Genomic DNA, 144,179 nt, shown 5'->3' with positions numbered 1-144,179 from the left:
CCCACAATGCAGAAAATGGTGGCAGTGCATTTTTTAACTAAAACGCCTTTGAGGTGTTTTACTTCGAAAGCACACCACCAGCATTTTCTCACCACAGATGCACATTTTGCCACCTAGACAGCTGCATGCACTTTTAAAAGTGCCCGGCACTGCAGCGCAAACACAAGTAGAAATCCCGAAGTGCCCAGAACGTCACACGTATCAGCATCCCTGCTCTGAAAAATGGCAGCAGGGGTGCTTTAACTAATGAGCTTTAGTTACAGCACCCCTCACCACCTTTAGTGAGATGCTGGAATCTGCTGGGGCATGGTAATTACAGCAGGTCGGAGCAGCCTCCCTTCATGCATATCGGTGCCATTGGTGAACAACAGGTCATGGGTTGCTTGATCTGCACCCTTCATGATTGTATAGACTGCCATCATACCCTGCCCCCAACCCCCTTCTTTCCAAACTGAAGAGTCCTAGCCTTTTTAGTCTCTCCTGGCCTGGCAACTGCTCCAAGGTCCTGGTCATTTTGGTTGCCCTTCTCTGTACCTTTTCTAATTCTAATACACGCTTTTTGGTATGTGGGACACCAGAACTGTGCACAGTATTCAAGATGTGGGAGACCCATGGAGTTGCATAGTGGCATGATGATGCTCTGTGTTTCACTTCCAGTACCTTTTAATGATGCCCAACATTTTATTGGGTGTTTTGGTCACTACTACACATTAAGCTGACTTTTTTAGAGAACTGTCTGTCTACAATAACACCACAGTCTCTTTACTGAGTTGTAACAGCTAGTTCAAAACACAGCTTGGGGCATGTATAATGGAGGTTTTGTTTTTGGTTTTTTTTACTTGACTACCTGAAATAATTTGGTGCTATCTACAAACTTGGATATTTCAATGTGCGCCCCCATTTCCAGGGCAGTGATGAAAATATCAAGCAAAATAAGGCCCAGCACTGATCCCCATGGGACCCCACCTCTTAACCATTTTGCAGTACCACCTCTTCATACTTCTAGTCCTCCATGCTTTTATTCCAGCAAAGAAAATGAGCTGCTTAACACATGCACTAATTTTGGAGCACTGATTTTTAGGGAAAAGGTAGGGGACAGGAGTGTGCAACAAAATGCAGAAATTGCTTACCAACTTGTATTATAGCATCTAAGAGCATTGATATCAAGGCTTGGGATATATTATTGGTGCACTGTACATGTATATACACACACACACACACCAAGCCTTGTCCCAAAAGACTTCACAATCATTTTGGCTCCGTGCTAAATGAAGTGCCAGGAAAATAGAGCTACGATTCTAGCTATACACTTATAAATTCCAGTGGAAGTTTCCATGAATAACTAGGCTAATTTAAACAAGCTACAAGCCTAATTGCCTCTAGCCATAGGAATTATCATTGTCATTAGCTTATTCTGCATATTAGAAGGGAAAGTATATTCGGAAGGTCAGAAAACAAAACTCCATCGTGGTAAGTTCAGATACAGACAGGCCAACGAACGGCTCTTGCTGTGTCGCCCCACATGTTGAACACAGGACTTGGAGTTTTTCATGAAATAAAATACTCCAGGAAGCCAATGACCTTTTCATTGCCTATTCCTCAGTATGAAGTTCTCACTTTCCACAGCCACTTATGAAACCCCTTCTTTCAGTCTGTATAGGGATACGAAAGCCATACACACCTAGGTTTTTTTTATAACAGCTGGCTCTTCTGTAATTAGGAAGGCTTTTAAAGGGCTTAAGCAATGTCACTCAGTGGACTCAGCTTGTCACCATCCATGAGGTGTGAGGCAATCTCCACCCGGCATCATAAAATGTCTTTTCTGTTGCCTTTGACTCTCCCAGGAATAAAACAGCTCTTGGAATTACCCTGAATTGAAGTGGATGAGCGTGGGATGGGAAAATCACATATATTTACAGCTAATATGAATCCAACAACATTCAAAGAGATTAATCTGTCAATCTGAATAACAGAGAGTCCTGAGCAAGACCATAGTGCTGAGCCAAGGTAGGGAAGGGAAGGCATGGACTGCAAAGCCAGAGACAGTTGCCTTTTAAAGCAGATGCTCTGGTGATGGCTTTGGCAGTGGCAAGCACATCTCCAATGAACGCCTCTGTCACAGGGTAGGATGACTCATTTCCAGACATCATATGAAAAACATAACTTCAAACTTACCCTCTATATATACCGGCAAACCTATCCTGTCCCAGTGGATACCAGCGAGATAACTCCTGTGGTCTTCAATGAAGACAAATATTGATGGCAAAGTTCATTGTGCATCACGAGCACTCACAAAGCACAGCACCTAAAATAAAGCACACAGGTATTTACACAAGGCAACAAGGCTACTGATCCTGGTATCATCAGCTAATGTCTGTTCAATGGAGGCAATAATGTTAAGGCTACACCTTTATACTTACATAGAATACAATTATAATTAGAGTGATACTGCTTTTCTGTGCAAGAGGACTGCTAAGGCAGGAGAGCTGACTTAGGGGCAAGTCTGTTCTCCTCTCCTTTACTACATGGTTATTTCATGCAATCATAGGCAGTGGGGTTGTTCATTTGATATGGAGTCTATTTTAAAGGAAAATCCAGAGGTCCCAAGAGATCCAGAGAGTGGGTTCCTTTGGTATTGCTTCTTTAAAGCCATTAATGAGCTATCAGACAGTAGAAACAGCTGTCCCAATGCTTTGCCCACTCACCACTCCTGGTGTTAAGTCTCCAGCACCAAATGACAGAGGTTCATATTTAGGTGGCCCTTCTCCCTCCCCTCCCCTAGCCATCTGCCCCAATGAATCCTTCAGCTGGAGAAAAGAGGGGACAAGAGGTGGTGGCATTCATCCCCTGGGCTCCAGAGCTGCCTGGAAGCAGGGGCTCCCACCACAGACCACGTGGGCCAGCTGGTGACTGCAGAGCTCATGGAACATACAACGCTCCTGCGGAGAGGAAACCAAAGTAGATCTTTTCAGGAAAAGACCTACAGCCCAGGAAATCTGCATTGTTAGAGGTCTTCTGCATTGTCAGACTGCTTAAGAACTTGTGGGATCTCATTCACTGGAAATGTTCAAAAAGAGGTTGAATAAACTTGGGTCAGGGATGTTCTATCTAGGAGTAGCAATGCTCGGAGTTTGCGGTGAAGAGCAACAGCTGGAGGTCTGGGGTTGGAAACTGGGGTGGACCATGCTCAGCAGTACCAGACTGAAGCAGAGTTTCACAACTGGCTGGATAATGAAATACAACTAAAGATCTGGGACAAGTTTATGGGAAGGGCACATATGACAGGTCCTTGACCACCTGGGCAATAGCGATCATCGCTTGCTGGAATCCCGTGCAGCAAGGCGGTAGCCCTAGACTTCAAGAGGGGCAAATTCAATGAGGTGAGGAGACTAGTGGGAGAGGCGCTGGGGCTCTTGAGAACAGGGGAGCTCAGTGCCCAAGATGAGTGGTCATTCCTTAAGGAGATGATACTCAGGGCCCAAGGGGTGACCATCCCAAAAAAAAGCAAGGGGGGCAGAAATGCCCGAAAGCCCCCTGGCTCACCAAGGGCATCCGGGAATGCCCGATTGCCAAAAAGGTGGCGTACACCCAGTAGAAGGGGGGTATACCTCCTCTCCTCGGGCCTGGAGGGGGGCTGTCAGGAAAGCTAAGGCAGACATAGAGCTAGAACTTGCGTCCAAGATCAAGGATAATAAAAAGTCCTTTTTCAAATACATAGGGAGGATGAAGAAGGCACCGGGTAATGTGGGGCCCCTGCAAGATATGTTGGGCGATCTGGTGGTTGCACCAGAGGAGAAAGCAGACATCTTTAACCAATTCTTCACCTCTGTTTTCTTGGGCAAGGACGGGGACTTCCCCACTGTGATGCCAGATGGACTCGAGGGGAACGCCTCCAGCCCTCAGGTTGGGGAGGACCGGGTCAGAGAGCTTCTGGAGGGGCTGGACGTGTTCAAGTCAGCGGGTCCAGATGCTCTCCACCCCAGGGAGTTGAGGGAGCTAGCTGGGGTTATTGCAGGGCCCTTGGCACGGCTTTATGAGCGCTCTTGGTGCTCGGGCCAGGTGCCGGATGACTGGAAGATAGCTAATGTGGTCCCCATCTTTAAAAAAGGGAGGAGGGAGGACCCAGGCAACTACAAGCCCTTTAGTTTTACATCAATCTTAGAGAAACTCTTTGAGAAGATCATCAAGGAGCATGTCTGTGATGGGCCAGCTTCAGGGCTGATTCTCAAGGGCAACCAGCACGGTTTCATTAGGGGCAGGTCCTGTCAGACCAACCTGATTGCCTTTTATGATCAGGTCACAAAAGCCTTGGATGCAGGTGTCACCATGGATGTAGCGGAGTCCCCAGGGCTCGGTCCTTGGGCCCGCGCTGTTCAATTTCTTCATCAGTGATTTCGACGACAGGGTGAAAAGCAATCTGTTTAAATTCACTGATGATACCAAAATCTGGGGTGAGGTGAGTACACTAGTAGGGAAGGAAAGACTGCAGCAAGATCTGAATAGGTTACAGGAGTGGGCTAGGAAAAACAGGATGCGTTTCAATACTGAGAAGTGCAGGGTGCTGCACGTGGGCAGTAGTAACCAGCAGCATACTTGTAAGATGAGAAACTCCCTTCTTGAGAGCACGGAGGCAGAAAGGGATCTCAGAGTCATTACTGACTCGAGATGAACACGGGCCGACAATGAGAGGTCACGGTCGGCAGGGCTAACCGCACCTTGTCGTGCATCCACAGGTGCATCTCGAGCAGATCCAGGGAGGTGATCCCCCCCCTCTACGCAACATGGGGTCAGGAAGGATTTTTCCCCATCCTGTTGCTGCAGGTATCATGTTCCCCCCAACACACACACTTTTCTACTTGGAGTTGTCTGCAATTTTTCGACTTTTTGACTGGGAGTTGTCTGCAACCAATGCTGGGGATTTTAACTGTGATACACCGATGCTTCAGGTGGGACTTAAAAAAACCTGTCCAGGGAGTCTAGCTTCTCCTCTCAGGGTCATACTGAACACCACACATGGGACAAAGAAGGAATCTAACCCCACAGACAGATCTGCATGGACTATGGGGGGTCCCCCCCCCCCGTAGCAGAGGCCTGGTCCTTGCATGTATTTTAATAAACTATATCCTGTCCCTGCAGTTGCAGGATGCTGGTGGCCCCTCACCCCCCTGATTCACCTGTGGCAATTCAGGGTGGTCTTGGTGCTCTCAAGCACCGTGCTTCGTAGCCATATGTGATGGTTTCTCCTCCACTTCTCTGGATAGGTTACACAAACACTTACATAGGATGGCTTAGGTGGAGACGATCTCCCCTTGAGCAGGGGCTTGGACTAGATGACCTTCTTATGTCCCTTCCCACCCTATTTTCCTACAATTCTAATTTTCTAATAGGAGTTTGGGTATTACATCAGAAATAGCTGCAGACAAAAGGGCACTAGTGACATGTCAATGAAACAGGTAGGTATCGAATCATTTAAACCGCCCATATAGATTTTCGACTGTTTTCCCAAAAAAAACCCCTCTGCCTACAGAAAAAACAAAAACATTTATTGGAGAGAAACTGTGAACCTAAGCAATCCATTCAAGAATGGAATTATGGGAAAATTAACAAATTATAACATCTTAAAAGGAAGTAGGAATTCAACACAGTTCGGTTCCTCTGCAGAGTGCCCGTCTATTAACCCACTTCTGCCCCACGGTAAGTAAAAGCTAAACCGAGGCAACATGACGATACAGGCAGGTTACGGTTTCTCTCACGTGGACAGTGAAGTCTGAGTTCTTGTGTGATAAAGTCTGCGGTGTGTGGATCCCACTTGCTCTTGGCTGAGCACAAGCTCAGCAGCAAATATGCTGGGGAAGTTGATGTGAAGTTAGCCCCTCTTGACTTGTTGTAACATGCTTGCTTGTCAGTAACCATCCAAGCCGATGAAAGACTGGCATGCTGAAAGATAGGAAGTTCAGGGATCATGTGCAAAAAAAGGAATAAATCCCAGTCAGTCACCATTAGAAAGAGACATTAGGATAGCAAAGAACTAGCAACATCCAAAGGAGAGACAATCGTACTGAGGAAAAGAGAAAAGTACAACCCAGGGTTATGTGCCATCCCTTCATCCCCCCTGAGATAAAGCAGCTCATGGAAGGTGAAAGCCACAGAGAAAATTAACAGAGAAGTATGTAGCAAATGCACAGAAACAGCAGGCTTGCCGGTGGCACTGAATGCATTGTGTAAAGCACGAGGGATGCCCAACATGAGAGAAAAGATGCACTAAATGCCACAAAGCAAAGCGTTTCTCATGAACAGCCTGCAAAAGCACACAGAAAAGAGCAGGACCATTCACAAATGCAATGGAGACAAACTCCAGGATACGGTCCAACTGGGCATGACTGACAGCCCAGCATGTTAGCCTGATGGTTATAGTAGAAAATAACACTAAACACTGGTTTGGTCTGGGCTGCACTGACCCTTAAGGCAAACAAAGCACTAACTCAGGAATACTGTACTCTACTCACTATCGGTGCCAACATCGTTTCCACAACACCTGAATTCACCGCTCGAGACACTAAATCTGCCTGCTGCCAAATCAAACTGGACAGAAAGAGCCACAAATAAATCACTTTTGGCATGAAACCTGGAAAACAGCACTTCAAGAGAAATTCCTCTGGAATATCATCTGCATAAGGGAGATTCCCAACACTGCCCAACATAAGCACTGAAAGGCTCAGCAAGGGTCACAGTCCATCAGTAATGAACTAGTATAAAGCAGTACCAAAGAGCACGGCTCTGCACGTTCATGCGGGGCATCCTAAAACTGAACCAAAGCAAGTGTCAAACCAGCAGAGAGCAAGCGAGGTCCCTTGATCATGTCTTTGATAAGGGAGGCATCAGACATGAGTTACATATAATGCATTTGAAAGTACCAACCCCACACATTTGGTCTCAGCCCAAATCAGCGAAACCAACTGAGTGCCAAGGAAACGGTGCTGTGGAAACATCAAAGCTCAGTGTTTCCAAAATGAAATATGCTTCCCAGAACTTGCAGCTGCTCAGTGACATCGAACTGAATTTCTCCATAAGAAGCTGTGGGTAGTCCCTGAACCTGGGTCTCCTCGGCAATCCCACCGTGAAGATTTCCACAGGGTCTCCTGGCCTTGAGACTCAACACCATAGTGGGGAGCCCAAAAGTTTCAAGAGGCCAAGTCCTAGCTGGGGTGCATTCAGGGCTTTCAAGTCCCCAAGAGCAGGGCTAGAAGATAAGTCTCTGTTTACTCTTGCAGGGATTTCAGAGGCTGACGCGATGGCAGAAAGCCTGGAAAACCCTGCCACAGCCATGGGAGTTTCTATTTATAAAGTTATCGTTTATGGACCTTGCACAAAATTAGACACGAAACAGAAACAGCCTTTCTGAAAAAGAGCAGAACCCAGGTTTCTCACCCCTCCCCACCAGTGAGTACTCCTTCTGGCCTACCAAGTCAGACTGCCTCTTGTACTGTCCTTCTGGCCCAGTAACCTGGCATGCTGAGGTTCACCAAGGACAAGTGCAAAGTCCTGCACTGAGGAGGGAGCGATCCCCTGCACTGGGGCAGGCGGGGGGGGACAGGCTGGGCAGCAGCTCTGCAAACAGGGACCTGGGGGGACAGGGGGAAAGGAGCTGAACAGGAGCCAGCAGTGTGACCTCGGTGCCAAGAAAGCAGCTGGCATCCTGGGCTGCACTGGGAGCAGCGTTGCCGGCAGATTGAGGGCAGTGATTCTTCCCTTTTATTCAGCACTGGAGAGGCCACATCTGGAGTCCTGCGTCCAGCTGTGCTCCCCCCCCCAACTACAGAAAGGATGTGGACAAGTTGGAGAGAGTCCAGTGGAGGGCAATGGAAATGGTTGTGGGCTGGGGGACAGGACTGGCGAGGAGAGGCTGAGGGAACTGGGCTGATTGAGTCTGCAGAGGAGAAGACCGAGGGGGACTGAAGAGCAGCCGTCACCTCCCTGCAGGGGGGCTGCAAAGAAGATGGAGCTGGGCTGGTCTCAGTGGGGGCAGATGACAGGACAAGGAGAAATGGGCTTAGGCTGCAGCAAGGCAAGTTGAGGTTAAATATGAGAAAACCTCTGTCACTAGTAAAGCACTGGAGCAGGTTACCCAGAGAGGTGGTGGAGTCTCCATGCTTGGAGGTGTTTAAGACCCATATAGATAAAGCCTTGGCTGAGATGATGTAGCTGGGGCTGGTCCTGCTTGGAGCAGGGGGCTGGACTAGATATGACCTCCCACAGTCCCTTCAACCCTCCTTGTCTGTGACTCTTTGATTCTGCTCCAAAGCTATGCCCCGAGGCAACAACCTAACCTAGTGATGAGCAACCCCCCTGAGAGAGAGGAGATGCGAGTCCGAATCTCCTCAAGCAGACAAGAGGATTGAACTCTGGTGTCCATGCCTTGGGGACTCTAAGCAATGGGTTAGATGGCACAGGAAGAGCCAGCACCTTCACAACCTCCTCCAGCTATAACTGAAAAGAGATCAGCAGACACCATTGCAGATTGCAGCGGGCTTGCTCCACGACTAAACTTGGTGGATCCTCTCGGGGGCCTTAATAGTAGGGTCAAGTGCTCTTGCTTCAATGCCCTCTGGATTCAGGGCAGGGACCGAACTGGTGATCCTGCATCAGGCTGATGGGAGTAGAGACCAGTGGATGCTCTAGGATTGTACAGGACTGATTGGGCATGCATGTTTTTTCACTTAACAAGCTGCGAGGACTATTCTCTAGAGGGTGTTACAGGATCCTTGCTGCTGTCTATGGGTGTGGGAGCAATTTGTACCATCACCCAGGCAGGTATCATGACCGCATGCCTGGGTTAAGACCTCATGTCTTAACTGTACCCATGTGAGAGAAGGGGTAGCATAATCTATTCACCTAGCTCTCTTTAAAGACACCTCCCAATATTCAAAGGTGTCGCAGCCAAAAGAAGTGGGACTCATGGAGGTTCCTGTCTGATGACTACAGTATCTAAATAACACTTGAGAGATGTTTGCAGATCTGTCCTGGTATTTTGAGAGAGAAGCTATATGATGTTGGCCCACCCATTTCATGGAGGCAGGCAGGATACAACCTGATATTTGAAGGAGACTCTCTTAGCACTCCTTTATCACAGCTTTGTGTACTGGGACACTTTACTCCACTGTATGACAGGTCCTCTACCCAGAAAAGAAAGGTGGGAACTCATTAGAAAAGTAAAGATGACGTCCAGTGGGTTTCTATTCAAGAGCAGCGTGGACCCACCCAGCCCCAAACACTGATGGATCCAAAGCACAGCAGATTTTGGTGATTCCTCCTGGGAGAGGCATTAGTAGTCAACTCCGCAAGAGCAGTGTAGTATTTTAAAGACAACAGCAAAGGCAAACAGCAAACAAAACCTTTTCTTCCTCATTTTTAAAATGACTCAAGTCAGGAGAATGAAACAAACAACCAATTGATTTGCCTGGCTGCTCTTTAGCTAATAAGCTGTCTGCACCATCAGTCAAACTTTACTTATCAACTGGTGCTCAAAGACGGACACAATTCTGAAGTGTTGAACAAATTGACACCATTCTTTTAAAACTTTACGTGGAGATACACACACGCTCCCTACACCCATGCCTGCATACATATGGCATGAGTTATATTTAAAATGAGATCGAGATTTGCCAACTCCAGACATCTGAATTCTAAACCTTATTGTGCACCAAGTGTTAACTGAAATAATTGAAAAAAAAATTTTAGAGAAGCGTTGCCGTAGCAAGAGCAGAGGAGTGCTTTCACTCTAAATTAAAATTTGATTCATTTGTGTATGAAGTATTTGATGTCTGTGAGTTGGGTTTTTTTTTTTTGGTTTTTTTTAATATTAAAGTTTTCTCTCTAGTCACGAGATTGCAGTTGGGAAGGAAGCCACATGCCCCGAAAGGACTGAGGCTGGTACAAATCAGCCCGCCTGCTCAGCAACGCCATGAGCTCTGCTCGTTACCGGCTCCTCCCTGAAGACGCCGCACTGTTCAAAGTTTCTGGCCCGATTAGGTCGAATCGCAGCTGTGCTTTCAGTCATTCCTGGGGAACTTCAGAAATTGCTAGGCTGATTTTGGTCCAGATGCAATGAGATTACACACAACAAGGCTTCAGCAGTTGAATGACTGGAAGGTTTCTGCTTGCTTTGACTCACCACTTGAATGCACCAAATTAAAAGCTCAATGGAGGAATCCACAGAGATGCAGAAAGTAAGATCATCAGAAATCAGGAAAATGGTCTCTGAAATCAAAAAAAAAAAGGATTTGGATGCTAGAAAGTGACAATTAGGCAACCTCTGTAAAGAATCAGCTGTTTTCAAGGGTGATGCTAACAACACAAAACAAAGGTATCAACATTTTTATATAATCGGGGTAATATTGGGAACTTGTTTGAGACAGAGTCTCAATATTGGGAATTTGTTTGAGAACCAGCTTTTGATGCACTGAAAAAGTACAACACTTTGGTCTGCACAGGAGTCAAACACGAACATCTCTACATCACTCATGTCTCAACGCAGGCACCTTTGAGAAACCAATTGTTTCTGTTTCAGCTGTTGCTGTCTTGAAAACCAGCTGGTTTACTTCTGTTTCCAGGATGCAAATGCCAAACCCATCAGAATTAATTAAAGTAATCAACTCCTGAAAGCTAGATTGAGAGACTGGGACTGATCGCCTGCTCACTGCTTCTGTGAAGAAAGTTGATGATGCCCTTCAGTTTATCTTCAGACAAGGGGCTTCCTCACATCTCCTATCAGGCATTAGATGATGATTTATACGATGGGATCATCATTTAGATGATGATTTCTAGGTGTGCGGTTGCAGATCGTGGAACAGGACCTGAGAACTGAAGAGCTCGCCTCTGAAACTCACCACCCAAATCCCTAATCATCGTCCCACAAACCCCTCTTTACTCCTGGGGAGCCCTGGGAAGGAAGAACCCTCTCATTATTTGGCATGCCCTTCTGCGCCGTCTTTTGCCGTTACTGAACTTAGAAGGGAGCAAAGAAGAAAATGCATCAATAAAGCATGAGCCTTTGCTTCTCTTCCAAACAAAGCCAGAAGCCCAATGACATTATGAATAATTCCCTTCCACCCAACCCTGACCTCCTTCCTCTTTCAAACATCAATGCCTTGCTTCTTGGCTCTCAAGCTGGAAGGTCTCTCCCTCTCCACCCCAAGATGACACTGCCACACGATTCAAGTGTGGTCATAGATGGAGTCCCTGACCTTGAAAATCTGCGTGCTTTCAGACTCCTCGTCGGAGGAGCACAACGACTGCTGCAATGGGCATTCGCTAACGGCAACAGCAATGTTCACCTGGTGAATCACAACCCTGTTTCACAGCACCTGGCAGAGGGAAGTCCTGTGCAACATGACCTCTGCAACAGCCAAGGAAAGAGCTTGAATTTCTGCCCCCTTGCACCCTACCTATCTGAATTAGGCACTGTATGCGGTATTGATTAATAAATCAGCAGATGGATTTATGGTACCTGACAGAAATCTTTCAAAAGAGCTATTGCTCATGCCAGACCTCTGAGTGAAAACTCCTTGATTTAAAGCCTGTCCAGTTCTCTTGTTATACAAACGACAGGTTTGCAGATTAACAGCTAGACTCTTGGTTGCCTCTTGCACGCTCTTGTGTGAAAGCAGTCTGGCCACCTGGACTTTTGCAGCCATGAGCACCCCAGGACAGGGATCAGCTGAAACCGGAGGCCCCAGTGCTCTTCACACAGGACAGACACAGCCTCTCTAGGACTGCTTAATGTGCAGGACCCACATCGTCCCTGAACCAGAACTTCAGTGTGGCTCTCCAACCCCATTGCAGATGTTCCCACCTGGGTCTTCAAGGAAGAGCCACGTTCAGCTGCCTCGCGCACGCCTGCTGCAGAGACCACCGTGTGCTGCTTCACCACGGAGGGCTTCCCAGCATGTGACAACACTCGGGCATGCATTTTCTTATGCATGTAAAGGGCAAAGCAGGGGTTCAAATCATTTGCATTGCCTATGCTCATTCATCGGAACTAGTAAAAATGAGGGTGGCCAATAAAGCTTATACACAGCCTTGTTCAGTGCAGGGCATGATGCCAACAGTAGCTCTCTACAAGCCGTTAGCATGCCACAACAATGCCTCTTGCTCCACAAACTCTTCTCCTTGGATCCTCTGTGTCGCACATCCAGCCCGTGCTCTCTGGGTGCTGGAAGCGTCCCACACCCCCAGCTTCTCTGCAAGACAGTGGTTGTGAGTGCATGCTTTAAAAGTTCCCACCTAGAGATGGGGGTTTTTTTGCAATTTTAGGGACATTTAGATGCATCTTTTAGAAATAAAGGCCTTTATTTGCCCCCCCAGAAAGTGGAGGAGGTTCGGAAGAAGACAGTAACAGTAACACAGATACCTGGTGAGGTGTCCAAAAAGGTGAAAGCCCTGCCCTTGGAGGGCACACTACTGTCTCCAAATGCTCAGCACCACACTTGCCTGACTGCTTTCCTTATTAAAAACTCTGTCTTTGGAAAGTAGGGAGCTCTCTCCTTCTGCCACATATTTACAAGACTGCTCTCACGAGAGTGGTATACTCCAAGCATATTCTGTCTGAATATCCCAACGCGCTAGCACAGCAGCATGGTGTTTACTGCCAGTTTATTTTCAGGTTATTAGAGAAGAGGGCGCTTTGATTCTACCTCGTCCCTCTCTGCTTTCCAGCACGACGTGCTTCCCCACCTCTTGCACACACGCTGTCGTTTGTTCCCAAAGAGCTGTGCAGAGACCTTTTTTTTCCTAGTGCAAAAAACATTTTCCCTAAAAATAAAACAGCACATATATCAAGACATTTCCTCTTGTAAAGCCCCATGTTCTGAATATAAAATAGGGATCACCAGTCCTTACAATGTTTTCTTATCATGCTCAGCTGCTAAAAAAATAAATAAATAAAATAAAAACCAGGCGAGATTGCATCATTTCATAACACAGATAAGATGAATGCTGTGGACAGAGTTATAGATTATTCTTATACAACACGATTTCTGAATAAATAATGTGAAACAATAATTTAGAAGAATCTTTGAACCATCTTGTTTGCTGCGACACATTATTTGATGCAAGGGATAAAATAATTCAAGAGTTTTTCTTCCAACTGGATGTGTTCACATTTTAAGAAAGCAATCAGATCTGACCATAATCTCAGCACCAACCCTGCATCAAAACCAGAAATTTCTCAGTGACTCATCTGACTTGAAACATGATTGTCTTTGTCCAAAAAAGGTCCCCTCTGTGATAGCTTGTACCCCATTGAATCTATAATGGGATACAAGCAGGTCTTGCTGATTTAATGGTCTCAGAATAACTCCACTCTTGCTGTTCCCACATAAAGTGTATTTCAGAGTTCAAGCGACCCTCATATATTACAGAGAGATTCCCATCTCAGGGAAGACCCAGAAGCATGAAAGTTATTAAAGGAGAGAGGATGGCTGTAGTAAGACCATCAACAGGTCGCAGGTAACAAGAGGCTTTGATTTTAGTAGGGGCAATTGTGAAAGGAGTTGTGACGCACTCTTCTTTTTCAGATATTAGGCAGGTGCCCTCACACCCTCTCCCTACAAACAATTTATACACATGCTTAATTCCAAGTAAGTGAGTAGCTCCACTGAAGGCCAGGGGAAATGACTGCATGCTAAACATTATAGAAGGCTCACTTTATGTTCCTTCTTCTGGGCTGTCATATGTACTCCTTGCGGGCATGGAGGCTGCAATCTGACTGTATGTAATCATCAAGCTGCAGTTAGCTTTTTTTGCCCCCCGGAAAGTGGAGGAGGTTCGGAAGAAGACAGTAAGGCACTTTTTAGCTATGCCTTCCTGACCGCATCCCCGCACTGCCGGCCCATGTACATCTTGGAGTCAATGATGACTCCAAGATCCTTTTCCGCCTCCGTGCTGACAAGAGGGGAGTTCCCAGCCTGTAGGTATGGTGCTGGCTCTTCCTCCCCAGGTGCATCACTTTGCACTTGTCGGTGTTGAATCCCATCCTGTTCTCATCCGCCCACCCCTGTAACCTGTCTAGGTCCGATTGCAGCCTATTCCTCCCTTCTAGCGTGCCCACATCCCCCACATCTTCTGCAACTCAAACAGATTATCATTGTAAATAGTTTTGCAAGTAATATGCCAAGTTTTGTTCTAGGTTACTAAGAGTCTGAGATACTCAACAGCTAAGTTGGCTGATTTATCCAAAAAAAAAATTGCTAATATGCTCAAAATAAAATCTGTCAAACATGATTCAATATTTACACTTCATTATCTGAAAACTTCAAGTGACTGCCTAAAACTGGGTAAAAAGGCCTCAAAAGCCTTGTAAGTTCTATTAGTTTGACAAATGATTATTCTGTTGAAAATCCATATTAATAATTCTGGCAAATTAAATATTTCACACATCTAATCAGAAAACAGAGTAATGAAGTAGATGCACACAACTTTCAAGACCAGCAACAGCACAGAAATAGCTGTTAGTAAATGATTGACACAAACAGTCTGAAACAACCCATGGGCTGAACGTTACACCTTCAGACAATGTGGAGAGTTACTGGCAAAAGTAATTAAGAACAGTTTGCAAATATGGAGAAACTGGAGACAATCCAGAAGCAAATGATACTGATGGTAAAGGAGTTGGAATACATGGCATGCAGGAAAGACTGAGAATCCTGAGTACATTTAATTTGGAGAAAAGGGAGTCAAGAGGCTGGCGGGGTGGGCATGATAGCAGTGTGCAATTATTTGAAAAGCTGCCACAAAGAAAAGGGAGAACAAGAGGCTGTGGAGCAGTGGGTCCGTACTACAACAAAGCAGATTTAGATTTAACATAAAAAAAAATGTTACTCTCACAACAACATGTCAATGACAAACTGGCAAAGGAATCTGTAAAATCTCCTTCACTGAGCGTTTTCAAGAAGAGGCTGGTTATGCATCTGTTCGGACTGGATTAGGAAGAGCGCACCCTGCATTCATGCAGAAGATTGGAATAGTCCCATGTCCCTTCCAGGCCTATGTTTCCATTGGGCCTCTATTCCTCTCTACTGCCATGTAGAGGACTCAGTTTCTCTACCGGGGCACTTCCTCCTCAGGGTGCCAATACACATGCTGGTTCACACTGTAATTAGGACACATCAGAGCATTAATGCAGAAGGTCGGATTTGGCGATCTTCCACGTCCCTTCTACCCCCGTCATTATAAATGATAGGGAATTCCATCAATAGAACTTATGAGACTTATGAAACTTTTGAGGCCTTTTTACCAGTTTTAAGCAGTCATTTGAATTTTTAAGATAATGAATGAACGATGTGAAAAGTTTTGTTTGTTTTTTTAATTCCACAGTCTGGCTCAATTTGGAACAAAAGCAAAATGAAACATTAGGTCATCCAGTGGCATACTTTTCTTTCACTCAGCTCCCTCTCTGAACACTCATCTTAAAAAAACTGTAGCATAAAGAAAGACAAGAAAGAGGAATGGGCACATACATCCTCAAAAAATCCTGCAAGTGACAAGTATCAAAAATGATGATAACTCCAGACAGAGGCTCAGAGATTTGGAATTTGATATCTCACACCATATGAAAGAAGAGGAGGAAGCGAGAGATGAATTCAAAGAATATTGCCACAGCTGGCATTGCCCCAGTACCAAACACAGAAGATAAGTTATATAAAGGCCATGCAATAGCTCATATAGTGGCATGGCTGGGCACCGAAGATAGGTGCCACACTGAGGCACATCCCTGTCCCAGTTAGTTCATAATAGAAACAAAATGAAAACAGAAAGCTGGCAGGTTTAATAACTGCCTTTGTATTCAGAAAAAAATGTAAGACACTATTAGACTCCTTCATACCCAGGCTCTAGGAGCTACCTCACAAAATATAGGACATGAAACGTACTGCAAGTCAAACGCCATCTCTGTGGGCAGAGGGGATTCATTGTGGCTGAATGCAATGGCTGGGGATTGTCTCGGTGGAGCTGCATGTGCAAAAAGACACCACCAGAACAAGCATAAGGAGTGTGGCCCGCTTTAAAACATTTCAAAAAAGGGAGATTGATGTTTTGGGGTAGAAAGTTGAATAGGAAGCTTAGGAGTGGGACAAAAATAGTGGTCTCCTACTGTTTGAGGGCTGGAGGAATATCATAAAAAGGATCTCATCAAAGGAATATTTGACTCCACTATCAATGTCTCCTCCTAATGAGAACAACATGCAGAACCCCAAATATTAATTCACTAGTCAGGTTAGAAAGGGGCAAGGATACCCGCCAAACATGAGGTTTCAGCAGAGAATTTAAACTAATTCACATCGCTTCCTGTGCTTTGACCTGAGTCATGAACCAGAAAAGCTCATCTTTCCCCACTTGAGTGATGGGCTGTACTATCCTGAACACAGCATGCCAACCTGGAACAGTGAAAGCCACTCAAAAAGCAGCTGTAATCCTGATAGATGGTGTTTTGCTTGCTGGCAGTACAGAAACCTAAATTATTATGCCCATATGAGTGCCACCATCCTCAGCTGAACTTCAGAGAGATATCTATGGGGTAATGCCATGAGGAATTTTATTCTCATCTGTATATCACATTTTCAGTTTAATTTGCCTACGCTTATACCGGGGAGGATGAGATGGAAAGATCCTCTGCCCACTCCAGATGAGATAGACATTACACAGAGCACTGACGTGCCCCCACATTTGCTCTGTCAGCCTGTCTCCATGTGAAGGTAGTTTTCTAAAGCTCACATAAAGCATTACAGACACCATCGAGCAGCCCTTTCAATAAAACAGACATATTTTCTTTTACTCAGTGTAGTCAGAAGGATCACAAGAAAGGCAGAGATGGCTGAGGTTTTATACTTATGGCAGCCTGATGGAAGCTGCAAAGGATATAAAACTCAGAGACTGAGCAGTCACTGTACGGAAGGGAGAACATGAACAATGAGGTGTTTGGTCACACAGTCAAGAGCTTCACAGGAGCAAAAGTCTGAAAGCACCGGCGGATTTACAGTGGCAGCTGCTGTGACAAAGGCACTGCAGAATTATCACAAAGACCAAATAAATGGATGAAGCCCCTTGCCAGAAGCTACAGCTGTGACCACCACGGCTTCGGGAATAGTGTCTCGAGGCACGCTTTGGTTTCCTCAACAATGACCAGCACATCACAACAAGGGACATGCTTAGGCGGGATGGGCTCCACCTTACCCCTAAAGGTAAGCATGTGTTTTCTTCTAGGTTGGCAGATCTCTTCCGGTGGGCTTTAAACTAGGCTCGTTGGGGGAAGGGCAAGAGCAGAGGAAGGACTGGACCGCTAAACCAAGCAACACCCTGTGACAGGAGTATCAATATTGGAGCCTTTCTGGGAGTGGCTCCACTCTCCTGTAATGGGCCAACCACCTGCTTACTCTCCTGCTATGCCTTGATTAGAAGATGGTTGGAATCAGCAGGAGGCTGCCCATTTTTCCACGCCCTGGTGACAGGGGTACTACCTGTGGCTCCTTTTCCTCCCCTACACCACAGCCCAAGCCTTGCAGATGGAGTTGACATGGTTTGACCTGGGCCCTGTTATATTTTGGCCCTCCTCTTTACTCCCGGGGCTCCTCACTGCCCCCTCTCTCGGGGCTCCTCACTCGCTCAGGGCTCCCTCTCACTCTGGGGGTAGGGCCACTGCACCCCGCAAATGCTGCACCCTCTCAGGCACCAGGAACACCCACACTACTGGGGAGTCCCTATGAGGCCTCCTCCAACCCCTAACAGCCTCACCTGGTCCTCCGGTCAAAACAGTAAACATAAAACCCCTGGGCTACAACATAAACATTAGGCCATCTGGTCAAACAAAATTTATTCCCTACTAGAAAGGGAGGGAGCAGGGGGGGAAGGAGGGCTCTCCAACCCCAGCAGCAACTGGGGGATGCTCTCACTGCCAGAGTCCTCCCCTCTGCCTGTCCAAGCTGAGTCCTTACTCCCATAACTGCTAGAGAGGGACTGCCCTCCTGGCCTCCTACCTGGGCTTAAGAAGGGATAAGCCCTGCCCCTTCCTGTCAGCTGGTTTTACCAGTTGCCCCAGCAACCAGCACCTGTGCAGCCCTGGTGCCTGGCAGCTGGGCCTCCCCCTTTCTGCCACTAGGGGTCTCCCCAGAGCAGTCTCCGCTCTCAGGCGCAGGGCACCTGAGTGCACTGCGACACACCCACAAGTACAGCCCAGCCTAGGCCAATGAGTGGACGTATACACAGGTAAGCGACAGGAGCCAGGGTAATGCTCAAAGTAGGGGGTCAGTACACGCATCCACAGGAGGCCTCAAATGCCTCTACACAAACACTCATAGTATGATGTAGCAGAGCACTAGAGTGCTTGCTACTAGCAACAGTAATAAGGGCAGCTGCCAATTAATAGGGCGGCACAGGTGAGGGTTGCCAGGGCAACTAATGTTGGTCAGCTGGCTAGAAGAGGGCTGGGCTGGGCCTTTATAAACAGCCCAGGCTGGAGCCTAGCTAGCAGTCTCCTCCAGATAGCTGCAAGAGCAGGAGCACTGTGGGAGAGCTGAGCATCTTGGGTTGCAGTTGGACCACTCTGACTGGCTGCAATAATGCAGGGTAAAGAGAACCCTGATGGAGGTAGGAGAGAGAGCCAGCATAGAGCGGAGTTGGTATTATAAGCTCAGGGGTTTATGATCGGTTATAGCCGGCTGGCCTATAGTTGGTTGAGTTGAGTTACAAGCCTGGAGGCTTACTGTGTTTATGTTACAGCCGTTTGGCTTTGAGTTTGGTTACTGTTTAATACCGGAGGACCGGGTGAGGCTGTAGGGAAGCGAGGAGGCCTCGCAGGAGCTCCCCAATAATCTGGGGGTTCCTGGTGCCAGTAGGGTACAGCAAGTGGTGCCAGTAGGGTACAGCTGTTTGTGCCAGTGAGGCCTGCTGTATAGGGGCAGAGACCCCAACCCTGAGGGTGGTGTTGGCTCCCCTTGGGCAGACGAACCCGAAGAAGGGCAGGGGGCCAGGCATGGCTACGCACCACCTGAGCCCCAAAGTGCAAGAGGCGTGGCATAGGCCCCAGAGGGGGCAACGAGTGCAAGAGGCTTGGCATAGGCCACCAAACAGGGGCTGCTGGTGGTGAAACTAGCTCGGGGGGTATCAGGTAGGGTGCTAAAGTGTAAGGGCTTGATAACATCCAGGAATAGCTGCGAGGCTTGGGGTGTGTTAAAGGGGAGGTTTGGAAGCACACATCACCCATAAGGCAGGGGTGCACTGGGGCACCCCAGTTGGAACGGGGCATAGAGTGGAGTAGTGTCCAAAGCGAGACAAGGCAGCCTCCCTTACTAAACTTAGAACATCAAAGACGTGGCGGGCGAGTTGAGGGTGCTGAATCACCTAATTGGACACAGCAGGGGGCGCTAGTAGAATCATGGCTGCCCCTCCACCCACTCTGTGACATATGGGAAACAAGCAAGAGGAACTTACCCTCCTGCTAGCTGACACCAACCCGGAAATAGTGGGGATCACTGAAACGTGGTGGAACCCAATGCATGACTGGGCAGTGAATATCAAGGGCTATAGGCTGTACAGGAGGGACAGGACAGGGAGGAAAGGTGGGGGCTTAGTCCTCTACATTAAGGAGGAATACCCATCCTCATCAATGAGCAAAGAGTCGGAGGAGGGGCACTCTGAAGTACTCTTGGGTTAGAATACAAGGCAGTCGCAGGGAAAGGGAATTAAAGGTGGGGGTCTACTACAGACCACCTAACCAAGAGGAAGAGCTAGACCAGAAATATTTAAGTCAGCTCACAGAGGTCAAAGGATGTGGTCATCATGGGGGACCTAAACTTTCCAAACATCTGCTGGGAAGAGCAGTCAGCCAGGTCTGACCACTCACGTAAGTTCCTAACCAGAATGCAGGACCTCCATCTAACCCAGGAGGTGCACACCCAATGGAAGGGAGGAGCCATCACCAGGAAGGATCATACTGTGGTTGCTCGGGTATGCAGGGGGGTCAGGAAGGCCAAGGCAGAGATGAGAATGGAACTAGCTTTCCAGATCAAGGACAACAAGAAGTCCTTTTTTAAACACATAGGGGGCAAAAAGAAGTTTCTGGATAATGTGGGGCCCTTGCAGGACACGCTAGGAAATTTGGTCATCACACCAGACAACAAAGCCAACATATTTAACGATTTCTTTGGCTCCACTTTCCTGAGAAGGGACTGGAACAGTCACCGCCCCGCTGGGATCCCCTTATACCCCAGGGGAGGCACATATAGGCCAAGGGTTAGTGAGGAAATTTTTAGAGATTTTTCTGGAAGGACTGGATGTATTCAAATCAACTGGTCTGGATGATCTCCAACCCAGAGTACTGAGGGAATTGGCTGAGGTCATTGTGAGACCCCTGGCATGGCTATACCAGCACTTGTGGTGCTCTGGTGTGGTACCAGAGGACTGGAAGAGGGCCAATGTGGTTCCCATTTTCAAAAAGGGGAGGAAGGAGGACCCAGGAAATTATAGGCCAGTTAGTCTTACCTCATTCCTGGGCAAGCTTTTTTTGAGAGAATTATTCTGGCACACGTCCACGATGTGACCAGTGGGGGAGATTATGCTTAGGGGCAATCAACACGGGTACATTAGCAGCAGGTCCTGTCAGACCAACCTGGTGGCCTTCTATGACCAGATCACCAAATCCTTAGATGCAGGGGTAGCAGTGGACATAGACTTCCCGGACTTTCGGAAGGCCTTCAACACTGTTTCTCACCCCGTCTTCATTAAGAAACTGGGGGACTGTGGTGTCGACACCCACACAGTCAAATAGGTTGCCAACTGGCTGGAGGGCTGCACCCAGAGAGCAGTAGTGGATGGGTCACGTTCGACCTGGAGGGATGTGGGCAGTGGGGTCCCCCAGGGCTCGGTCCTCAGGCCCGCACTGTTCAACATCTTCATCAGTGACTTGGATGAGGGGGTAAATAGCACCCTGTTCAAATTTGCTGATGAAACTAAGATGTGGGGGGATGTGGGCATGCTAGAAGGGAAGAATAGGCTGCAATGGGACCTGGACAGGTTACAGGGGTGGGCGGATGAGAATAGGATGGGATTCAACACCGACAAGTACCAAGTGATGCACCTGGGGAGGAACAACTGGCACCATACCCGCAGGCTGGGGAATTCTGTTCTTGTCAGTGCAGAGGCAGAAAAGGATCTTGGAGTCATCCTTGATTCCAAGATGACCATGGGCCGGCAGTGTGGGGATGCAGCAGGAAGGCCAACCACACTTACGAGCATCCACAGATGCATTTCGAGCAGGTCCCAGGAGGCGATCCTCCTCCTTTATGCGGCGCTGGTCTGGCCACAGCTGGAGTACTGCATCCAGTTCTGGGCACCGCACTTCAGGAGGGATGTGGACAGAATGGAGAGGGTCCAGAGGAGGCCACTTGCATGGTCAGGGGGCAGGCCCTACGAGGAGAAGCTATGGGACCTGAACCTGTTCAGCCTTCACAAGAGAGGGCTGAGGGGGATCTAGTGGCCTGTTATAAACTAGTCAGGGGGTACCAGCAGGCATGGGGGGAGTCTCTGTTGCCCCGAGCACTGCCAGGAGTGACCAGAATAATGGTCACAAGCTGGCAGAGAGGAGATTCAGACTAGACATCAGGAGGCGCGACTTCATGGTCAGGGTGGTTAGGGTCTTGAACGAACTTCCAAGAGAAATGGTGCAGGCTCCTACCCTGGGGGTGTTTAAGAGGAGGCTAGATGTACACTTTGCTGGGGTCGTTTGACCCCAGTACTCTTTCCTGCCATGGCAGGAGGGCAGACTCGATGATCTGCTCGAGTCCCTTCCGACCCTAGAAACTATGAGTTTCAGCCATACCTATGCCCAGGCTCGGCAATACAACTGCTCCAGCTCCAACTGCAGCTGTGGTTCTTCCACACCTGCCCCCAGGAGTCCTTGTAAACATGACACTGAGACCCACACAGGGTGCTGCCCACCCCACAGAAGCAAACTTGATTTTTTTGCTTGTTGAAACAGAGCATTTATTTGCAACACAGTCCCCCTGCCCTTGATGCCTCACCGTTGAAGGTCCCAATGGAACCAGCAGTTTTCCAGGGGACTAAGAAAGCTATTTCAGGGCCCAGTTGGCCCTTTGCTGGCTGGTGGATATCTAGTCTGATTCCCCAAACTCAGCTCCATCAGCTCTGGCAATGCTGAGCAATGGCTTGTGCAGAGGTTGCAGTTTGGCAAAGCAACCACTAGGGTCTGGGACAGATGTTGCATAAACTGGTTTGACCCAACTCAGTTAAGTCTGATTCAACCAGGTTTATCTCAAACTAGTTTCATCCATTTTCAAACCGGTTTATGGGCACTGAACATCTGTTCTGTTACAGATTTAAACCAGTTTCGGATCACTTAAGCCAGTTCATGTGTAATGTCTGTCCCTAGCCCAAGAGGCTAGGAAGATCAGCCCTACTCTGGCTCAGTACTATAGCAAGGGAGCAGTGAGCCGGGCAACTGCCCCAGGCACCAAAGCAGAGGGGCACCAACAGATGAGTCACAAGTTGATATTTTGTTATAAATATTTCAAAAAATTTTGGTTGATGTGGCTGATAATGTCACCGATAAATGTGTGCTTGCACACAGCCACAGCATGCATACAGCCAACCCAGAAGACTAGAGAGGAGCACCCGGCTGGTGAGTCTGTTGGGTGGGTGAAGGGGCAGGGGGAGCAAATCAAAACCCCCCGGTGAGGGAGGAGGTGGGCTGAGACTGGGGAAGATCAGGGAGGTGGGGGTGGCTCCTGCCACTGTGTGTACCCTAGGGCAAGCATGGGGGGGCATGTGCCCCCTGGATATGTGCGCGGGGCAAGGGTGGGCTGCTGCTGCAGGCTTACCCGGGATGCCAAGCTTCCTTGCTATGGCACTACTCTGGCTAGTTCTGCTATGGAGAACTTACCCTCATACACAGCCCACTATCTCTGAGCAGATAAAGCAGGACTTTGATGGAGAAGCTCTTCTCCCTTGAGTAAACCTTGGCTCCCCATAGGTCTGTGACCTGCGTCACAGCTGGGAATGAAGGCTGAGTGAGCCCACTACATTGTTTTCAGTGCAGATAATATTTCAAAAATGAGTTTTAATACTAAAAAACTGGCCATCCTTGTAAAATTAGAATATAGATGCATTCCTAAACACAAACTCCATGTGTGGAGATATGGGCAAGCTAGTAATAACATGCACAGAGAAAGCTAATAATAATTCATACAGATGAATTCCTTTTTTACAGAAAGCATTCCTCTTTCCTCCTATGGAGGAATCGGGGTGTTTCTTTTCCCTTCAAGCTTTCTCAAGTTGAGAGACATTAAAAAAGCAGATTCTCACAGGTGCCAAAGCAACTTCAGCGGAGTGGTGGGGGAAGTTTTACAAACCAACACATTCCGACTTACAAACTTTTTCTAAAGTATTTGAATCCACTGAATTTCTCAAGCTTACAGACAAAGCCAGTAGAAACATATATATGGAGCTGGACTGTTCTCAGTGGGGCAGATGACTGAATAAGGAGCAATGGCTCAATCTGCAACAAGGAGGTTTAGGTTGGATATTAGGAGAATTTCTCTCACTAGGAGGGTAATAAAGCACAGAGAGGTGGTGGAGTCTCCATCCTTGGAAGTTTTAAAGACCCAGAGAGGCAAAGCCTTCACTGGGATGTTGTAGTTGGGGTTGGACTAGATGTGACCTCCTGAGCTCCCTTTCTACTGTCATGTGCTATGAGTCTGTGAGCTGGACCCTATTAGAGTCAAGTTCCTTCTGTAACATTTTTTTATTTTTTACTGGCATGACACTTATAAGCTTCAGAGAGACCTAGGAGAAAGTTTTGGGTATACAGTGGATCAGGTCATTGGACAGTTCTTGGAATTCACTACAGCAAGCTATTCCGCTCATAGCTTTTAATGTCACAAACACATTCATTAGGAGATGTTATAAACAGAATGGACACTCATCAAATGCCACATTAAAAATGAGGGGGGGGAAAAAAAAAAGCCCAATTCACTATTATATCTTTATACCAGAGGTGAAACTAGTGCTGGAAGAATGTGTAGCCAGAGCCATGTAATTGCCTTAAGAAAATGCCATTATATAGTATGTTATTCATGACTGGTGTGATGTGCCAACATTTGGAAGGGCCCATTCAGTACATTCATCAGACTCATGGGCTCTAAGGATCCTGTTCTCAGCTAACTTTCATAGATTCATAAACATTTGGGCTGGAAGGGACCTTTGAAGATCATCGAGTTCAGCCCCCGGCCCCAGGCTCAGGAATTCAGCAGGTATCATAGGATCCCAGCAAGTTAAACATCCAAATGTCTCTTGAAGGCGTTCAAAGTAGGTGCTTGAACTGCCTCCGATGGAAGTCTATTTCAAATATTGGGGGCTTGGACGGTAAAGAAGTTCTTCCTTATGTCCAGCCTGAATCAGTCGCATGGGAGTTTGTGACCCTTTGACCTCATCATCCCTTGGGGCGCTTTGGTGAACAAACGCTCCCCCAGATCCTGGTGGTCACCCCTGATAAACTGATAGGTGGCCACCAGATCACCCCCGAGCCTGCGCTTTTCCAGGCTAAAGAGTCCCATGGCTCTCAGCCTGTCATCGTAAGATCTGTTTTCCTGACCTCTGCTCATGCGCGTGGCTCTCCTCTGGACTCTCTCAAGCTTCTCCACATCCTTTTTGAATTGTGGAGCCCAAAACTGGATGCAGTACTCCAAGGCCGAGTACAAGGGGAGAATGACGTCCCGGGATTTGCTCAAGAAGCATTTATGAATGCAAGCAGTGTTTTGGTCACTTTACTAGCCGCAGCATCGCATTGCAGGCTCACGTTCACCTTGTGGTCAATGTTGATCCCCAAGTCTCTTTCTTCTGTAGTGCTAGCCAGCATAGCTCTGCTGAGCCTATAAGGGTGCTGCAGGTTTTTCCTCCCAAGGTGGAGAACCTTGCATTTTTTGGTGTTAAGCACCATCAGGTTCTCGCCCGCCCACTTGCTGAGCCTGTCCAGGTCAGCTCGGATCACCCTCCTCTCTTCTGGCGTGGATGCTTTGTCCCAAAGTTTGGTGTCATCGGCGAACCTGCCAGTCCGCTTCTGACAGCAATGTCCACATCGTTAATGAAGACGTTAAATAGTGTAGGCCTTCAGACAGAGCCTTGAGGGACCCCACAGGTCACAGGACACCAAGATGATTGGCTCCCATCGACCACCACCCTCTGGGTCCGACCACGGAGCCAGTTCCCCAGCCAGCGGACTGTGGTGGACCTGAGGCTGCAGTTGGCGGTCATGGGATACCAGATCGAAGGCTTTTTAAAATCAAGATATACAATGTCAATCTCTTCCCCCTTGTCCAGGTGATAGGACACCTGGTCATAAAAGGACAGTCTGGGTACCCTGGTTTCACTGGGATTCAGCCTTGGGTCAACACTACACCATGGCAATGAGCAACAAAACAAGGCTCCAAATCACTTATCTTCTGCTGCAAATTACTTATTATTTAGCTTCGCTGCAGTCTGGAGTCCTTCCTTCTTGGCCTGTTAAGGTGCTTTCCTCCCCAGAGCTCTGCTTCTTGCAGCCGGCAGGGCCAGACTGACCCCCTTTGCCTTAGGTCCTGGGCTTATATACCTCTTTCTGGGTGACCAGACCCACTACTTGCACCCCAGATCTGTCGATCACTAGCTACACTGTGCTGGCCATCTCCGGGGCAGGGGTCATTTCAGGCAAGGGACCTCAGCTCCTATCAGTTTGTTCAGGAGGCTGGAGCCAGCCCGCTGATCCCTGGCTCTCTTTCTCGGTCAGTGGTGGGGTAGGGGCCCCATTACATTTCAACAAAGGCGATGTGGTAGGTCTAACCTACTTGGGCTCCAGTGAGGTGTCTGATTCTTTGCCACAAGGGAAATTCCTAGTTAATCCTGGAGAAACTGGGAAGTGTTAGAAAAAGTTTAAGGTTGGGAAAGGATTCGCTCAAGGAAAGCTGGCAAAGGCCAGTAATGGAAGAAGAAATATTGGTGCAGAGGGTGGTCACTAGGGCAGATCCTCAAGGATCACTCTTGGCCTGATCTTCTTTAATATTTGTATATGTGAACTGGGATCAAAAAGCAGCATTAGGCTGAAGGTACTTGCATTAGTGGCATGAAAAAAGAAGGCAGTGCCAGAATGGGTAAGAAATGAAATCCCTTTTAAAAGAACCAGGTGAATTTTAGGCCTGTAGTAATAAAACGGGGATGACATTCAATGTTACAACATGCAAGCTCAGGCATTTGGGAGCTAACAACCAAAACTTCCTCGGTAGTCTGGGAACTAATCTGCTGGGAACAGGTGTGATGGAGAAGGGCCTGCATGTGCTAAGTGAACATATCCGTGTGTCTTGCAGAAGTCAGCTGTAAAAAAGGCAAACAATGCTAGGATGAATTGGGATTGGAGTTTGACAGACACAGGGATGGTTCAATGCCCCAGTGCCCAGTGCTCAGCCAGTTTCATAAGGGGAGGCAATATCCTTTATTAGATCAGCGTGCAGAATTTGGAGCAATGACAGACAAGCTTTTAATTTTCCAATGCCTTTCACCAGGTCTGAGCAAATAGCAGTCACAGTCCAAGCAATGTAGAAGTTAGGATAAAATGAGAGCAACCATTCTACATATGTTAATCAATGGGACCACTTCGCAGCCCAAGGAAGTTACGGGTCTGTGACTAAACAGCCAAGGTGAGCTCTTAACAGAAGACCCAGAGATGGCAGAACTGCTCAATGACTACTTTGCCTTGTCTTCACCAACAAATAAACTGTAACCAGAGAACTAACTAAAATAAAATAAATAAAGATGGGGAAAGGCTGAGGGTCATAATAACTAGAAAGAACATTGGAGAGCTTTTGATTAATTTGAATGAATTCAGGTTGGCAGGACATGATGAACTTCATTGCAGTGCTGAAGGAACTGCAAAAGGGATATCAGATCCATCAGCAGTAGTGTTCACAAAGTTGAGGGAGGTGGGCAACATTGAGAGGATTGGAAAAGGGCCAGTACTGCTCATCTTAAGACAAAATAAAGCTGGAGAAAAGGGGTGTGGGGGGGGGAAACAGAAAAGAAAAAGAAAATAAGAAAAGTCAAATGAGGACTTTGGAAATTACAGACTGGTCAGCCTGACTTCAATCCACAGAAAGTTATTGGAACAAATTATAAAGAATTCAATTTGTCATAACCTAGAGAAGGAAAAGTTGCTTACTAGCAGCCATAATGGATTTATTTGGGGGGGGAAAAATATGCCAAATTAACTTGATTACCTTCTTCAATGAAGTAACTAGTTAGGTGGATGAAGAAGATGCAGTGGACATAGTACACATGGTGTTTCATATTATGGCTTTTGATTTAGTCCCACGAGATTCTCATAAATATACTGGGGAAAAATAGTTTATATATATATCTCCAGATGTGGATATATAATTGGCAAGCAAAGGAGAATTATGAATGAATTAACGTTAGAAAGACGGGAGGCTTCAATTGGGGCTCCGCAAGGGTCTGTCCTGGATTTGGTATCATGTAGGATGTTTATTAATTACTTGGGTGTCAGAATAGAGAGCTCCCTGATGACATGAAACCTGGAAGTCAGCAAAGAATCAGGAGGATAATAGCAGAGTTCAATAGGACCTTGATGGATTGGAGATCTGGGAGAGAGATGGCATGATGTTCAGAAGAGACAAATGTGAAGTGCTAAACAAAAGGAGGAATAACAATATGCACATATACAAAAAGAGAAATAACGGGATGGACCCTAGCATTGCTAAGACACGGGGGCTCGCTTGGATCACATATTCAGTGGAAACCAGCAGTGTGAAACAGTCACACCAAAAACAAAAGCACCTTTGGCCCGCATCATCAGGTGTAAGACGGTGGAGGTGATAGTTCCACCCTGCTCAGTGATGTCTGGGACCCAGCTAGGGTATTGTTTGCTGTCCTAGGCTCCACATTGTAAGGAGGATGTGGACATCCTAAAACAAATGACAAAAGTGATAAAAGGATTAGAAGGAAGCTGTATGGGAAAGGTTGAAAGTGCTGGGTATGTTTAGCTTGGAGAAAAGGAGATGTAGAGGTGATGTGATAGGGTTAAGATGCACCTGAACAGGTACCATTCTGATTACTCCTGATTGGGGGAGATGAGTTTAGGCTTTAAGAGCTGTTGCAGATATTTCATTGAAGATGGGATTAACCAGCTAATCTTGTCACAAGTAGTAACCCAGCCACACATCCATGCAATTAATGGGGCTACAGAACAAGGAATAAGCTACAAAGTAATTGCACAAAATACATGTCATTCTTTTTCATTGCATCTCCAGTCCACCCTCTCTGCATGGGCTGCTCCCAATATTTTGCACAAGCCACTGCTTCTGGTGTTGATGTTGCCAGATCTTGTGGGGAGCTTTGTAGTGATACAGGGCATCTCAGGAGATGGTCCATGGTTTGCTTCTCCTGGCAGATACATTGGTTGGTTGCGTAGAGGTCACCCTCCAAACACTAACTAAATATACTTAATCATTCAGTGGTTGGTTCCCATTGCACCTTAAAATAAATGTGCGGCCAAGCAGATCAGCTGATTGGGGTTCCCAGCTTTGGAAGTCCATCAGATCAAGCCATGAGCTTCAGGATACCCTCAAGGTTGGAAGCCCCCATCAGCTGAATGGTGCTCTGAGCTGGGCACCCAGCTTGCTACCTGCCAGTGCAGGGGGAGTCTGGGATCACGATCCCAGGCCCCCTCTGTACCAGCAACAGGGTGCAATTAGGATCTGATCCCTGGTCCCACAATCGAGCCTCTTGCCATGCAGGACTCCTGGGGTTGCATAACTCATCCCATCGCACCTCTAACTGAACATCTGCCAGGGACCTGAGAGATGCAAAGTGGGCTACTAGGATGATCAGGGGAATAGAGAAACTAATCTGGCATGATCAGACTAGCAGAGTTTGGCTTCTGTAGATTTGTTTCTTCTCTAGAAATGCATCGGAAGTGAAAATAAAAGGGAAGGCTGAAAGCTACTTAAGCTCAGGAACCAAGCTGGCAAAAGAACAAATGAATATAAAGTGGCATGAATTTATTTATTCAGGAAGGGGAAGGGGTTTGTTAGGGAGCTTCCTAACATTTACAGTGACTGATGTTGAAAACAGCCATTTGGAGTTACGGCAGCAAAAGTAAACCTAACTGCTTTTAAGATAAAGCTAAATAATACATTGAAGAGATAATGTGATGCATTTGCCTATGAGAGCAGGGAATCTTTATCAACTTTTTACGCCTACCTTGGACTAGAAACGTACTTAGTGGGGTGGAAATTAAATCTTAGAGTCTCAAAAACACATGACTCCAGAAACTGTTGCTTGATTCAGGAAATTTTCAGTTAAATCACAACATTTGGCAACATAACTTTTTTTTGAAGGTTAAATTCTATCACCTATGTTGTCAATGATGCATTAGTCTTCGATTAGCTCCTGAAAGCAAAAAGTATACTTACAAAGGAGAGTGGGAATAGCAGAAATATGGTCCTGAATAAAGAGCAGGATTTTTTTCTGGACTCTGGCAAAGCATTAGAGAGAACTAAATCATCTTCCGTAATAAATATATGTAATTAAAACTTCCGTTTGCTATGCCACTGAAACTCTGAATGTTACAGATAGCATATCCTCCTTTTGTAGGTTTTTTTTTCAGTATTTTGTGCAAATGCTGTTGGATCTGGAACACCACATGAATATATATTCCTATTTGCATTCAGGCATCTTATATAAGCAGTTTGCTGGGGTGAATATTTTTACATATTCAGCCAACTTTTGCCTGAAAGCATGGACATAGAGAACATTTTTCACATAGCAATGTATCTGAAATTACAGGATTGTAATGTCCAGGTATTTGAATTACAAATATATAGAGTCATTGATAAGGTATTCATACAGCAGCTATTTATATCTGTAATAAGTATGAAATACACGCATTTGTAAAGAACAGAAAATACTAACAATGCTTCATGTAATGGCATGGACCTAGGAAATGTGAGATATTAATGTCTATCTGACTAGTTCACTTTGAGTTATTCAGAGAAATAAGTGTATAACAAAAACCACAAGCCTTCCCTGAATTAATTCCTATTTGAGCTAGAATTTTGATTTTAGAAAAATATATATTTTCTCAACGTAAAGATTTTTAGTGATGGTGAATGACAGAAAAATCCCCCCCAAACCTTGGTAAACTGTCTCAGGACTTAAATACCCTTACTGTTTAAAAAAAAAAAAAGCCTTATTTCTAGCCTGAATTCCTCAAAAAACTTGTTATAACTTTCCTAAATTGAATACCTTGTATTATTAGATTTCTTCTTCTCATCTAAGTGCTTCTATACTATGATTAAGCACCCCTTATCCTTTTTCATGGTTAGCACAAACTTAGCCAGCACCTTAATTTGTAGGACTCGAGGAGCTGCACTGTTATCCAGTAGCGATCAAGTCAAGTCAGTCCTGCAGCCGCTGCAACCGCCGGGCACCCCAGATGCCAGCAGAGATCGCATCACCCCAGTGCAAGTTGTGTGCGTAGAGAAGCTGGGGAATGCAAAACCAGTTTCATTATGCACCATGGTGTACTATACAATGACAACCAAGATCTGCACTCACTTCTGAAAACTTGAGCCAGTATCTCTAGGAGCATTTATAGTTAGAAATAAAAAGTTGCCTAGAATAAAAAAAAGAAACAGTTTAGTATCTAATTGGAATAAATATGCTGAAAAGTTTGGAGTTTAAACAAAACATCTCCACTCAACCCAAAACATTTCCCTCCCCAGATTTTCCACTTGCACCTTTTTTTTCTGACTTTATTTGAATAAAAATTCAAAAACTTATAGGCTGGGGGTGGGGAAAATGTTTCCAGGCAATTCTAAAGCCAGGTTCATTCTTGCTCTTCAAGAAACATCTAGCAGGATCCTGGGCAAGTCCCTTCAGCTTGGATCTTCGGAAGTATTTAAACACGCAATTCTCAACTAAAACCAATAGGATTTGTGCACCTAAATACCTTGGAGACACTGGGCTTTAACCTTCTCCTACTCTAGAAAATGTGGATAATAGCACTGCCCTTCTACAGAGGAAAGCCTGCGGCAGGCTGACTGCAGCCGTGTATTAATAGGGAAGGGATAACTGCAGTGGGACTGGAAGGTGGCTCAGATGGATAAGCAAGAGACCAGACAGCTCCTTTCGGCACACTGGAGCAGGGAAAGAGCAGCACAGTTGTGCACTACAAGGACCTCCTAAAAGCAGAACTTCTGACGCCCATAGTTTGGGAAACAAGCAGAAGGAGCTCACCCTCCTGTTCACTGACACCAACCCGGACATAGTGGGAATTACGGAAACGTGGTGGGACTCAGTGCATGACTGGGCGGTGAATGTCGAGGGCTATAGGCTGTACAGGAGGGACAGGACAGGGAGGAAAGGTGGGGGCATGGCGCTCTACATTAAGGAGGAATACCCATCCTCATCAATTAACAAAGAATCAGAGGAAAGGCACTCTGAAGTGCCCTGGGTTAGAGTACAAGGCAGTCGAGGGGAAAGAAACATAACAGTGGGGGTCTCCTACAGACCTCCCAACCAAGGGGAAGAGCTTGACCAGGAATTCTTGGGTCAGCTCACAGAGGTAATGAAGGCTAAGGATGTGGTAGTCACGGGGGACCTGAACTTCCCAGACATCTGCTGGGAGGAGCAGCCAGCCAGGGCTGAGCGCTCACGTAGGTTCTTGGCCAGAGTGCAGGACCTCCATCTAACCCAGGAGTGCACAGCCCCCCCAGGGGAGACGCCTTGTTGGACATAGTGCTGGCCACGGGTGCTGACCTGGTGCAGGGGCTGCGGGTGCTCGACCCCCTGGGCGACAGCGATCATCGCCTGCTAGGACTCATCATCCAGCGCAAGATGGCAAAGGCGTGCAACAAGGCAGCAGCCCCGGACTTCAGGAGGGCTGACTTCAATGAGCTAAGGAGAATAGTCAGGGAAGCATTGAGGTCCCAGAGGGGAGGGGAGCCAGGTGTCCAAGGAGAGTGGTCACTCCTCAAGAAGACCATCCTCCAAGCCCAAACAGAGGTAATCCCAACACAGATCAAAGGGGGCAGGAGGGCGCAAAAGCCCCCATGGCTCACCAGAGGCATCCGGGAATGTCTCCTAGCTAAAAGGGAGGTGCACACCCAATGGCAGGGAGGGGCCATCCTGAGGGAGGACTATACTGCAGTCGCTCAAGGATGCAGGGGGCAGTCAGGAAAGCCAAGGTAGAGATGGGAATGGGACTAGCTTCTTAGATCAAGGACAACAAGAAGTCCTTTTTTAAATACATAGGGGGCAAAAAGAAGGTTCTGGGTAACGTGGGGCCCCTGCAGGACACGTTAGGAAATTTGGTCGTCACACCAGACCACAAAGCCAACATATTTAATGATTTCTTTGCCTCCATTTTCCTAATCAGGTTCTATGATTCTATAATAAGCAGGGACGAGAACAGCCACCCCCCACTCTGGGTCCCCCTTAGGCCCCAGGGGAGGTGCACCTAAACCAAGGGTTAGTGAGGAACTAGTTAGGGAACTTCTGGAGGGACTGGATATATTCAAGTCAGCTGGTCTGGACGATCTCCACCCCTGAGTGCTGAGGGAATTGGCTGAGCTCATTACGGGACCCCTGGCACAGCTGTACAAGCACTCATGGTGCTCTGGTGTGGCGCCAGAGGACTGGAAGAGGACCAATGTTGTTCCCATCTTAAAAAAGGGGAGGAAGGAGGACCCAAGAAACTAAAGGCCAGTTAGTCTTACCTGGATCCTGGGCAAGCTTTTTGAGAAAATTATTCTGGTGCATGTTCACAAGGGGCCAAGGGGAGATCATGCTCTGGGGCAACCAACGTGGGTTCATTAGCGGCAGGTCCTGTCAGACCAACCTGGTGCCTTCTACGACCAGGTCACCAAATCATTAGACGCAGGGGGAGCAGTGGACATCGTCTTCCTGGACTTCCGGAAGGCCTTCGACACTGTCTCTCACCCCGTTCTCTTTAAGAAACTGGGGGCTGTGGTGTCGATACCCACGCAGTCAGATGTGTCGCCGACTGGCTAGACGGCTGTACCCAGAGAGCGGTGGTGGACGGGTCAGTCTCGACCCGGAGGGACGTGGGCAGTGGGGTCCCCCAGGGCTCGGTCCTCAGGCCCGCACTGTTCAACATCTTCATCAGTGACTTGGACGAGGGGGTAAAAAGCACCTGTTCAAATTCGCAGATGACACTAAGATGTGGGGGGATGTGGGCATGCTAGAAGGGAGGAATAGGCTGCAATCGGACCCAGACACGTTAAAAGGGTGGACGGATGAGAACAGGATGGGATTCAACACTGACAAGTGCAAGGTGCTGCACCTGGGGAGGAAGAACCAGCACCATACCTACAGGCTGCGGAACTCCCTTCTCGTCAGGGCAGAGGCCGAAAAGGATCTTGGGGTCATCATTGATGCCAAGATGAACATGGGCCGGCAGTGTGGGGACGTGGTCAGGAAGGCCGACCGCACCTTGTCCTGCATCCACAGATGCATCTCGAGCAGGTCCAGGGAGGTGATCCTCCCCATCTGTGCAGCACTGGTCAGGCCGCAGCTGGAGTACTGCATCCAGGTCTGGGCGCCACACTTCAGGGGGGATGTGGACAGCATGGAGAGGGTCCAGAGGAGGCCACTCGTATGGTCAGGGGCAGCAGGGCAGGCCCTACGAGGAGAGGTGATGGGACCTGAACCTGTTCAGCCTCCACAAGAGAAGGCTGAGGGGGGATCTAGTGGCCTGTTACAAACTAGTCAGGGGGGATCAGCAGGCACTGGGGGAGTCCCTGTTCCCCCGAGCACCACCAGGAGTGACCAGGAATAACGGTCACAAGCTGGCAGAGGGGAGATTCAGACTAGACATCAGGAGGCGACTTCACGGTCAGGGCGGCTAGGGTCTGGGACCAACTTCCAAGAGAAGTGGTGCAGGCTCCTACCCTGGGGGTGTTTAAGAGGAGGCTGGATGTACACCTTGCTGGGGTTCTTTGACCCCAGTGCTCTTTCCTGCCATGGCAGGGGGGCGGACTTGACGGTCTGCTCAGGTCCCTTCCGACCCTACCAACTATGAAACTATGACTAGTGCTTCTGATGTTTTTTAGGTATCAGTGGACTATTGAGATGAGAGAAGCTAGAGGCCTCCCTAACCAGCAATAGCATGCCTGTGTGCAGGAGAGCAGCATGCAAAGCACAGGCTGCGTTGTCATCACCACCAGTCCAGCGTGCATGCTGGGCAGCACTGGGTTGCACTGGCCTGCACAGTCAGCTGTGGGCCCCCTGGGCTTGATGTCACCACGCCACCATCGTCCTGGGATCTCCATCCTTGGAGGTGTTTAAGACAAAGCCTTGGCTCAGATGATATAGGTGGGGATGGGGATGGGGATGGGGATGGTCCTGCTTTGAGCAGAGGGCTTGGACTAGATGTGACCTCCTGACATCCCTTCCAACCCTCATTTTCTAGGACTTTATGAACCTCAACGAGTGACTCCTGGTGATAGCCAGCATCTCAGAGGGGTCTTATAGTGAGCAACACAATATAGAGAGTGAGGGTCTCAGATACGTCAGGAAAAAGCATCACATACATGCCTCAGACAGAAATCCAAGCAGAATAAAACCACCATTTGTGAAATCAGTGGTGCGTGGAAGTGAACTCCCATCTCCTGTAGTCAGAAATCAAACAATAGGCAACGCATTAGTTTCAGATCTTTTTTCCCCCCACCACATTTTCAACCACTGTATTCAACATATTTCTTTTTTTTCCTTCCCATTTTCAACTTTATTTCTGATTAAAAAATGACTAGGTGAGTGCCTGCCTTAATACCTGCAGTATTTCTCTGGGGGAACTTTGAAAAATTAAAATACTATTTCATAAATATGCTGGGAGTGATGCGGAGTTATGTGCAACTCCACGGCATTGAGCAGTTCTGCAGAAAGGTGAATGGGCTGGATTGCCTTAGAGCATGACAATTTTTTTCCATATTGGTTCAGTATAAATGTTGGGCATTAACCAGAGATACTCAAAATGAATGTAGAAGGGCAGGGCAGGATGGCACCTTATAAATTAAGTTTTTCAGAGAGGCACAAGCTTTTGCAGGCTGCAGCCTACTTCATCAGGTGCTAAAAATAAGTTTGGGTTACAAACCTTTCGTGACAAAAGTGTGAATTGCCAGTAGCGTAGCACTTCATCTCCAAATCTAGTGTTATCTTTGTTGCTTTATTGGGTTCCTAGATATCTAATTTGCATAAATCACATCTTCAAATACTTCCATGTGAAAAACGAGAAGCTGTTCTCCCTTCCTGCAGCCCCCTGAAAGTCTGGGCCGTAATTCTGAAAAGCTAAATCTTCCAGGTGGAAAAAAGAGCCCTTTCCATTTCACAGGATTCGGCCCAGAATGGCAAGCACTTCAGTTTCTGCGTACACAGAAAAGAAACCAGTGTTAGGAAATACTAATTCAACAGGCTCACAGATTGGCTGAGATTTAGATCTCCTCTTTGTGAATCCTTGCTGGCACTCACTTCACTGAAAAATTAACCCGATCTAGTGCATGTCTCGTAGCAGCAACTACTGGAAACTTCAGAGTGTGTACGAATCCCACAAAAGCAGATACAGGACACGCTACCCAACACAGTGGAGACCCAAATGAGGATGGACAGCTTAAAACGGGCTCACGCCCTAAAGCAAAAGTTTAATGAGCAGAGTTGGGTGCATAGTCTAGCCTCTGAAGAATGCATGTTTTACATTCGTCAGGCTCTGGTCACAGCCCACTAATAATTTTGGACTAAATAGCGTGGAAGGAAAATTACTTGTATTTATTAATTTGCATGTCCATGATGCCTGGACCCCACTGTACTGACTGCTCTTCAAACCGAGCCATGACAGCCCTTATCCCAAAGAACTTAAAATCTAAGACAAGATGCCATGAAAAGATGCAGATGGCCTGGTGGCTTGAAGAAACAGGAGCTGTCTGGCACTGCACATAGTAGTCCAGAGGAAGCCAACCCATTCACACGCACCGCTACCATAATTTAAATAAAAGGCATTATAATATTCTCTGTCTGACTCATCTTCTCGTTCGTCATTCCTCATTCTTTCTTTTTATTGTTTTTTGGGGGTTTCTGACTCCTGTCCCTATGAAGCAAAAGGTCTCCACTGAGTTTGTAACATGCTCTCCAGCCCCAGCTCACCCATCACTGGCTCTGGACCCCTCAGGCCCCTGGCCTTGTGCTCCCAAGTCTTTGCTGCCAGGTACTCGGCAACAGCCCTCTTTCCAAAGTCTCTGGGCTCCTGCCCTCATGCAGCCCTTGGAAGAGCTCTGTGTTGGGAGCCCCTGACACACCCCTGCGGCCTCCAGTCCTCCTCTTATAGCCACATCCAGTCCTCCAGTTTTAACTGCAACCAAATACATGAGCACTCTCTTCCAAAACAAAAGGTTTCCTCTCCCAGGGTTCATCTCACCCCACGGCAGCACTGCTACAAAGGCTCAAGGCACTTACCTATTGCCACTCGGGGTGCAGGGTCCCTTCTAGCTCCACTACAACCTAGTCTTTCCTCCCCGATGGCTCTTCCTGGGGCCAAACTGCCCATCTGGACCAGGCTTATGAGCCTTTCCCCATGTCGCCTGACCCTCTCCTTCCACCCCAGGCCTGTCAATAACCACCTGCACGTGGGGCGGGCGGATATTTTACATAAAGCCCCTTTGTCATTGTGAACCCGTCTCTGGGAATGGCTAGCTGACCCAGGGTCCCCATCACTGAGTTGTCTACAGTCCTTTCCCAAGTTGTTATAATTACTTAAGAGTCGGGTAAGTGCGCTGATGATGTAATATTTTCTATTGAATGAGTGTTACTTTGCATGTATCAGCAATGAGTTTTGTTTGACACATGTTGGTCCATCACACGCCCTAATTATGTCTCTCTCAAACCCTGTCTACTAGCACACTTCTAGAAAACCCAACAAATGGTGACACCATTTGAATCACCCCTGAAGGAGTCTTTCAAACACTGTGCTGCTCACGTATTTCACACTCCGCCTACACTGCAAATTGCCTACACGTGTTTCTCCCATGGCATATCTGTTGGAAAACAGAATGAAGGTTGGTAATAGTCCCATGTTCTGGATAGATAAAAGAAGTTGCCTTTTCAAAACGTCCCTCTCCTGTCCAGTCTCTTTAATGTAAACCCATGCTTTCCTTTCATAATCCAGGAAACCAGAAACATAATATAAGTGACACGAACTCTTCGGGTGTAACCAAAACTCACATGATTGGAGGCTACAAAGAGATGAGAGGGTGAACAAGAACAGACCACAGATCTGCTAGGGTTTAAATCCATGACAAATAATGTTCAAAGTAAGCTTCACCACAGTCCCAATTAACTCCATCTCATCTTGAAAAAGTACTGTTGCAAGTAATCTGACACATCTTCTGGATAATAATTCAGCTCCCTAAAGAATTTGCATGCTTTCCTATCTGTGTACACATCACCCTTTTACCTCTTCTTCAATCCAGACTTGGCAGCTACTAGAAAAAGGGATTTATATTCGATGTAAAAATTCCAGGGAAAGGTTCACAAAAAAAACTTCATTTTCTGACCACCTCCAGCACTGGAATGAGGACTTTAATGAAGTTGCAAACAAGCAAGTACAACTGCTTTGACAGTTTAAGCAGCGACTTGAAATCAAAATCATGGCTAACAGTAACCGAGTCGAGAGCATTCTTCTATCAAAATGTACCAGCTGTGAATTCACTAAAGGAAAATCCCTGTCATGATAAGCAAGGCAACATGAGGCCCTTTGTTACACTCTCCTGATTTCCCTTCCAGCCTAGTCCCCTTTTAAAAATTTTAAATCTCAAATACTGAACACTTATATCTCCCAGCGTTGTGGTTCACAGGTCAACAGGTTCCCCCAAAGTGGGGGAAAGCACGATCAACCCTCCACCGGAGGTTACCGTCACTGATCAGCAAGCAACCAGCAAAGTTCCCGTGCGACGTACAAGTCATCCATATGCAAGTACTCAGCAGAAGCAGCCAGACACTAAGACTCTGGATTACTATAGCAAATTCTCCCATGAACAATATAAGACTGACATGCACCTGCGGTTTTATATGCAAAAAATAAAGATATTTGCTCAGAGGCAACATTTTAACTCAAGTTTTGTAAAGGAGCATTAATTAATATTATTATTATTACAGTAATCCTTTCTATTCTATCATCGCTACTCTTAATGTAGCTGTGTCTAATCCACTTAACATTCAATGAGAAAAAGAAATACGTTGGTTCAAGGGAAAGCTGGAAAAGCAGTGCCATTGGAAGAGGCTGGCATTTAACCCCTTTCTTGTTGAGTGTCCAAGGGCCAAGCCTGACTTCCGACCAGAGTCGCCCCTGTGCCGCAGGAGATCCTCTCTGCTCTGACAGGACGAGTCAGCCGTGTTCCTGCCATCACTGGCCATTTGACCCAAGCTGGAAGATGACTGGCACTAAGTGTATCTGCCCACTTTGTTATTTCGGATTCAACATTTTGGAGCATGTGGGGCTGTCTCTGACTGGTAGATTTTGTTTTTCCTCTCCGGCATTAAAGACACCGGGGAGCATCGGCAGATAAACTGATGATCCACAGGTCCCAGATTGTAAAACAAGACGAGGCTGGTGTGCTCTTCTAGCCCAGGGGTTGGCAATATAGAGCCTGAAAACTGGGTCTATAGAGCTGGAAGGTTTTGCCCCTGCCAGGGCCACACCACTGCTGGTTCTCCCAGTCCCCCATTACCTTCCCTGCAACTGAGGCATGGGCACAACTTCCAGCCAGCGGGAGCTGCACTGGGCTGGGCATCTTCCAGCTATGCCTGCACTGCAGCTGGAGGTGAGGAGTGGGAGGAGAAGCCGTGGCAATGGGAGTGAAGCTCATGAGCTCTGGGTAGGTCCCCAAAGGGGCTAGCGAAAAGCACGACAGTGCCGGTCAGCTCCCTGATGCCTGAAACCACCTAGCCCATGTCGAGCCGGACGTGCACTTTTCCAGCTTGTGGCTTTAAAATAAAAGGTTTGGCCCTGGGCCGGAGGCTTCCCTGCATTCATTGCTGCAAATATCTCCTGATATGTGGGAAACAGAAGAGGGGATTTTCAAACCAGCAGTGACAGGATTGTGCTGGGAGCAGTGGAGATCAGGGGTGATACAACAGTGGAATTAATGTGCCACATACATAAGCTACAAGGGGTTTGTCCTCCTGTCCCATGATGTGAACAGGGTGACAACATGGTAATACATGACTGGAAGGGACTGCTTGGGTTACCCAGTCCAGGCAATCATATATACTAGATGCTAATGACAAGAACGCATCCTCTCTCTGAAAAGGATGACAAGGACATCTGCTACAGGGCACCTCACACAATGAGCCACAAAGGTGCCCCTAATACAGCACAACGTGCTTGGGATCCTTAGTGCAAACAACCGAGGGCCTGCAGCATGCACGGAAAGACAGCAAGGAAGACAAGGGCTTTGCCACTGCCTTGTGCCCCTTGCGCAGAATTTGTTCGGTAAAAGTTGCCTGGATGACCCCAGAGAGTGGACTCTGTCCAAAGCTACGGGGTCAGACTGGCAAGGGCTGCAGTTCAGGGAAAATTCAACCCTGCCCCCAAATCTAGTGACTGGTTTAACCTGAGCACATCAGCATGACATTATCCATATGGGTCCTTATACCAGGTACCTATAGACTAACAGAACTATTATTTTGGTATAAAAACTAAGGGTTGACATGAGTCAAGCATGTTTCTCGACACCTCTAGGAGCATGAGTGGACCCAGCTCAGTATCTCATCTCTGGCCATGGGCAGTCTGCGATGCTTCAGAGGGAGGCAGGGTGGATGGGGGAAGGAGGGGTAAAGAAAACTCAAGCCAAGACAACCTGGATACATGAGACAAGCCAAGACATGCATTCAAGGGGGGCAGGGCAGGCTTTTGCTTGTCCTTACAGATAACCAGAACCAGTCCTGAAAAATTAGATCAACTGATTAAATCCAGTGTAATTAAATACCATATACCACAGTGCTAAAGTGCAGCATAGTGAAAGCTCAAGAAAAAAACAGAAAAAAACAAAAAACATCCCAAAAGAGCTCCCACTACTGCCCAGACCAGGATTCCTTCCTTACACATGTGTGCACATGCACACACTTATTCCTGTATTCCTTGTAATGTAGCAAACGAGCATCAAGTCCACCTCAATAAAGGTAAGATATAGCAAGCTGACCACCTCTATGCAAAAACTGCTAAAAGCCATATGTTGCCACTCAGTCTATATTTAACTTGCAGCAAGGGAAGTTTAGGTTGGATATTAGGAAAAAACTCTCTCACGAGGAGGGTGGTGAAACACTAGAACAGGTCACTGGGAGAGGTGGTGCAGTCTCCATCCTTGGAGATGTTTAAGACCCACTTTGACAAAGCCTTGGCTGGGATGATGTAGTTGGGACTGGTCCTGCTTGGAGCAGGGGCTGGACTAGATGTGACCCCCGGAGGTCCCTTCCACCCTGAATTTTCTATGATTATGTGAACTCTCGCCACCAAGTTCCTGCCCTTGCCCTCAGCAAAGCTACCCAGCTCCAGAAATCTCCCTTTTATGGAAAAAGCCTGACAGGTTTTCACTCTTTTCAGTCCTTTTTTGGGGATCCCAAGACCACGCATAATCTGATGCCTCAAGATCCCCTTGCTGTTTCCAAGATCACACTCGTGTTAAGGCAAATCCATGCACAGAGACATAAAAGGTACCTATTATTTTTTTCACAGTTTGTACCAGTCAGAGGTGAATGTGCCCCGTTTGCCTTGGCTGCTCTGGGGTGTCTTCTGTCTTTACCCAAGGACTTAATAGCATTTATAGCACAGCTTCATTCAGCCTTTTCAAGCCCCAAGCAGCCTGACTTGGTGTCATTTAGAAAACGAAAGCTGCTGGTGCTCTGTGCATCCTGCAATTTAACAATTTTCATGCATCTGCTACAATCAAGGAAGAGTTTCGCGCTTATCATCAGACGAGTGTTGGGAAAACACATTCATCAGGCAGCTTGGATCTCCCTTTGTAAAACCATTTGAGACACATGAGTGCAGGAGCAGCGAGGGAAGGGCATGCAAAGTCGTGCTGCTGAAGTATGGCTTCGTTCAATAAAGCGGCAAGCATTCGCTCGGGTCCCTGTTCCTCGCACGCTGCCGGCAGCCGCTCTCTCTCAGTGTCCTCATGCTCGAAGGAAGCCCCGTGATACTTCCAGAAGGCAGGCCTGAGAACAGGAAGTCATAGTTTTACCCGGTACCAAAACCAGAGACATCTGTTTCATGGCCCATTACAACCTGCCCCTCATCTGTCCCTCTGCTCATTCCTCTTGGCTCCGCAGATGATAAATGCTCATTTGTCAAGTTATCCCATAATTACATTATGATGAGAATAACTGTTTTAAGCTTGGACTGTGACTGCTTCTTTCTCTAAGAGATGAAAGGCACAGAGGTCCAAGACCTTGTTTCTTATCTCTTCCAATAAAGCATGTTACCACTCCGCTTTACCCATATCCTTGGACTCTCGCAGCGGTACCAGCACCGCTACGCCCGTTCTGAGACGCGGGCCGCAGCTAAGCCCCATTATGGTCAAAGAAAGCTTATGACTTGTTAAAGGACCATGTTCCCTGACCACATGAAATCATTGCAAAGTGAGTGGCGAACTACAGACCAATTGTATCTTCCATCTGCCACCTGCATCTCAGAGCATTAAAACAGACACGTTATACTTAGCAACTAAGGGTACATCGACATGTTCATTAATGAACTTTTGATCATACACGTTACATTTAGCACCTCCATTGTGAGGCGCTTTAGCCTCCTTTAATGTGCCTTAGTGAAAATGCACATTTCTGTGATGCTTTAATGCACATTAAAACAGGTGAATGTGCATTAAAGCGCATGTGTAGACACACCGTAAGTGGCTTTCAGCTCAGGATCTCAGGGAGATTTGCTCACCAGAGTTCTGCTCACTACAGCTCTAGTTTGCAGAAATTTATCTAGGAGGTTTTGGTTTGCTTTGTTTTGTTTTTTTTTAATTTTGGGGGTATTTTTGCAATTCACAGGAATATGATTCCAATTCACCCTAACTCTTTCACTTTCCTTGTATGTGTAAAAAGCCAAGACTGTGCAATCACTATAACAATTGCAATACTCCATCAAAAGGAAGAGCAGCAAAGGAATTTCCATCTTTGGAGGTTTTTAAGTCCCAGCTAGACAAAGTCCTGGCTGGGATGATGTAGTTGGGGCTGGTCCTGCTTGGAGCAGGGGGTTGGACTAGATGTGACCTCGTGAAGTCCTTTCAGCCCTCATTGTCTGTGATTCTATAAAAAAACAATTTTTACCACATCAGAACAGTTGCAATGAAAAGCCCAGTCACTTGTAAAATTCTGAGGGAAAGGTTTTTATTTTATTTTACTTATTTCAATATACTTAGCAGAATATTCTTGCAAAGACCTGCTTTAAGTAAGTACTCGGAAGCTGCTTTGCTGTTTGGGGACGTATCCTGAATTCTTGCTACACCCGCATTAGGAAGTGAAATTGAGGAACACAAAACTCTCTGCTATAACCTTATAAAAAAGTAAAGTATCTGAAATCACAAAATATATAGAAGGTTTCCTCTCAATTATGCTGGACAGCCTATAACCCCAAACCACTTCTTCCACTGCATGTAACAAACAGTAAATTTACCTGCAATTATACATAAAAATGGAGATGAAGTGACGGCTTACTCACTTATGCTGCAATCCATTTTTTTTTCTGAAAAATTCACACCACACCTACTCTGTGTTCACTCTTCCCCTTGCAGATTGCCCGGGAGTTAGGCGGAGGCTCAGAAGAGAACAGACGACTGCATTGCAGAAACATTACTTTTCACTTGAAGAAGCATGGGGGAGCTTCAATTTCTGGAGGTGGCCGCTGGCTTCTTGCACGCTCAGGCTGCAGGATACCAAGGGAAGGGGAAGATAAGAAATGTGGAGGTATCTGTGTGGTGATGGGGGAACAGATAGAATTATTTAATCAAAAGGTTAAAAAAAGTTAATTGAATCCAGTATTAATCTGAATTTATCTCAAAATTTACTTGTTCCTCCTAACAGCTCTCATTTTTTTATTCACCTCCATGCTTAAACTCTAATGACACTGGTTGCTTTGAGACTTCAAGTAAGGAAATTTTAATAAAAGCTTGACTTGATGTTATTCCACTACAAGTTCTGTGTTGAATTAAACATAAGGCTGAGAAGATATGTTGACAGTATATCAGCCTGCAGTACTACTGGCCAGAGTTGAATATGGGTAAATAGTTTTATGTCATTTTCTTAAAGGCTCATTTCCAGCTTTCAATCAACCCAACATAAAACATGGCTGTGATCCTCTGTAAGAAATCTTGCCAAGGCCAGATGTGTGAAATGCACACGTATTTTGAGACCTGAATCACCTGCCTTGCACATTTTATCATTTAGGTGTTATTCTACATCAAAATATATGAGCTCAGGTAGAATTCAGTATGCCTAATATATGCAGAGTAGAACACGAAATGGCTATATAACAGCAAGATAATCCAAGCTGGCCATAACTGATGTGAGTTATGCTGCATTTCTTGTCAGCATGTTTTTCACATATTGCACCTTTATTCTTTGGTAATAAAACACATTTTTCTTGTCTAGAAAATCAAGTAGGTCTAACCTGTCTAGATTTAAAAAATATATTTGATAGTGTCACGTGGGAAAAATATTACTGCAAGAGGGGAAGCTGGAGATGACTGCAAGATGTGGAAGGAGGGTAAGGAAATGACTAGTTGGGAGATGCTCATGGGTAGTGTTAAAAGGACAGTTATTGGACAGATGGAAGTTGCCACTGCAGTTCCTCAAAGACGGGTATTGGGGCTGATCTCCTCAAACAGTTTCATTAATAATCCTGGCACAGAAAATAGGAACATGAGAGTAAAATCTGCTGGTGACACATCAACAAAAAAGAGGAGCGGTATATCCCAGGACAACCCGATGAACTGAACCTCAGGAGGAACAGAAACGGGGGGAAGTGTAATTGTGCAAAGTGAAAGCCATGCACTTAGGCATTCAGGAGAATTTCTGGCAGCACCTCCAAGCTAATCAGTTGGAAACGGCAGAGGTGCAGAAAGACTCAGATTTATTCACTGACCATGCGATGACTATGCAGCCAATGCAATGAAATTGTGAAAAAGATAAATGCCATCTCAGAATGTATCAGCAGAAGTGGTTCCTTGGAGATAGGAAAGTATTGATGATAATGAATATGACATTTGTGAGATTTCCTGTGCAATACTGAGTCCAGTTCTGGTCACCCACTGTCAAGAAAGATGAATCAAACTAGGAACAGAGGGAATGAGAATAGAGTCCCTATCTCACTAGGGGAGAGCGAACGAGTTCATCTGAGAGGTGATATGACTGTTGTCTACCCATAAGAGACATGAACTGCACAGAGGAAAATAATAATTTAAACCAGGGGTGTCAAACATAGGGCTGGAGGGCCAGATCCCACGCAGAGAGCCAGTCCACCTGGCACAGGAATAGCCCAATATATTACCAGATGAGGCATGGTCTGCTAAGGGATCCAGGGTCCCAGCTGTCTTTCCTGCTGGGTGCAGGAGGGCTGGACCCGACGATCTACCGAGGTCCCTTACAGCCTCACAAATCTATAAATGTATGAGTCCCTTGGCCCCAGCAGACATAGCCGTTAGTGGGGGATGAGCAAGGGCGGTTCAGATGCAGCCCTCCCTTGCCAAGCCCTGCCCTGCCCTGCATCCCCCCATACCCCTGCCCCTTGCCCCACCCCCACCACTGCCACCAGATCTACCGCAACTGAGTCCCTATGGTCTGGATCTGGTTTGAGGTGTGTTCGACACCCTTGATATGAACTAAAGAACTAAGGTTGGCAGAAGGACGAATGAATATAAACTGGTCATGAGGAGTCTGAGGCTGGAAATTAGAAAAACAGTTTTCTATCCACTGGAGCAATGAAGCTTGGAGACAGCACTTCAGTAGGGTAATGGCGAAAACCAACTGAACTAGCTTGAAGATGGATCAGTTTATGACAGTGATTATGAGACATGTTTGCTTGCAATGGGAAGGCCCTGGATGTAGTGACTCAGGAGGATTTTCCAGCCCTGTGTTCCTGTTAATTTATGGGATTATTAGAGCTGCCATGTTGATAACTCTTCATCCGTGTCGCAGCCTTTTCAACTTGTACAATCATCCCATTATAAAAAAGGGACATTTGGTACACACGTAGGGTAAAATCCTGACTCCCCGTAAAACTCAATGCATTTTAGACCATTGTTTGTACAGAGCACAGAATTTCACCCAATGACCAAGTCTTAAAGGGTTCACTGTTTTAACGTTACCTTTGTTTTCTGCTTGTGGGAATGGCTAATCATTGCAGATGTGGACAGATTATTCCTTATCCCGCCTCTGAAGTGTCAGCGTCACCTGCTGTCCCCATCCCAGTGTCTGGCGATTGACGTCTTGAGGGAAATGGTTATTGTGCATGATTTGCTGCATAATCAGTATTTTTATTTATTTATTTATTTAGATACAGCGCTTGCTGGAAGTCAGTTGAGCTAGACAGATTGAGAACTGCTGGGGGCTGGGCCAAAAGGATTAACATTTTTGCCAGGGTATATCAGGGATGGATGACTCCTACTAGGACTCCAAAAAGAGGTACCAAAATGGATTTTGTTAAGTATGTGATTAACGATCATGGTGCAAGCTGGGAGCTTGACTTGCTAAGGTGACAGTGGAGAAAAAAATTGTTCTGACAGCTCTTCCTGAGCCATGAGAAACATCACATGGAAGGCTGAAGGTGTTCTCCATCCAGATTAAAGCGTCATTTTTCCTATAGCAAAATAAAATAAAATTGCTTTGAGAAGCCAGCTTTATGGAGTTACCACAGGGGAGAGTAAATATTTTAGCTGAACGGCCACTTAATGAGTTTTGGAGAGCTATCCATCAGCCTCAGGAGCAGCCCCGCCCCCTGACAGGTGCCCTGCCCCCCTGGCTGCCATCTTGGAATCAGAAGTCCCTCTGATCTCTGCCACCAGAAGTCCCTCCCCTTGCCCCAGAAGCACTCCTTGTGGGAGGGAGGATGCTGCCATCTTGAAACCAAAAAGAAACAAAAAAAGATATAATAAAATAGCAAACATCTACTATAACTTATTTTCATATGATTTAAAAAAATATTTTGTCCTGAATTATTGCATAGTGTATCTAGAGGCAACTGCATAATGGATCAAAATACAGCCTGACCTTTGTATATCGTTTGTGGATGGTGTCAGAGAAAATTTTGAGTATCTGCTGCCAGCACAGACGAGCTGGACCGACACGCGCGGTTCGACTCTGTGAGTGGGGAGCTCCCAGGCTCACGCAGCCCGTGCCCCGGGGGCCTGCGGGCTGTCAGTCATTGCTGACCCACTTTCCCCACAGGCGCACGCTCGGGCTGTGCCAGCTCCTGACTGGGAGCATGCCCAGTCAGAACCCGACATGAGGTCATCGGACTAGAAATTTCTCTGTGGAGAGCACTCTGATTGGCCGCCAAATTCAGATAAAAGTTCAGTGAGCCGCTCCCTCGGGGGGAGAGCGCTAGCTGCGGGCAGCGGCTGCTGCTGCTGGGACTGTCTCTCAGGCAGGCTTTAGGGCCTACAGAGCTCCTCCTTCGCTCGTCGTTGGTCCTTTCGTATCACTCGATACATTACGCTCGCCTGGCTTCCGATTACTTTCGGTACTGACTAACGGCTACGATTTTGGATCACCCTTTGGACTCTGTTATAACCCGGTTCCAGATCACCGACCTCAGCTTCCTCCACTGACTACGACTCGGCTTACCCTTCTGACCTGATGTCTCCGCTGCATCATCTCCCGGCTTCCGACCTCGGCTTTCTCTTCGACCACCCGATTGTCCACCACCTTGGACTGGCGTCACGCGGTTCATCATCTGCGCGTTACAGTTCCTTTTATCGTTGAATTACCCATTAATGAGCTGTTGACCAGCCCTGGGACTAGGTCTTCGGACTGAACCTCGTGGGCCAACAGACCCCTTTGTTGTGTTGTTGTTCGTACGTTTGCAACTGTAACTGAAGATTTCTCTGCCTACGCCGAAAAGCGTAAGTCAAAATAAATCTTTGCATTTCAAGCCTCTCCGGTTTCGTCTCTCAGACTCCACAGCCGCTAATCCCAGCTGTCCGTGCCAATAGCCACCACCCGGCCAACCCACCGTGACCGCGACCCTGAGCTTGGCTTGCCAGCTCCGCCGGGTTCATCGTGACAGATGGTAAGGGGGTTTATGGGGTGGGGTGAGGGGACTCTGTGTGTGTGTGTGTGTGTGTATGATGGGGTGTGTGAGGGGATGCACTGTGGTTATGGTGGGTACGGTATGTGGGGAAAGGTGGGGGTGGATGGGTGGGGGTGGTAAGGGGGTGCAGGGTATGGTAGGTGGGGTGGGAGTGTGCATGGGTGGTTGTGCTTGGAGGAATGGTGGAGCCGGGTGGGTGGGGGTGTGAGTGGGTGCTGTGGGAGGGTGTGGGCATATTTGGAGGTATGGTGGGAGGTGGGGAATGTGGAGGGCATGGGTGTGGGGGGGGGGCAGACTTTGGTCCTCGGAGTCCCTGGAGTGAGCAAGTCCCTGGAGCTGCCTGTGGTGGCAGTGAGCAGGGCCAGCCCCACCCAGCCCCAAAGCATATAGCTCCCCACCCTCCCATCCTAGTCCCCAACCTCAGGCGTTGACAGCATTCAGGGCCAGCCCCACCTAGCCCTGCGTGATGAAGGTGGTGCAGGTCATGGAGCTCAGCCAGGGCAGCAGGGAGACAGGTAGAGCCAGCTCAGCTCTGTAATGTTGAGCTTGCTCCCATTCCCTGTCACCTTATCCTTTGACCCCAGCTGACTTCCTGCCCCTGGGGTGGGGGGCTGGATTTGATGATCTTTGAGGTCCCTTCCAGCCCTAACATCTATGAAATCTATGAACCTTCACATAGCAGTGAGTGGGACTGGGCTGCCAGCTCCATTGCACATGGCTCTCCCCAGAGGTGTGCGGCTCAGATGGACTAACTGCATGCAAGCTGCATATGATGGAGCCAGGCAGACTCCATGCCTGGGCTCGGTGCTGGCCGCCCCACCCTGGGTCCCTGCCGGCCCTATGCACTGGCTTGGTCCCCTTGCTCCTGCCCACCACTGCCACTCTCCCACTACTGCCACCCTTCCCCTGCTGCTTCCCTACTTTCCCTCCTGCATGCCTGCCCACCACTGCTGCTGACACTTCCCGTGACTGCACACCCCACTCCCACATGCCCACCCATCACTGTTTCCTGCCCCCACCCTGCCTGGGCTGGGCTAGCTCCAAGCCCACACTTTGCGGTCCAGTCCATACAACTGGGAACCACGTGGTCTCAGCGGGGATGTGTTGGCTCTGGCAGGGACCCCACATTGTGGCATGGAGCCATGGTTCAGCCCAGTGCTCGCAGAGTGGGGCAATCACCAGTGATCCCCACACCCCACTGCCTGCTTTCATCTGAGTTTCCGCTCTTGGCCAGAGAGAGGGTTGGCAAGGTGTTGCACATGGGGAGGAAGAACCGGCACCACACTTACAGGTTGGGGAACTCCCCTCTTGCCAGCACGGAGACGGAAAAGGATCTTGGAGTCGTCATTGACTCCACGATGAACATGGGCCGGCAGTGTGGGGAGGCAGTCAAGAAGGCCAATCGTACCCTGTCATGCATCCACAGATGCATCTCGAGCAGGTCCAGGGAGGTGATCCTCCCCCTCTATGCGGCACTGGTCAGGCCGCAGCTGGAGTACTGCGTCCAGTTCTGGGCGCCACACTTCAAGAGGGACGTGGACAATATGGAAAGAGTTCAGAGGAGGGCCACTCGTATGATCAGGGGTCAGCAGGGCAGGCCTTATGAGGATAGGCTACGGGACCTGAACCTGTTTAGCCTCCACAAGAGAAGGCTAAGGGGGGACCTTGTGGCCTGCTACAAACTGGTCAGGGGGGATCAGCAGGTATTGGGGGAGTCCCTGTTCCCCCGTGCGCTGCCAGGAGTGACCAGGAATAACGGTCACAAACTGGCGGAGGGTAAGTTTAGATTAGATATTAGGAGGCGCTACTTCACAGTCAGGGCGGCTAGGGCCTGGAACCGGCTTCCAGGGGAAGTGGTGCAGGCTCCTAGCCTGGGGATTTTTAAAAGGAAGTTAGATGAGCACCTTGCCGGGGTCATCTGACCCCGGTGCTCTTTCCTGCTAAGGCAGGGGGTCGGACTAGATGATCTACCTAGGTCCCTTCCGACTCTAGCTACTATGAAACTATGAAACTATGGAACAATCCCGTGGTCACAAGGCCAGAAGCCTCTGCTGGGGGGCGTGGGAGAGGGCAGGCTGGCCTTGCTGCTGGCTCCTCTTGCCACTGGCGCCTTGTCAGCTTTGAGCCAGTGGCAGGTAATAATTTCCTAAATTTTAGAGGGGTCCCATGGGCTGGATACAATGGCCTGACAAGCTGGATCAGGCCTGCAGGAGGTATTTTGCCCACTCCTGAGTTACCAGGTGGCTTTTTAAAATTGTATTTAACTATCATTTACTAGAGGTGAAGATCAGCCAGACCAAATATGTTTCATCTACAACTGCCAGAAAAAGTAACTCCATCCTCCCAAGAGCTGATCACCCAGCTGCAGGAGGATTGAGATATTTTGCTTCAACCAGCGAAGTCCCAATGTCACGCCAGCTAACGTTGCCCATTCCACACCATCCTTGACACCATAAGAGACCTTCAGTAAGGCTTGAGAAAAGCCAAGTGCATGTCCTTCTGCTGCCTCCAGCCTACTGAGTGCAGCACAGAGGAAGGGCTGTTAGGGATCACTTGTAAATCCCCAGTTCCCTGTGGACTCCAGGCAGTGACCAGAACTGCTTAAGTACTATTATTTTCTCTACCACGTAGGTGGCCATCTTCCCTTGGCCATGACATGGGCAGTGCACTCACGGGAAGAAGCACCGTTCCTTGCCCTGACCCCAGAGCCTGTCCCTTTGGGCAGACGGCCAGCAGCATGATCCTGCTGGGACTGACCTGCAGTGAAGGAGGCTCCTTCACCCACGCATGGTTCAGCTGTGATGAGAGCATGTGTTTAATGAGATTTGGCTCAAACCTTAAATATATCTTTAAAAAATCATTTCTGGAAGTAAAGCAGTGCTTGGCTGCGCTCCAAGGCTGTAAACACTGCCCAGACTGTCTGATGGATACCTGCTGATGGACGTGGAGGTCAGCAAAGGTGATAGCCTCCGAAGAAGAAAAAAGACTGCCTCTGCTTGACAGGAGTGCACTGATGGACTGGCTGCCAGGGGTATGGTGGGGTTTAAAATCTGATTAATTTAGCAAGTCCCTCGGTGTACAACTTTTTTTTTCCCCCTTTTCATTGACATTTGTTGTAACCCCATCAGTAGCACTAAAAAGCTGATAGGCTTTAAATAGCATTCAAGTCTTTATCAGGCTAATTAGACTTTCCTGTTTCTGTAGAAGGAGAAAGATGTTTAACTCATGTCTGGTGTAAGGAAAGTACAGGACCATGATAGCGATTCAAAGGGTACCTTAAAGTCTTAATGACTTCACCCAAACAGTCCTGTTCCTCTTTAGATCCCTGTATCTTAATTTTGCTGCCAACCTCTAGTAGAATTTTATTATCTTTAGACATGATACACTCAAATATATCAAGCGGTTGATTTGAGTTTCAGATCCTATTCAAAAAAAAGCAGAAGGCAGAGTGAAGATGCACCTTACAGACTAACTGAATCACAGATGCATATGCTTTCAGAAGCAAAAGCTCAACTTCTCTCCACTTACACAATTATTAATGCTTACTTCAAAAAGAAAAAAAAAGACAACTAAGCAAAGCAAGTGTGGTGTTAATACTGTATTCTCTGGGTACCTCAATAGGATCCACAACTCATCATTTTCCACTAAAAACAATATTGACTGAGGCAGTGGTTAAGATTTTGGGGTCTGTTTTTTCTTTTTTTTTTAAATAAGAACTGAAACTCAAATCAGCCTCTTGATATATTGCAGCATATCACGTCTGAAGATAATAAAACTCTAATAAAATTTGGCAGCAAAATTAAGATACAGAGCTCTAAGGAGGAACAGGACTGTTTGGGTGAAGTCATTAAGTCTTTAAGAAACCCTTTGAATCACTATCACTGTCCTGTAGTTCTCTTACAACAGACACAAGTTAAACATCTCTCTTCTACACAAACAGATGCATTTAATTAGTTTTAATAACAAAATGCATTTTTAAGTATGTCATCAAGGATGCAGCACAAGACATAGTGATACACAATTTAAAACAAACAAACAAAAGAAGCCAACTTCCATCAGTTTTGACTAGAGCTATTCCGAATTTTCCAATCACAATGATTTCTCAATATCTGTTCTGAGAAAGTTTCAGTCTTATTGAAAACTTTCATTTTTTTATAGGATCAATGCAAATGAAATGTTTAGTTCTGTATTGGACTGTTTTGGTTCATAGAACTGAATTAAAGTGGTTTGCTTAAATCTAGTTTGACATTCTTCTTTGTCAGAAGTGCTCTAATTTTGGGAATTGTTATGTGAGGATTTTATGCCTTTTCTGTGTGACATGCTCCGTTGCCAGGACGTACATTTCCTGTGATATCCTGTGGTATTAGAAACATAGAAAATGATGGTTGAAGGGACCACAGGAGGTCACATCCAGTCCAACCCCCTGCTCCAAGCAGGACCAGCCCCAACTACATCATCCCAGGCAAGGCTTTGTCTAACCAGGTCCTAAAAACCTCCAAGGATGGAGACTCCACCACCTCTCTGGGAAGCCTGTTCCAGTGCTTCCCCACCCACCTAGTGAGTTTTTTCTAATATCTAAACTCAACTTCCCTTGCTGCAGCTTGAGCCCATTGCTCCTTGTCCTGCCACCTGCCCCCACTGAGACCAGTCCAGCTCCATCCTCTTTGCAGCCCCCCTGCAGGGAGGTGACGGCTGCTATTCAATCCCCCTCAGTCTTCTCTTCTCCAGACTAAATCAGCCCATTTCCCTCAGCCTTTCCTCACCTGTCCTGTCCCCCAGCCCCACAACCATTTCTGTTCCCCTCCACTGGACTCTCTCCAATGTGTCCACATCCTTTCCGTAGTGGGGGGCCCACAGCTGGACACAGGACTCCAGATGTAGCTTTCTTGTAGTATTCTTGTTCACTGAGCCACATCGTGGTTCATGGGGATCATAATGGGAGATTAAGCCCAAGTGGGAATCAGATTACATGGCAGACTAGAACAACTATGAGCCGGCACTGCGCCCGTGTCGCCAAGAAGGCTAACGGCATCCTGGGCTGCATTGGTAGGAGTGCTGCCAGCAGATCAAGAGACATGGCTACTCCTCTCTTTCTAGCACTGGTGAGGCCACATCTGGAGTCCTGCGTTCAGTTTTAGGCCCCCCATTATTAAAGTGTGGTGGACAAAAACTGCATGAAACTACACTGTGCTCAATCATGTTCCCAAATTTGTTAAAAAACAAAAAAGCAAAATCCAAAAACTCAGTACTGTTCAAAATGCATTGGTTTTACTTGCTTTCGTTCATGACTACATATTTTTCAATGGCTTTGCATCTCCTGGTCTTTCAGGATCAAGGTGTAGAATTACATGCCAGGATCAAACTGCACCTTCATTTCTACGTTATCTATAGAAGTGGCTGCACTCAAGTTCATTTTATGCACTGATCATATCTGTAGACTTCCTTCACCTGACAAGTTGTCAACACTGGCCTCAGTTGAACGGCATTTGGATGAACCAGAGCTACTGCACTTAAAAACATAAGCTATTTATTTGGCTCCTTGCAGTGGAATGATATGTGATGACAGGATAAAACTTTATTCTTCCAACTTTTCAATATTTTATGTTGTGATTAGCTGATCATTTTTCCTCCTTAGGGGTCATTTACAAATGATCAAACAAAATGATCAAAATATCAAAAAAAAAGAAAAAAAAAGGATAATACAGGAATGTTTATAATAATTTTTTTTTTCACAGAAAAAAGTGCTTTCAGATTCCTTCGGATCATTATATTAGCCATCAAGGTAAACTGCCCACCAAGACTTTTCTCTTCTGACAGGTTTTGTAATGAGAATGGGAGATGTTGCAGACATAACTCATTCTCATGACATCTTTATCCTATTGTTACACTTGGCAGTGCAGCCCTCTTCAGTTGCCAAAGAAGAAGAGTCTATATGCACTCATAATAAATCACTGAAAGGGCCTTTAAAAAGAGATCACTGAAAGGCCCGTGGCTTCAGCAGTCTGCAGGTGTCTAATGAACTTTGCATATTTTAGATATGGGTGAAACCACAGACAGGCTGCAAGCTCACATGGTTATTACTGTGGTTTATATTACAGAAACCGCTCAGATTACAGACTCTGAAACTGAAATCAGGGCCCTATCATGGCAGGCTGTGTCCACACATAGTCCCTCTCTCAGACAGCTGGCAATCGCAGCAGACAAGAGGAGGTAGGAGAAGCTCCAAAAGACTAAGCAACGCGTACCCGGTCACCAGCAGAGCCAGCAGCACAACCTCTGTCTCTTGAGCCTCCAGCTGCAGCTCCAACCACTGAACCATCCAGCTTCCCATTAAGTGCAAGTAATCCAAAGTTATAATAGGACTTATTTGCTAAGGCAAAATTTTGCATCCTCCCCACTGCGGCCATTGCAGCTCTTAGGACTCTGCCTCGCCACAAAAAGCCCTGGATCCAACACACCAAGCAATGTCCTTTATTGCAAGATCTCTATTTGAAATGGGTCCTCGGGCATAGAGGACATGGGGATTCAGTTGTCAGCTGTTACTACCCACATGGAAAAGGACAAAACGAGCCTGTGCTGCATCGAGCTAACAGACCGGCTCCTCTGAATCAGGTATGGAAGCATCAGCAAGCAAAGCCCATGTGCTAAACCCAACCAGTGACTCCTTCATGTAAACTCAGTTGCTAATTGATAGGAAGGACTATTTAATGAGGCATGGGATCCTTGTTAATTGGAAAAATAAGGAAGCATTGTTTACCAGTACAAGGAACAAAAAATATCTAACACAGTATAACTTCCTAAATCCGGATATCAAAAATCCAGAATTATCAAAAATACGACACTTCCCCCAGCTGGTCTGTGACTGGCCACTGCTCCCCACCCCCACCTTCCCAGATGTGGAGGGGGAAGCTTGCAGGTGGCAGCTGCCACCATCATTCCCCACCCTGCACTGCTGCTCTGCAACCGGCTCATTTAAAAAATCTGGCATTTTCAAATTTCCGCCAGGTGCTCGGTCCTGAGCATGCCAGATTTATGAGGCTATAGTGTAGTTTGATTTGTGCTAATATGATAGTAGCTTAATTGATGTCCTTTGCTCAGTCTCCTCCCACATGGATGCCTTCCCTCATCTGTAGCTTCCAATGTTAAACTGAACAGTGGCCACATCTACACGTGCACATTTACTGCAGAGTAACTGAAATTACTGAGCAATATGGACATGCGTCTACATGTGCATGCCTGTACTGCACAATAAATATGGCAAATTATGCTGACTTGAGCATAAATTTGATACCTGCATCATGCCGGTATCAAATTTATTCCCTATTAGTTACTGCGCAGTAATGCACATGTAGACACCTTACTGCACAGTTACACTGTGTGTGCGGACTGACTTGGGATTAACTTTAGTCCCAAGTCAGTCCACACAGAGCGTTAATATACTTTAACACCTGCATGTGTAGATGCCGGCCTAATACCCCTTACCGTGCAGTCAACTTAAGCCGGTGTAAAAGCACATGTAGACAGGCCCCATATGCACGTCACCAGTCACCATGCCAGCATCCGTACTGGCATCTCCCATCTGAGACCCATGCATGTACACAGCATCATTATGAAGGGACTGCAACCCTAAGCAGTGCTCCCTGCCTATGACAGGAGATTTTGCAGCCCTGCTGAAGACCCCGTGCTTGCTTCTAACCATGGATTAGTCTTTCTCCCAACACACTGTACCTAGAAAGGGGGCTGAAAAACAGCAGGCAGGGCCATATATCATAAGCCTTAAATATTTCATTGCTGGACCTTTCAGCCTCTGTCTCTTGGAGAACTTCCCAAAGGACACATGCAGCTAATAATAGAAAGTATTTCCTGGAGTTGGCAGAACAGATACAGAGACCACAGCAATGTGTGCTAGAAAAGGTGAGCAATTCTGTTATTAGACAACAGCCATGAGAGAGCAATTCAAGGGCAAATATAAAGGTGGCTATGCCCTGGCTGGCTTGTCAGATTAAATGCCTGTGGATTGCACTGCTCAACACACATTCCCCGCAGTAAACACTGACACGAATGGGCCCGGGTTAACACCGAGGGCAAGATTTCTTCTCTTCTCAGCAAGTGAGTTTTAATGATGTTCTGTGTCAAGAAGGATTTCTATTACCATCCGGATTCATTAAGGCAATTATATTGAAAGTGTGATATGAGCACGAGCGTTCAGACCATGACGATGATTAATGGCTTCCTGGACTATGCTGCGCTGGGTAGGAGGCAGCGGTAGCAGCTCACAGCATAAGGTAGAACTGTCAGGAGGCAGGTTTCACTTGCAAACTCCTCATAATTGTTCTGTTTTGTTGCAAAAAGAAATGCTTTTATAGCCATTTCCCCCTTTTTAGAGATATGCAAGTCACTACATCCACCCCCCCTTCCCTTTCACCACACACAAACACACACGCAAAGAAAAACAATTCCTGGGAAATAATGCCAGATAATGAGCAGAATCAGGGAAAAAATCACTAGCAACTCCCTGCTGGTTTCCTCCTGATCCATTTTGCTGAAATGAAGGCGGAAATCTAAAGGTGGGGGAAATTCTACAAAAGAATTAGCAAAATAATGGTTGCATGTATGAATGATGCCTCCCCTCCAATTTTCAACACACTCTATTTAAATCACGATCACATTCATGTTAATGGTGCATACGCTGACTCCGGCACCCTCATGTCTGCAGGTATAAAGCCTGGGAGAGGATTAAGCAAGTGTTACCTGTATTCCTCCCCCAGGAAAAGCAGGGGTAACCATTAAAGGCCTCCACATGAGCTCTGCTACTACAGTCAAGCGGAAATGGGCAGCAAACCTCCTCAGATCTCAGCAAGGGTCTCTTCCCCTTCTGGCTTTCCCTTCTGGGAGTGGAGCCCCTCCTAATATTTTGGCTGAACTACTTCAGGTTACAGGAAGAAATTTCTAAATGAAACCCAGGCAGTTCTTGGTGTTGTGACTTACGAAGTGTTTTCATAATCTCTGGACTGCCCTCTCCCTTGGTTTGCTTTGCTTTGCTTCTCCATTAGCTCCCCCCCCAGAATAAACAGGAGGGAAAAGGAGAAGGGAGTCTGAGAGAGAGGGAGCTGAGAGAGCACAGACTCTGCTACATGTCATTTTCCAACTTTGCCAGGGGCGCATGCATGCACGATGCAAAGGACTTGTGTCTCACAGGAACAGCACCAGACTCACAGGAGAGAATGTGGGTTGAAGGGACTGAATCTCGAGACAACCCAGCAGTATTTGCAAACCAAAAACTGATAGCACCTGAGGGACCCTTGTAATTATTTTCAGTGCTGAAACAAAAATTTGGAGGGGTGGGAGTTAATATTCCTTTAAAAAAATCATTAATGGGTTCCATGATGGAAGAATTACCAACCTGCTCTGAATAGTATTACTATTTTAGAAACAAAATATTTTTATCCAACTTTTGTTTGGGGCAAACAACTTTCATGACTCAGGTCTACTTGATTCTTGACCGGGGTAGGGAGCAGCGACCATTTTGGATGCGGTGCGAGAGGATAATCTCCTTGTGGGAGAAGGAAATCAGGGGGCTGCACTGGTCCTTTGTTTGGTTTGTCATTACCTTGGAGATGGTTGGCACTAACTCATTACACATGTATAGCAACATGGAGGCAAGGGGTCCTTCGCTTTTCTGTGGGATGCTGTGTTGGGAAACTTCCCCTCACATGCTTCATTCAACCTGGAAGGATTGCCATGGGGAGGCTGACGGAGGGAAAGACGCAGAGTGTGGGCCAGGGACACTAAGCATTAGGCTTCCCTTCCACCTGACCCAGCCAAAATACTCAACTTTGAAGTTATGTTGCAGCTGCCTGAATGAGATGGTTTGGATAGGGAGAATCCTGCCTCAAAAAGAGGACTGGACCAGATGCAACCTCCTGAGGGCCCTTCCAGCCCTACTCTTCCATGATGCTAGGTAGAGGTAGACACCACTCTTTGCATCTCTGCAAATCTAAGGGCCATCACCCTGCTAGGTAGCTGGGCTCTTATGGACACATTCAGCATTTAAGGAGGCCCCATACAGGCCTTAATCCATGTGACTGGCGTTATCCCCCAGAATATATTTTGGGGCTGAGGGTTTCTTTAGGCAGCCCTTGTTCTCATGCAAACAAGGCCTTAAATGGACCGAATACAAAAGCTGATTTTGTTAGAATTCCTAATGATGAATACCATAAGCAAATAATGAATAAAAGAGGAAGAGGAAGGAAGGAGCTCTAACACGATCTTTCCTTCATTTATCTATGTTCACTTCTGGAAGCCCTGGCTTTTCTGAAGTCTCTGGAGAGTTTGCAATTAACTTCAGTAAGACCAGGATTCTCCCAACGTATTTCTCTTTAGTTTATCTAGACCAAAACACCTGAAACACAAAATTAAAACATGCTGCACAAAACAGCAAGAAGTTTTTTCTTTATGTTGCTATAAGAAAAGTGCAGACATCCAAATCATTCACATCACAGCAGCCAGGTTTCTGACACGACCCCACATATAACTGAACATGGTTTTGATGGTGCTGTTTTATCCATTCCCAGAGAAGAAACGTCCCCAAATCACTTTTAATCTATCATCACTGGTTTTAAGCAATACAGAAATAATGTGTGCTTGTTGACAAATACCAATATAACATAGCAGGCTTGCCTTTCGGAGCTTGGGTTGAGTCCCAGGCTTGGAATCTTGCTGTTTTGATTGGTGGAGCCCATCCACCAATCAGAAGGCAGCAAGAGGAGTGAAGTCACACCCCTTTTCTGAGGGGACAGGGGGAGGACCTGTCCCAGACCTGATTGTAGACTGCAATGCTGTGAGGTCTGGAAGACTTTGGGGGCAAAGCTCTGTAGTGTATAAAAGGAGCTGCGCGCCCAGCACAGGGGAAATGCATCGAGGACGGAGAAGAGAGAAGAGCGGGGCTTAGATGAACTGAGGAAAGCTGCTCCGCAGGGTGAAGCAGTAGCCCAGAAGTGCCCCTGAAGACTTCCATCAGCAGGGAGCGGGGGACAGATCTAGCAGCTAGGCCCTCAGTGTGCAGGATGGCGCACGGCGTCCAGACCCTGGGAGCTGTGTGAGGTGGCTCAGGTCTGCAACCTCTGGTGTGCAGACAGAGACAAGGTGCACGGAGAAGGATCTTTGGAGCACTTGGGTGGCTCAGGAGGCACTGCATGGGGGGTCCAGAAGTGAACCGAGCCTGGTGCTGCACAAGGCAGCCTGGGCCTCCAACCCATAGCAGAAGGTTGAGTCCAGGGAGCCAGATGGTGCTCAGGATACTGAGCCGGCAGACGGGGCTGAGCCACAGGCCCCAGAAGTCCTGTATAGATGAGCCCTGTTCCGGGGGACAGCAACCCCCAAAGCCCATTGCAGGTGAGAGAGCAGCCTGGCACAGATGGATGAGGGCTACCCTCTTGGCCTGGGAGCTGCGATTTGTAGGGGAAAAAAGGATTCCCACTGGGGAAGGAAGTCCCCCCTGGTTAGTTAAGGGCTCCTGAAAGTGGAAGTCCCACTGGAAAGGCCCCCCCTAAAGTTTCATAGTAGGTAGGACTGGAAGGGACCTGATGGGCAGTGTCACGGAGTGGGGCCTGCGAGCGGCCGTGAGCCCGCTAGCGCCCCCTGCCATGTCAATTAAGGTGATCCAGCACCCTCTTCTTGCCTGCCATGTCTTTGTTGTTATTAAGTTCAGTAAGGGAGGCTGCCTACTTTCACCTTGACACCGCACTGGTATTACCTCCGTTCCAAGTGGGTACTCCAACACCCCCAGCCTTATGGGCAATGCATGCCTCCTACCTCCCCTTTAGCACAACCCAAGCCTTGCAGCTGTTCCTGGACGTTGCTCTGTCCTTGCCCTCCGGCACCCTCTCTGGCACCCCTTGGGCTCGTCCTGCCCCGGTGCTCCTCTCTGGCACCCCGGGCCTGTCACCCACCTGGCGCCCCTGGGGCTCGTCACACCCCGGCGCCCGTCTCCGAACCTCCTGGGCCTATCACGCCGCTGGCCCCCTTTACCGGCGCCCCTGGGTTGGTCACGCGCCTGTCGCCCCTTTACCACCGCCTCTGGGCCGGTTAAACAACCTGCACCCTGTTACTGGCGCCTCTGGGCCAGTGCTGCAACCTGCACCCCGCTACCGGCGCCTCTGGGCTTGCCGTGCTCAGGCCTCGCCCCACTGGGCCTGTCTTGCAGTTTTCCCCCACTCCTTGCCCTCTCTGGAGCCTCCTGCCCCCTCTAGGGCCTTTTGCCGCGCCTCCCGCCCCCTCTAGGGCCTTTTGCCACGCCTCCCGCGCTTCTCACCCCCTCTAGGGCCTGAGCACCCTTTCGCGGCCAGGGCTACAACCCTCACACACCGAGCGCCTCTCCGGCACTCGTCACGCTGTGCCCACTGCGACATTGCTCACTATTCTCCCGCTGGGCACCGGGAACCCCCAAGCTACTGGGGAGCCCCCGTGAGGCCTCCTTGCACCCCTCCAGCCTCACCCGGTCCTTCCGTGTAACCATAACAAAACCATAAGCCAAGCGGCTGCAACATAAACAAGAAGCCTACCGGCTTATAACACAAAGCTGGCGCTCACTAGGCTCTTTAGTCATGGCCTCTTCTAGCGTTCTCTCTCCCCTGCATCATTGCAGCCGGTCTGCGTGGTCAGGCAGCAACCATCCACCTGGCCTGCTCTGCTCTGCTCTGCTCCTGTCTGGAGGGACCTGCTAGCTAAGCTCCAGCCTGGGCTGTTTATGAAGGCCCGGCCCTGCCCCCTTCTGGTCACCTGACCTGGTTGCTGCGGCAACCAGCACCTGAGCTGCCCTTAGTGATTGGCAGTTCCTTAACCCCATATTAGTCACAGGACATCTCCTTGATCCTGTGACAGGCAGCAAAGGATGCTGGGGTCAAACGACCCTGGCTAGGTGCTTTTGAAGACCCCCAGGGTAGGGGCATGCACCAGTTCCCTTGGAAGTTGGTTCCAGCTCCTAGCCGCCCTGACAGTGAAGTGGCACCTCCTGATGTCTAGCCTGAATCTACTGTCAGTCAATTTATGGCTGTTATCCTTGTTACTTCCAGTAGCACTTGGGGGAACAGGGACTCTCCCATTGCCTCCTGGTCTCCCTTGGCCAGTTTATAGACAGCCACCAGATCCCCCCTCAACCTTCTCTTGTGCAGGTTGAACAGGTTCAGGTCCCGTAGCCTCTCCTCGTAGGGCCTGCCCTGCTGCCCCTGACCATGCGGGTGACACTCCTCTGGACCCTCTCCATGTTGTCCATATCCCTTCTGAAGTGCGGTGCCCAGAAATGGACGCAGTACTCCAGCTGCGGCCTGACCAGTGTTGCATAGAGGGGGAGGATCACCTCCTTGGACCTGCTCGAGATGCATCTATGGATGCATGACAAGGTCTGGTTAGCCTTACTGACTGCTTCCTTGCATTGGTGGCCCATGTTCATCTTGGAGTCAATAATGACTTCAAGATCCTCTGATCATGCGCGTGGCTCTCCTCTGGACTCTCTCAAGCTTCTCCACATCCTTTTTGAATTGTGGAGCCCAAAACTGGACGCAGTACTCCAGCTCTGGCCTCACCAAGGCTGAGTGCAAGGGGAGAATGAAGTCCTGGGATTTACTTAAGAAGCATCTATGGATGCAAGCAGCGTTTTGGTCACTTTAGTAGCCGCAGCACCACACTGAAGGCTCATGTTCATCTTGTGATCAATGATGACCCCCAAGTCCCTTTCATCTGTACTGCTAACCAGCATAGCACTGCCGAATCTATAAGCATGCTGCAGGTTTTTCCTCCCAAAGTGGAGAACCTTGCATTTTTCGGTGTTAAGCACCATCGGGTTCTCGTCCACCCATTTCCTGAGCCTGTCAAGATCTGCCTGGTGTGGATCAGGTGTGGATGTTTTGTCCCAAAGTTTGGTGTCATCGGTGAACTTAGCCAGTCCGCTTCTGACTCCAATGTCCATATCATTAATGAAGATGTTAAATAGTGTAGGCCTTAGGACAAAGCCTTGAGGGATCCCACTGGTCACAGCACACCAAGAAGATTGGCTCCCATTGATCACTACCCTCTGGGTACTTCTGCGGAGCCAATTCCCCAGCCAGCAGATCGTGGTGACTCCAAGGCTGCAGCTAGCCAGTTTAGCCAAGAGGTGATCGTGGGATACCAGATTGAAGGTTTTTTTAAAGTTGAGGTATACAACGTCGATCTCTTCCCCCTTGTCCAGGTGATAGGTCACCTGATCATAAAAGGAAATGAGATTGGTTAGGCAAGACCTACCTGCAGCAAACCCAGATTGGGTATCCCTCAGGATACTGCCTTCAGCTAGTCTGTTAAGGATGGCCTCTTTGATAATCTTTTCCAGGACCTTCCCCAGGATAGAAGTCAGACTGATGGGCCTGTAGTTTGCCAGATCTACTTTCCTCCCTTTCTTGATATAAGCATAACATTGGCCCTTTTCCAATCATCAGGCACTTCACAAGAGTGCCAAGAGCTCTTGAAGATCCGTGCCAGGGGCTGGGCTATGATGCTCACCAGCTCCCTGAGTACCCTGGGGTATAACCCCTCAGGGCTGGCTGACTTGAAGGTATCCAGCCTGTCGAGGTGTTCCTTCATGAGGTCAGCTTCGATGGAAGGCAAGGAATCTCCCTCGCTTGGGCCTCCCTGACCATAGTGGGCAGGGCTGTTCCATGGGACTGCTGAAAAACTGATGCAAAGTACCCATTTAGCAAGTTCCCTTTTTCCTGGGCGTCAGTTGTCAGTTGCCCCATGTAGTTTAGCAGGGGTCCAATGTTGCCCTTGCTTTTCCTCCAGCTCCCCACATATCTAAAAAAGGACTTTTTATTGTCCTTGATATTTGTAGCTAGCTGGAGTTCCATCACAGCCTTGGCTTTCCTGATTTGCTCTCTGCAAGTCCAGACTAAAGCAGAGTATTCCTCCTTGGTGGTGGTTCCAGTCCTCCATCCTTTGTAGGTCTTCCTTTTAAGATGTAGGAGGTCCACCAGTTCCCTGGAGAGGCAAGGGGGCTGCTGTGCCCTTTTGCTGCCTTTCCTCTGAGATAGGATGGACTTTGCTTGTGCATCCAGGATTGCTCCCTTGAGGATTGCCCAAAGGCATTGAGGTTTCCCCTTGGGATTAAGTTTATCTTTGGGGTTCTTGTGCCATAAGTGGTGTGATGTTATGCCTTATATTTTGTGAACTCTCATGTTTGTAAATGAGTAGATCAGTAGAGTCCTAGGGCTCTGCTGGGACCCCCTGTTCCTATTATTTCACCTGTTGTTTATTTGTATTTATTTGTGGCTTATTTATTGTTCACCAATACTTATCTATAGTTTATCGGTTGGCCATCTATGCTTAGTTTGAGGTTTATCTATTTCAGATCAGATACTTACCAGTATCTGGAGCACTCATGTAAGGTTTTATAGCATTTACCCAGAGGGTATTGTTTATGTTATTTGTTTAGATATCCTATAAATATATACATATGTACATATGTTTATATCCATGTTTCTTTTCCATGGGAAAAGTTAATGTAAATACATTTGTATATAATTAAGTCCCCTGACTATCCTGGCCTGGTTCTATAGGGACGGAGGGAAACTAAATTGTCTGCAGTTCCCCCACAACACACCTGCCAGCTAACAATTCCCTTCAACTGGAGAAGGGGAGTATATATGCAAGTTACCTGGGCTACAATAAGTAATAGTCAACACAGCAAATAAAAAAAAGGATTTGACGTGCCTGTTTTTACCTCAATGCAATGTTGTAAAACTAACTCTCTGACTGCTTTTCTCCTGACTAAGAGCCTGTCACCGGGCTCTCTCCTCTCTGTCACTTCCTCATAAACAGCTCCCATTTCATATAAGCAAAACCAGCTTCCACAGCGTCCACAGCATCAGGCTGCCAACAGCGTCACTTTAGCGCAGATAAGTATATTCTGTTTTAAAATTGCCATTTAAAAGGCAAACATGATGCTTTACCAATTCAGACTCGCAGAGACAGTGCAATCCATCACTTGGAGTGCTGGGATGAGAGGCAGATTAGCTAGCAGCAGGACTTTGAATATCCTAGAGCAGGGAATTCTGGGTAATTTACTGGAAGAATCTGATAAACATCCAGGTGTTTTAGCAGAATCCAGGCAAGGTGCTGGTGAGGAAAGCATGAAATTCAGGGGGGCTCCTCTTCAGAGAAAGGGTTGAGTGAACTTGCCAGCAAAGAAGGATATGGGTGCAAGGCTCCCTTCAAGCCTTCATTTGCATTGGGCTTGATTTCAAGTATGCTATTCTAGTAGAAGTCTGTTCAAAAGAGCGCCTTCTTTCAACTCCTGTTCTTCTGGGAAGTGTCTTCTGTTCCTGGTTTCTCCTATTTTGTAGGGGGCTCCCCACTGGCCCCAGCCAACTTATCTGCAGCAAGTTTTTGATTCAAAGCCTTCTGCTTCAACTTCCAAAGAGGCTGAATTCAGGCTCCTCTCCTCCACAGCCTCAGAGCAAGGTCTTTAACAGTGGCCACAGTTCACTCATTTGCCTAATTCATGAACGGAAGAACCACGTGATAACAGGTAGGCAAAAGGCTGATGTCCCACACCTGGTCCTGATCAAAAATTCATTAGGCCAGCCATATATTTTAAAACCTCCTATGTTACATGGGGTCAGACTCAATGATGGGGTCGGACTTGATGATCTGTTGAGGTCCCTTCCGACCCTAGCATCTATGAAAGACAAACATGATGCTCTACTACCCACAGGCAAGCAGAAGTGGTCCTCTCTATTGTGAGTTAGGACTTCTTTGGACAAACTGACACCGCAAGTTCACATGACCAAACACATTTCTGAACCTGAGGCTCACAATCCAGGTAGAATTAGGCCTCTTTGTCCAAGCTAATTTGAGTCTTTGGTCTTCTTCATCCTGTCCTCCTTGGTGTTCTGGTTGATTTGGAAGCTCTTGGCCATCAGAGACATTACGAGGGATTGTTACGTGGAAGTGGCTTTCGTCAATCCCCGTGTCAATAGTAGGCTGCCTGAAAAATGATCATTCCACATTGCAAAAAAACCCCAATACCTCAGTAAACACATTTTTTAAAATGGGTTTTCTTCTGATCACAGGAAAGAAGGCTGGAAAGGACTTCATGAGACCATCTAGTCCAGCTCCCTGCTCAAGACAGAATTATCCCTGACTAAACCATCCCAGCCAAGTGTCTGTCCAACCTGTTCTTGAAAGTTTGCAAGCACAGAGATTGCAGTTTCTCTAGGTAGCTTCTTCCCACACTTGACCACCCTCATAATCAGAAAGTTCCTCCTAATCTCCAGCCTCAATTTACCCTGCTGCAGCTTCAGCCCATTGCTCCTCCTAGTCCTGTCCCCTACAGCCACAGAGAAAAGCCCATCTCCATCCTGTCTGTCATCATCCTTCAGTTATTTTAAGATTGTTATCAAATCCCCTCTCAGTCCCCTCTGATATGCAACAGGGTAGAGACTTCTCAACATTGCTCATGAAAAAGTAGTGACATGCAAGAGATGCACCTTGGAGCAAGCACTGGAATGAGGCGACAAATCCAGCTCTCCCTGTTCTTCCTCCTGATGCAATCAAAATAATGTTAACAATTTTTTTCTGTGGACAGAAATTTGGGACATTTGCATGGGAGACTCAGGCCCAAAATCAGAAATGGGCAGAATAAAGATATGAACCCAAGTCTCCCACATCTCAGCTGCATGCCATAACCACTTGACTATGACCTGTGCTGGGCTAAGTTAGTGCCTCTAACTCACACGTCCATCAGAGACCTGGAAAATGCCCTCAACACCACTGAACTGAAATGGATGCATTCCCAGGATATTTTGGGGAAATGCTAAACCTGTTTCTCCTGGATCAAAACCCTCCAGCTATCAGTCTTCATACTCTCAGGCTGCTCTGTTCTTGCTTCCAGTGCTCCAGTCAGCTCTGAAAAAATAACCCTGTGTGATCAAAACTACCACCATCCTAAAAACAGCCAATTAAGTTGTCCATGGATGGAGGAATGACACTGAAGAGCCTTGTGTTAGAAACCTATTTAATAGGGCTGTGCAAAAAGGCACCGTTCTGTTTCGCCTTGAGTTTCGACGGTTCGACAGAACAGTGTTTCATCTCAAATTTCATTTCGAGTCAAAACAGCTGTTCCATTCAATTCCATTGAAACAGAAAGGCTGTTTTGAAGCTGTTTCGAGTTTCACTGGGGATGAGAAATCAGACCAGCTGGGTTGCCTATCCCCCCGCCCAGCGCGATCTTGCACGGGGGTCGGAAAAGCAGCCCAGCTGGGTTTCCTCTCTCCCCGGCGTGATCTAGCGCAGAGGTCGGGGAAGCAGCCCAGGTGAGCTGCCTCCCTGCCCCCTACCTGATCATATACTGGGGGTGGGAAGTCAGCCCAGCCTACGGTCAAAACATTTCAACTTCTAAAATGTTTCGACCAACCTCATTTTGTTTCGAGGCTATTTTGAGGGCTTTTGTTTTGTTTCGATTTTGCTGTTTTGACCTCAAAATTGGTCGAAATAGTATCAAAATAAAATGGCTGGCAAAATTTCACACAGCCCTACTACTTAGCTGGGATTGTGCTCAAATACTGTTCCTGTCAGATTTTGTACCTCAGTGTGGACAAAGCCAAACCAGGTTAACACAAGGGCTACACTGCAGCAATTGGACTCTGTGTCCAGCCCTGGCTGCATGAAACCATTAACCTCATTGGGAACCAACTCTGCAGTGGGGCTCAGACATGCCACGTGCTAGACCACAGCCTATCAAGCCAGGGGCCTTGCAGTTCATTTCAGGGAAGTCACTTGGCTCCCCAGAATCATCCTGAGATGCCGCATGGCACCTAGGGCAGAAGAAGCAGTGTTACTGAGGACAGAGCCATCTGTCAAGGATCCGCGGCTGGCGCGCCAAGCTCACGGTCTCGGTCACGGTTGGTTGGTCGAGTGGTGGCAAATTGGACACGAACAGGTGGGATTTTTGGCGTGGAGTTCTGAGGCACGGAAGCATAACGGTTTCAAAACAAGCTGGATATTTTTAACTTACGCTTTTGAGGCGCAGGTATCGGTGCTTTCTTCAGTTACAGTAAAACGAGTTTACTACGATGAACTACAAAGGGGTCTGTTGGCCCACGAGGTTCACAGCGAGCCCTTGCTTTCTACCACTGGTACAAGTCCAGTGATAGGTGCGGCTGCCCGCTGCTAGTCCCAGGGCTGGTCAACAGCTCATAGACGGGAAGACTAACGAACGATAACAAACTGTAACTCGGTGTGATGGTGTGACGCCAGTCCAAGGTAATGGACAACGAACGGATGGTCGGTGAGAGGAGCCAAGGTCAAAACTGGAGGATGATGTAGCGGAGACGATCAAGGTGTGTAGGGGCGCACCGAATTGCAGTCGATGAGAGAAGCCAAAGTCAGTCCCAAACCAGGTGAGTAGAAGCCGAATCGTAGTATCAAAATCGCAAAACCGTAGTCAAAATCAGAACTGGAGATAAAGCCAAAACAGTTCGTAACCGAGAGATCGAACACGGAAACGCAGGGAGGTGAGCCGCTGTGTGAAGCTGAAAGGGGAACTGGGGAAACTCTCTCTGTCTCGCAGCCCCTGCCTAGGCAGCCCCTGCTTACAGCTCGAGCAGCTCTCTCTCCTTCCACACCAGCGACGCTCCACCAACTCCTAACGCCCACACGCAGGCGGGGGCTACCCCGCAGCCAATCAGGGTGCTTGACTGCTGGAATTTTCCGGTACCGCTACCTCATGCTTCTTTAAACTGAGCACGTGCGATTCCGTGCGGTGATTACACACGCGTGAGGCTGAAAAGTAGGTGGCCTGTGATTGCCAGTTCTACAGGTCACCCAGGGGCGCGTGCGGCACGCCGTGGGATATTCCTGGCGTTATCTGCGTGTGACCAGACTCAACTCATGTGTTGCCAGCACTTCCTAAGATTTTGTTTGGACACCATCAAGCAGCACAAGTAAACAAAACCAGTGCTGAACTTTTCTGAGACCAGCTACATGGTGCTAAAGTCACGTTTGAACTCACAGCTTTCCCGATGTTGCTCTCCCCCTGCCCCAGAAAGATCAAGTTCCTACCCTGCTCTGCACCAGTTTGCACGTTTCCCAGCATGATTTTCTATGATGGGGTCTGTGGCAGGTACTTCTCTTGGCCCCTGCAGCAGCAAATAGGTGAAAGGGATCAAGTGCTAAAGTACAGCAGTGCTGGATGACCCAGAAAGCTTGCACGTTTACTATGCTGGGAGCTGTTTCATTTTGTTTCATTTTTCCAAAACGAGATGCTCTAACAGACCAAAGCATCCTCAGTAAGCAGGTCAGATAAACCTGGGGAGACGCAGACCTTCACCTTGTGACATCTGAACCATGCATTTCATTGCAGAGAGACAACTTTTCAGCTCCCCCTCCGTAGCAGTGCTGGTTCCTCAAGCCTAAGCACGTATTCATTCCCAAATCCTTCATGCACAGGCGCCGCGGCAGCAGGCCCAGAGTGCAGGATGATGTCAGTCACACCCTCCGACTGACCCTGGGACCCTGCCCCTCACCTGTCAGTGGAAACAAGACCTTAGGCTGTGGCTGACCCCTAGCCCCCCACCCAGAGAACAGCCATGCCAAGCACAGCGAGAAGGGATGTGCTGCTATATCCTTTGTGCTATATCCCTCAACATGTCCTCGGCATTTGAGCAGCATAAGAAAGAAAAAAAACACAAAACCCTAAAAGACAAGGAAGCTGAGAGATGGGATGGGTTTTCACCTGCCAGTGCCTTCTGCACCTCCCCAGAGTTTTCCCTGCAGACCTGACCTAGTTGCTCTGGCTTCAGGGACCCAGAACAGCACTCTCGCAATCTGGGATGGAGCTAATAGGAGCCTTTCCCCAGCATGAATCAGCAGAAAGCAGGTTTTATGGGTTTAAAAAAAATAAATAAAAAAACCAGGCTTCTGAAGCCCTGCAGTCACAGCATCATTAGAGAGCCATGATAGCAAATGTTCACAAAGGCTCTGTAGAAATGACTCTATGCCTTTAGAAACAAACAGAACAAGAGCCTTTCAACAGCTTATCATAGTGCTAAGCCACTGGATTATCATTTTCTATTAAATTATATATGACTTTTCCTTAAAGAAAAGGCACTTCCCACATTTTTTTCTGAACATATGTTTACAGCCCTTTCTAAATTGCTAAGGTTTTTTCATCCTTAATGGAAGCTTCTGCTACTTATAGGCAACCCGCAACAAAGCCAATATTTACACAGGTCCCCACTCGGCAGTTGGGGAGCAGGAGCTGAGGGAGCAGGGTGCACGTGTGCCACACACACACGTGTACCCCCTTACCTCGGCGGTGGAGGCAGCAGCTGCGGAGGAGACAGTGGCGGGGGTAGCAACAGCTGATTCCCCCTAAGGTAAGTGTGGCGGAGGGTACAGCGCAGCTGAGGCGGATCCGGAGGGGAAGCCCTTCAGAGCCCTCTTAGCTCGCCCGACAGGGAGCCGCGCTGCCAAGCCATGCACGGGCAAAGCGTGCGAACAGCGTGCGCAAACAGGCTCCCTCTGTAAGGGCGCGCCAGCGTTTGCACCGGCATTCGCATAAGGCGGGCACGAGGTAGATGCCCAGAGCGGTACCTCCAACGAGCAAAAGCAGTAGGCGCAGCTCTGCAGACATGGTGCAGATGCAGAACCCCGCCCTGGCGCTGCCGCCTGCCACGGGCTCTTCTGAGGCCTCCATCCAGACAGAGCTCACGGTGGGGTCGGCGGCCCCTTGCCCCCATCTGCGGGGGGGCTCGGTGGGGTCCGGGGGGGGGCTGGTGGTAGCCTTGCCTGTCCCTACTGCGCACGACTTAGGGCCCTGGAGGAGCAGGTGAGGGAGCTCCAGGCTGAGGTGAGCGGGGATGCAGAGGATGAAACTGATGCCTCTCTCTGTTCTCTGCAGGCCCGGTCGCCCACTAGACAGCCCCCACAGGAGACGCATCCAACACAGGAGTGGCAGAAGGTGTCCAAATCCAGAGCGGCCAGGCCTAGAGGTGGAAGCTCCCCAGGTTCACCTGGGGAACAGGTTTGATGCCCTGGCAGCTGTGATGGAGAAAGACAGAGAAATTGCCTCCGGCGGGGATGATGCCACTCCCCACATGACAAGGAATGAGCAGAGAGCGAACACCAGCAGGACGAAATGCCAGGTCCTCGTCATTGGAGACTCCATCCTACGAGGACTGGATGGTCCCATCTGCCGGCCTGACCCCATGGCATGAGAGGTCTGCTTCATGTCTGGGGCTTGGGTGAGGGACATCACGGAGAGGATCCTGGCCTACATCCAGCCTGCAAACCAGCACCCCATGGTTGTCATCCACGTGGGAATGAATGGCGTGACCAGGAGCAACCCTGACCACATTATGAAGGAATTCGAGGCTATGGGGCACCAGCTTAAGGAGACAGGGACACAGGTGGTATTCTCCTCTCTTCTTCTGATGAGTAGCTAGGGACAGCAATACAAGGCCTGCATTGGTGAGGTCAACTGATGCTGACGCAGTTGGTGCTGCCAGGCATGCCTTGGGTTCCTAGATAATGACCCATGCTTTCAGGCGGGGGACTTGCTGGGGTGGGATGGGCTTCACTTCTCTCCTAAAGGCAAACATGTCTTCTCTTCCAGGTTGGCTGATCTCGTATGGCGAGCTTTAAACTAGCCTCACTGGGGGAAGGGGCCTCAGGAAGACGAGAAGATAATACCCAAGCAAGACAGATAACAAATGCAAGGAGTGCTGAAGTAAGAAACAGGGGTCCAGACAGTCTCCCAAACTGGGGGGTGGCACACACAGCTAGACAAGGCCTTAAATGCCTATATACCAATGCTCGTAGTATGGGGAACAAACAGGAGGAACTCACCCTCAGAATAGCCAGCTCAGACCCAGACGTAATAGGGTTAACAGAAACCTTCTGGATTCATCCCACGACTGGGCACTTAGCATTAGGGGCTATAGGCTTTACAGGCAGGATAGAGAAGGAAGGAAAGAGGGGAGTGTGGTGCTCTATGTCAAGGAGAAATACACATCCCCTGCCAGCAGAATAGCGTCAGAGGAGCAAGCTGAAGTGCTCTTGGTCAAGATACAAGGGGGCTCTGGGGAAAGGATTTAACGGTGGGGATCTAATACAGACCCCCCAACCAAAGGGAGGAGCTGGACCGGGAATTTTCAGGCCAGCTGGCAGAGGCACTTAAGGCAAGGGATGTAGCTGTCATGGGTGATTTAAATTACCGAGACATCTGCGGGGAGGAGCAGTCAGCCAGGTCGGACCGTCCCAGGAGGTTCCTGGCCGAGATACAGGACCTCCACTTAATTCAGGAGGTGCACAGTCCCACCAGAGCAAATGCCCTGTTGGACCTGGTCCTGGCCACAGGCAACAACCTGGTCGGGGGCCTCCAGGTCCTCGACCCCCTGGGAGATAGCGATCATCATTTGCTGGAGTTCACCATCCAGCGCAGGGTGTCGAGGGCCTGCAGCAAGGCGGTAGCCCTAGACTTCAAGAGGGCCAACTTCGACGAGTTGGGATTAGTGGGAGAGGCACTGAGGTTCTTGAGAGCAGGGGAACTCGGTGCCCAAGATGAGTGGTCGTTCCTTAAGGAGACGATACTCAGGGCCCAACGGGTGACCATCCCAACAAGAAGCAAAGGGGGCAAGAGTGCCCAAAAGTCCCCCTGGCTCACCAAGGGTGTCCAGGAATGCCTGATTGCCAAAAAGGTGGTGTACACCCAGTGAAAGGGGGTTGCTATCTCCAAAGAGGAGTATACCTCCTCTGCTTGGGCCTGGAGAGGGGCTAGCAGGAAAGCTAAGGCGGACATAGAGTTAGGACTAGCGTCCTAGATTAAAGATAATAAAAAGTCCTTTTTCAAATATTTAGGGAGGATGAAGAAAGCACCGGGTAATGTGGGGCCCCTGCAAGATCCTCTGGGCAAGCTGGTGGTTGCACCAGAGGAGAAAGCAGACCTCTTTAACCAATTTGTCAACTCCATTTTCTTGGGTAGGGACCGGGACTCCCCCACCGTGATGCAAGATGGACTCGAGGGGAACGCCTCCAGACCTCAGTTTGGGGAAGACTGGGTTAGAGAGCTTCTGGAGGGGCAGGACATGTTCAAGTCAGCGGGTCCAGATGCTCTCCACCCCAGGGTGTTGAGGGAGCTAGCTGGGGTCATTGCAGGGCCCTTGACACGGCTTTACAAGCGCTCGTGGTGCTTGGACCAGCTGTCGGATGATTGGAGGGTAGCCAACGTGGTCCCCATCTTTAAAAAAAGGAGGAGGGAGGACCCAGGCAACTATAGGCCCGTCAGGCTTACCTTAATCCTAGGGAAACTCTTTGAGAAGATCATCATGGAGCACATCTGCGATGGGCCGGCTTCAGGGATGATGCTCAAGGGCAACCAGCACGGTTTCATTAGGGGCAGGTCATATCAGACCAACCTGATTGCCTTCTATGATCAGGTCACAAAAGCATTGGAAGTAGGTGTTGCTGTGGACATAGTCTTTCTGGACTTCAGCAAGGCCTTTGACAGCATCTCCCACCCCATCCTCATTAAAAAACTAGGCGACTGTGGCACTGATGCCTACACAGTCAGATGGATTGCAGGTTGGCTGAAGGGTCGCACTCAGAGGGTGGCGGTGGACAGGTCATATTCGACCTGGGGGGGAGTGGGCAGTGGAGTACCCCAGGGCTCGGTCTTTGGGCCCGCGCTGTTCAATCTCTTCATCAGCCATTTGGGTGACAGGGTGAATTGCAACCTGTTTAAATTCGCTGATGATACCAAAATTTGGGGTGAGGTGAGCATGCTAGTAGGGAAGGAAAGACTGCAGCAAGACCTGTATAGGTTGCAGGGGTGGGCTAACAAATATAGGATGTGTTTCAATACTGACAAGTGCAGAGTGCTGCACTTGGGCAGTAGTAACTAGCAGCACACTTATAAGATGTACACCTTGTACACCTTGCTGGGGTCGTTTGACCCCAGTACTCTTTCCTGCCAGGGCAGGGGGTTGGACTACATGATCTACTTAGGTCCCTTCCAACCCTAGAAACTATGAAACTGTAAGATGGGAACCTCCCTTCTTGAGAGCACGGAGGCAGAAAAGGATCTTGGAGTCATTACTGACTCCAAGATGAACATGGGCCGACAATGCGAGGTCACGGTTGGCAGGGCTAGCCGCACCTTGTCGTGCATCCACAGATGCATCTCGAGCAGGTCCAAGGAGGTGATCCTCCCCCTCTGTGCGGCACTGGTCAGGCCGCAGCTGGAGGACTGCGTCCAGGTCTGGGCACCGCACTTCAGGAGGGATGTGGACACCATGGAGAGGGTCCAGAGGAGGCCACTCGCATGATCCAGGGACTACAGGGCAGACCCTACAATGAGAGACTACAGGACCTGAACGTGTCCAGCCTTCACAAGCAAAGGCTGAGGGGGGGACCTGGTGACCGTCTATAAACTCACTAGCAGGGACCAGAAGGGTTTGGGAGAGACCTTGTTTCCCCGAGCGCCACCCCGCATAACTAGGAATAACGGCTGCAAGTTGTTGGAGAGGAGGTGTAGATTAGACGTCCGCAAGAACGACTTCACGTCAGGGTGGCTGGGATTGGGAACCAACTTCCACGGGAAGCGGTGCTGGCTCCTACCCTGGGGGGCTTTAAGAAGAGACCTGATGCCTACCTGGCTGGCGTCATTTGAGCCCAGTTTTTGTCCTGCCCAGGCGGGGGGTCGGACCTGAGGATCTACAAGGTCCCTCCCGACCCCACTTCTACGAGTCTATGATTCTATGATTTTTGAATCAGCAAATACGCAGCTTCCTACCTATATCTGATGAAAAATAAAAATTGAAGAGTAGCTGGCTTGAAAAAAATGGTGTTATTCATAAGTCACACGGTAGAAGTTAGTCACTGGGATATGGAACAGAGGGAAATAATGAAGAATTATATCATTATATATGCATATGTGTGTGTGTGTGAATATGAATATATATACCAAGCAAAACAGTTTTAATCTCAATCTAGATGAGCCTACTTGTTTTAGTGGTATACTATGGCTGCATTATAGATGTGTATCTACCCTTCTGCTAGGAGACAGACATTTGGGATGCCTATATTTTTAAAGGTCTGACCTATTCCTTCATGTTGTAACCCTATTTCCTTCTATAGAGATATAGATATATTATTTTATATATATAAATGTGTGTGGGTGTGTGTATGTATGCATTTTATATGTGTATGTATGTGTGTTCATGTTATATAAGTATACATATCACACTCACACACACACAAAAGGCATATACACACATATATAAAATGCAGCCAGAGTATACCACTAAAACAAGCAGCCTAATTTAGATTGAGTTTAGAACTGTTTTGCTGGATATTGTATGTGCGTGTGTGGAGATATAGATACCCATACATATCTTTTTTTTTTCCCCAGCCAGCCGGAATCTCCCCACCAAATTAGGCAGTTTGTCCATGTCACTTTAATGAATTTGCTTTGAAATGCCATTCACGGATGGTTGTAGCAGTTTGCCCACGACAGTTTCAGCGTGCAGCCTGAATTTGACTGGGCAGCTGCAGGAAGCTCCCATCTGCCCTGGGCTTGGGCACGGTGCAGTCTCCGGTGTCTCTGATTCCAGGACAGACCCTCCAGAAATCCCAGCTTGTCACTTTCAAACAAATCATTTGGGTCTAATGAACCAGCACGTTTTAATAAAGTGCTGTCTTGTCCAAGGACCTCAAGCCATTGAGATTTCCAGCCCTGCTCCCACTGCACCTATCAGGCTTCTAAGTCTCTCAGGTCAAGACTATTGCACCGTATTCGTGCCCCTGACAAATCACTAACATGTGTCCTTTGTAGGGCATGCCCCTGCTTCCCTGAACAAAAGGGTCAGGAGAAGTGGCTGCAAATTGCCTGCGGAGCGGCCCCTTGCTAGTTGCTCCTTTGCCTCTTTGGTCCTGGCGAATGAAGCTGCACCTCTCTCACTCCCTCAATCATTTCTGTTGAACAGTCAAGGAAAGGAGATGCCCAGTGGCCATCAGCTCATGTTCTTCCAGGAGAAGCGGTATCTCTACACCCTTTCCAACAGCAATGCCCAGTTTACCCTGCCTTTAGCAAAAACAGCCTGACTTCTTTTCTTCTTTCTAAACTCTGTTTTGCATGCTGTGACACTCCTAAAATAAATAGCTTCATCCAGGACTTGGGCTGCAGGAACATTACACTGTCTGTGAATGTGAAGAGCACCTGTAATTAATTTGTTTCCATGGGAACAAACTCCTGTGCAGAAAGTATTAAGTAACCAACACCAAATATTCTGACATCAATCCCTCCTTGCATTAGGTATTCTCTAATGGCTTGGAGGGATCTGAGCAAGCTTTGGAGAACTGAAGTAGAGGAAACACACTCACACACCTAAGAATATTTATGGTTTCATAGTTTATAGTTTCATTTAGCCAGCCTAAAAAGATTTGTTTTCCTTTCCAAGCACCTGACTACTGGGGTGGATATTGCTGATAATAACCTGTGAAAAGAAAAGTTATTAAAAAAAACAGAGAAAACGTTGATTATTCTTTTTTATTAGTATGCCTATTTAAATACATTTACATAATTTACATAAATGCATGATAACAATAGAAGAAGGAGCCTTCTCAATGAGCCACCGAAGATGCAGGCACCACGCCTAGTTCCTAAATGCAAGCAAACGCTTGTTAGGTCCTGCACCTTCCTCCACTCCTGCTCATCATGTCATGTTGCAGGTCAGGCCCTGGGATTATTCGCATACCGCGTGCTAGGCACACCTATACATATCTTTGTGGGAAGATGAGTTCTCTCCATTGCTGCTCAGTGAGACCTGGCATGTTTTAGGGTAATGTGAAAACAAAGCCACAGGTAAGAGATGGAGTCCCCGGGGGGTGTCAGTGGGGTGGCTCCCAAACAAACACTGGCAGATCCTGGTATTCTCACTCCTCCTGCATCTTAGCACCCAGTGCCGCACTCATGCAAAGCTAGAGAGAGAGCAGGGCCCCTACGCCCTCCTCTCACACATGGGGAAATAGCTCCAGTGCTAATATGCACCTCCACACACTTCGTTTTTCATTCCCAGCCTCCATCCAGAAAGCCAGGGCAGTAAGAGATCCTCCTTCCTACACCAGATTCAAACACACGTGCAAATCTTCCAGCACCTTTGGCATTTGGACCACAGAACAGAAAGAGACCACCCGAATCTGCACGTGCAGACCCCCACTGCCATGGGCACCCATGCTGCACTCTTTGTCTCATGCACTGGATTTTCCTGCATACCCCACCCCCATCCTTCAGACATGTACCTTGCTTTTGGGAGGCAGGATGTAGGGGGGGAAATAATAAAAGTTTGTTGTCCAGAGTCAAGACTTAGAGCTGTTTTTTCATGGAGAGGCTGTTGTGCAAAGTGGCTACCCCCTCTCCCGGGGCCAGCAGACAAGCAGGGGCAGAGCCCAGTATTAACTCCTCCTCCAGCTGCTCATGAATTGGCAGATGGTTTTTGGGTGGTCAGCCAAAACCCATGAGTGCTTACACTGCAGCCCTGCCCAGTGTGCCAGGTGATATACATGCCCAGTAAGAAATCTGCCCTGGACAGAAGTGAGAAGGAAACTGCGTTAGATCCACTTCGGTACAAGAGAAATATCATCATATCTAGCAAAACAGTCTTGCTCCAAGAAGAAAGCGGTGTTTGGGAGAGCACATCTCCAGGCAAGCATACTTGCAAGTACTTCCCAATTTTTAGGAACTGAAACGTATAGAGGATGGTGGCCTGGAAGGTAATGTTTCACAGATGTTTCCCTAGACCCCATCCGAGCTTCATCAACAAATAATGTATTTAATTTACTTGAGGAATTCCAGGAAGAAACACACTTTGGTGCGTCGCTAGGTCAGTTGCCAGTCGAACATCCCTGAGACAATTCATCGTTCAGAAATGACAGGTCGTGATAGTATTAATTAAATAATTACACAACAACTATTTTTCTGGAGTTCAAGATCTGGTTTTCCTGAATGTATGCATGCATGGCACAAAAATATTCTTGCCTATTCTTTGGTCTGCCAGTTTAAAAATAGCAGCTGTAAGGCTTGCCAGCCATCTATATATTTTTTTCGAATAGGAAAGGAGGAAATTACCATTGGTAGAGGAAAATTGAGGTCAAGGGGGGAGAAAAAGTTCGAAGCTGGCTAAAGCTGTTTCTCCAAGAAACTCTCTCACTATTTTGGAAAACACTGTATTTAGAAATATTAGGCCACATTGAGATCCTGGTTAGATCAGTGTCAATCCAGACTGACCTGGCTGATTCACTGGGGCTGTTCTGAATTTACAACAGTTTTACTTGAAATCAAAATCTGGCTCATTATTTTTTATTGCCTATTGCTGCCAGCACAACCTGAAAAAAAGGGGGAAATATTACATGGAGAGACCAGGGAATAGGCAGGGGGAAAAAAAATCAGTATTTTTAGCTTAAGGCTATAATACTTTTTAGATTCCTTATAGCAAAACTCTGGTGCTCTCTCTTTTTTAGTTATGTGCTTGGTTGTCCAAAAAGCACAATACTTGGATATAAGGGAGTGCCAGGGGAATTAGTGATAATCAGTACAGCCCACAAAACATTACTGCCCAATACAGCAGGGGAAATGGAGAAGCTCTGCTTAGCAGGAAACTCCAAATTCAAAGGAGGGGCAGGTCTGTTTGGGAATTAAAATATAATTTTGGGATTTCCCATGGAAAAGAGTTCTGCGTCAAATATGGTCACAAAATAATTGACTTTTTTTTAACATTTGGAAACAAAACTCCCCCTGGGAGCCTAAGCTTTCCCCCACTTTTATTGTAGCCTTTGGACACTTATTTAAAACAAAAAAAAGAAAAGGAAACAAGCCTCAGTCCATCCTGGGACCCTCATTCCAGTAAGTTTTCTAGCCCATCTATAAAATGCAGGGGATCGCTCCGTCCTAAGTGCAGGACTTTGCACTTGTCCTTGTGGAGGCTCATTAGATTTATTTTGGTCCAATCCTCCAATTTGTCAAGGTCCCTCTGAACCCTAAGCCCTACCCCGCAGTGTAACTACTGCGCCCCCCGGCTTGGTGTCACCTGTGAAGTTGCTGTGGGTGAACTCCACCCCTCCTTCCGGGTCATTTACCGAAGATACCGAACAAAACCAGCCCCAGGACTCCACTTGATACCACCTGCCAATTAATAACTAATCAGGTTGATATTCCTTCCACCTGAGGTAGGATTCAATGGCCACTATCACCGAAAAGGGAACACAGCCAGGATGCAGGGCACCAGGTCGGCATTTCGGGCACCTCAGCGGGTCATGGGCCAAAAGGACCCAGCTCGAGCCAGAGGCAGGAAGGTGGCTGCAAGGACCCCGGTGTTGCCCTCCTGCTGCTGTGGAGGGGAGAAGTGGGAGCAGCAACTGCCCCAAAGCCTCTACCCTGCAATCTGCATGAAATGGCTTTATGGCCCAGATGTGGCCTGCAAGCCACAGGTTGCCAGCCTCTGTGCTAGCTCGTGGGGTTCCTCCTGCTTTGTAGCTTTTAGTCGCTGCTGGCAGCCGTCAGTCGCAGGAGACCACGGAGATGGTGCCTTTGGTGGGTTACTGGGTGCCACCGCAGCTGGGTTTTGCGATCAAGGGCGCTGTGCGGCGAGCTGGGGACTAGACAGTTGTGAGCTGAAGCCTGGGTGTGTGGCCAGCTGGAAGTCGCAGCCTTGGTGGGGTCCAGCTTCTAGGAACCCAAATAATAAACCGCTGCATTTTGCAAACTGGTTGGGGGCCATCTGTCTTGTACCATCCTCTTTGGCCCGTGCACGGCACCCAGAGGAAGTTTCCCTGAGCTCTTCCACAGCCACCGAACAGGGATGGCAACCGCACCTGCGCTTCTGCGGCGCGCCAGTGGCTCTGACGTCTTTGAATCGGCTGCTATCATCACAAAACCTGCTGACATAGAGCTCTGTTTTGATGGATGATCTAATCGACGCTTTGCCATTCAGAGGAACGCAGGGATTTATTTTTTTAAAATCCACATTGGAGAGAGAATAATGTGCAGTCCCAAGATAGCATGACAAAGTGATTTGCTTAAACTCAGCACTTGCCCAGCTGGGGACAGAAATGAAAAGGAAATGTCTCATCAATATGTGAGTAGCTGATCACGTAACTAACTTGACAGGCCATTTATATGGAGAGATTAAATCGGTGTATTGTAAACTCCAGGTTCAGTTCTGCCCTCGCTTACACCTTGCCCATCTCTGCATCTGCTTAGCAGAGAAGTGCAATGAAGAAGTGAAACAACGCGGCTTGTTTTAACTACGGACGGGTGATATTTTTCATTCTGAATTCTGCAAGCCTAGCAGGAGGCTGCGCCTACTTCATTCTGGGGTTTTTTGGTTGTGGGTTTTTTGTGGAATATATCTGAATGTATTTATCTTAAGCTAATAGTTCTCTACCTTTTTAGGCTCCAGGCACCCCACAGAAAATGCCAGATTTGAGCTTCCACTCACCTTTTGACTACAGAAAGAGAATAGAGCAATTCAGTGATTATCACAATAGGGACGGATGCTTTTGACACTCTGGACTCCTTTTTGAAATCTCTGGGTTTAAATTTCTAAACATTCATAGGTGTCTGCACACCTAACAGTGCTCACCTTGCGTGGTACTTCACGGCACCCTTGGAAGGATTTCATGGTGCCTTGGCTGAAAATCAGCGCTGCAAGCAAATACATTTCTAGTACAAATAATTGCACTATGTATTTACATGATTTTGCTATAATGATTAAAGTGGCTATTACTAATGAATATATATCAGAGAATTAATTAGGAATCAAGAAAAAAAAAAAAAGGAAGATGAAGGGAGTGAACGATCTCAAAGGCTTTCTAATACCAACCTCCATCTCCCAGCCCCAGCGGATGTGAGAAGGGCCTTGGGAACGATTATCACCAATGCAATTAGGAGCAGCCTGGATACTCCTCTTGCTTGCAGCACAATGGGCTAGTTTAGTCCCCAGGAAGGGTGAGCATGGACAAAATAACACCCATAAGCCCTGGCCTTCCCAGCACCTGTGCGCATCAGGGGTCCAGCCCAGCCTTTTTTAATGCATCCATGTTATCCTCTATAACGATGTGCCTCATTTGTGTCTTTGTCATTCTGTCTGTCATGCTCAAAAAAACATATTTGTGCACTCTTTTCTGGACTTTTAGTGATTGATTTCAACTAGTAATGGTGTGCTGTCAGTATCTAAGCAAAAACTGTCCCTTGACACCCTCACCAAGGTGAAGCAGAGAATAGATGGCAATTGACTGCAGAAAGAACGACACGGGCAAGGCAAAACAAAACAAATGAGCAAAGCGGACGTTGTAGAAGAGATGCAATGGAGATGCAAAGAGTTCGCAGAGGCAACAGATTCATTAAAGAGGAGACTGAGGGGCATAGCTGTGGATTGACGCACGTGGTGTGCCAATTTTGTAACTCTTTAAACTTCCAAGCTGAAAGACCAACTCCAGAGTTGCTGTCATAGAGGTAACGTGATTCTGACTCCCAGAAGACCGTTTCCAGAGTATTTGCAGGATTTGATGACCGATGGGAACAACGAGCATTACCAGAACCTTAAACATCTGATCGCGCAACAGTGCATGACCTGTTGGGCAAAGCTCATTGTGACGAGATGTATGATTCACGACCATGCGGAAGACTGAATCCAAATGCACCGTGCATGGAAAACCATCAGTGTCTGAAGAAATATTCGAAGGCGTTCAGAGAAGAGACACTTGGAAATGTCGACGGATGCCTGTTGTACAGAAGACGACCAGGCAAAACGGATCAAGTTGGTAATGACGCAGTGGAGAACAGAAACGAGGTACCCTATAACAAGCAGCCTCTGGATGGTGCTGGAAGGGCCCTGCCCAGAAGACTCTAGCTGTCCAGAAGCTGAGGGCAGGGGATATAAGCAGGGGAGTCACAGGGTGCACACGTGGCTGGGAAGGAAGAAGGGGTGGGATGAAGGCAACTGGCTGAGGGCCTGCAGAGAAGCCAAGACCTCTGGGAAGGAGGGGGTGCTGGTTACACCCATGTTGGTCTAAGGACATAGGCAGACACGGTTATCTGGGTAGATGTGACATCTTTTCTTAGACCAACTAAATAGTTGGGAAATTGTTCTTTGCAAGCTTTCAGGCACAAACACCCTTCTTCGGAGAGTCTGCTGGTGTTTGTGCGCTCTCCTGGGTGGAATAGCAGCTTAAGCCATTAAGCATTGTGCATATTGGGTTAAGTTTCTATTCCACCCAGGAGAGCACACAGACACCAGCAGAGTCTCTGTGCCCAGGAATGACGGGGAGTTTCAGAGACAGCGACGAGCCCTGCCTGCCACTAAAAACAGCCGGGGACTGAGAAGTAAGCCCTGGTCAGGGGTGAGAGGGAAGCATTAGGCGCTCGCATATTTTAAAACTTTGTTTTATGTTCTCTCTTCCCCAATTGCATCGTAGTACATTTCCCTAGTTATTAAAGTTGGCCCTCTTTAATGCCTAAATTTAGCTGCCCTTTAATTGGGTATTTCACCTCCCAGGGAGCTTGCAACCTCATGGCCTCGATCAACCGGGCATCTCATCACAACACACTTAGCCTTCCCCTTGTAAGTGGTCTCAAAGGGAGTAACCGCATGCAGGGAAACAAAAACACCTCAGCTCTGATGGTGCAGGTGTTATCTACTCTTTACAAATCAAAAATTAATTACAGCTTGGTGTGGCGGAGATTAGGGAGAGTCTACAAAGCGATTGGTAAATGCTAAATATGATCATCTTATGAATCGGCTAGTCCTGCCACTGTAGATTCATGTACAGATCTTGCATTTCGGCATGAACATGAAATCGGTGTGACAGGTCTCTCTGTCCCTTTAGGAGAGAGCAGTCACCCCTGTTGAAAGAGCCCAGCTTTGGGGCACTTGGATAATGAGTGTGTGTGTTGCACTGAGATTAAAACCCGAGGGGCAAGGGAAAATGAGGCAGGGCGTGTGCTGCCGGCTTCCCGGAGGGGCCAGGGGCTAAAGCCAAAATAGTTCCCTGCCCGTTTCCAGGACAGGGCAGCAGGCTATTGCTTTGCTTGCTCAAAAGGCTGTGTTTTATTTGGGAGGACCGGCTGAGGGATTTATCAGGGAGCAACACACACCTGCAAAAGCCACCCCACTTACAATCAGGTTTAAGATCCTAACACACGTATGCCCGGGCAGACGTGCCCCCCCGTACCAGCATCTTAACCAAACAACCCACTACATCCAGCTGCACGACAGGTGCATGAAAGCCACTAAAGCAGAGATTCAAAGGACAGCTGTGTGTGCCTGGAGCCAGAAACCTCCTGCCACCTTCTGCCTTCGGGCCTTGCAACTGGGATTTCACACGAAGGCATTAATATTGCTTTATTTGCAACTGCTTCTGCATAATAACAAGTTATTCTTAATTACCTGTACTGTGACAGAGCATATGGGAAAAAGCCAGGCCCCATATTTTGTATTGTTTTGACTTCTTTTTATCCATGTCAATAATTATCGTTTATAAGAAAAGTAAGCCCGAGACAGAGGGGAAGTGAGCAAGGAGGTTGCTGTGATGAGAGGAAAGCCAGGTTTAAAAGGGCCACGGCAGTCTCGCTTGGGCAGGAAGACAGACAGTCTGACAACAGCAGGCTCCACTTGAGCTTATGGGAAAATGTGCTTGATAAAAATAATCACCCCCCAGCCCAAGCCTCCTGCCTGCAGTCGCAGGAGCTGGGCTGGAGACTTACTCGCTTGCCTGGCTCTGGCGTGAAGCAAGAGGAAACATGTGATGCTGACTCTATGCCAGGGCTACAGCAGAGCCACGTGCTGATGGGACCGTCCTGCCTGCAGTGAGGTGGCCTGAGGAGAAGCTTGTCATGCACCCGAGATGCCGGAAGCGTCTTCCTCCTCAGCTCCGCCACAGACTGCCTGCGACCCTGGGCAAGTCACTTAGTCTTTGCACTTCAGAGCAAGCCCCGGAGCTCCATCTCATCACACCCATTCGGTATCCACCTGCACCCACAAGTTGTGGGGTACAGATGGCCCAGGGAAGGGGCTGGAGTGGTTCTGGAAGCAGGACCCCAGGCTCCCTGAGCCCCTCAGGCCTGCTCCTGAGCTGTCTGCATGGCTCATACATGTACTGGGCCTTTTCCTGTCAGAGGCCTTGAGCTTGCTCCTACAGCCATCACCTTCAGCTCCACGCCTCACCCCTCAGTCTGCAGAAGAGTAAAGCCGCCTTGGCAAGGCTTGCCTGGGAGGGCTGTGAGCTCCTCAAGGCAGGTGCCATGGGTCTTTGTGGCACCCAAGCTCATTGGAGACCAGCTGCTGCTCTGAGCTGCAATCAGCAAAACAGGCTAAGAGGAAGGCTTCATCCATGCTGCCACGTCTCCACAGAGAGCACAAAACCCTCTAGCAGCAGGCTTTGCACCATGGTTTTCCTCACCCAAGCCCCCTCCTGCACTCGGCACCCACAGCAGCATCGATCATCTCTGCCTCGCTCTCCTGTCTTCAGCATGACACGGGCCCACCCAAGCCGCCCAGCGCCGAGCTGCGCAGCCCAGCCCCTCACGGCTCCCGTTCATTTCTCTGCCTGCATCCCTGAGCCGCTGAAACAAATGGGCGGTCTCGAAACATGTGCGACACACAGCGACGGAGCCAGGCTCCCAGTGCGACGCAGCTACAGCCACCGCTTCCTGCGAAAACAAAGAGGGCGGCAGAGCCACCAACCTTTTCTGTAGAAGGGCTCAGGGGTTAGAGCGCTTGCACAAGAAGTGGGAGGACCAGGCTCAAGTCCTCCCCTGCCCCACAGTGCTTAGCAAACAGTCTGGGGTTCAAACCCACACCTCCAACAGCCCACAGCTCCTAAGCACCAGGCCATGGGCTGTTCTAGGTGGGGGGCTCTCTCCAGCAGGGCTCTGCGAAGCTTCGGTAGCTGATTCGATTCGGAGGAGATTCGACCCAAAGATTCGGAGGAGATTCGGTACAAAGCCTGAGCAATTAAACTGCTTTATGTGTAACTTCTGTCCCTAGCCTTATAGAAGTTTTGCCACTGCTCAGGAAACAAAATAAATAAAAAAAAAGGATGATTCAGGGGACTGGGAAGAGAAAGCACCAGAGAAAGCTGAACTCTGTGGGCGACTGGTGATAGCACTCAGATGGGAGAAGTCGTCTTAACTTCCAGTGTCTGCTCCCAGATGCATCCTCTGCATAACATTTGCTGACTGCGGTTCCTAGCCAGCTGCTGGGTCGGGACATCAGTTTTTGGGAAGTGCCTGACACTCCTCAGGCATATATAGGGAGCCTTGCCATGCCTGCATCTGGGATGGGGATCGGTCAACAGGAGCAGGCACTGAAGTCTCTCACTAGATCTAACTTGACATTGTTAAGTTATAGTGCAGGAACCACGCACAGAAGAAATCAGGGTTATTACCAAGGAAATATATGAACAACTATTCTGTAAGCTTAACTGTTTGCTTAGCAAACAGTATGGGGTTCAAACAGTCAAAATAAAATGATATGTTAAGTAAAGGGTTGAGGTTGGCCATAGGGCAGAAGCATCAAGAACTGGCCATGCGTTATTTATATTTGTAAGCAGCGGTAATACTACAATAGCTGCAACATCACTGCTTTTGTTAAGGTTAAGACCAGAGTTCGTATAATAAATCTCAGTGCAATGCTTTGGCCAACTCAAAATCATATCAGATCGGAAGTATAGTAAATGTACACACACGCTAAGCATCTGGAGCATGTTGCACATATCAGCACATCTTCACAGATCATGCAGATGCTATTTACCGTGGTTCTTTAAAATATGACATTTCATTTGAAAATTCTAAAATATTACATTTCAGTTTTAGACTACAAGCAGTAAAACGGGTTGTTGTGTTTATTTTTTGTTAAAGCTATTTGTCGTTATGAGAAGAAATTATTCTGTTATTAAGAGTGATTTACAACGTTCACTTGGAAATAATCAGAGGAGCAGATGCTTTGCCTCGATTCACCCCTGGGCAGGTGGAAGTTTAATGGAGTTGCTAAGGGGGCAAGTCAAGGCAGCAATTGTTCTGCAGTGATTCAAGAGGGTAGATGCTTTGTGATTGCTTCTGCATCCTTATAAATCAGAAAGCTATTCAAGTAAACAGGAGAAGCCGGAAAAGCAGCCTATATGTGTTTACGTGTTAAAGCTCAAACACAAATTACTAACAGTGAGAAAGTTATGAGTAATGGCTGCCTTTTGTGCCTGCTAGGTATTGCTGCATCTGTACAGTACATATATAATTTACTCAGTTGAACAGAAGTTAAGTTTGATACTTTCGTAGGAAGGCAGGCAGTTCTTTAGCTGCTCTAAGTTTCAACAGCCTAAGGAAATAATAAATTACAGGTCAGGCAGTAAGACCCGTGACATACTAGCACACAGAGCTAAATGCAATGAGCTATTTAAAAGAAAGTGTGTGGGGGGGGGGGAAGCCATTAGCATAGCTGACTAGAATGAAACTCCATAATTCTTCTGAAGTTGGTTAAAAATTCCCAGGAGCCTAAGTGCAAGTGCCCTGCATTTTTTTACGTTCCCCACTGCTCTGCTCACACCCAGCAAGTGCCAATATTTTTGGCAGGATATCCATAGAAGGTAAGGTGGAGATGCTCCTGACAGACCAACCAAATCAGAGATGCATAAGCTTTCGTGAGCCTGACCTCACTTCATCAGATGCTACGCTCAGCGTGTAGCAATACTCAAAGTAGTTTTGTGTTCATGGGGATCGCTCACAGGGTGAAATATTGTCTGGTACAAGGAAAGGGCTCAGCATGTGGTTTCATTTATCCAGCATTTGTCTGGATACTGAGGACTGGGAGCTTGCATTTCACGCATTTAACACATTTACCAAATTGGGACCAGAAGAGCATTAAAAGTCTGAGCAAGTCCATAGGACGCATTACAATATGCACAGCCTCTTGGAATACACCTGCACCTTAATCCTGCAGATCCAGCCAGCAGCAGTTATGTTTCTCTGTCCTTCCTTTGACAAAAAATGCATCTGGCATCTTGTGTTAATTTGCATTAGTTAACGGACCTTACTGTACTTCTGTGGCTGTGCATTGAATGTGGGCGACCCGAGCATGCATGCCAGGTTCATTCCACATTCAGTTTTAAAATCAGAGCCTTTCTAGCCTTGCTAAACAGCTCGACAGGAGAGAGCCCCGAAGCCCATGGGGGTTGTCTGTCCAAATGATAAATTGATGTTCCACGGAGCTGGAAAATAGGCAAAGCCACCATGCCCCGGCCCCAACTGATGTTTGGTGCCTCAGCTCTGTTCTCTGTCAGCCTTGCGTGATATCCACTCAGACAACTAAGGAAAACTGGGCCAAAGCACATTTTGCACCAACAGGATTTGTACAACTTCATTTCACTGGGTGTTTCCCCCATTGCCCTGCAAAGATGCAAGAGGATCCCAGATTGCCCTGAGCATGTGACGTGCGGGCAAGAGCCCACCCCAGCGAGTGCAGGGAGGTGCTCCTGATTCGTCTGCGGTGCCTTTGTTTTCCATTCCAGCTGGGAGGAGAGGAGGAGGAGGAGGAGGAGAATTGTTCCTAGCAATAAAACAGCTGATCTGTCTACGTTACAGACAAAAATGAAAGCAGAAATAACAGCTTCCAGTGCATGGCCATAAGAAGAAAATTGCACAGACATCCTACATCCAATCAAAGTTTTCAGAAGAAATATAGTAATCCAGGCAAGCAGAACAAGTTCCTCATTGGATGCAAGTGCGTGTGCCTGTTTAATGCAACCCCCCGCAGAAAAGTCACAAGGATAGACTGGCCAATAAGCCTTTAATACAGGGTCTTCATAAAGTGCTTTTAAACTTTAATAACTTAGGCTGTAGGTATGATAGAAACAATCTGTAAACGGCATTTAAAAGCAAATTTACTACAGTTTTAGGACAACTAGCGTTCTCAGTGCTAGACTTCGTAAGTTATAATGAATTTATTCTTAAATAAGTTGGAGCTCCATGCTACTACGCTCTGAATGTACGACAGTTCCTAAATGACGTTTTCCCAGAGAAGTGGATAGGCAGAGGTGGACCAATTGCTTCACCTGACCTGTTGCCATTGGACATCTTTTTAGGAGGATGCGTTAAAAGTGTAGTCAGCTTGTCAAAACCATGTTCTTTGGTGGAAGTTAGGGCTAGCATCACCAGTGCAATGAGTGCAGTAACTCAAGAGTGACTGGGAAACATTTTCAAGGAGTTGGAAGATCGGACTGAGCACTGTATCGTGACGGATGGTGAGTATGTTGAGGTCTAGCATTGTGTACTCTAGTTGTCCTAAAACTTTAATAAATTTGCATTTAAATGCCATTCACGGATGGTTTCTCTCATACCTACAACCTAAATTATTAAAGTTTAAAAGTTCACGAGGACTTTATGAAGACCCTGTGTGCAAGGGATCGTGGTGCTCAGCTCCCTGCACGCAGACTAACCACACCGAGCTGTGCATCCCTCCCAGATATTTTCAATCAGCAATCCCTCACAGGCGAGGATAATTGTCTTCCATGGATGTCATATCTGTGGGTCTGAAGGTAGTGGATGAGGCTGATCTGGGATGGACAGACTCTTGCAACTGGGGCACGTATTTCCATATGGAGACGGTGGCTCCAGATTCTCGACTCAGTTCAGAACGTGCTGTTTCTACCGCTCCTGCTTTTCCGTCTCGTGAGGCTTCAAAGTACTGAGATCCTTGCAGCAGACTCTGCCTCCACTTCGGGTGGCCCTAGGTAACTGTCTCCCACCAGTTGACATAGATGTCACATTTTTTTAAATGGGTTTTGAGGATGTCCCTGAAGCACTTTCTCTGCCTTCCTCTTGAGCGTACACCTTGACTGAGCTGGGAGAACAACATTTGCTTCAGGAGTTGACATGCAGACGACATAGCCACCCCAGCAAGTTGATGTTGGATGATCATCACCTTAATATTTGTGGTGTTTGCTTGCTAAAGGATGTTAATGGCAGTATTTCAACAATACTGCTGAAATGCAGGGGGTTCAGTTTTACTGCCCACAATATTTTCTTGTGAACTTCCTAAGTACGATGACAAGCAACATCTGCTGTCGGACATCCCATGAGCTAGGAGGGTACGAGCGCTTCACCACATTTAGACAGAACTCTCACTTCAAGCTATACGTTATTTATGTACCGTATTTCATGGTGTATAAGTTGAAGTTTGAAGCCCAATTTTTCTCTCTTCAAATTCAGCCTCGACTTATACGCCATACTGTCATTGCCTGCGAGCAGTACCAGGCTCAGTGTTCAGCTGGCGAGACCCAGGCAGTGCCGGGGGAGCACCAGCCGAGCACTGAGCCCAGCACCGCTCGCAGGGGGCAAGGCAAAGGCCATGCTCAGTGCTGGTGCTTGAACATCCCCGGCGAGCAGCAGGCCAGGCTCGGGGCGTGGCTGGCGCAGCCCAGGCAGCACCGCTCACAAGGGATGGGGCCATGCCCGCCGAGCCCAGCCCCGCCCCTGTGAGTGGTGCTGTGGCACATGTCCACCCCATGGTGGACGTGTCCACCCCTGTGGTGTACAAGTCAACCCCATTTTTCTGATCCAAAAAGTTAAGTCACTTTATACACCGGATCTACAAAATTCCTAACTTTTTTGGATCAGAAAAAGAGGTTGATGCCATGTAGAAGTCGACCCCATACACTGTGAAATAGGGTATTTATTTTAGCAATGCTTGAATACTGCAACCGATAGCATGGCCTCAGGCCTCTAGACGCGTACACACACAAATGGTCACAGTTCCTCCTGCAAAGTGTTTCCAGTCCAAAGGGACAAGTTATGTACTACTGCCCCCATTTTACAGACTGTGAATCGAGGCACAGGGAGAGGAAGCAAGTGCTGCTGTATCACACGGAGATGAGAATGAATCCGGAGACCCTGCAGGGCACAGGAATTAATCTAGGTTGCCAGAGGACCAGGCTAGTGCCTTAACTACAAGGCTACCTCACCTAATTAAAAGTTCTAGGACTTAATACATTTGCAACTGGGGTCCCTAAATACCTTAAAAGAGTGGGCCTCACCCACAAAGGGGCTATGAATGAGGCACCCAGTGTCCAGTATAGACTCTGCATCCCTGAGCCAGGCCCCTGGGCACTGTCCTGGGAGAGAGATTGCACGACTCTGTAAGCCTGGCCCATGCCCCCCTGCCCAAATGCTGGTCTTACTTGTTTAAAGCAAAGCATTCATTAAAACAGCCCTGTGAGCAAGGGCAGGAGCGCTGGCATTTCAAAGTGAATCGATAATCAGCTGGGAATCACTCCACTGAGGCCAGGATTTAGAAGTCATCCCAGCTTGAGGAAAGCGTATCAGTGGGTATTCCCGAAAATAATTTTTCTAAGTGAAAAAAAAAAAGAATCGAAGCTAAATTCAGAGTTCAAAAAACACCTGATTTCCCCATACATGCCATTCATCTGCAGGCCAAATACCACTCAGACCATCAGTAATTATTACAGAGCTTCACATAAGTGACACAGAACTGGCAATGACAAGACTTACTGGTCACATGTGAGCTTTTTTTAAAATCCATTTGAGGGACATTTCCTACAGTCAGAATGGCTCCTATACTGTAAATAGGATCCACGTCCTATACTGTAATAGGATCCATGTCAGTATTATCCTTAAGTCACCAAGACTCTCAGTCGATGACAGGTGGCACAGCTGTTCAGTCTCTTGAATTAGCTAGCCCTGGATATACCAGATTAAACCATTTGAAAAGTTTGAATGCTCTCTCTGGACACCATCCATTACCATTTACACCTAGGCTTCAGACTTTAGGTCCCCTGATCTCCACTGACAAAAGTTCACTGTATTTTTCTTCTTTCAAGGGTTAATCTTTGATACCCTCAGAAAATATCCGAGTGTAAGTATAAGTGACTGTCATGATTAAAACTTTTATGACTTTCTCTCTCCATTGGCTCCTGCTTCCCCATGCCGGGACCGGGCTGTTTGTTGAGCGCTGCTACCTTCTGTTAGTTATTGTCAGAAGTAAAATTTAAAAAACAGAGAAGGAAAAGAGAAATCACAATGAGGCATTTTGTCATCTCTGTGTTAGTATCCACAGCTACAACTCTGGCCTCCTGAATCTGAATGAGTGTCTTAAACCATTTGTTCATTCATGGCAATCTGTTCTTTTATTTTCAAGATATTGCATCGCTCCAGGAAGTCCTACATGAATTCATTTTTTTTTTCCTAAGCGATAAACTCTAGATATGAGTAATTTTTCTTTATTATTCTTTTATTGCTTTGTTTCTTCTCTACTGTGCTGACAGATGCAACGACTCCGATCTCAGAGCTGAACACGGGGTAGACAAAGCATCTCAGGAATTAAATGAAGCACACGTTGAGAGAGATATCAGTTATCCACTACCACATTACTAGTGATCCCAGAACTGGATTTTACAAGGGTAGTTCATAGATTTCATAGACATTAGGGCTGGAAGGGACCTCGGGAGATCATCGAGTCCAGCCCCCCGCCCCAGGGGCAGGAACTCAGCTGGGGTCATAGGATCCCAGCAAGATAAGCATCCAATTTACTCTTGAAGGTGTTCAATGTAGGTGCTTGAACCACCTCCGCTGGCAGGCTGTTCCAGACCTTGGGGGCTCGGACAGGAAAGAAATTCTTCCTTGTGTCCAGCCTGAAACGGTCTTGCAGGAGTTTGTGACCGTTCGACCTCGTCATCCCTCGGGGCGCTCTGGTGAACAGACGTTCCCCCAGATCCTGGTGGTCACCCCTGAGAAACTTATAGGTGGCCATCAGATCATGGCCTCTCTGATGAGGACATATGCCTTGTTCCATTTTGTACAGTTTTAAGGCAGACTGTAAACGCCAAACAGTGGCACCAGTCAGGTTACGGTTGTTTTCTTTGGGCAGAACAGCTTGCTATTCTACAAACCTTTCTATGGGGAAAAAAGTCAAAATTCTTCTTTTTTTTTTAACTTGCTCACGTTGACATGGTAACAAAATGTTTCACTCTGTTTCAACTGGTATAGTACAATTTTAAAACAAAATATTGACAAACCAGTGCATATTACATTAAAAATAATATTTATATAAAATAATTAAACTGAAATTAAAGATTTCCAGATTCTTGAAATGAAGCGTTTTGATATAGTGTGAATGAAGTGATCTGACGGCCCTAAATCCAAGGGTTTTATAGAAAAAATGGAAATTGCACCTTTCTGTTCCGATTCAGAAATGTTTCTTTCTTGCAAAAAAGTGACACCTGAAGAGTTCGGGGTCCTCCACATATTGGAGGGCACCAGGAAATGTAACAAGAGATGCAAAGTCAGGGTTTGTAGAAAGAGGGTTATTCTGGGGAATGACTGTCCGGGCTGCAGCACTTGAAAGAAGGAGCTGGGGATACAGTAGACCAGGGGCAGGCAATTATTTTGGGCAAAGAGCCACTTACCGAGTTTTGGCAAGCTGTCAAGGGCCGCAAAGTTAGCTCTGCCCCTTGACAGGAGCTCCGCCCCCTGGTCACCATCTTGGGACCAGAAGTCCTGCCCCTAACCCCTGACCTTTGCCACCAGAAGTCCCTCCCCTTCCCTCCACCCCAAAGTACATTTTTCAGCAAGGGTTTGCCATCTCAGAACCAGAAAAATACCAAATTATATTCTAAAAATCAAACATGTACTATCAACATTCATTAATTTAATTTAAAAAATAGTTTTGTCCTGATTTGCATGTGTTTGTGTAGTGTACATAGAGGTGGTTGCACGTTAGGTTAAAATGAAGAATTACTCTTGTATATTGTGGGACGGGTAGGTGGGGTATAGCTTTGTGGGTGTGGGGGGAGGGCGTGTGTGGAGGGTTTGTCAGGGAAAGGATAGGCATGGGAGTGTATGTGGGGTGAGGGAGCATGTAGGCGTGTGTGTATATATGCGGCGGGTGGCTAGGGGGTTTATGGGGAGAGGGTGGCTAAGGAGAGTTATAGCATATGTGGAAGAGGAGGGTTTGCCCACAGTCCACCCAGTGGCAGGCAGAGCCCCTTACCAGTTCTCCTCCAAGCCCTAGCTCTGCACCCCTGCCGTTCCTGCCCCCGGGGAAGTGGTGTGATCCCGCGCTGCTGCCCACTGCCGCTCCCCCCCCATCTTCCATTGCTGCCCTTCTGCCACTTCCCCATCCGTCCTCCCAACCTCCACCCCACTCACCGCTCTGGCACCACTCCTCAGCTGCACAGGACACAGCAGGAGCGGGACCAGCCCAGCCAGTGCCACACAGGACCAGATGGCTCCTGCTGCATCCTGTGGCCCAGCGCCGCAGCTGGAAACCACAGGGTACTGGAGTGACTAGCTGGGGGGTGGAGAGGAGCAGGGGCAGTGGTGGGCAAATGACTGCAGCAGAGGGGGTGAGTGAAAGTGAGCGGGTGCACGGGTGGGAGTGCAGCAACAGCTGGGTGAGGACGCGGGGCCTGTGTGATGCACTGGGGCCACCACCAGCAGGGCCCAGAGCAGGCAGCAGGAGTGCAGTGTGCAGGCTAGCAGGGTCTCTGTGGAGCTGGTCCAGGCTACATAAGCAGGGAGAAGGTGAGCTGCCCTGGCTACAGAGCCCCTACCAGCCAGGACCCCGTGCTCCTGCTGTCCCACTCTGGCCCTGCCCCCAGCACACCGGCACAGGCTGCACTCCACGTGCCTGCTCGCTGCCCCTTTCCCACCTGCCTGCCTACTGCCACTTCCACAGCTTCCCTGCCTGTGGCTGCCACAGCTCCTCTCCACCCCACACTGGCCTCTCTGGCACCAGAACCACAGCAGCCGGCTTGGCCTGACCTGGAGGACTGGGGCAATCGCCTGCAGTCCTCCCCTGCCTCCCCACTTCTTACCTGAGTTTCCCTCTGGTTCAAGGAGGCAGGAATGGTCCCACAGTCCGAGGCCAGAACCCTTTGGTCGGCACAGAGCTTCGGGCTGGAGGGGTGTTGGGGAGGGCCTTCCAGGCCTTCCTTCTGCAGCTGCTTGATCCTGGATGCTGCTACCCCTGGCTCCTGTCGTCTCTGACAGGCAGCCAGGAACAGATAAATATTAATTTCTAAAAATTTTAGGGGCCTCATAGGCTGCATAGAATGCCCTGGCAGGTTGGATTTGGCCCATGGGCCATATTTTGCCTGCCCCTGCAATAGACATAAAGCAGAATTTGATCAACGGTGTGATCTTGTTGTAAAAAAGCCAACAGCATCCTGGATTATGGCAACATTAGTGTCACTTGCAAATCAAGGGAAGCTATTCTTCCCTTCTATTCAGCACTGGTGAGCCTTCACCTGGAGTCCTGTATCCAGTTTTGGGCCCTGCACTTCAACAACGATGTGAAGAGATTGGAAAGAATCCAGCAAAGATTGACAGAAATTATTAGAGGCCTGGGAAGCACGATTCAAAGAAAGCCTGAAAAACAAAAACAAAAACCCAAGGATTATTTAGACTGGAGAAGAGACTGAAGGAGGATTTGATCACAGTCTTCAAGGCTAGGGACAGAAGTTACACATAAATGAATACACATGATCATAAACTGGTTCAAATCTGTAACACGGCAGAAGTGCAGTACACATAAACTGCTTTCAAAATGGCCGGAACTGGTTTAAGATGAATCTGCACGCATGTAGTATCAGACTGAACTGATTTAGGTTAGATCAGTTTATTGAACTTCTGCCCCAGAACCTCTCCAGATTCAAGTTAACTCATAGTCCCCTAGCATCCCAGGATGCTTTGCACCTCCCCTGCAAACCCCTCCCACTCTTGGGGTGGGCAGACTAACCTGGGCTGAAGTCATCCTCTCTGGTGTGCTCTAGCACCCCCTTGCTTCTGGCTTTGGCCACTGCAGGCATGTGACTGCATTTCTGGAATCAGAAGCGATTGTCTGATCACTTCCTTATTGGTTCAATCTACACAGCTTAGACTAACCTGCAAAGTTTGACTCAATTCAGCCTCAGGCTTTTTGACTGTCTGTACTTAGCCCAAATGCCCGACGGATGATTATAGAGAGGGTGGTAATGGGCTTTGCTCTGTGGTTGCAATAGAGAGTACTAGAAGCAATGGTCTCAAACTGCAGCATAAAAAATTCGGCTAGAGATTAGGAAGATCTTTCTGACTCAGAGTGGTCGAGCACTGGAACAGGCTGTCTAGAGATGTTGTGGATTCTCCATCTCCAGAACTTTCCAAGAGCAGGTTAGGCAGACACTTGGCTGGCAGACATTTAACCAGGGTTGTTCCTGCCTTGGTCAGGGGGCTGAACTAGATGACTTTGTGAGGAGGTCCCTTCCTGCCCAACTTTCCTATGATCTGAGTGCCAGAAACACAAGTCTCCCAAGTGCCATATTGCCATTTGCCAAGCGCATCGGGAGAAATCTAAATGGATCCATGAATCATCCACAAGCAAAACCAAATCCCCTCTCACATGAAAAATGTAACTAGCTCTGCTGAAAAGACAGCAAATGATACTCACTGGAGATGTAATTAAGCATTGTGTTGCCCACCACAACAGATGATAAGGTAACATCAAGCTCTGAAGAAACCTTGCATTGCATTCACTATTGGATGAATGCCTGCCTGAGCGATCTCTAGGTCTCTATGAAAGACCCAAAGTTCCCCATTGACACCTAAGTCCACCTAAGAAATGTACCAAGTTCCTGGAAACCATGGTGGAAGCTTGACAATAAAAACTGGAAGAGAGGGGCTGGCTTGGGGAATCTCAGCTGGCTGTGAGGAGTGATGTATAGCATAACCAGTTCTGCTTACATTTTGCATTCACATTTCATAGATTTCACAGACATCAGGGCTGGAAGGGACCTCAGAAGATCATCGAGTCCAGCCCCCTGCCCAAAGGGCAGGAAGTCAGCTGGGGTCATAGGATCCCAGCAAGATAAGCATCCAATTTACTCTTGAAGGTGTTCAATGTAGGTGCTTGAACCACCTCCGCTGGCAGACTGTTCCAGACCTTGGGGGCTCGGACAGGAAAGAAATTCTTCCTTATGTCCAGCCTGAAACGGTCTCGCAGGAGTTTGTGACCATTCGACCTCGTCATCCCTCGGGGCGCTCTGGTGAACAGACGTTCCCCCAGATCCTGGTGGTCACCCCTGATAAACTTATAGGTGGCCATCAGATCACCCCTGAGCCTGCGCTTTTCCAGGCTGAAGAGCCCCACGGCTCTCAGCCTATCTTCATGAGGTCTGCTTTCCTGACCTCTGATCATGCGCGTGGCTCTCCTCTGGACTCTCTCAAGCTTCTCCACATCCTTTTTGAATTGTGGAGCCCAAAACTGGATGCAGTACTCCAAGGCCGAGTACAAGGGGAGAATGACGTCCCGGGATTTGCTCGAGAAGCATCTACGGATGCAAGCCAGTGTTTTGGTCGCTTTACTAGCCACAGCATCGCATTGCAGGCTCATGTTCATCTTGTGGTCAATGATGACCCCCAAGTCTCTTTCTTCTGTAGTGCTAACCAACGTAGCCCTGACGAGCCTATAAGGGTGCTGCAGGTTTTTCCTCCCAAGGTGGAGAACCTTGCATTTATCGGTGTTAAACACCATCAGGGTCTCATCTGCCCATTTTCTGAGCCTGTCCAGGTCAGCCTGGATCACCCGCCTGTCTTCTGGCGTGGATGCTTTGCCCCAAAGTTTGGTGTCATCGGCGAACTTGGCCAGTCCACTCCTGACTCCAATGTCCACATCATTAATGAAGATGTTGAACAGGATGGGTCCCAGGACAGAGCCTTGAGGGACCCCACTGGTCACAGGGCACCACAATGAGTGACTGCCATCAATTACAACCCTCTGGGTCCGACCACGGAGCCAATTTCCCAGCCAGTGGATTGTGGTGGAGCCAAGGCCACAACTGGCCAGTTTGGCCAAGAGGTGATCATGGGATACCAGATCAAAAGCTTTTTTGAAGTCAAGATATATGACATCAATCTCATCTCCCTCGTCCAGGTGATAGATCATCTGGTCATTTGTCTCAAGGTAAATTTCCAAGCTCTCTTCTTTGAAGAGTTCTGCCTTCAGGACACAGTGCTCTCCACTTTCCTCCTGAAATGAGTATCAGGCCAAAGAAGAGACTTCCAGGCACAGCCAAGGAAGGTCAGATAAAATGCCTCGGCAGGTGGGATCCAGCCCATGGGCTGTATTTTGCCCACCCAGGGCTAGAGAGACTATATTAAAAGATGCATCAACCAAATATGACTCTGGGCTATAAACTTATATGCTGGGTCATGGGCTTCAGTAAGGACAGAGGAAGAGATAAGCAGGGAGGGGTAGAAATGGGAGATAAGGATCAGTAGGATAAAAATGGCCATGAGACACCCAGGAGGATGCCTAGCAGATGGGCTGAGATACAAAGTGGACCCAAAGAAGGAGTGCCCATTGAGAGCAGAGCAAAACCAGTATAACCCACAAGAAGATATACATTGTGGCAGGAGAACCTGCTTACAAGCAGCTTGGACCCCACCCAGCCCCAACCTGGGATGGGAGTTAGGAAGACTTCACACGAGGCTCCAAGGGGTGGAACTTGGCTGACTAGTCCAGCACCCCTACCTCCATCTTGCTCTTGTCCATCCCCCAGGCAACCCCATAGACTGAAAAGGATGATTTTCCCACACCTAACTTGGCATTTTATCCAGGATCTCAAGACAAGAGCCCAATCACTCCTTGGGTATGGGGTGCTCAAAAAAGACCCACAGGCAGGCTTTTCACATACTGTCTGGTTGGCACGCACCCCCATGGGAGCCTTTGTGGCTTGAATGGCCTTGAAGACTCCCTTCTCACTCCCATATGTCTTCCTCAGAGCTGTTCCCAAATACCAACTCTTCCTAGCACCTCATGCCCCACTCTTCCTCGATTCAGGCACCCCACAGAAGTTGTGGGGGAGGAAAATAAATGAGGAAGGACTCTTCCTCCTCCTGGTTACACAAGCCATCCTTAGAGCTGCTGTGGACATCAACCAGCTTTCTCCAGCTGGCACCATCATTGACCAGTGTATTTCTTGAGTGGTCAAGGACTCCTGTCCACACAGGTACATGTCCCAGACCTGTACAGGGACAGTGGCTTGAGTTCCCCTCTGAAACATTAGTAACTCTTGAGGCCACTTCCCCTCTCAAAAACGGAAGGACACCCCTCTAAGACGGTCCTCACAGCATTACCGTTTTGGCATAAGCTATGCATCTGCTTCAGCTACAAGAGCTGAAACCTAATCTTATATCACCATAAGATTCCAACTGAAAACAATGTATACAGCTCTGAAAAACTTCCACTCAACCCAAAACATGCTTTAAAGGGGAAAAAAAAACCCTCTAATAAATATCATTTTGCCTTGAATCTATACAAATTCATTTGACCATGCTCATTTAATTACACATCAGTCAGAAGTTAAAGCTTTATTTATTTATTTTTTCCTGTCAAAATATTAGCTGGCTGCAATCAAAATTCTCTGTAGGCAAATGTCAATCATAGTGGACTTATTACTCGCTGGTGAAGACATTCTAAAGGGGGGGGGAATATTTTAAATTGCTTTCCAAAATGCAGTGACATTTCCCATTTTAAAAATGTCAATTCAAAAAAAAAAATTTGGTTTCGCATGCCAAATTATTTATAGAATGCAAATGTTGACATTTCTTACGTCAGTATTTCTGATTCAAAAGTTTTTGGGATTTTTTTTTCTCTTTTGCAAAAGTTTTAGACAGTTCAAATTTCCCTTCACTTCAGACTGGAAAGGACTCATGCAGTGTAATAATTTCCTAGAGAAGAAAATTCAGCATTTCAAACAGCTTTAAGACAAACCACATCTAGCCATTTGGCAGAACACATGTACATAATGATCCCCCGGTGTAAAAAGGGACTGAATCATGGAAGAGCCTAGCGACAGGAGTGTTTACTGACCATGTAATCAGGACCAACTGTCTCTGCACTGGCATGAAACCGGGGGTTAGATACAGATGAAGGCAGGGTAGATTTGCACCTTATAGACTAACTAAATCAGAGATGCATAAGCATTCGTGAGCCCAAGCTTTTCATCAGATGGCATGAAAAGACATGCATGGAGCAGTGTATAGAGTGGAAAGAGTGGCTGGACTACAAAAGGCAGGAAAGGAGGGAGGGAGGAGCGAGGGACAATCCTAGGAGAGGCAAACAAACAATAAACAGTGGAGTAGACAAGGGAGCAAACAGTGGCAGTAATGCCTACAAGGTGGCCTATGCCAAGGTTGCCCCTGAATAATGCAATTTTTTCTACTTGTCCCTCCTTTGCCCAGAGAACATGTTCAGCTGCATCAGATAGTGGAGGCACTAAAGCAGTTATCCAGATTACATTTCAGGTGAAAGAGGTGCATAAATCAATGGAAACAGAAAAGCAGGAGGTGAACTCCACCGTAAAGGTGAGCTTGCAGAGTACCTACCATCCCCACCTTTCCAATCCCCTCTCCTCCCCGTCCCAAGCTGTTCCTGAGTTTTGCTTTTAAAATACTTCCCTGATGTATGAGTAGCCCTCAAGGCCATTCAGTGTACGTGCGGCACCGACTGCCAGGGTAACGAGATACAAGTGTCGGACGGACACCTCCAGAGCTGGATGCTTAAAATCCAGCCGCCCTTTATGTGCCTGGAATTAACTGCAGGCCAAATTGATGCTGTTTTGAGGTCTGACTACCTGACGTGTTGGTATAATCAGGTATTTAGACAGCGAAGCGACATGAAAGGCGCCCCTGGGTTCCAAAGGGCAGCAAAGCTAGAAAAAAGATTGCCAGTCTGCAGATGTTCACAATATACTGCCTCCTTTAAAGAAAAAAAAAAACAGAGAGATCTGTAAAATACCAGGACTATTGGTCTTCCCTCCTCAGCCCTCCTTTCCCTTCCTGCTTGTGACTTCAGCTCAAGCGTCTCTAACCAATCCTGCTACTCTCACACCCTCCTTGCAGAGAGTATTTCTGTATATTTGAGCTGTCTCCTTGAGCGCTTGTACACATGACACCACTAACATGTACACGCAACAAAAATATCACTTTGCGTTGTTTAATGGCGTCACAGTGTAGATGTGCAAGATTTGGGCGGGGGTTAAATGACTTTGCACCGTTGCAAACTAAGCAACGTTGGGATGTATTTTAGTTTGCAGCTTTGCAAATTGCAACGATGCAGCTGTCAGCTCGCCCCTGCTTGCGGGACAGGCAGGCAGGCTCCCAAAAAGGGCCACTTCTGCCTTCAGCAGGCTCTTGTGGCCGGCAGGATGGCGGGGGCTGCCTTGCTCCCGGGGCAGCACGGGACGGCAGCAGGAGGGCACCTGGGTGTGCTGGAGGCTGGAGAAGGCAGCAGGGACAATGCACAAGGAGCTGGAAGGAGGGAGGGACCAGGGCCCCCCATAGCTCAGGGGCTGCTTGGCCTGCCGGCACCTCGCTCCCTGGCCCTGGGCAGGCTCCGGGCTCCAAAAAAAAAAAGGATTGGGCCCCTGCGCATAACACGACAGAAAAACTGAAACAGTTTAGTGCTCAGGGTTTTATCCTATGCCCCACTGCTTCAACTTAGGGGGCGCAGAATAAAAGCATGGGGATTAAAGCCCGGTCGCGTGTACAAGAGCCCCTCCTGACTTCTCTGTCACTGTTGGGGAAACAATACTCCTGTGTGCAAAGCTTCATAATCGCACACACAGATCCCACGCTCATGTTCAGCAAGATCATCATGGGGCACTGCAGCAGTAGGAATTAAAGGATGGCTTTGTAGTGTAGCAGGCTTTCAACCCTGGCCTCTTTTACCCCCTTCCTCAGCTATATTAGTTGATTAACCTTTAAAAAGACCAACTCATTTACTCTACTATTAAGCAATGCAGGAGCATAGATGTCTGTTGTGAGCTTACCAGCCTACTGATTAGTTAAGTTTCCAGTTAAATTCAGATTGGCTATTACTGAAGCAAATATCCAAGACCCGGGGTTTCTAAAGCAAACTCCAGAATCATCAGTCACTCTAATAAGGGTTGCAGTGCTCAGGTCTGTTTTAAAGAGGATACTTCCTTAACTCAAACCTAAATACGAGAAAGAGACGTGCTTGCCAGATGGAGAGCTATTATTATTGCTCACCTTTAGAAGTTAATTTCAAGTCTTCGGTATGAGGTGTTCAAAAGTTCACACGGGCCTATCAGCTGAGGCTAACCTTTGGTGGAGTAAAGGCTGCATTTTCTGAATGCTGATTTGAATTCTTAAAAAATAAAAAAAGAAGAGTAGAAACTGACCCCTGCATACACATATGCAAACACCACCAGGATTGATTTAGATTTGTCTCACACTGTTAATAGCCTTTGTTTGCATTAAAATTTGAGGGAACAAAATGAGGTGCCTGAACCAGCCACCTCCGGGGCTCAGTCCTGCAAGGAGGAAAGCAAAAGGGGAACAAACATGCCAGATTCTGGCTTTAGGGAGAACTAGGCAGCCAAGGAGGTATTAATTGAGGAGGGAAGGGATGACAGGGGGCAGGACACATAATCAAGAGCTTTATCTGCCTGCTAAGGTTTTAGCTAAGCCCAAGCATCCTCCCACGCTCCCTTTTCTGCCCTAATCCCATCCCTTCCCTACTATCAGAGCTTTGATTGCAGAAACACGTTGCTTGACATGGCTTTTAACCAGTCATTACCTGTGGCATTGCCCCAGACTAGCCAGCCCTACTCTCCACTCACCCTTCCTGAAGCACAAGCACATGGCCCCTAATGAGCATTGCACAAGACCTCACAATATCAAAAGCACCGTGCAACACTGCTCAAGTGCACTGATTTCTACCCTGGGATATATCAGTCCATGCACTCGAAAGCCTACAGCATGGCTGTAGAAACAAATACTTACGGTAAAGCATGAATCAGGTGCACTGATTGTAGATACTCAATAGACAGAACAGTCACTGGACCCAGGAGTCAAAGGATTTCTAGTCATTTTTGTTATATGTAAATTTGGCTCATGCAGGTAATAGGTTTAATTACAGCATCCACAGACAGTACAAGCCACCGCTCCATACCCAAGTTATATGACAAGCTCCACTCAGGGCAGGGACATCGACACGTCAGAAAACTTCCAGGAAATGTACAGTAACTTAACACAGGCGCCGTTTGCTAATCAGCAGCATTTTCAATCAGCATTCATTTTTGGTAGAATATGTAATCTCAGAGATCAAGGTCTAGGTCGCATGGCTTTCTAGGAATCAGAAGTGCTAATGATAATCAGGAGTGAGTAACAGGGTGGCAGGAAAATACAGAAGAGCCTCCACCCAGTCACATGAATAGACATTACAGTTTGACAGACAGCTCTTCTAAATCAGGTCTACTAGGCAGGAGTAGGTATGAAAATCAATACAAATTTCTTTCAAAGACAAAGTGTTACGTGTGTGTAATGTGGAAATGATGGAGGAGGAATGTAATAATTGGAAGACAAGCTTAACCATAGCAAGGAAACAAAGCAAATGAAAGAAAATTGTGTTTGTAGGAAGCAGATGAGGGATAGTGAAATAGAGAAAATCATCCGTATTTACTCGTACACACTTCCGTTTCATTAAAAATGATCTCAGGCTGAGGCCATGCACCGGTGGGGTCCAGCTGGCACCCCAAATACGTTTCAGCCCCTTTTACAAAAACTACGGCAGCTTTAAAACATTCAAGCATCCCAAATCCAGGCAGTCCCACCGATAGAAGCTTTCATCTGAAGTCTATGGGAAACTTTGGCACGCACAAACTCTCCCCATGCTCTTCTAACTCCTTCCCTGACCCCACTGAGAAGCAAACAGAAAATTTGGGACTAACAGAAATTCATTCAAAGTTGCCTTTTTCTTTTTCTTTTTGAATCGAAGCCACGAGGTATCTCACAAATGCATCATTTCTGATCGAGTTTTCAGGAGCAAGACAGAGTCGCACAGCCTGCAACTAGATGGCATGGTGAGAGGTTCAGGTTCAAGCAATTTGACTCCCATTCAGGACTCCTGGTGACTCCCATCAAGACTTCCAAGCATGCCAGGCTTCCCAAGCCAAGCCCTCCCATATTCACACGGTGCACCTGCAAGCCCTGACCGCCCCTCAGTAGTGCACAGCACAGCTCAGGGAAGGAGCTCCAGAAGAAACAAATGTCTCCAAAACACCCTGATCCCTGGACACTTGCAAATCCGGATGGTCCCTGACATACCGAGGGGGTAAAACTTGCACCAGTTCCAGCATCAGAAAGGGGCCACAAGACATGTGGCAGCCACAGATCCCCATTCCCCTGATATCCCCAGTTTCTCCTGCCCATCTGCCCTGTATTTGCTGCTGGCAGGAGGGGTAGCATACAAGTTACTATGGGACTCCTCAATATATATGGCTGTGGTACAATACCGGCCAGGCAAGGTCCAGCCCCAGCACACAGACCTCAGCCCACAAGCCTTGTGAACTACAGCCTCTTTCTCTGATCAAACTCGTGTGAATCAGCAAATCAGGAATTCATCACTTGATATTTTGATGCTGGTGATCACCATCATTTTTAAGACGCCATATGGCTATTCTTTGATGATTCATATCTATTTGCTTTACAGTCATATTTAACATGAACCAAGTTAATTGTATCCCATTACCACACCAGTTTAATAGTATAGCTATTACAGTTCTTAGACTGGCTTATAACCTTTGTTACTCATTTCTCACAGAACAGGTGGCGATAAAGCAGCACAGTCATTTTTCAAACCAAGCAGATCGCTAATTCTGCTTGTAACTTTCATTGCAACTATTTCTTTTTTTTTATATTGCCTTTTTGAAATGTGCCCTTCTCATCATTCTGTATTTCTTACATTTATTTTTGCTCTTCTCACCCCGGGTAATGCTGCCTGACTTTTCTTAGTATGTTAATAGAGTAGCAACATGTTCAAAAGACTTGCCCTCAGTATCCTACCTGTGCCAAAAGTCTGGGAAGTTAAATGCTTTGAGATTTAAAACAAGGTTTTGATATCACACACACTTCTGAGATGTAGCCTGCTGTATTTTGGAACATATTAAATACAGAGTTTAATTTTCCTACTGAATCAACATCTTCTAAATGTATTACCAACATTTTAATATACTATTAACCACCACCACCACCATTTTAATATACTATTAACCACCTTTATATTTAGTTTCAAATTCTTATGAATATCCATGATTAGCACATGGCAGACACCATTAAAAAATTATCTCAGCATGTAGAAGAAAACTGTAGCAGGATGTTGTGGCTAAAACCTGGCTGTAAAATATTAAAAGCTTAATAAAATGCAAGGGCAATAAAGATAGCGTCTTAGTTCAAAACATTAACAAAATGTTCAGACTCTCGACTATGCCGTTAGATGAGATCCAACAGTTAAATAATATATTCAATTATCAGGTCATAAATAAGAACATAATTTACTCCTATCCTATAAGCCTTTAATATTTTTAAATATATAATGCTCATACTGCAGTTTTACCTTCACTTCAGTGCCCTCTTATGGACATACAGCTCTATACATTTTTAGTCTCTTGCATTTGCATACATTTCAGAACATACCAACATTGGCTTCATTATTCTCATACTCGAGCAGGATCGGGGCATTATTTAATTCTAGCATGTTGATGCATAGTCATTGCAGCTGGCATGAGACCTGCTCCCTCTGCTCATGTCACAGGGGCTATAGCAGGAAGCTGGAAAACTTTACAAAAAAGATATATTCACTGATCTTCAAATGGATAGTTGTAGACATTCAATGCACGGCCGTCCTCCTACCTGATGCAAACCTTTCCCTACTGTCCCTCCTGTGAGCAGGAGGTGGTGACCGGGCTTCTACCAATCACTGCAGACAGGGGACAAGGGGGACAGGAGCCAGCCGTGTGCCCTGGTTGCCAAGAAGGCGACCGGCGTCCTGGGCTGCGTCGGCAGGAGCGCTGCCCGCAGATCGAGGGCAGTGATCCTTCCCCTCTGTTCAGCACTGGGGAGCCACACCTGGAGTCCCGTGTCCAGCTGTGGGCCCCCCACTGTAGGAGGGATGTGGACACATTGCAGAGAGTCCAGTGGAGGGCAACGAAAATGTTTGTGGGGCTGGGGGACAGGACTGGTGGGGAGAGGCTGAGGGAACTGGGCTGATTGAGTCTGCAGAAGAGAAGACCGAGGGGGATTGAATAGCAGCCTTCACCTCCCTGCCGGGGGCTGCACAGAGGATGGAGCTGGGCTGGTCTCAGTGGGGGCAGATGGCAGGACAAGGAGCAATGGGCTCAAGCTGCAGCAATGGAAGGTGAGGTTAGATATTAGGAAAAACTCTCCCTAGGAGGGGGATGAAGCACTGGAACAAGTTACCCAGACAGGTGGTGGACTCTTCATCCTTGGTGGTTTTTAAGACCCGGGTAGACGAAGCCCTGGCTGGGATGATGGAGTTGGGGCTCGTCCTGCTTGGAGCAGGGGGTTGCACTGGATGTGACCTCCTGAGCTCCCTTCCCACCCTCACTGTATAGGAGTTATTTAAAATGCTTATAGAACCTGGTATGCTTTGGCTGTCTTCCCTCCTTTCTTCCCCAAAATATGTTTCTGCCTTTTGAAACCACACCATGCTCAGATAAGAAGGAAATCACTTTGGCTAATAATGTGGTTTGTTCCCCACCCCGAAACAACTACCTTCCTTCTTGTATTCCCTGCTGTGGAATAGCCAGGCCAAGAGGACCAAAGCGGCTGCTCCTTGCATTGCATCATAGGACCCTAGTGATGTGCACAGACTTTTAATAGATTTCATAGACATTAGGGCTGGAAGGGACCTCGGGAGATCATCGAGTCCAGCCCCCTGCCCAAAGGGCAGGAAGTCAGCTGGGGTCATAGGATCCCAGCAAGAGAAGCATCCAATTTACTCTTGAAGGTGTTCAATGTGGGTGCTTGAACCACCTCCGCTGGCAGGCTGCTCCAGACCTTGGGGGCTCAGACAGGAAAGAAATTCTTCCTTATGTCCAGCCTGAAACAGTCTTACAGGAGTTTGTGACCGTTCGACCTCGTCATCCCTCGGGGCGCTCTGGTGAACAAACGTTCCCCCAGATCCTGGTGGTCACCCCGATAAACCTACAGGTGGCCATCAGATCACAGAGCTCCCAGCTGGAGGTAACTAACCATTTCCACTGAAAAACGTTTCAGTGAAAAATGACTGTTCAAAAAATCTGAAACAGTGAGTTACCTTTGATTTTTTTTAAATGTGTGCTGAAACAAATCAAAGTGCAAACTGGAATCAAATGAAAGAGGGGAGCTCAGAGCCTCTTCCCACAACCCCCACCCCAAAATAAAAAGTGTGAATACAATTCCTAATTCAAATTAAAAAAGATAAATAAGAGTTAGGCTAAAAGGCCCCTTTGGAATTTTTTACAGAGAAAAAGGAGAGGATCATTAGAAAAGAACAGAAATAAAACTTTAAAGTTAATTTTTCCTTGTCTTTTGAAAAGGAACACTTCCTCCATTTGTTCCAAATTCTGTTCCCGAGTTATTTCACTACAAACATTTTCAGACTCCCTCCCCCCCTACTTTCCTCATTTTGCCGCTGAAAGAGAATGAACCTTAATTAGTAATGAGTTACACATTTGACTTCAGGTTTTGTCAGACACCAAAAGGCTTTTTTGTTCTGCCTTTTAGGGTTTTTTTCTGTCAAGAGCCATTTAATATTATTTTTCACAATTAAAAGACAACAACCCATAAACACCTTTCCCAGTTCTAGTTATGAAGGTGTGAATACAGGCTAATTGAAACATGGTAAAGGAACTGAGCCAATGCCCTGACAGGTATTTCAGCACTGAACTCCCTTTAATTTCATGAACAGCTGGGCTGAAGGGCTCTCTGGTGACACAACAAAATGCCAACCCTTAAATCTAGCTATAAAGGGGAAGTATTGTTAACGTTCAACACTGGCTCCTACAAATAAAGCGATCCACATGCAACTGTGATTTCTGTTTGCCTCCGCGATAATGACCTCCAATTTCAGAGGCCTTTGCTGATGCTTCCTACATTGGCCAGCCCTTACTAGCCCCTTCAAGAGGACAAACCAGAGGGCCTGGAGAAAGGGCTGAAGTGCTGATGCTCCACTCAAAAGGGAGCAAAGGGACATGGGAAGAGTCAAACAGGGCTGAGGAAGTGGAAGACATCATCTGAATGCCGGTGACAGCAACACATATGCATTTAGATCAGCACGATTTGCCTTTTTTTTAACAGTACCATCATGCCTTTCTGGACTCGCCAAGGCCTGTGTGCACTAATTTGTTGCAAATTATTTAAATCCACTGTGTGGACAAATTTTACATTGCCACTGACAGAAATGCAAAGCCACAGTCTATGGTGACTTGCAAGCGGGGGAAGGTGAATGCTAGGAGGTGCACACGCTGCACAGTGTTGGGGCCACATGATGCACGTGCTGCACGTGCCTTCCAGGACACCGCATGCAGTGGCTTAGCTTTAATAGCTTCAATATTATGCCATGCACGTAGCACAGAAAAGGATGTTTCACCCAGTGACTCCTGCATTAAGCCCCTGAATTCTGCCTAAGCTGCAGAGCAGCTCTTGCAAATATATTTAGTCCTGATTTAAAGATTTCAAGTGATGGAGAATCTGTCCCAACCCTAGTAAAGCCTCTTCAATGGTTCATTCCCCTTGCTCCTAAAAAATGGTGCCTTCTTCCCACTTTGAATTTGTTTAGTTTCGGCTCCCGGCTACTGGATCTTGTTTTGCTTTTGTCTGCTAGATTAACGACCCCTTTGCTATCAGAAATCTTCTCCCCATATAGTACTCAGACAGTGATCAAATGGCCTCTTCCTGTGGATACGCTAAACAGACGGCGTTTGCTCAGCTTTTCTCCGGGAGGCAGGCTTCCCAGCCCTCCAGTCGTTCTTGTCTGAATCCCCCCGGTTCATCAACACCCTTTTCAAAAGGGTGCCCACGCAACCCGCAACAGCAACAACCGTGCACCCCAAACCGGCGATCTACTCCAACAGCACACAGAGGCTGCTGGCTAAGCCCCCTTCTGCACGACACCGCATTTATTAAGTGCTAAGAAGGGGGATTTCCCCCCATGTAACACAAGGGGAAGCCCCTTGTCTTGGAATCGAGTACACGGTGGTCGGTGGGGGGCAGGTGGCTGCTGTGGCCTAGGCTCCAGCCCCTAACCAAGTTCAGGGCCGCAACCACCCCTTGCACCCTGCCACTATCCCCCTGCAGCCTCTTTACACCATTTGCCTTCCCTTGCAGTCTGCTGCTCTTCCTCCTCCCCACCACCCCCACGCACACACTTCTGCAGCCTGGGGCATTAAATACGGTCCCCGCCTGGCCCCATAGTGGCAACAAGCATCCCACACCTCTGGGACACAGCATGCTGGCGCAGAGCAAGGGTAAGCGGGGTGGAGTGCCTTAGCTTTAATAGCTTCAATATTATGCCATGCACATAGCACAGAAAAGGATGTTTCACCCAGTGACTCCTGCATCACTGGAGAGCAGGGGAAGGGGACAGGGGGACAGACATAAGCACTGGCTCTACCACTGCCTACCCCCCTGCAGCAGTGCGGGGAGATGAATTGAGAGAAACCCCCATAATTAGATTCTGTACATGGAAGATGATAATGAATGTATACGTTCCCCTTGTGTCGAATCTCACTACTGGGGAGTCATCCTTAATTCAGGGCTGTCTTGACTTTGAGTAAATACGGTAGGACCTTTCATATCATCTGCACGTATTCTTCATGTTACATGTTAAACACACAGATAGACTTACTGTGCACCAGATTTATTCCTCCGCTCTCATAAAAAAGCAGTGTCCTTCCAACCCATCCTACCTTCTTTGGATGTCTCTTTTTATAGCCCCATCAAACTTTTATCCTCTCCGGATGAGCAAGAAGCTGTAACTTAGGAAAGGGGAACCTATGAATTATGAAGTGCCCATTCACTTAGCAGCAACTATAAAACCTGATATTCATTTGTTGCTTCCATAAGCTTCACAGATTCATAGAAAATGAGGGGTGAAGGGACCTCAGGGGGTCACATCTAGTCCAACCCCCTGCTCCAAGCAGGACCAGCCCCAACTACATCATCCCAGCCAGGGCTTTGTCTACCCGGGTCTTAAACACCTCCAAGGATGGAGACTGCACCACCTCTCTGGAGAACCTGTCCCACTATTTTACTATCCTCCTGCTAAGAAAGTGCTTCCCAATGTACACACACACACTGTACGCACAACCTTGCATGCCTATTTTGTACCTTCAAACTGTACCACAGCACCTGCCAACCAGGACTTCCATTTGAACAGATGACTAACTACATTGCCACCTGCATGCATCCTTGTGGTGTTTATGTGCAGGCCTGTGTTTGCTTGCATACCTTTGCAAGACTGACTCATATTAAAAAAAATTAAATAAATAAAAACATTTAGCGCCAGAAGGAGAAGAGGATAGCAGCAGGAGTCTAAGTAAAGAAAAATGCCTGGGACTTACATGTGCAATGCTTATGAATAATCACGGTCAGGTTTCCTTGCTGTCTGCTTGTATTTAGAAGTTCCCCTTGAAGACGGGCGTGTGGAGCAGGTGCATTTCCTGCTATTCGCAGATTATCACTCCATGAGGATGTGAGCAGATTACAATGCTCTTCATCAGAGGATGCCAGTTTTTTATATATCTGTTGTTTCGTTTTTGAAGGTTCCTCATTCATCGTGAAAGGAAGCCAAGCTAGCAGGAGGGGCCGGCATTTGAAATACGCAAGCGTACCGACTGACGAGCTCGCCTCTCGGTCACCTCAGGGGGGCTGGCCAGAGCAGTCATGCTTCATTAACTTACAAACCTCTGGCCACCCAATTGTGACCATGCGTGAAGGGGTGCTCGGGAACCAGAGCAGGGTGCAGGGACCCCTTAACGATGCACTGCGTGCTGTCGCGACTGCTTAGAAACGTCCACCCTCCCTGCCCCGTCTCTAGTGAATCCATCTTCCCCTGCTGATTTCCTTTGTACAGGTGCAAGGAAAACCATCCACACCCCCAGTTGGACCCAGACCTGAAGACTGTGCCCACAAGAGCAGATGCTTGGCTTTCAATGGGACTGCTTGCACAAGCAAAGCTTGCAGGGGCACAATTAAACACAGGTTTCCCCATTTGGAGGACAGTGATAAGCATGGGTGGCATAATAAAGCATTGTACAAACGGCGCTGTGCCTGGCAATCATGCATCTCCTTTCCCCTGATCCTACACTACCTCTCTCCATCCTTAAACCACTCACTGATGTCCATGAATTGCTGCTGCTTTTATGCCCTGTGCAGGAAGGAGTGGGGGCAAGACTTTCAGAGCTGCTTCACTCACCAGCCTAAGTGAAGACACTGGGTGTGTTGCCTCTCAGGACCTTTGAAAACCTGTACCCCAGGTCCTAAAAAAGAAAGTTTATTTAAAAGAGCTATAAGATGTAGAAAATGCACTGACCTCTCAACAGGGTGGTGAGGCTTGTGTAGCTGGCAGATCAAGTGTGATATACTGCTTTGGGGTCTATGGGTCCACAACCAGTTGCAAACTGGTTAGCAGGCAGCTTGTTCAACCACAGCTGGAGCCCACTATCTCATTAAGGGATGTAGTGCCCTGTTAATTGTGCTCCTCATTAACTGGGCAGATGTAACCCTTAGAAGACCGGAGCACTAGCTAAGGGTTGGTTAAGAACAAACCATGCTAAGCCAGCTTGATCTCTTTTTTTAAACTGGTTTTATAGATAAAGGGAATGGAGTAGAGGCTCATATACCTGGGCCTTAGGAAGGCTGTCTGCAAAGCCTCACAAGCCATTCTCATAAAGAAGCCAGAAATGTGGACTAGACAGAATTACCATGAGGTGGATACATAAGTGGGTGAAAAATTGCAAGCAAAAACTATAAGGAGATTAAAGTCAGATTGGCTGGAGGCCTCATGTCAGGCTGCTATGGGTCCAGCGCAGTTTGATATTTTTATGACTGCTTTGGATGCTTCCTGATCAAATCTACAGGCACAAAACTGGGAGCGGAGGAATTGCAAACGCTTCGGAGGATAGACATAAAATCCAACAGGATCTTGATAAATTGAAGAGCTGAGCTATAGACAACAGAATGAAATTCAACAAAGACAGATGTGAAGTGCTGCACACCAGCAAGAAACAACGACTGCACGACAGCAGAACGGGGATACCCGGCTTGGCAGCCGCATTACTGAGAAGTATCGAGAGGTAATGGCAGGTCACAGACTCACTCTGCGTGAGTTACCCAGACTTGGGCCTTTACACTTTACTGATTTCAAATGAATCGTAGAATCACAGAGAAGCGGGGCTGGAAGGGACCTCCGGAGGTCACATCTAATCCCACCCCTGCTCGAGCCAGGATCATCCCTGTCCAAACCATCCCGGACACATCCACTGCCCAACCTTGTAGCAAAACAACATGGTTGACCCCGACAGACCCAGGCCTGCTGCAGGTAAAGCAGGGGGATCACAGGGGCTAGCATCCTGCTGCTATAAAGGTGGTTAAAATGCACGGAAGAGATCCCAGATACAGGACACTCCCCTCACTGCAGATGAAGGCAAAAAGCCCCATGGTCCATACTGATCTGACCACGGTGTAAAGTTCTTTCCTGACCCCAGATATGACATTGGGCTGACCCTGATCAGAGGGACAGGATGCTCTGGCTTTGGTCCCAGCACGAGCACTGGCATCCCCAGCCTGGGCTGCAGCCTTTGAGGAAGATGAACCCCTTCCTCCACCCACTCCTCCTGCCTGACAGACGAGCATCAGGGGAGGAAAACAATTTCTTCCCAGCCCCACATGGCGACCAGAAAAGCGCAGAAGCCTGGGAAATATCTATAGCAGAGCATAGGCATTGCTACACCTAGATCATCCCCCATCCAACATCTTCTTGAACACCTCCAGTGACGGAGAGACCACAGCTTCGTGGTGTCTGTTCCACTCTCTCATTAGTTTAACAGTAAATATTTCATGATCTCCAACCTAAACCTCCTTTGCTGCAACTTTAAGCCATTGCTCCGTGTCGTCTCGGCCGCAAGAGAGAAAAGGTGCTTTCCCTCTTCTTGATGGCAGCCCTTCAGGTGTCTGCAGACTCCTGTCATGTTCCCTCTTAAGTGCTTTTTCACAAGCTGAACAGGCCCAGCTCCTTCAGCCTCTCCTCAGATGATTCGCCTTCCGAGCCCTTTATTATTTTTGTCCCCTGCCTCTGGACCCTCTCCATCTTCCCTGCATCCTTTTTGAAACCTGGAGTCCAGAAGTGCACCTAGTATCAAGATGAGGTCTAACCAGCACCAAGTGAGATGCACGATCACCTCCTGTGTCCTGCACATGTTGCTTCTATCGATGCAACCCAAACCCACGTTCAACTTCTGTGCATCTGCATCTCACTGCAGACTCGCATTGAGTCTGTTCTCTACCAAGTTTCCCAAGTCCTTCTCCACAGAGCTGCATCCAGCCAGCAGGCCCCCACTTTGTATTTGTGTTTTTGATTATTCCTCTCAAAGTGCAGCACCTTGCATCTGTCTGCACTGAACTTCAGCCTGTTGCTCCAGACGCTTCAGAGGCACTTTCTTTTGGTTGTCATGCATAAGGGAAAAGATGCAGGTCTATGAAAGGAGAATCTGCATGGCTTTGAAGGGCTGTGGTATTCTGAATACTTTAACGAGTAGAGAGCAATGCATGTTTTGCAGTCCAGTTTTGGGCTCCACAATTAAAAAAAGGATGTGGAGAAGCTTGAGAGAGTCCAGAGGAGAGCCACGTGCATGATCAGAGGTCAGGAAAACGGACCTCACGACGACAGGCTGAGAGCCATGGGGCTCTTTAGCCTGGAAAAGCGCAGGCTCAGGGGTGATCTGATGGCCACCTATAAGTTTATCAGGGGTGACCACCAGGATCTGGGGGAACGTGTGTTCACCAGAGCGCCCCAAGGGATGACGAGGTCGAACGGTCACAAACTCCTGCAAGACCGTTTCAGGCTGGACATAAGGAAGAATTTCTTTCCTGTCCGAGCCCCCAAGGTCTGGAGCAGTCTGCCAGCGGAGGTGGTTCAAGCACCTACATTGAACACCTTCAAGAGGAAATTGGATGCTTATCTTGCTGGGATCCTATGACCCCAGCTGACTTCCTGCCCTTTGGGCGGGGGGCTGGACTCGATGATCTCCCGAGGTCCCTTCCAGCCCCTATGTCTGTGAAATCTATGAAATACTATGCAATATGCTTTGTTCATCATCCACCCAAGCACATCATGAGACACTGACATGGCAGCCAGTTAAATGCTCTTCAATGCCATGTAACAATCGCACGTAGCTGTCAGGATTCATGCTGTACTAACAGCTTGCAGCGTGGCAAGCACTCGTGTCATTCTTCTGCTGTCTGCCTAGGTCTGAAATGCCATGGCTTTCCCAGCATGTTCACCCTTTATCTCACCAGGATCATAAACTTTGCATTTTATTTAGTGTCTAAGACTTCACTTTGCAAACGCAGGTCCTGGCCTTCAGCACGACAGGTGGGAAGATGGAGGCAGATGCGGTGCACACAACTGAGAGCCAGCAAAGTGAAGGGTCTGGTGCCTGCCTGCAAGACCCCCACTTCTCTGTGAGCTTTCGAACAGGAGGGGATGAGTTGGCAGCTTGAGGCTGTTCAGCCTTTGTTTTTCCCATTAAATGCTGTGTTTCTCAGGGGTAGAAGAGCAGCCCGTTCTGTGGTTCCCAGGATGTTCCCCTTCATCATCTCCTTCCACTATTGCTCAAAGAAGTTTTTTTTTTTTTCCTTCTGAATTTAAGTGTTTCACCTGATTAGTAGTCACATAACATCAAGTAATTTGCCATAATATTCTGAGAGGGCTTAATTTGCTCTTGGATGAAACAGTTGTAAATGTATGCACCTGTGCTGAACAGTGCATCTGATTAGTTTAATATGACGGTGAGACTTTCCATCATTGCTTGGTATTTGCAAACAGCAGTCCTAGAGAGATGCACTGACTTGTGTCCACTGGAGAAAATGCCAATACCACATTTTCCACAGTCCCTTCCTCTATTATCATGACACAAAACCTTTAGTTTACATGATCTACAAGAAGGTAAAGGGCAATAAATCTTTTTTTTATATGGGTTCATTAATCTCAACAGTATATAGTGGAATACAAAATCAAAGAATGCATAACTTAACGTGCTATTGAGGAGATCTCATCAGTATATATGTCTAGGTCCCCCCCGCCCCAAACTCTTAATACTACAATACAAATCTCCCATTTGACTTGTTTTCTTGAAACATTCACAGAATCTATAAAAGTTCAAGGAGACTCTACACGGTAGAAATATTAATTTCATATATTCTATAAAATACTTACTTAAAAATACTCCTATCCTTGTATCATGTGACAGAGCCTAACATGTAATGGAGAACAGGATGAATGTGCCTACACTTAGTAATTTCCCAATTCCTCAGTGCCATGTTGAGTTCACGGTGATGATGAAGTTGTCATTTCCCAGTTGGGTTAGAAATGATGTGAGACTCCTGACAGGAAGGGGAGGGGGAGGACACTGGAAGGGCAAACCTCCTGATGAGCACAAGGTGCTTGCTAACATGCTCAGCCTTGTGCTATGAATTGCTAACGAAGTCTGGGTATAATTAAAGATGCTGCTTTTAACCTGCAAAGCCCTAAGTCATTCAACTCCTGATGCCCAAGAGAACCCATGCACCAGCATCGTGACAGCTCTTGCTAATGGGGCTGCATCGAAAAGTCCTGAATGGAGGGTGCCCTGGTCTACTTCTATGCTTGGATGATCATAGAGTCATAGAAAATTAGGGCCCAAGACTTCAGGAGGTCGCATCTACAGTAACACGCTGCTCAAGGCAGAGGCATCTCCAGCCAAACTATCCCAGTCAAGGATTTGTCTAACCTGGTCTTAAAAGCACCAAGGATGGAGAAGCCACAACCCCCCTAGGTTGCCTGTTCCAATGCTTCACCTTCCTCATACCAGAAACAATTCTTCCCAATAGCCAACTTACATTTCCCCAGCTGCAATTTGAGACCACTCCTTTTAGTCTTGGCCCCTGCAGCTGCAGAGAATAATCGATCTCCCTCTTCTTTAGAAATGGAAATACTTAATTAATCTTCAGAGGGCATAAAGCTTATGTCCAAACTTTCCCAGACCATTTCCAGTTGAGGTCTACAGTGAAAAGAACTCAGACCCTTGCCTTGCATGATGCTTGAGCAGGATTCAAATATGAAGGCAAGATTGGTGCACACACCATGATTAGGCAGCTGGCATGCTGGGACCCCTGCTTGGATTACATTCCTCTTAGACATCCCTGTGCCACCTTGTGCTCCCTCCATATGCTAGCTGCAGTCAACCAAGGTTGTGCATTTTTAACGCAGATTATAAACCCTTCAATTTGGGGACAGTCTTTTGCATGGAATATAATGCACTAGGGCCCCTGGGTCTCTCGGTCTTCTATAAAACACAAATAACAGCCACTGTTGCTCTATGGTAGTAGCTTTTATTGATTCCTCAAAACTTCTCCTTATCCAAACACTTCCTACTGCATCTCTGAACACAAAGCACAGTACCCAAAACCCAGTAATTTACACCATCCATCAAGCGCAGTTATTGCTAAATCCCATGCCCTCTTCATGGGCTTAAGTGGCATTTCCATGCCCACCTAATGGCAACTTTGGTCCATACTCAGTTTAGATTTTATTTCCATCCATAGTGAAATAGCATCACTCTGTATAGCTATCTGCCAGGGGAGGAGGACCTCCCGCCCCCACAACCTTGCATCCCAACAACCTAGTGTTTAAGCCAAAGACCTAGCCTCTAGGCCCCAGTCATGTACAGGGGTTTGAACTTGTTTCTCCTAGTTCCCAGCAAAGTTCTGTGACCTAAATTATTACATTGACTGGGGTGTGCTAGCATAATCCCATACGGTAACCATGAGATATACCTTGTTTTTTGTTTTTTAAACCATGGATGTTGCCGGTTCGAGTCTCATGAATGTTACTGATTACTAGTTGCACCTCTGACATGGCTGTTTTTCTTGTCTTTAGCCTTTTGACATCTTTTATTGACAGAAGAGTACAAAGATATGTTAAATAACTCCACACATATTGACTAAAACTTCAGCCTGAGTTATTTCAAAGCCAAGAGCGGTTGAAGGAACATATAAAATTCAGTCCGATGTATTGCTTGCTTATCTATTACAGGGGACCTACAACAGGTAAAAGTATTACAAAGATTTTATTTCCCAGTGTGCTGCTAGAGGCACCTTATCTTAGGGTCTCATCCTCAGAGATGCTCATGATTTGGATAGGGTACAAAATGTTCCTAATACGTAGGAACCATCTCCGGATCCCAGCCTGCATTCTACAAAGTCTTTAAAAACCTGTAAAATTACTATCAAATGACAAAGATGCATTGGAAAAATCCTCTTTGTTCTGCTTCTGCTATGCCTGTATTTAAGAGACAAATCAATTTTAAAGAAGCAATTCAATAAACTGTAGCCGGGCCAAACTAGGATTGGATGCTGGGAGGTTGCTATGAGAGAAGGGGCAAAGTTTCCTAATGCCTTTTCATTCATTCAGAATCTAAGTGCACGTGGGGCAGCCAAAAATAGCAATAAAAACATTATTTAATAACTTGCACTTATTTGCAGCTTTGCATCTGAGAACACAAGTACATTGCATGTCTGCTCACTCAATGGGCAGGGCTCTGGTCTCCCATCTGGAGACGTCACAAGCAATCTCCCCCTGGCGTTAATGAAATGACAGTGGCGTAAACAGCATCAGGATCAGGTCCTGCTTTCGATGTCCGGACTACACAGCACAAGCTGACCCTCAGAAACACTGCACGCCTCACATCTTCGTATGTCCCCATTATCTTAGTTGCCTGCCATGGATTCAAGTGTAGGAAGCAGCACAGCTAGTTGTTACAGGCACTCTCCCTTTCCCTTTTCAAATGAGGGTTGAAGGGAGCTCAGGGGGTCACATCCAGTCCAACCCCCTGCTCCAAGCAGGACCAGCCCCAACTACATCATCCCAGCCAAGGCTTTGTCTACCTGGGTCTTAAAAACCTCCAAGGATGGAGACTGCACCACCGCTCTGGGTGACCTCTCCCAGTGCTTTACCACCCTCCTTGTGAGAAAGTTTATTTCCTAATATCCAACCTCAACACCCCTCGCTGCAGCTTGAGCCCATTGCTCCTTGTCCCGTCATCCGCCCCCACTGAGACTAGTTTTACACTGATTAGGCTTTGCTTAGCAGCTGACAGACCCTCGGCGTGAAGCTGTAAGATCTGGAGTGCCGTCAGACTGCACAACATCTGGCAGTAACGCCGGGCTTCCTTGCAAAGTTCTCCAAGTTCGGTTCGCTAGGAGGATCCTTCGTTTTCCTGGTGTGATGTGAACGCTGACCCATTGCCGACCCTTCCCACCCGGCTTCCACGTGCCATGCCGTCCATGGGCCTTGCTGAACAGCTTGCAGCCAGGGCGAGAGCTACGTGCAGCCAACTCCCAGCGCTGGGGTCTTCGCGACAGCCCAGACTGTAGCTGTGGCAAAACAGCCTGGCGCCTATTGTCAGTGACAGCCCGCTCAGCTCAGCGGTGGACTACTGAGGATGCTCTCATGGCTTGGCAACTGCACCCACACCGAACGCCCGAGGCAGTCCAGCGCCACGCTCATGACTCTGCTTTCTTCCTCCGGAGAGCCGCCCAGACCCCCCACACCTTATAAAAGGCCATTAGCTGTATTGAGTTTGGCTGCTTTCCAGTTACAGCCTCACTTAGCATCGAGTGATTTTTGCTTGAAAACATAACGACCTTCATATCATCGCTGCATTGTCAGATTCACAGTTATGCCTTCTCTTCTTTCTCTCTTCTTGTAGGAAATGCCCCAAATTCCCACCGTGATGCACCTCCCTCCCCCTCGCTCTCATCCTCCGTGCACAGGAAATCCCAGAAAAGAGGCAACAAAACCATCGCAGAGCCTCTGAGATTATTTAGTCTGCAGAAGAGAAGACCGAGGGGGATTGAATAGCAGCCTCCACCTCCCTGCAGGGGGGCTGCACAGAGGATGGGGCTGGGCTGGTCTCAGCGGGGGCAGATGACGGACAAGGAGCAATGGGCTCAAGCTGCAGCAAGGGAAGTTTAGTTTTTCTTAATATCCAACCTCTCTCATTAGGAGGGTGGTGAGGCACTGAAACAGGTCACCCAGAGAGGTGGTGTCATCTCCATCCTTGGAGCTTTTGAAGAACCGGGCAGACAAAGCCTTGGCTGGGATGACGTAGTTGGGGCTGGTCCTGTTTGGAGCAGGGGTTGGACTAGATGTGACCTCCTGAGCTCCCTCCCAACCTTAATTTTTCTATAGCTATGATTATGCCAATCATCCTGCCTGAATCTAAGGGCTTAATAGTGACACCGAGCTCATGATGTTGCCACTGAAGTCGCTCGTTCCCAGGTGCGAGCCCACGCGGAGCAGGAGCTGGTGAGCGGGACGCGGAGAGGGTGTGCGTAAGCCATCAGAGTACTGTTAGGACATGCTGATAAGGTCCAATCAATTTGTGTTTCTAGGCGTAGGGTACAGGAGACCACGTCAGTCCACGCTTTAGTGTTGTCCTGCTCAGTATTCAGTTAGTCGCCTCTGTTGCTGAGCCGGTGACCTGTTCCCAAAACCCCCACAGAAGCCAAAGGATGCAGGGTCAGACATCAAGGCAGTCTCCCTGAGACATGTCCAAGATTTTGCATGGTCACAGACACTATATTTTCTCCTTCTGCTGCTGGGAGCCACTTGCCTTCCTGCTTCCCCAAGTTGCCAGCTTGCCAGGCCTGACAGAGAGCACAGTTATGACTTGGGCATTGAGAAACCTCTGGAAAGGACCTCTCTCGGGTTTCGCTGCCGGGGACCCCTACTGCCATGTCAAGGACTGACGTCCTGTAGTTTGCTAGAGTGCAAGGAAGCGCCTGGCTCCATTGCAAAGCACAGCTTACTCGCCCGGCTCCTGCACATCAGTCTCGAGCTGTCTGGGCAGCAGAAGTCCACATGCATCGCCAGCGAGCGCAGACCCTGCTCCAGCACACGCGTGTAAGCACACACATGCTTGCATGCCTGCAAGATCAGGGCCTTCTTGCCGACATTGTCACGCAGTTCAGCCATTGACATATGAACTGGTAGGGCCCTCTCCATGTCTTCCTCCACACTCCTCACTCGCTGAGACTATTATGCACCACAAATACCCGAGGGGTTACTCCTTTCCCCGGGAGGCTTTCCGCCATAAATCCACCTGGAACCCCCTTTTGCTAATCAGCAGAGCTGTATTCCCTTTCTGTTTCCCCCCAGCTCTCTTCCTTCCTATGAAAATGGTGTTTGCAACCTTCAGATATTGCCTCTGCCGCTGCTTCTTCCAGCTAGAAATAGTCACTTGCTGCAATCTTTCCTCAAGCATCGCTCCCTTCGGACTTTCATCAGTCTGTTACTGCCCAGCAAGCCACCGTCGATCTGTGAGCTGTTCGCTCGTGACGAGGTGCCCACGCTCAAGAGCCGCACTGAAGCAGAAGCACTTGTTAAGTGCTGAGCAGAGTCAAAGCCCAATCTCACACCCCTGTTACTACCCGCCAGACCGACGTCTGTCTTTCTGGTATGCTACCTGGTTGCTTTAAGTTCACATGCAATCCACTGGATCCCCTAGATCCTCTCGTGCGGGCCTCTGGCCTCGCACATCACTGCCGTTGCAAGCGAGCGTGCTGGTGTTCCCCTCCCCGTGTTTAGCACGTTGCACTTCTCTGTGTTTTAATGCCAGCTGGTTGATTTCTCCAATTTGCCAAGATCTCTCTGAATTCTTACCCTGTCCTCGCCACGCCTGCAAGCCCTCCCCCCGCTCGGTGTCGCTTGAATTAGAAAATGTTATAAATGAACTCTCTACTCCATCATCCAAAGCATTAATGAAAATATTGACTGGAGCCGGCCCCCATTTAACCTGTTCTGTGTTTATTCTACTCTTGGCTCCCGTCCTTTGGTTAGAATTAATTGTGTTAAGTGCCCGGTCACAATTAACCTCCTTGTGCAAAGACTGAAGCAAAGAGGGCTTTCAGCCTCTCAGCCTCCTCCCTGTCTGCTGTTATTTACTCTCCTTCCCCATTAAGTAATGGATCTATGCTTTCCTTGTCTTCTTTCACTGCTAATGTATTTATAGAGCCTTTTCTTGCCATGCAATTTCCCTTCCTACTCGCAACCCACTTGGTTGTATAGCACTTCAGTTTTCATAGCTACATACCTAAAGGCTATTCCTTTATACACATCGTGAGCTGTTGTTTCCACTTTTTTGTATAGGTCTCCTGAACTATTTCGGTCCTGATTCACTCACACGGGCATTTAAATAACGCTTCTTTCTTTCCACTGCATCTGGGTAGCTAGTTGCTTGCCTGTAATACACTCCCTTTCAGTAACAGAGATCACATTCGCTCCTTCACTCCACAAAATACCTCCCGAGAGACGGACCCTAATAGCTGAGCTCTAGCCAGCCCGTACTGGATATTGCCTATCTGTACTCCAAAACGGGTCTGGTCTGCCTATCACCTGGCTGGCACTGCTGCATGTGCGCGTTGTGTAACTGCTTCAGCAGCTGATGGCCACAGGGATGACGACTTCTCCTAACAAGCCATTTAACACAGCGTACGCAAAGATCCCATCACTTAAAGTTAAAGTTAGGCACGTACCGAAGCCATTTGCTGAGGAGGGATGGAGCTCGCCGAGTTTGCTTGTCTCCTCTTCATTCATTATCCGTCTCCTGCTGGTCTCTCCCCACCCTGTTCCTGTAGAATAGTGAATTCTCTCCTTCCATAATCACTTTTGCCCAAATTACCTTCTGCTTTCACGTGCTCAACCAGTTCCTACCAGCCAAACCCAAATCTAAAATAGCCTGCCCCCGGCACCTCCCTCTGCCTTCTGAAGCAAAGGGTTGTTGGCAATGCACGCAAGGCATGTGTTGGTTGGCACTGCCTTTCCCACGGGTACCGGGCAGCTGTTTGCAGCTGGGACAAGTCAGCACACCTCAGTAGAGATGTGAAGACCGGTTTGAGGCTCGCCCTCCAACACCGCAAGCTTTTCTGGTCCTCGCTATTATGAAGACGCGCCGTTTGTCTCCCCTTGGTTTCATATCAGTGAAACCGAGCGGACTCCAGTGTGGTCACTTCTGACCAACAGCTCTGCTGCAGGGGCAGGGACGCATCTTGACCTCTGAAATTCACTCATTCATTTCAGTGAAGGAAACCACGGGGCACTGATAGCTCTCAGGCTGTACATACTCTCAGTTTTCCACAAACTGGCTCTACCACACTCGACTGCTGTCCTAAAGACTTATCCCAGCTAGCATGTTCTTGTCTAAATTAAACTGAATTCATTTTCCTATTCCGAGTACGCTCACGGGGCTACAATTTAAGTCTAGACAATTAGCATTGATCTGTACAGATGTTGTTCTCACTCACCTAATAAATTAAAAAATTAACCCACCTGTTGGCCTAGTTCACTCGTTTTCACTGGCTCTAATCAGGCAGCATTAAATATTGCCGATCTTTACTCCGAAGCGGGTCTGGCTATTACCTGGCTGGCACTGCTGCAGCATTTGGGTATAGCATAAGTGCTTCAGCAGTTGGTGCCCATCGGGAAAACTGTATTTCCTAACAAGCCATTTAACACCGCACACATGCAAAGTTCCCGTCACTTAGACTCACAGTGATGCCATTTACTAAAGGAGGACGGAGTGACACCATGCTTAAGCCTCTCGTTGAACTGAGGACACAGTGAGTGACTCAGTCCTTAAATCCATAAAATTCAGTTCATAGGGGAGGTAAAAAAAATAAAATAATAACCACCCAACATCTTTTTCTTTTTATGCAGTTGTCCATGTGGTGTGCATAGCATCTGCTTTGAATTAGGCATTGCTGTGTTTCACTAAAATATATCATGCAAACCAAACAGACATAATCAGCCACATCCTTTGTAAATTAAAGTGACAATATTTGCAACAAACTTGCTCTAAAAAAACAAAACAGAACAGGCTCTATGGTCTTGCTTGTATACCTGTCACCAGAATAAGACCTACAGGGCCTTTCTGCACACCTCAAAGCAAAAGTAGTCATGCCCACACTTCAGAGGCTTTCTGCGACTACAGAGTGGAAAAGCCTCCCCGAGCACAGATCACCAGAGTAGGACACGGGCCAGGTACTTCAGGATGCCTGTTCGTCATGCCCCGCACCCCAGGTCCTGCTCAAGTTGCTGAAGCTCCCGGCATAGTGACAAGCTGAACAGGTGTGCCCTGCCCACTCCCGGGAAAGCCAAAACCTCCTGCAAAATAAGCCTGAATTATTTTCTCACCTCTGCTTTTAAATAAGAAATGTATTGCAGAGGAAGGAACTTACTGGGTGCACATGACTGCCTTTGAGCAAAGCATTGAGGTGGATGGACGTGTTAGGGACATTTTGCCTGTTAACCAGTTACATGCAAACAGTCTAATGCAGGGGAGGCAAAATACAGCCTGCGGGCCAGCCCCAGCCCACCAACTGATTGTATGCAGCCCATGGCTGCTGCCTTGGTGCTCTGCGTGGGGTGAAGGAAAGCCTGCGCTGCAACCCGGTGTCACCTACCGGCAGCACCGCCCTGGCCCAGGCCAGTGCATGCAGCTACTGCTCCAGGTGCCTGCCTACCCGCAGGCTTTCTCCTCCTGACCCTGTTGCACCAGTGGTGGGGACGCGTGCATGCCCAGCCAGGTGGGGAGAAAGCTGCAGCTACATGGATCCTGCCCCAGTGCGTGGGGCTCCAGCTCCCGGATGCCTGGCACCTGCTCCATTCGCCCAATGGAAAAATTGGGCAACTGCAGCCTCCGCTACTCCGCAGTTTAATGGCTGGGAAACTGGCTCCAAATTCAGACCCAGAGGGTAGTAGCTGACGAAACTGAATCAACGTGGTGCTCGGTGAGTCGTGGTGTCCCCCAAGGATCTGTTCTTGGACCTGTGCTCTTTAATGACTTCATAAACGATCTGAACCCTGGTGTCAAAAGTGGACTGGCCAAGTTCACTGACGACATCAAACTTTGGGGAAGAGTCTCCATGCTTGAGGGTGGTGATCCAGGCTCATCTCAGTAGGCTTGCAAGCTGGGCAGATGAAAACCTGATGGCATTCAATACAGAGAAATGCGAGGCGCTTCACACTTGGCCATGCTACACTCACTAGCACCATGACGGAAAGAGGCTTGGGGGTCATGATTGACCACAAGATGAATATAAGCTATCAATGCAATACCGCAGCTGGTAAAGCAAACAAACTCTGGCTTGCATCTACCAATGCATCTCGAGCAAGACCCGGGATGTCATCCTCCCTCTGTACTCGGCCTTGGTGAGGCCGCAGCTGAAGCACTGCATCCGGTTTTGGGCTCCTCAATTTAGGAAGGACGTGGAGAAGCTTGAGAGAGTCCAGAGGAGCCACGAGCATGGTCAGAGGGCAGGAGAACAGGACTGATGAAGAGAGGCTGAGAGCCACGGGACTCTTCAGCTCGGAAAAGTGCAGGCTCAGGGGGACCTGGTGGCCCCCTACAAGTACATCAGAGGTGTGCATCAGGATCTCGGGGAACATCTGGGGATGGCAATGCCCAACAGTTGCAAACTCCTGCAAGACCATTTCAGGCTGGACATAAGGAAAAACTTCTTTACTGTCCGAGCCCCCGAGGTCTGGAACAGACTCCCCCAGAGGTGCTGCAAGCCCCTGCTCTGGACTCATTCAAGAAACTTTTGGATGTTTATATTTCTGGGATCCTTTGACCCCTGTTGACTTCCTGCCCTTTGGGCAGGGGGATGGACTCAATGATCTTACGAGGTCCCTTCCAGCCCTACCATCTATAAAATATATGATTTGTTTTTTCATTTGCAATTTGTTAACATGATATCTCCTGGAATAATGTGTGCGTTCAGCCCTCTACAACTCACCAAAACTCATTAAGTGGCCCACCAGCCAAAATAATTGCCCACCCCTGGTCTCATCTATTTTAATGTGCTCACTCGTTATTCCACAGTATTTTTGGAGTTGCCATTTGTTTTTCTTGCTTTTGTAGGGGAGGGACACTTTTTAAATTAAATTAATATTCACTGCTTCAAAACCCACGACGCCTCTTCTCCCCTCACCGGCACAAAAGGGGTATAACTTTTTTTCCATGAATGGGAAAGGGACTGACGCATCCGTAGCGCCCGGGCTCAGTCACATTAACACCGTGTGTTACTGTGCTCCTGCAAGTGCTTCTTGACGACCTTTGAGCACGGCTACATCCCGTGCCCTCCCCATCGGCCATCAAAGGCAGGCACACGATGGTGTGGGTGAGCTGAGGGCTTTCCCAGCCTGGAGAGAGATGGGGTGTAGTGCAAAACCCACTACACTTGGAGGATGAGGGATGAGAAAGATACTTGCTTCTGCTCTCTAATCCACCGCCCAACATTATTATGCATGTCTTTGGTTTTGCCCCCTGGCCACCCCACTCAGTGCCCCCAGCGTCCACAGGTCAGGGAGCGGAGGAGACGTTCCACGGGTGAAGGCCCGGTCAGATCCCAAATGAACAGAAATGAAAACAAGGCTCATTTTGTTCCTGCATGAACACTGCCTGACACAAAATCATTCTAATACAAATTGGGAGCATTGAACAAATAATGCGATCCTCATACAGAGTGATTAACTTCTCCAGCAGCAAGTCAGTCCACTAGAAACCTTTGCTAATCATAAATCATTTGCATTCCATTGAAATCAAGGGGCCTGCCAGAAATAGCGCTCTGTCCAGGGGGCTCTGCCAGGTGATGCTAATGACATTGATTATGGCTCAGTCACAGACACATCTGACTAATACCAGCTTGTTTGATTGGGAGCATTCGTCTTCTCCCCCACGTCGCTCCCATCAACACCCCGCAGAGCACTTCACCCTTCTAAATAAATTCCTCCCCCCCCCGCGCGCACACTGCTCAGTTCAACAGCATGCCATACAAAATTAATAGGTACATACATCAGCTCATTACAATGAGTAAATAAATCCCTTTTATGGGTTAACTTATTTCCATGTGCTCTTCCTTGAAGAGAAGAGGCTTCTGCCTGCACAAAGAACGAGAGGCGATTCTTGGGTGTGCACAGGCTCCATACGCCTGACTGCAGCGACCTGGGCAACCCGGCTCTTGGCATTTCCCAGCGTTTCGCTGGTTGACCACACAGCACTTCGACACACCTTTTAAGCAGGCATTTTATATCCCTGAGGTTTGAAAGCAAAAAGAAAAAATCTATAATGTGCATCTGGGTGCCTAGACCTGACGGAAATGTCCCAACATGTCCTTATGCTACAACAGCTCCTCCTTCAAAACTTGTTACAGTCACTGGGACACCCTCCTGTTGACTTCAGATATCTTTTGGAAATGCAGGATGCCTCCGTGTTAGCTCTCTATATAGGCACAGCCTCCTCGTGCTGATCAAAAACCACTTTTATTTTCAAATTGTTAACTTTTTTTTTCTCCTAGTCAGCCTTCTCCCAGCTATTTCAATGCCACAGCTGTTTAAAAGAAAAGGTCAGGTTCTTCTTCTTTTTTTTTTTTTAATATGGGAAAATAAGTATATTGCACAGATCTTTCATTCCCTCCACCCGGCCTTTTTTAATAGTAGATGTGACTGATTGGTCATTGCTGTTGGCAAATACAAATTAACAATTCCATAACACACATGACCGTCCACCCACCTAAAGTCCATTAAAGAAACCGAAACTGCATATAAGCCATGCTCTCTCTAAGCTTATTCAACTCTAATTTGAAAAGGGGAAAGCGGAGAAATCAAAATGAATTGCAAACAAGCCCAGACAAATCAAAAAAACCTTTGCACTTAGCAGCTGACTAGCAAAGGCATTGACTTGATAAATCAGACCTCAGTCTGTCCCCAGAAAACTGCTGTATATCAAAACATTAGCACTATTTATAGAGGAACTAGATTAAATGAAAATGGCAAATTTATGCGATTCTATCTGCTGCATTTTTCCCCCCAAAATACCTACCTTGCAGCTTGTTATTGTGACTTGATAAACAGGAGCTAGTGACAGTATAGTATGTGCTTTAAACTCTTTGCTGTTTCTAATACAGTTTTACCTAAATATGAACCTTGCCTATTGGCAAAGCAGGTTTTTGGCGTCATAAATCCGTAGGAGCCAGAAGGTACCTTTGTAATCATCGAAGTCTGACCCCCTGCATAATCCCAGACCAGAGCATTTCACCCAGCGATTCCTGTACTGAAGGCAATAACTCCAGACTGACCCAGAGTGCACCTTTCAGAAAATCATATCACCTTCGCTTCAAGGCTTTAAGCAATGAGGAATGCCTCCTGTCTTAGGTAAAATACATTTTTTATCTGTTCCCTGCATTCTACATACTAACTCTTGCTGTCATAAGATTAGGTCAAACTTAAGTAATAACAAATAGGAGACACAATTAATAAAAGCAGGCAAACCCACCCCCAACCCCAAACCTGGTTTAAGTGAATGTAAAGTGCACGATGAGAGACTGCGGGAGATCAAGATCTATGAACAAAAAAAGGCATATTCAATTTGAAAGGAAAATAGTCTGGATTATAACCATTTATTTTATGACTCAGAAAGGAAATGTGAACTGAAGCAGGATAAAGCTGATCCGCGACATCTCCACTGCTGCACTTGGGTATCTTGTTTACCAAGAGAGGTGATTTCTGTGACTGGGACACTGTTTTCATGCATAGTCACCCAATTTGGACTTCTGGTCAATTTCTTTATATTCCAAATTCCCTCAAATTGATATCAGAGGCATTCTGCTGCCTACATAGGCCAAAGTACAAAAAGATCAGGAAGGGCTTTTATCCCCCTGGTCAAAATGATGCAGACTGTGGGGTTTTTGCCTTCCTCTGTAGTGAGGGCATGGCTTTCTCTTCTTCCTTGGCAATCCCTGCCAGTTGAGGATGACAGTCTTCCATGATTGTTTAATCTGTTTGTCCGAAGATGGATGATGAGGCTTATCCAAGATCAATAGACTCTATTGCAGCTCGGATGTGTGTTTCCTTGAAGGGTGGGTGGTGCTGGATTTGGCCTGTGAAACACTATTCATGCCACTCCCACTTTTCCATCTCCTGTTGTCATCATGAGGTTTCAAAGTACCGAGATTCTTGCAGCAGGCTCCTCCTCCATTTGAGGTGGTCCTGGGCAATAGCCTTGTATAAGTTAATGTTGATGGTACATTTTTTCAACTTGGCCTTGAAGTACTTTCTTTGCCTTCCTCTTGAGCATATGCCTTGACTGTGCTGGAAGGAAAAACAAACAAACTTGCTTTGCGAGTCTAGAGTCAGACAGCTGGATGGCATGGCCGGCCCAGCAAAGTCAATGTCAGACGATGATCGTCTCAGAGCTCCTGGTGTCTGCTTGCAAGAGGACATTAATGTTGGTGCACCTGTCCTCTCATTGGATTTGAAGTATCTCCCCAGGTAGCATTGATGGTACTTCTCCAGCAACTTGAGGTGTCTCCTGTACATTATGCACAACTCCACTCCATAAAGTAAGGTGGGGATCAACAACTGCTTGATAAACCATGAGCTTGATGCCAGCCTTTTGCAAGAGATGGCTTCTGACATATGGGAAATACTTACTGTTGTCCAAAGTCTCACCATGTATCTGAATTACCAGAGCTGGGGACTGCTAATTAAGAGTTTGTTAATGGAGGACATTTTGCCTTCTGCATGTTAAGCACCAGTCCCATTTTCTTCTATGATCCAGTAAAGATGTCAACAATTGCCTAAAAGACTTCTTCCAAGCAAACACACGCTACAGCACCATCAGTGTCCTGGACCTTGATGATTGAAGTCAAGGTGGTCTTGTCCCTCCACCTGGGATCTCAAGCATATTTTAACAACCCTTGCAGCAATAGGACACTGGCCACCATGGTCCCCCTGCTTTACCTGTAGCAGGTTAGGGTGTGGTCTTGGGATAGTGCAAGGATTGACTGTACAGTTTTGCTAAGAGGATAGACGATGGATTTGTCTCAGGTAGTTTGGATAGGGACAACCCTGCCGCAGGCCAGGGGCTGAACTAAAACACCAAAGGAGCCTCCCAGCCTTATCTTTTTATGATTTTCTGACTCTAAGGCCATGCCAAGAGTGGTAGTGCACACACAGAGAAAATGATTCAGGCTTCAGCATTTATGTCACGTTCAGCAAGTGCAAATTCAGAGGGAAACACTGTAAATGGGGAAATAAGACACAAAGAGATTAAATGATTTGTTCAAGGTCACAGAAGGAGCCTTTGGTAGAGACAGGAACTGTACCCAAGTCTCATAAGCCACAGTCCAGTGCCTTAACCACAAAACCATCCTTCCTTATCATTAAAAAATAAATCTCTGTTCTTTCATCCATGAAGCATATTCTACTAATTTGATAGAGAGTCAAAAAAAAAATTCTGTGCTAGCATTGTCTGCTTTTCTGGGTTCTTTTTAACACAAGTAAACATTTCAGTGTTCACTAAAAAAATTAGCATGCCAGAGGAATCACTCCTCATTCAGTTTAGGACAAAAAATGTTTATGAATGTTCTTGCCATTTCATTAAACCCAGTCATATCAATAGGTCATAAAAAGCGAGGGTGCAGTAATTGAAACCTAAAGCAGCATTGAAAGTAGAAGTACCTTTGGCTCAACAACATTGGCAGGGTATCTTTAATACAGAAGAAGAATGCTCCCCTCTCTCCTAGCAAACCTGCTTGTCCAGCATTTCCAACCTGTCAGCTGGTGAGAAGGCGGAAAAAATGCTTGAAAGCTACTCATGTGACTCACCTCCTGCTAGAAACTGATACCCCAAGGAGGCAAATGCAAGAAGGTGGAGTTATCACAGTAGAACAAAATTGCTAACAAAGCTCAGCCTCTTTGCTTGGAGCACAGTAATGAAGGGACCCTGCTGCTGTTCTCATCAATACCCTATTAAGACAACTGTCTATTTAGGATCGTAGAGAAGCCAGACTAGAAGGGACCTCATTGCAGTGATCACCATGGTCCATAAATACAGGCTGTGGCAGAAATGCCACCGTCTGCGTCTCTCTCCAGGAATCTGTCCCTGCCAGCTGGGGACACTGGGGCCAAATTCCTAAGGGAGGGGGGATTTTCCTTCCTTCCTAGGAGACAAAAGCCTGGTGCTTAGGGTGTGGTCCCTTTGGTCACCTGAGTGGGGGGAGGGAAAGCCCCTGCTCATCTACCCAGTTAACCAGTGATGCTTTTTAAATTGGTCAGCTAGTTGCCAACACTGCTAGCTTCTATTGGACTGGGCTGCTGAGGTCAGAAAAGCGATATAAGGGCCTGGTCCAAGAAGAAGAGGAGGAGAAGCCATTTTACCAGCATGGCCCAAGCATCAGGACACAGGGAGAGAGTCTGATCCATCTGAAATGCTCTCTCTGGAAGTCTGAGCCAAATCTCGACCATCTTCTGAATGATACTAGTGTTTCTAGAGAGCTAGTCAGCTCACAGTGATGCATTTGCGTATCAAACGGCTACCTCAGCCAGACTGTTTTGCTCAATGGTCATCCCTTGATAGTGCTCTACCTCTTACCCTATTCTACCTCACCCTGTCAGGAGCAATAAAGATCCCCTTTGTGACCGGTGTAGGAGACTTATTGAGGGGTGGGTTTAATTATGCTTAGGAGGCCCCTTGGGTCTGCAGACTAAGGGAAACTATTTTTGGCCCCTAACTTGAGGAGGTAATCCAAGTCCTTGTATTGGGTTGAGTACCCATAGGACTATTAGGCCTGTGTTTCCCTGAGGACACAGGACCTAGACAGTCCCTTCTTGGGGTGGTGGCAACACAAGTTACCCCCAGACCCTGTGGTGGGGCTTGAAAGCGGGTCTCCCAGGGCTTAGGTGCCCCTGGAGAGACATGTGGAGTCCAGAAGGTGGACGGGCGTAGTGAGGTGGGAGGCTCAACGCAGGAGCTCCCCCTACTATCCTGCCACACAGGCATACAAAAATAAGTACAACAACAAAAATTAATCATGGAGCAGTAGGCAACCTCTGCAGACCCTGTCTGGCTCTAACTAGTTACTCAACTGAGGGACCATCTCCCAATTACCAACCTCTGAGGTCTAAATAGGGGAGCATCTTTAAAATCCAAAATCCACTACCAACCTCATGAGGTCACCTAGTGCAGCCCCCTGCTCAAGGCAGAATAATTTCTGATTAAACCAGCCTACCCAGTGTCTGTACAACCTGCTCTACAACATTTCCAAGGATGGAGATACTAGGACATCTCTAGGCAGCCTCTTCCAATGCTTGACTATTCTCGTAGTCAGAAAGTTTCTCCTCATCTCCAACCTAAATTTCTTTTGCTGTAGCTTGAGATCATTGCTCGTAGTCCTGTCCCCCACAGCCACAGAGAAAAACCCATCTCCATCCTCTCCATAATTGCCCTTTCATGTAAGATTGTGATGAAATACCTCATAGTCTTGCTTTTCCTGTCGAAATAATCCTTGTGCTTTCAGCCTTTCTTTCAGTCATGCTTCCCAGGCCTCTAATGATTTTTGTCAGCCTCTGCTGGACTCTTTCCAATATGTCTACATCCTTCTTGACATGCAAGGCCCAAAACTGGACACAGGACTCCAGGTAAGGCCTCACCAGTGCTGAACAGAAGAATCACTGCCCTCAGTTTGCTAGTGACACTCCTCTTTGATACAACCCAGTAGGCTAGCTTTTTTGTAATAAGAGTACACTCATATTCACTCATATTGTGGTCTACCATAACCCCCAGGTCCTTCTTTCCAGTATTGCAGCCTGGCCAGTCATTCCCCAGGCTGTATTTGTGCAAGCAATTATTCCATCCCAAGTACTGGACTTCGTATTTGTCCATGTTGACTTTCACTTAATTGACTTTGCACCGTGTCTTCAATTGACCCAAGTTTATCTGGATAAACTAGAGAAATAGTTTGTGTTACCATGTAGAAGACAGCTTTAATGAGACAAAGCAAAATGGGAAGTTAGAGCAGGGGTGGGCAAAATGTTGGCTCTGGCCAGACTTTGCCTACCCCTGAGTTAGAGGATGGTGGGATATAAAGTAAACTCTGTCCAATCTTCAGAACAGCTCTGTAAGGGTCTGGCCATGAAGAAGATCTAGAGTTTTCATCTTATATTAGGTTCTGCTGAATGTGGACATGCCGTGCACATTGTGCAGTCAGTGATAAATGTGTGCCAAACTGTAGATAATTGTCACTTAATGTGTGTGCAACATTTTTGTACAAATGACGTCTCCTCCAAAAACATTTCTTTTATTCCCCCAGTCAGAAGAAAACTCAGCCCCACATTTTGCACAGACAGAATCTTGTCACGTTTGTTTGGGGTGGGGGGGAAGTAAAATAAATGAGCTGCCTGAATTTTGATTGTGATGAAGCTTTTCTTCTTAATTTTCAGCAAAACATTTCCCTTCTCTTTCATCAGGAAACTGCACCTGGATTGCAAGGAATGCCAGCTTCAATCAGGAGTGAGTGAAAGGCTGTGTTATAAATGCTCAATAAACTGACAAACTACCTACATCAAATAAATTATGCTAATATGCTTGGGAGATATTCCACTGTTGCCAAGCTCTCCAACCTACTTACGTGATTCCTAATGCTCCAAACCACTCTGAACAATTTGCTGGATTCACAACCCATTGTGCAAACAGCTTCTTCTAAGAAACTTCCTGAATGTAGTGAGACAAGTAATGAAAATGTCTCCCACCTTGGAAGAAAGTTGAAGAAAAATGTCTAGCTGCTCCTCTCTGCCAGTCCCACAAACAAGAAAAGGAAGGACATAGATAATAATGGATCTGAACCCAAAGCTCTGTGACCTGTGTGAAGCTAAAGGTTTGTTTCTGGAGAACATATGGCCAGTAGAAGTGCAAAAAGGCTGGAGATCAGCTCACGGTAGGAGGGGCTCGTCTCTGGGGTGGGAGATCAGCTGGAGCTGGTTAATTTAACATCACAAGTGGGAAAGGGGGAAGGGGACAGTGCTCAGAAAGCGAATGTCATTTAAACACAGTTGCATCAATAAACTGAACCACTAAGGCAAAGGCCATGAAGAAAGGACTATTTTCAAATGTTTGTCTACTATTGCTTGAGTAACAAGCAAGAGGAACAGGAAATTCCTATTGGCAAGATGAAATCTGGTATAATCAACATTACTGAAACCTGGTGGGACAAACCCCATGATCAGAGCATTAAAATCCTGGGTTATAATATGATCAGGATGGTTATCATGGGGAGAAAAGGCGTGTGTGGATGCGGATGTGGATTCTATCTTCAATTATCATTGAACCATTGAGAACAATTGGGCTAGAGGAGACCTCCATAGGTCATCTAGGATCATCCCTATCTAAACTATCCCATAGAAAATCCATTGTCCAAACTAGCTATTAAAAAAACTACACGGTCAACCCTGGCACACCACAAGATATAACACCCAAGCCTGCCACAGGCAAAGCAGCCAATGTCCTTCTCCTGCAAAAGTAGTTAATATATGCTCAAGAGATCCCAGGCAGAGGGCCAGAGAAAGGGAAAACCCCTTTCAATCCAGACCAATCTGACATGGGAAAATTTCCTTCCTGAGCAGAGGGCAGACCCTCCAGCCAGGGACCCTCGGACTGAAGTCCCAGCAAGAGCATTTACATAACCCAGTCAAGATCCCCCTTTGCTTGCAATGCCTCTGAGGGAGGCTTAATAAAAAAAACCAAAATAACCTTGATTTGCAGTTTTAGCTTCTATGCCTCAGCCTGCCCTGCTACAAAAAAGACACCTGCACTACACTCACCTGTTTTTTTTTTAATGCTGCACCATCTCCTTGCACGGTTCAGCCATCACTCTCACTGTGTGTCTATGGCTCTCCTTTATATTACTTCCCCCATGGGCACACTGGGCCAGATCTGCAATATTTGGTACAACTCCGTTTAAGTCCATACGGCAGTCTTGATTTCCCCCAGCTGTGGATCCGATACACCTCTTCCTCCAACAAAGCCCACTAATGGTTAAACAGCTCTTCACAGAGGGAATAACACGGCTCGCAAGCTGCGCAGCTCCGTCTGGGGGCTGGCGGTCTGTTCTTTGCCATTGCTATGAAGAATCTGTGCCCAAACGCCAGGCAACCAACTCCAAGGACAGAACTGTGTAAAAGGCCGGTGTTTTTGGTTGCACAAGTTTTATACAACCCCTTCTGGATTTCCAGATACCTGAGGCAGCCTGAATGCAATTTCAAAGTCTGTGCATCCTGAGACTGACATACAAAGAGGGATGGGTCCAACCTGACCCATTACCAAGATTAATACTATTGCAAGTTGACTTGTAACTTGTAGCTGAGGTGTGCAGTAGCTAACAGGCTGCCTTCCATAAAAAAGGGTAGACGGCATGTTACGGTTCACAGAAATATCTCCCTTTGATTAAGGTGACAGCAGCATTTTTACAACAGGCAAAAAAAGTACAAAATGTCCATGTTTCTTTGTTATGAAGTTAAATCTTCAGGCACGGCAGAGGCAGGAGTTTCTAACACAGAGAATTTACACCTGCCATTTCAGTCCTGTTACAGGCACATCGCAATTACAAGTTTTATAACACTATGTTCTGCACCGGAGCAGTGTGATCCCATGTCTCCAAGGTACTCAGAGGTGCACAGAGCTGACACTCGAGCCGGGAAAACCTCAGTATTTCCACTCCACCGGGAAGAGTGTTTTGAGATTGGGTTTGTTCCAATATGTTTTCAAAACTTCCTATGAAACAGCAAATTAAAAAGAGAAATCACCTCACTTCAATGGCTAGTGTTGCAGAAAGCAGCTGGTACCCTGGAAGCTGCTGGGAAATGATCACCTTTTTCTTGCTGGTTTCAAAGCTCCTATTTGGGGCAAGGAAGCCATCCTGTCCATACCACTCAACCATTGCCAGGACTTTCAGGGATGTAGATTTAGGTGGATGGACCCAGGGACACCAGAGACTTCAGGGCTTCCAGTTTCTCATGCCAGGTACCACCTGAGGCTCCCAGTCCCTTGGGAAGCCCTGAAGTCTTGGCCTTGGGCAGTCAGCACAACAGAGGCATCCTTGTGCCCTGGCCACGTGGACTCACCAGCAGCCCCCCAGGAGGCTGATGGCCTTCAAGAACTATTTAATCTGATGCATCTCCACAAATCAGCTTGGTGCGGTGAACTGGTGCTGACCAAGAGGACACCATTTCACCAGAAATCCAGCATAGCCCAACACTTTCCACTCCCTCCCTTTGGGGCATGTAGTCTGATGCATCAACACGAAGGTGCTCGAAGGAATCTGACATGAGCTACGGGGTTTGTCACTCGGTCACTTGACACGCACAAGGTTATTTACACTTGGTTTGCGTTATTGTACCGTAGAAACCCCACGGTGCAATTGATTGGTGGTAATGATTGGGCCCCGTTCAACCATCTCTTTCAAAATAAGCAGGTTAATGTTTAGATTGGGTTGCATCAATTTAAATTAAACCCCTGGCTCAGGGACCCATGAAGCTTATTAAGAGTTTTGGAAAGTGAGCCAAGTAGTTAATGTGAGCTTGAAATATCTTTGCAGTCAAAAGGGACACTGCCAAGATAATTATCATCCCCTTTACCTTCAAGGGTAGTAGACAGAGGGCATGCATAAGGCAATGGTTCAAATACAGCTGGTGGTGCTTTTAGAGCTGGCCTGTGTTTAACAGAAGAGTTTTGCTCATGGTGACACGCTACTGAACCATTTCAAAGCTATTGGCCATGTGTGTTGAAGAAGTAACCCAACAACAGGGGACATTCACAGTCGGAAGAACGGGCCTATGAAAGACCTATTCCAACTCCAGTGATTTTGTAGGAGAGAATCGAATTAACTTCAGAGACAGAATGGATCCAGTCTCCAAGCGCTGTTGTTCTCGTCATCTGGTTCAGAGGACCTTCTTTCCACAGCATCCTGCACGTACAACAAATAATGCGGGGGAGACATAGCGACGCAGCTCCCTTTTGTTGATGGTCTGTTCTCTCCCTACCTATCGCCTTTCATCATGCAAGATGGACTGCCATCTTTAATCAGTCCCCAGACATGAGGCTCCTTCTGGCACGTTGACATGTGTTAAATTGTCAAATGTGTGCATTCTCCTAAATCACAGAAGGAAGCTGCCTGTAAATATTGGAAGCTGTCTCATTAGTGACTCTTCAAATGCTTCCTTTCAAGCTCCTTTACCAGCACGCGGAGGATGAAGGTTACATTTGCGTCACTGCTGGGCTGAGTCCACCCGCTCGCCTTGCTGATCGATATAGCGCCATTGTGTCCTTGCACTTCCACATCTCTCCGAGGCCGTGTGTTGTCTCCTGTCTTAGAGAACAAGCTCTGGGGAGGGAACGGTGGTTGTTTTCTGTGATTGTGTAGCTGGTTCACGACCTGGGTTCATACCTGTTGTAATAGGCTCTGAACTTCTGAGAAACACTCGCGCAGTGTCTGACGCAGGTAAAAAACCAACTGAAAAATCCCTGAAAAATCAATCCAAAGATACCAATGATAGAGCACAATCAGTGAATTTCAACCAATTCCTTCCTGTTTGTGAGCAGTAAGTCAAGAAGAGCCCCCCCCCATTAGCTTGCCTACCATCTGTATCAAAAAGTTGTCTTCAATGCAGTCCAAGAACCTACTAGATTGCCTTTAAACTGCTGTTCTCCCCTCCCCGCCAGCTATTAAAGTGTCATATGAGAACCAAGACCTGCAATTTGGAAACTTCCATTAGTTTTTTAAAGAAGGCCTCGTCCACCTCACCTCCTTCACCTGGTCTGGTGGTCTGTAGCAGACACCTACCATGATATTCCCCCTGCTGCTCTGTCTTCTGACCTCTATCCAGAGGCTTTTGATAGGCCTCTCTCACTTGATATTGCATTTCGAACATGTGCACAACACCTTTATATATTGGGCAACACTCCTCATTTTCCCCTTTCCTGTCCTTCCTGAACAAGTTTTGTCTATCCATGACCATACCCCAGTCTAGACAACACCCTGTCATCATATTTCATCTTTCGCAGATGTGTCTTATGGCAGCACTGACTGTAAAATATTTCTGTAGTTCTATTACAGTCTATTACAAGGGACCTTGCACAGTCTTTCTGTCAAGAAGTAGTCAATGAAGGCACTATAGTGGATGAAACTGTTTTTCATGGCACTTCTTTGAGGATTGATTAATACTTGGCTCATTAGCTCAACACCAGTCAATGGCTCTATTATAGTTCAGGTACTATTTTTGTACATTAGACCTGACTAATAAAAAGTCCCATGACAAATTTACTTTGTACGTGTTTGCAGCCCACCTCCATTATAGTATGAGAGGATTTAAAGGACACAGCTTGGAAAGTTGTATATAAGAGGGACCGGACCCTAGGAACCATAGCACCTACTTTTCACACTGAAGTCAAAGGATGACTTCAGCACACAGGACCTTCTGTATTTATGCCATATGGGAGCAAAGGTGACAGAAATCATTGGACAGTCAAGTGGAAGCACCAATATGCATACAACATAGTAATATATTCTCTAAGTTATATGTAGGGTTGCCCCAGTACAGTGAGAGAGCATGTATGTGTCTGCATTTCTCTCTGTTTATTATTTGCACAGGGATCTGAAAAAATATAGCTAAATAAATTCATTATTTTCAACATCAAATTCTGTGGAAAACTGCATACTTTAAACAAAATGGTTTTCTAACTAGGTTCTATCTCAATGCCATAATAAAGAGCTGTCTGTTAAAACTTTTCTTTTCTTTAACAGGTGTCTGCATTGACACATTATTATTTAAGTACCTGCTTGTAAATGACACTGTGTATTAGACCTGAGCTAGAATTGAAAAAAAGAAATTGTTTCTATTGCTATTCATCTTTTAAAACAAATTCACTGCAATTTTTCTCAGATGCATGTTCAACTTTTATAGCAATTCTAGGAAATAAGTTTACCTCAGGAACATCATTTTAAAAGCAAATGAGTAAATTCTAAATTAATATTGCAAAATATTCACAGAAAGGATGTTAAATATTTATAACTAAGCATGTCTACTAGAAACCTTATCCTCAGCATCACCCTTATGCAATCAAAAGAAGAGAAAACAACGCAATGAGGTGCCTCCCCAATTAAACCTGCTTGATGCTTGATAAGTAACACCTGCTTGAGAACGAACACTAGATCAGGAGCCTCACTTGTTTTCTTGGAGAAATGAACAATGACGGTCCTTCTACTTGTCAAAAGTAAGGTTCCCATTACCTAATTCGGAACAAAAAATAAGGCTTGCAACCAACTCTTAAACAATTCAGGAGGAGAAACAGCTGGTGGAGTCCGCCAGCCTATGTCATTTGTCCTTCACCATTGGCATCTCTCTCAGATTTCTAAGGGACAGAAACACACCCCTGTCTAATGTGAACGTCCCCCGTTGCACTCGTAGTAGAGCAGGTCCTAGCCGTGGCTAGAGCTGCAGCCTAAGCAAATGTACCTGGGCTCATTGGCGGTGCACAGGGGTGCACGTGCCGGTGCTGCTACGCTCTCGCCACCGCCAGCACCACCATGCTCCCTCCTGGGCTAGCAGAGGTACAGGTTGTAGCCATGTTGGTCTGTCTCTCATCCACTGACTCCTCAGTGTATATCTTCACTCTCTGCCTTTCTTGTAACTGGGTCATTTTGGCCCAGTTTTCTCTCCTGCCCAGGGCAGGGGTTGGACTAGAAGGTCTGCCAGGTCCCTTCCAGCCCTCCATCTATGAATCTATGAATCAATGCAGCCCGGCCTCTGGCTTCTTTACTACTCATCCCATCCAGGAAAAGCACACGCCAACTGCAGATGCAGTATTTAAACCCCTAAGTTTGCAAAGAAGAATGTTCTCCAACTATCTGACTTGGTCTAATAAAGAATATCAGATTTACCCAGAGAACCTGCACTGCCCAGGACTAACAGAAATCTTTCAGGCTGAGCTGCCCTCTGCTTGAGCAAAGATAAATCACCCCAGCTTCAATCTAACCCAAGGTCCCCAGTCATGAGCGACTGGTGCCTCCCAAGTCTGGGGGTACCAGATTGCAGACGGGGGGGAGGTCCCCCATAAGTCAATCATTGAGCCAGCAGCAAAACTGAAAGTAGTACTTCCAGTTTCGTGGATGGTGCTTCCAGGGGGTGCATGGCCAATCTCAGGGGGCGACACACCGCCAGCGTCCCCAGGAAAACCTGATCTTTCAGGGCCAGAACAAGTCCTGCAGGCCTCTTTCTCCTGCATAACCTTCATATTAAGTTCCATCCGCTCAGTCTCAACGATGGACAATTTACAGAACTGGCAACCACTTTCTGCAAGTTGCATGCAGCCCCTCTGTTCAGTGGACTTCAAGACGTCGCAGACTCAAACCCTAAGCACTCAAATGAATATTAAGGATAGGATTGGCTGGGATCTCTGTCCCAGGCTGTGGTTGCAAGGAATAATGTTGCAACTGCCTTTTTGTGAAGGGCATGGAGCATGAGAGCCCCCAGCAGGTCCATCCCTGACTTCAGAGAACAGAAGTACCCTTCTGGAACCCTTCAAACGATGCATAAAACAACCTGCACGAACTTTGCACATTTGTGTCCATTATGGACAACAGATTGCAATAATAAGAGAAAAAATTTTAAGCTTTGTTTGCTAAAATTATGATACTGAAATATTTATAAAGAAAATGAGCAATAACGCACAATCCATGTTCAGCGGGTATTCCTTTATTCTCATTTTTTTCTCTGAGTAAGGAAAGTAGGTTTTTGCCCATTATGCAAAAGATCAACCTTATCTATTCATTAAAATATTTTTTCAGGCTTCTGCATGTGTATTCAATATAGAAAAATAATTTAAAATCATAGCAAATCGCAAGAGGCTGCTAAAATAGCAGTGGAATTTCAAGACAGATTGTATAAAGGGAGAATTAAGTTTCCATAATTTTAATATACTTAGATGTAAATAAAATTTCACTTTGGAACAATTGCTTTATGAATCTCTTAGTCTTATTTAATTAATCAGTACCATTTGGATCAGTGACAATCCATAATACTGGATAGATTTAGAGATGCATATTCTATTATGTGATCATTAATTTTGTTTTTATCAAGGATTTAATAAATAACTGTAATATTCCAATGTGAAGAAATGAGAAAGAGCCAGTCTCCAGAGGGGTATAATTTGTCTTACAATGGAGTTTTAAAGTCAGAGCATGCAAATTTCTACAAATATGCAAATGTACACATCTACTTTTAAAAGTGAAAGGATATATATTGTCATCCTGCAGTGTCAACATGAGTTTTTCAATGTGTGATGGGAGTGGCAGGGGCCTCTGCAAGGAGGTCCTTTTGTTTTGACAGTGCCCTGGCATGCTGCTAATGATACTCCAGAACGATTAGATTTAACAAGCCTAATTCTGCCCTGTTAGCACCATCAGCTGCATGGTTTAGTACAAACAGAAGAAGGATGGAAGGATTTGGGGCTACAAAGCATGATCCAGACCCTCTGGCCTTTTATGTCATGGACCTGTAGCGACTGTGTCAAGAGAATGGGTGCACTGCATGAATACAAAGTCCGTGGAGTCATAAGGACACAAATAAATGGAGAACTCGCCTTGCCCAGAACAAAGTGCCATGTCAATACATCATCCCATGTGGGGTCCACTGGACAGCACAAACTCTCAGCCCAAGCTCAATACCTAAACAGTGCCTTCTAGAGGCACTTACTTCAATCATGCCCATACACCAGAAGAGACAGATGCAACATCTGTGATAAGTATCAAATATATAGGATCTAGACAGAGACATAAGAGGGCAGATGTACCATCAGTTCAGTGAAAAATGTCATCAAAGCAGAGCCAGTTCATGTATTTCCCATACACAGAACATGCCACCTCTAAGAGTAGATACTGTCCAAATTAAATCTGAGCTGTACTATTTCCACTGAGGTCTCCTCTGCCCCGACTGCCACATCACAAGGTTTGGGGCATCCTGGAGGGTATCTAAATCATATAGGCCATCCCTGAGCTTTCTGTGATAGCAGGAGACTGGACTAATCGACTCAGGGACGGACGGCCCACTGCCCTGAACTTTGCAGCTCCATTATTCACAATGTACAACATTGGCACCTCCACTTGTGTTTTCCTAATCTAAAATACACTTAGAGCTGAATAGCATATATTAAAATGGTACTTAAGTCAGAGGAGTCTCAGATCCCTTTGAACACCAACTATCCAACTCAGGACAATCATTCTATACCAACCTTTTTTTTTTTAAATTTAAATTGGGGTCTTGAAAAATAACTTCCCCAGCACACAAAGGAAGAGGCATGTAAGTAAACAAAACACACAGATTAAATATATTCAATCCCCCTCAGTTTTCTCTTCTGCAGACTGAATCAGCCCAGTTCCCTCAGCCTCTCCTCACCAGTCCTGTCCCCCAACCCCACAACCATTTTCATTGCCCTCCGCTGGACTCTCTCCAATTTGTTTAGGTCTACCTAGGTAGGCCCTCATCTCCGTAATGCCCACGGCATCTCGCAGTCACTGAATGAACGCTATCCATCACACCCTGGAGAAGTGCCCTCTTGGAAATGGAGTCTGAGACCAGCAGACTCCCTGTGCCTGATGAAGGGAGATTGCACCCTTTCCGACTACTCAGTTGGTCTAATCAAAGATATCCCATCTACCCAAAGATCTTTGCCTGCTCTTTGAAATGGGGAATGGGACCAAAGGAGGTGAACCAGCTCGCCCAATTCTTTGCACAGAATTTATGGTGGATCCTCAAGTGCTGCTGCCTGGGCTCTTCCATTTGTCCCTGGAACAGATGAGCTCACGTTTGTCCCAGAACAAAATTATCCCAGGATTGGTGTGCACACACATCACCCTCCTAATTAGTGTTTAGGGAGTGGCTGAATGCGCTGCTGCTTTTCTGCCATTGATTCAATGATGCAATCCCATGCCAACTGTACAAATGTACTTTGTCATGTGCCCAGATAATCTGTTACTACCTCTTATCTCAGACACTTTTTTTAGGATATATCTCAGGAGAATGGGCATGGATATCTCTAGGAATGCATTTTGTCTTAGGATAAAAGAGTTTATCCCAGGTTAAATGTAACATAGGCTCATAGAAAATGAAGGTGGGAAGGGAGCTCAGGAGGTCACATCTAGTCCAACCCTCTGCTCCAAGCAGGACCAGCTCCAGCTACATCATCCCAGCCAAGGCTTTGTCTACCTGGGTCTTAAAAACCTCCAAGTCCACCACCTCCCTGGGGAGCCTGTTCCAGTTTTCCCTAATATCCAACCTCAACTTCCCTTGCTGCAGCTGGAGCCCACTGCTCCTTGTCCTGCCATCTGCCCCACTGAGACCAGCCCAGCTCCATTCTCTTTACAGCCCCCCTGCAGGGAGGTGAAGGCTGCTATTCAATCCCCCTCAGTCTTCTCTTCTGCAGACTCAATCAGCCCATTTCCCTCAGCCTCTCCTCACCAGTTCTGTGCCCTAGCCCCACAAAAATTTTCATTACCCTCCACTGGACTTTCTCCAACATATCCACACTTGCACCACAGTTGACATCTGTCTGCACCATTAATGGGAGGCTGATCTCGAGTTCGAGTAGAGGCAGGATAAGGGTAGCAGTCGGCTACCTAATCTACACTGAGAAATAACAACCATCATTTTATATAAAGTTTGTAGTGATCTGAGCTCCAGCTGTCAGCAATCAGCACATCAGTGCTGAAACACAGAAGTATTTGCAGGGATGCCTAATCATACACAGAAAGTGCACACTGCCAGAGGTTTGCACACGTTAGTGCTATACTTCCATGGGCCAGGCCCCATCGTATAAATGCTGTGCATATATCATGGTGCTCTGTATCTCTCTCAGCACTGTTTCTGAATGTGTTTAGGATTCCTTTGCTGGATGTTTTCAGCCACCTCCAGGCTAGTTACTACCCTTAAAACTTTCCTTCTTGTAAATGGCCAGGGAGATTTGTACACTCTTGCCTTGCTTAGAGTTGTAAATTTGTGGATGTTGGTATTTTCTGAACATTTTCGTGAGAGGGAAAAGCCTCTGACCTGAAGCAGATTAAAGGTTAAAGATACGTGGTCACACAATGCTCCAAAACAGGAGACAAAGTTGTCATTATTGCAGCTTCAAAAGGTCATTCATAACAATCCTACTGTAGATCTATCATTACTGCTCTAATAGTCCAAACTCTCACTGCATCACAGATATTAGAAGTAACTTCACCAAGTTCACCAGCAGCTTTATAAATGTCACCTCTTAAGTCATACATGTGAAAGTGCAGTAGTGCAGTAAAGCATTGAGCTGGCCTTTTGGCAGCCGCTGGAGTATTACATCGGAAAGGTCAGAGGTACAGTACTACATTATCCGAACTACAGCAGCTAGGAGGACACTTTCTGAATGCTGTAAGTGGCCTGGATTCTCATCACTATGAAAAACTTTGAGGAAGAAAGCAAAGGAAAAGAAAATATAACGTGAACTTGCAGATGCTATTGGCAGAAAAGAGCCATCAAAACAGACGTCATAAATTACTAGCCTGTCTTACACAAGAGAGAGATTATTTGTAGAAATGGGGCATGAAATGAACACTTTTATATTTTAATTAAATTGTAAAACAGACATAGCTCATATATCGTGGACGTTTATCACAAGTAACTGGTTGAGAGGAATACCAGCGTCAATGCTTGTACTGTACATTCACGCCCGAACCTGACCTCTGTTCCTGTTTGCTATAATGCTCTGCATGTTCAATTCCAACTTGATCCCCCATATGATTTCCCCACAACCCTCTCTTAAAAACTTGCTGGACGTGCACTTTAGGACTCATTCATTGTTGGCTGCATTAATGCTTTCAGGCAATTGTGTGCAAGTGAAGCATAAAAATACCATACATCCGTCTGTGCAGATAACTTCATCAGACAATAAATAAGACGTAGCTGTGGTCAGAGATTCCCATTTCTTGGGTAAAAGCTTCCAGGAAGATGGAATAATTTAACATAGTAAAGGTCTAATGGCATTAATTAGACTACATGATAAAGGCAGACTTGCTAGGAGGTTTTACAAAGTGAACTGTAACCCCCATAGATGTGGTTCTTTCAGCTACTATTAGCAGAGCACCCTTCCTCCCAACCCCTTTGGTACAGAGCTCTGCAAGCTGCTTTTTAAAATTCATTTTGGCTAAACCAAAAAAAAAAAAACAAGTTTTTATCTGGGTTGCCTTAATGAGCCCACTCTTCCAATTAATTTTAATTGGGCTACATTTTGTTTTAAATGGTTGTGAAGAAATAAGAAATGTTTAACCCTAACTCTTGCCATTTTTTTTTGTGCAATAATTTTCCAAATTCAGCCCAAATTCATGAATATTTTCAGTCATCCCCATGCTAACTTTATTTTGGTGATAAACTTCTTATCCAAAAATATCCCACTTAGGACAAACCAGCAAAATGCCATCTACTAATCAATGACAAATACGTACTGCCTCCTGGGTCCTGCCCCGTAAGCCTTCTTCTGTTGTTACTTACAATTGTTAACGATATGAAAGACCTACTGTATGCATACTCCCACTGGCAGGCCCAAATCCAGCTAATTAGGTCTGTGTGAATACAACCCTGTAACCATTCATCAGCCATATATAATCACTGAAAACACCAGGAAAGAGAGAAAACTGTTTTACTTACCGCTGCACTGAGTCTGAATAAAAGTTTCCCTTTCATCCTCCCTGCTGATAACAAAAGTCTTTGTCAGCAGAATTACCCTAGTTAGAAAACTTTAGATACTGTGCAGCCCGGGGAATGCTGTTTCCCTAAGAATTTACCGGCGCATGCTTGCGGTACACATGCATGCACATAAGGCGCACTTGAGCGCGTAGGAAACAGGCCGTAGCTGTCTTTGAGCGGTGTTAATTACAGCTTCAATGCACTGCAACAAGAATCAGAGGACTGGGGAAAGTACACAAGGCAGCATGCCCGATGTTTTTTTTAAACTGACTTTTCCTGTTCTGCTGGGCTGTTTCACCTGAATGATTTAATGTCTGCAGAAAAAAAATGATTTAAAAGTGTTTTTGTGGTTTGGGTTTTTTTCCCCCTGAGTGAACTACCTGCAAACACCCTCACTACTGAGCACACAGATTTCTTTCTGAATGTTTGGTGGATTTGCAGCCCCTGTGGGTCACCTGACCCCTTGTGCTCCAATAAAAGTCAATTATTTAAAGCCCCTTGTTAACAACCTATATTTATGATGAGAAAAGGGACCCACTAGGCACTGAAAAGATACACTGAATATTAATTACTACAACTTTCTATCTCAATATTTTATAGAATATGTCTATTTATTGTAATTATTGTGGAGAAGTCAGTAAAACATCCCTATATGGGTTCAGTGCCCCAAATATTGCCAGATTTTTGCCTTAATTTTGGGGTGTAACTATATGTCATATATTGCTGCACTGGTTTATGGGATAACATGTAGATTTATAATGAACCACTCTTAACTGTTTAGTGCAGTGGTTTTCAGACAAGGTGCTGGAGCACCCTGGAGTACCTTGAGATCCTTCTAAAGGCCCCAGGCAAAGTTAAAACCGTCAGGGGTGCAAACAGGAGTCACAAGATAAACCCAGAGTTTTCAAATAGGAATCCATAGCGTTATAAACTTTCTGGCCTGCTGGGATCCTTCTGACTTCTTTGCAACAAAAGAATTTCTCTTACTTTTCTGTAGTCAAAATAAGAGTGAAATCTAAGAGCTGGCATTCCCTGAGGGGTGCTACGAGTTGAAAACTGTTGAGAACCACTGGTCTGGTGTAACGTATTGAATAGCACATCCCAGAGAAGCTTATTCAGTAGTCTTCCATGAAGCCCTTGACTGGTTGTTAACCTAAAGCACAATATTTTGGAAAGAAATAACCCAAAGTTGATTTAATTTCCAACAAGGTAGAATCCACCACATCCTCACATGAGGTATTCCACATCTCAGTTCTCAGGGTTAAACATGCATGCCTTGCTTCTCATTTAAAATGTGTCTGTAGTTTCCAAGCACTGGATCCAATTTTATTTTTCTCTGCCAGAAGAAAGGTTCACTTGACTAATAAAAATCTGTTCTCATTGTAGCATTTGAAGATGGTCATCAACACATCTTCCAAACGGCCTATTAAGAGTTGGTCTTCTTGAGGGGAGAGGACTTGGTCAAAGTGCATTCGTGGAGCAGGTATGATATAATGTTTTCATCAGGAACATGTAACAATGGTGTTATAGGTCAGTGCCATAAGCTGTAACATGTGAGTTTAGCAAGAGCTTTACCACCCACTGGAAGGTCCACAACTGACAGGCTGGCCAAAGTTGTTCTCTTTGGGTATGCCACCCTGGCACTGCCCGGGTTATGTCATCACTTCTGCATGTACACATCTTGTCATGATAATCCTGGATTTTCCCATCTATCAGTATTAACTTTATCAACATTTTAACAATACATTTATCCTGCTGAGATGTGTCCATTGTGGCAGGGCACTGTTGGTATGTGCCAGTTTAAGGTCTGAGCCAAACAGCTTGATTACGGTGGTCATTTTGAGACACTGGCTGCCTGTATAAAAAGAGCAGATTGCTGCTGGTAGGCAGGGAGAAACATCATCTGGCTGACCTACTGTCAGAAAACCCCATAGGCTTTACCTAATGCACACCTTGGGTGGCAC

At 47.2% G+C, this 144,179-nt stretch overlaps 1 long non-coding RNA gene across 1 annotated transcript; it reads right to left on the bottom strand.

Moving 5' to 3' along the window:
• Positions 1 to 39,184: 39,184 nt before the first annotated feature.
• On the bottom strand, positions 39,185 to 142,268 carry LOC149872437 (uncharacterized). Its single transcript, XR_016440626.1, has 3 exons — positions 142,177 to 142,268; positions 42,839 to 43,042; positions 39,185 to 41,331 (listed from the first exon to the last, which is right to left on the bottom strand). It is a non-coding gene; the product is annotated as an uncharacterized LOC149872437 (long non-coding RNA).
• Positions 142,269 to 144,179: the final 1,911 nt, after the last annotated feature.

Source organism: Crocodylus siamensis, chromosome 2 (assembly GCF_052110815.1).
Source record: "Crocodylus siamensis isolate JL-2025a chromosome 2, ASM5211081v1, whole genome shotgun sequence".
In the NCBI taxonomy this organism is placed as follows: Eukaryota; Metazoa; Chordata; order Crocodylia; family Crocodylidae; genus Crocodylus; species Crocodylus siamensis.
The sequence above is the reverse complement of the archived record's forward strand: the minus strand, read 5'-3'. Positions and strand labels throughout refer to the sequence as shown.